Source organism: Schistocerca piceifrons, unplaced genomic scaffold (genome assembly GCF_021461385.2).
Source record: "Schistocerca piceifrons isolate TAMUIC-IGC-003096 unplaced genomic scaffold, iqSchPice1.1 HiC_scaffold_980, whole genome shotgun sequence".
NCBI lineage: Eukaryota > Metazoa > Arthropoda > Insecta > Orthoptera > Acrididae > Schistocerca > Schistocerca piceifrons.
The window spans coordinates 30,798-174,976 of record NW_025729256.1 but is presented as its reverse complement, the minus strand read 5'-3'; positions in this window follow the sequence as shown (position 1 = coordinate 174,976).

The window sequence follows — 144,179 nt, the reverse complement described above, 5'->3', positions numbered from 1 at the left end:
TTCAAGTACACAGACAATAGCATACACACAATGGGAGGGCACACGAACATGGACGGCACGGCACTGTCATACACTCTTCCTCAGAACCATATCAACAAACGTTACGTACATCCGGGAAAGCGAAAGCGAAAGCGAAAGCAAAAGCAAAAGCAAAAGCAAAGCCCAATGCAGCCGTCAAAGGTAACGTTCACCACGGCAGACACTTGCAGCCGCGCCGCCGTTAAACGCATTTCAGTGCGGCTCCAATACGCCTCCGACACGGGAACGTTCCGTTGCTCTACGAATGCGTTTCTCCCCTTTTTCCCTTCCTCTCTCTTTTGCCCCCCCTCCTTGCACTCTTGCCTCATTCCTCACGTTCTGCCCAGACATTCGACCGATCAAAGTCAACCTTTCGTCACCGTTCTCAGCGCGACGGTGTACAACAGTATGACGGGTGTGCCCAAGACTTCGGTTCAGTTGCGTGACGCCGGTCTATCGCGCCGATCGACAGTTACTCAGGGGGCGACGGATCGGACCACGTCACCGACACACAAAACACTTTCAAACAAACACATACATACCGGATGGACACAGACAAACACGTGTACAGACATTCGCCAAACAAACGACGACCGCCGCCGCCGCCGCCGCCGCCGCCGCCGCCGTCTAGCGTCGCGCTTACTGTACTGCACTGGACACGCGTGCATCTTGAATGACGACATCGGTGTGCGTGCGTCGTACGCAATCAGTCAGACACGGCTATCAAAAATCAGAGTCGAATGGTACATCATCGTGCGTGTCGCCGTACACGTACAGTACAATACAACAACAATGCGTCTTAATGGCACGTTCAATTTCAACGTCACTCACACACCTCCACGCTGCAGTTACGTCGCACCATTGTCAAACTCGGCGTACAGCAAAGGGAATAGTGGGCGGCAAAAAAAAACCAAACAAAAACATTTCACATTTCACCCTCGCCATGTATGATGTGCAAAAAACAAACCCGCAAACGGCCGTCGTTACGGTGACACAAAAGTCGCCGATCGCACTGTCCCCCCTCGCAGACAGGTAACACACACACACCACCACCAATGGGTCAAAACCACTCCAACGAGGCGTGCCACCATTCCACGCCACGGCGACCAACCTCGTGGCCGTCCCCCGCAACACGCTTTGACGCGCCCCCCCCCACCCACAATCAAAATGCACACATACATCACAGCCGTCCACACAAACAACAACAACAACAATTCCGCCCTTCCCGCAAAAGGCAAGTTGGTGGCCCTGAAAAGGGCCGTTTTGCCGCTCTCGCAACGGAGGAGCCTTCTCCATCCTTCCTTCCACTCCAGAGCCACCTCCTTACTTGGAGCTCGTGTACTTGGTCACCGCCTTCGTGCCCTCGCTCACGGCGTGCTTGGCCAGCTCGCCAGGCAGCAACAGCCGCACAGCGGTCTGGATCTCGCGGGACGTGATGGTCGAGCGCTTGTTGTAGTGCGCCAGGCGAGAAGCCTCGGCCGCAATGCGCTCGAAAATGTCGTTCACGAAGCTGTTCATGATGCTCATCGCCTTCGACGAGATGCCCGTGTCAGGGTGCACCTGCTTCAGCACCTTGTAGATGTAGATGGCATAGCTCTCCTTCCTCTTGCGCTTCTTCTTCTTGTCGCCCTTCGAAATGTTCTTCTGCGCCTTGCCAGCCTTCTTGGCGGCCTTCCCGCTAGTCTTGGGCGGCATCTCGAACGAACGTACGGCAGCAGCAACACCAGTAGCAAGCGCTCCGCTCTAGTCAGCGTCTCCCCACACAGTGGCACCCGCCGCCAGCCGCCGCCGCACCTTTACCAGCTCGCCCTGTTGCGGCCGCCGACCAATGGGGCGCGCGCGCAACCGGCCGCCGCACCCGAGCCCATAAAGCACCCCCACCCCGGCTGCGCCGGCACGCACTCCGCTGCTCGACTCGCTGCCGCTCGCACCGGTCGTTTTCGTTTCCGTTTCGTGTGCACCGTCGCTAGCCCATCGCCATGTCCGGACGCGGAAAGGGAGGCAAAGTCAAGGGCAAGTCAAAGTCCCGCTCAAGCAGGGCTGGGCTCCAGTTCCCGGTCGGCAGAATCCACCGCCTCCTGCGCAAGGGAAACTACGCAGAGCGCGTCGGCGCCGGGGCGCCCGTCTACCTCGCCGCCGTCATGGAGTACCTCGCGGCTGAGGTGCTCGAGCTGGCCGGAAACGCGGCCCGCGACAACAAGAAGACGCGCATCATCCCGCGCCACCTGCAGCTTGCCATCCGCAACGACGAGGAGCTCAACAAGCTCCTGTCGGGCGTCACCATCGCACAGGGTGGTGTCCTGCCCAACATCCAGGCCGTCCTGCTGCCAAAGAAGACCGAGAAGAAGGCCTAAAGGAGGCCAAGGCAATCGCAGCGCCGCGTGCTCCCCTGCACGCAACGCGCTTTGCCGGCTCGGCTCGGCCCGGCCCACAACAATCGGCCCTTTTCAGGGCCACCACACAAACCTACGTCCAAAGCAAAATTTCAGTCGTCCTCGCCGCACCTTGTTTTGTTTTAACTTTGCACTTTCACAGCACAGCCGCCGCCGGCGCACGTCCGCCATCTTGTCGTCCACACAGCCCGTGTGGCCCTACAAACACACACACACACACACACACACATTCATTTTGCACGGTCGCAGTCGCCTTCCAAACGACAACGGCAGCAATAATGACCATTGTTACAGGGAGGCGTGTCGACACACCGCCCTCCACTCCCGCGCGCAACGGCCGTCGACACGAACGAAACAGCTGATCCGGCCGCCTGTGCCCACACGCCTTGCCTCGGAAACCCCAACGCCGCCGCAAACACACAGAGCCAAACCACGCAAGCAAATAATCACCGCCTCTCGCACAACAACACACAGCCCGCCATCTCCGTCGCGATCGATACAACGACACACAATAACAAACACAAACGAAGCAGCTCCCACACACAGCCAGCCACATGACACGTTTCCTTTCCTTCTCCCCTCCCAGTCACATCACGTCGCTCAAACGGAAAGAAAGAAACAAACAAACAACACAGACTCTTTCGCACTTTTCAACTTCCGAACAGTGTGGTGGCCCTGAAAAGGGCCGTTTTCTAGTCTCTCCCACCCACAAGCACGGCCGCGGGAAGGCCAGCGCCCGCTGCGACGCAGCCTAACCGCCGAAACCGTACAGGGTGCGCCCCTGCCTCTTCAGGGCGTACACCACGTCCATGGCCGTCACAGTCTTGCGCTTGGCGTGCTCAGTGTACGTCACCGCGTCGCGGATCACGTTCTCCAGGAACACCTTCAGCACCCCGCGGGTCTCCTCGTAGATCAGACCAGAGATGCGCTTCACGCCGCCCCTGCGAGCCAGGCGGCGGATGGCGGGCTTCGTGATGCCCTGGATGTTGTCGCGCAACACCTTGCGGTGCCGCTTGGCGCCACCCTTGCCGAGCCCCTTTCCTCCCTTGCCGCGGCCTGTCATCCTTCCTTCCTCGGGCAAAGCAAAACGTGCACAAACAGCAGCTGCAGCGGCTGGCGAGTCGGCTACGGTCTGCGCCCAGCGCGCCCGCCGCCCCCCTATATAGACTCTGGCCCGCCCTCCCCCCACCACGCGCAACCGAGGGCATATAAGCGCAGCACGGAGGCGCGCGGGCCCGTTGTCAAGGCAGCACCGGACGCCGCGCCGCACCTAACCTCCACGCACGCCGCTCCGCTACCGCTATGGCCCGCACAAAGCAAACGGCCCGCAAGTCCACCGGCGGAAAGGCGCCGCGCAAACAGCTCGCCACCAAGGCGGCGAGGAAGAGCGCGCCCGCCACCGGAGGCGTCAAGAAGCCCCACCGCTACAGGCCGGGCACCGTCGCCCTGCGAGAAATCAGGCGCTACCAGAAGAGCACAGAGCTGCTCATCCGCAAGCTGCCATTCCAGCGCCTAGTGCGCGAGATCGCCCAGGACTTCAAGACCGACCTGCGCTTCCAGAGCTCCGCAGTCATGGCCCTGCAGGAGGCCAGCGAGGCCTACCTCGTCGGCCTCTTCGAAGACACCAACCTGTGCGCAATCCACGCCAAGCGCGTCACCATCATGCCCAAGGACATCCAGCTCGCGCGCCGCATCCGCGGCGAGCGCGCCTAAACCGCGCCGCGGCACCGCACCGCACAAACAAAAACGGCCCTTTTCAGGGCCACTAACATCTCTCCGTCGCGAGCAAACTTTGTCGGTCGCCTGCCTCTCGCCCCGCAACCCAAAAACAACAACCACCACTTCCCGTCCGTCCGCCACACCCGCTCACTCTGCCTGCCTGCTTAGCAGCGCGCAACAATCACACATCATCCCTCCCCGGCGCTCAAAGCGCACAATACCCAACGGCCGACGTCACACCGCACGGGTGGCTGGCCGGCCGGCCGCCGCTTTCGTTTCGAAAACACAAAAACAAACCCGCACTCCACTCCGACGGCCAACGGCCAGGCAGGCGCGCTCGCTCGCTCTACACGCCACCGAAATCCCCGCCGACTCCTTCCACATCTCAACGTGCCCCCCGTTGCAAAACATAACACACACACACACACACAAAGGAACAAAACAACAAAGACCAGACACGACTAGACAAGACAGACATCCGAGAAGAACGAACGCAGGCAAGCCAACCAACGTATTCAAACAAAACAACGTGACAGAAAACCAACCGTCGGCCGCCGCCACAAACACGGCGACAATCAACAACAACACCGCTTACCGCTACCGCCGCCCACACCCGCCACCGACCCCCGCAATCCAACCACCACGGCACGCAAACAGCATCCCCACGGGCATACAGAAACGCCAGACAGACAGACACCCACACCAAACGCAACACGACAATCAAAACCTTCCCCGACGTGCTTTGATGGCCCTGAGAAGGGCCGTTTTGGGCCGCGCGTCTCTTGCGCGCCACTAGACGACGACGGGGGGTGGGGACGACGGAGTCAAGCGCCAAACCCTTCCTTTCTCCCATCTCTTTCTCCTCTACTCTACTTCTTCTTCTTGGGCGAAGCCTTCGCCTTAGACGGCGTCGTCGCCTTCTTCGGGCGCGGCGCCTTCGGCTTCTTCGTCGGAACCTTGGCGGCCTTCTTCGCCTTCGACGGCGACTTGGCCTTGGCCGGCTTGGCCGCAGCCGCCTTCTTCGCACCCGCGGGAGCGGCCGACGCCGCAGACGCCTTCTTGGCGGCGCCCGCCTTCCGACCGGTCGCCGCCTTCACGCCACCAGCCTTCTTTGCGCCGGCCGCACGGGCGCCCTTCTTCTCCTTGCTGGCCGGAGCGGCGCGCTTCTTCTTGGCACCGCCAGCACGAGCCTTGCCGCCCTCGGCCGCCCCCCCGCCGCCGGCGCCGGCAAGCTTGAACGAGCCGGACGCGCCCTTCCCCTTCGTCTGCACCAGCTCGCCCGCCACGACGGCCGACTTGAGGTACTTCTTGATAAACGGCGCCAGCTTCTCCGCGTCCAGCTTGTAGTGCGCGGCAATGTACTTCTTGATCGCCTGCAGCGACGACCCGCCGCGCTCCTTCAGACTCTTGATGGCGGCCGTCACCATCTCAGAGGTGCGCGGGTGCGCAGGCTTGGCGCGCGGCTTCTTCGCAGACGACGCAGACTTGGCCTTCTTCGTAGTGCCGGTGGCGGCGGGTGCCGCAGCAGTCTCGTTCGTAGCCGCCTGATCTGCCATTTCGACGACGCGCGTAACACACAGCGAGAGCGAGAGCGAGCGGGACGGCAGGCAGGCACGCAAGCACAGCACAGCAGCAGAGCAGAGAATCACAAGGCCCAGCCAGTGTCGCGGGCGGGCGCGGACGGCCGAGAGAGCGGCCGCCACTCTGCGCGCCGCCGCGCCGCGCCTCCCGCGCTTGCTACCGCCCAACGTCCGACAGCCTGTGCGGAGCAGCCCCAAACCTGCGCCACAACCGCCCGCGCCTTTCAAACCACCGAGGATGGGGCTACACACAGCCACACCACAGTCGCCAACCAGTCGCCACGGCAGCGCCGCAAACCACGGCCAAACTGCAGCTACCGCGCGCTACAGCCTGGGTCGGCCCGCCGAGAATCGCCGCCCTCGCCCAAATGCCGCCCCCACAGCCCCAGCCGACGACCCGCCACAATGGCCAAACCTTCGGCAAAACTCCCACACCGTCGCCGCGGCAGCCCGGCCAGCGCGGCCGGCGCCACAGCCACACAAGCCGAGGCGTGCGGCGATGACGGCCGTGCAAACGCGCCTCCGCCGCCCCATCGCCTTCCGTCGCCCTCCCGCCGTTTCCCGATCGGCCCGCAGCCGTCGGGCCACATCGCGCGCCGTCCTCCTCCTCTCGCCCGCCAACATTCACAGCCGTTTATCAACAATTGCCCGCCGCAAACGGACGCCGCCTGCGCAACAGGCGCCGCCGCCCCTCGCCGCTTCCGACCCAACCCCTCGACCGAGGCAAACCGCAATCCGAATCTACAGACCAACCCAATCTGCCGTCAGCACACACGACAGCCGACCTTACACGTTACGCGTTACACATTACGTTTACACGTCTAGGTTAGGTTAGGGTTAGGTGGACGTGGGTTAGGTTAAGGGGACTTGGGTTAGGTTAAGCGTCAAACTTAGGTTAAGCATTCAAACACGTCAGGCGTCAGAGGTTAGGTTAGGTTACACGTTAGGTTAAGGGGTCAGTGCTAGGTTAAAAAAAAGCGTTCAAACGTGAGGCGTCAGCCGGACAGCTTACCTTACGTAGACGTTAGGGGCTCACAGGCTGAGCTCACCTCGCCACACCACAGGTTAGGTTCGGTTCGCTCGGCTCAGCGTAAAGCGCCGAGGTCAGGGTTACGTTCGTTCACCTTCGGGCGCCACACTTTCGGTTGAAAGGTCGCGACGGGACGACGTCGGCAGGCACGCCGCAAACGAACAAAAACGTACAGACGACGTCGAAAACCGCCGACAGACGGGGGAGCAGCACGACCACGACCAGATACCGAGCGCGAACGAGACACACGCGAACCACCCCCACCGGCCAAAGGGCACCACACAACAACCCAGAGCACCACGTGTCGACACCAGAGCAACCCGCCGCTCACGCGACATGGCTGGCACCGAAGGGCAACCGCCCGCAACTGCGCTTTCCGCGCCGGCCCGGATGCACGTCGTGCTACAACAACACCACTACCGTACACAGCCGCTGTTCACAACATCACTATCATGCGCGCCCGCGGCTCGCCGCCGTCGCAGTCGCAGCCCCAACGCCAGCACTTTTGCACCACCATTCACACGCACCGCAACACAGCTCGCCGACACAGCCGAACAAAACAAACACCACACAACAACAGCAACAACGCCGCCGCCTCTACTTGTGCCGGCGACCCACCCCGCCGATGGCGCACCTTTCGCCAGCCGGCAATCGACACACACGCACCCACCCACCCCCCGGGGCCCAGTGCAAAAAAAAACACACAAAAACAAAAAAACCAAACAAAAACAAAACGACACGGGAAGCGCACACCGCCACTTCGCGCGCACGCCACCAACCAGTCGTCGTCTCAAAATAACAAACACAAAAAAAAAATAAACTAACAACTAGGGCAACACGAAACAAAAAACGCCTCGCACGAACCGCCCACAAAAAGGACAAGCACACGCACAGCCTCTGCTGACGACCACGACGCAGCGGCACGCTGCTCCTGTCCCGCGCCCCGCGCCCCACTCGAGTCACAACTCACGCGACACCGTCAACGACGGGCTCGCTTCCCGCAACCTACCACCTTTCCGCCACGACGCACAGCCCCAGCCCCACCCGACGACGCGCCCGTGGCAACGACTGCACTTTCACCACCGCCTCCCCCTTCCCCCCCAAAACACACACACACACACACACACACACACACACACACAGCCAGCCAAAAACGCACTCGCGACCCACACATGCACACGCCAACCAGTCAACGTCGACAACCACACGCAAGGCTCGAAACGAAACCGGCGTCCTTCCACGTTGCCATCAAGCTACGCGACACAAGACACAAGGAACCAACACAACAGCCGGCCCCACTAATTCCCCACTCTCACGCCGCAAAAAGCACACCGAAACCGCCAAACGCACGCACATTCCCCTTCGCACTGACACCGACCGGCTCGCTACCACACACCTCTCGGCAGCCGTTTCACGCCAATTCGCCACACCGCCCACACAGTCGACAAGCGCCCGCCCTGTACGGCACACGCAACGACGCAGCGCAGCAAAGGGCGCCCGCAACACATACCTCTCCTCCCCCTCTCTCTCTCTCTCCGCCGCCCGACGCGCCAACCGCCACACCACACCGCCAGCCACTCGCAAATTGTGCACTGCCACCAGCCACACGTCCAATACGCCGCGCCGCCTCCGGCCACCCGCCAGGGGGCGCTCACGTCCGCGACAACAGCGCGGCCCGCCGGGCCGGGCCGGGCCGGGCCGAACCGAACCGAGCCGCCGCTGCTCTGCACTCGGCACGGCCACACCCTGCTGCAGACCGGGCTCGTCTCTCTGTACGCGTCTGCCTGCGCATCAACACAACACGACCTTTTTTTTTTCCTCTCTCTACCGCCATCCCTTCTTCTCGCGTTTTACTCGTTGTTGCAGCAGCGGCGCACACCTACACATCCACAGCCCCAGCCGAGCCGAGCCGGCCTCACCTCAGGGCCCGCCGCCAGCGTCTCCTCCTCGGGCACAGGTGCGGTGCTGTGGCCGCCCATCCAACCGCATTGCTGGCCGTCCAGCCGCCAGGCGTTCCCACTGCCGCGAGCCACGCCGCGCACCGACCCTGCTGCAGAAAACGAAGCATAGCCAGAGACCGACCGATACACAAAGCAAGCCGTCGCCTCGCCTCTTGTCCTTCCTGCCTTCCTTCCGCCCCCGCCCTTCTCACACCACCGCCTCTCCACTTTCGCCCCCCCCTCCTCCTTTTTTTTTTTTTTTTTTGTTTTCTTCTTTCTTTCTTTCTTTCTTTCTTTGGCCCTCTCTCCTTCCCGCCATGGCGGTTACGGCACCGCCTGCAGCGGCAGATTTTGTGCGCCCACACGCCTACTCCTACCACCATTAACCTCGCCCTGCCCTGCCCATCAACGTCGCAGTCGAACCGACGCTTGCCAACACACTGCCGACGTTCCTTTCTCTTTTCGGCCTACGCCCATTACGCGCCGCCGCCACAGCACCTTCCCTTCCCACAACACACCGACGTCATCACACGCACCCAAAACAGGGGCCACGACCGTGTTCCTCGCCCACTCCCGTCCCGCACGGTACGCACATTCCCAACTATTACCGCTCACCCTCCCTTTCCAATCTGTGTGTCTCTGTGTCTGTGTCCTGTCCGCGCGTGACGCCTCTCAACATCCGCCGTCCCCCGTCCCGTTTTCGCCCCCATGCCGTCGTCGCGCCGCCTCCTCCCCGTCCACCGCCGCCCCTGTCCGCCCCGCACCACACCATACACCGCTGCTTGTCCCGGCCGTTGCCACCAAAGGCACCGACCGCAAACGCGCCACGCCGCAGCCCCCGTGCGTCTCGCGCTCGCTTGCATCTCCGTGCCGACGCTGCCTCTCTTCCCGCTCGCACTCGACCTCGACAACACAGTCTTTGGCTCCGCCACTGCGTGTTCCGGTGGTACGCACGCTGCAACACGTATGTATTCATTACCAGAGCGATGGCGAGGCATGACAGCATCTCTGTCTGACCAGAGAGTTATTTATCGTTGCTAGTCGGCGCTTGGACCGCGCCAGACGACAGTAGTGGCACGCACCGGGTCGCCAGGAACAGTTGTTATATATATTGTAGCGCGAGTCGGGAGAGGTAGTAGTCGGTCGACAGTAGTAGCGGGTGGACGGTTGTACTGAGCGGGCGTCGGCGGCGTGCTCTGCTCGTCTCGCGACTCTGGTCACGGTTCGGGACGATGTATAGTATATTGTGTTATAATCAAAAGGTAGTGTGAAGCTGCATTTTGCGCAAATCTGATAACGTATGTTCATTGTACTTATTTTGTTCAACGACAAAAAGCCCCACTATTACTTTTTTCTAAAGTAACTTTTGTCTTTTAACGAAAAACATTCACTTTTTAAAGACTACTTCCTATGGCATTTCCCTCCAAGGAGTGCAATTAATTACCAGCCAGCACTCATTCATTGCACACAGCTGTGTAAGGGGTATCTACAATTGAGGAGCGGATACAAATGCAATTTTTTGTTTTGTTTTTTTTTTTTTTTGTGCGTTGTAACCTCCCCGCAAAATTTAAAATAATGGACAATGTTATTTACGGATGCTAATGGACATTGCGCTAATTGTAACCTCGCCCACAATGAGAGGTATTGAAAATGGCAACAAAAATGTTAAATTCGCAATCTGACTCAAATATAAATTCTTCACAACATTTAAAAGTCCGTTCAGTGACAAGAAACTTCAATTAAACCGAAATATCGGTCTTTGGCCCTGTGCAAAACAATCAGAATTAAAGTCTTACCTCAGAATAAATGGATGTCACATTTCTGCTCTTGTTTGTTGCGCAGCGCTTGGAGGAACTGCATTGCAAATAATAATATTCTCTTTTTTTTTGTGATTTTAGTGAAATTTTTCTTCAAAGAAGTGGAATGAAATGTGAAGTGCAACGAACTCTTCAGTTCAATAAAAAATTAAATGTTTGAAAAATGCTTTTGAAATAAAAATTATTATTGGGGAACTTGTTGGAGAATAATTACAATAAATAAAATTGTTCATTATCTAATGATTATATTAATTAACAGTATACCTTATTCACCATCTTGACCAGTGTTGCCGACCGCCTACATCACACAACCGCACTCGGCTGCTACTACTGACCGACCGCTCTGCATGACGACTATTAGCGTACTGCACGCGACGACTACTGACAGAGTACAGCCCTCAACTAGACAGACCTACAGACTCGCAACGACCGACCGACTGACTGACTGACTGACTGAGAACCGCTCGCAACACTCGCGCGGTCCAGCGCAAACTCTCTGGTCACAGATGCTACAATGTCTCGCCATCGCTGCTATGTTACATACGTGTTTCAGTGTCTTTTTCATTGGGGTGACGATCTTTGGCTCTTTTTATTCTGAATACAGGGCCAAAGGTCAACGCTGCTGCCCTTATACAATTTATCAGGTTTCATTATGTCTGTTGCAATGTTACATACGGTTCATTCTTTCATTAATATTATCGTTGGGTTTGTTTTGTAGGGACGTTAACATTCTGGCACATTTCTATTATCATCGGACTCTCTGCTATTTGTGCAGGGAGGTTATACCTGGGTCCATTTCCATTTCCATTTACATTCTAATATTGATAGACTTTTTGTTTTCTTTTTTGTTTCTTGTTGTTTTTCCTTCTTTTTTTTGTTGTTTTTTTTTTTGTTTGTTTTGTTTTTCCCGCTCTCACCACCACCGCCGCATCACGCCTCCCGTTTTCTTGGTTTCTTTTCTGTTCTTCAACTGCTTCAACATCACCGCGCCCCATTTCCACACCACAGCCATCAGCCTCCAAGACGGGCAGGCGCAGTGTGCCATTTCCGGCGCACAAGCACACCCGTACGGTACTCTCCTCGCCCCCACGCCACCAACAACACAGCGACCACGCGGCTGTCAGGCACGGCACGGCACGGCACGGCACCGGCGAAATGCGCCGCCCCCGCCCCTCCGCGCATCCGTCCGTCTCGCCACGTTCACTGACAGCCGCGTCTGCGGCTACACCACGACAACCACAACACAACACCGCTCCCCTCCCTGGCAACTCATTGTTTTTCTCCTCCTCTTTTGCACAAACCACAACGCCGAGCACAGGCGCAAGCCACCCACACCGCGCCCCTCCCCGTCCCGCCTTTCTTTGGCCGCCGCTCCTCGTTTGCCCCCTCCCATCTCCCGAAATGCCATGCCAGCAGCGTTACGCATGCCCCTCCCCTGTCCACACAACACTACCGCCAAACGAACAGCCTTCCGGGCCACATGCAGGGCACGCCCACCTCCAAACACTGCCAATTCACGGACGCACACACACACACACACTTTCTCGACACCTTTCTGTACGGAGGGTGCGTCATCTCGACCGTGACAGAGTGACGCCAACTATCGACGATCCATTTCCCCCCACTGGTGAAACATGTCCACTAACACCTACATACATCATTCAAGTACACAGACAATAGCATACACACAATGGGAGGGCACACGAACATGGACGGCACGGCACTGTCATACACTCTTCCTCAGAACCATATCAACAAACGTTACGTACATCCGGGAAAGCGAAAGCGAAAGCGAAAGCAAAAGCAAAAGCAAAAGCAAAGCCCAATGCAGCCGTCAAAGGTAACGTTCACCACGGCAGACACTTGCAGCCGCGCCGCCGTTAAACGCATTTCAGTGCGGCTCCAATACGCCTCCGACACGGGAACGTTCCGTTGCTCTACGAATGCGTTTCTCCCCTTTTTCCCTTCCTCTCTCTTTTGCCCCCCCTCCTTGCACTCTTGCCTCATTCCTCACGTTCTGCCCAGACATTCGACCGATCAAAGTCAACCTTTCGTCACCGTTCTCAGCGCGACGGTGTACAACAGTATGACGGGTGTGCCCAAGACTTCGGTTCAGTTGCGTGACGCCGGTCTATCGCGCCGATCGACAGTTACTCAGGGGGCGACGGATCGGACCACGTCACCGACACACAAAACACTTTCAAACAAACACATACATACCGGATGGACACAGACAAACACGTGTACAGACATTCGCCAAACAAACGACGACCGCCGCCGCCGCCGCCGCCGCCGCCGCCGCCGTCTAGCGTCGCGCTTACTGTACTGCACTGGACACGCGTGCATCTTGAATGACGACATCGGTGTGCGTGCGTCGTACGCAATCAGTCAGACACGGCTATCAAAAATCAGAGTCGAATGGTACATCATCGTGCGTGTCGCCGTACACGTACAGTACAATACAACAACAATGCGTCTTAATGGCACGTTCAATTTCAACGTCACTCACACACCTCCACGCTGCAGTTACGTCGCACCATTGTCAAACTCGGCGTACAGCAAAGGGAATAGTGGGCGGCAAAAAAAAACCAAACAAAAACATTTCACATTTCACCCTCGCCATGTATGATGTGCAAAAAACAAACCCGCAAACGGCCGTCGTTACGGTGACACAAAAGTCGCCGATCGCACTGTCCCCCCTCGCAGACAGGTAACACACACACACCACCACCAATGGGTCAAAACCACTCCAACGAGGCGTGCCACCATTCCACGCCACGGCGACCAACCTCGTGGCCGTCCCCCGCAACACGCTTTGACGCGCCCCCCCCCACCCACAATCAAAATGCACACATACATCACAGCCGTCCACACAAACAACAACAACAACAATTCCGCCCTTCCCGCAAAAGGCAAGTTGGTGGCCCTGAAAAGGGCCGTTTTGCCGCTCTCGCAACGGAGGAGCCTTCTCCATCCTTCCTTCCACTCCAGAGCCACCTCCTTACTTGGAGCTCGTGTACTTGGTCACCGCCTTCGTGCCCTCGCTCACGGCGTGCTTGGCCAGCTCGCCAGGCAGCAACAGCCGCACAGCGGTCTGGATCTCGCGGGACGTGATGGTCGAGCGCTTGTTGTAGTGCGCCAGGCGAGAAGCCTCGGCCGCAATGCGCTCGAAAATGTCGTTCACGAAGCTGTTCATGATGCTCATCGCCTTCGACGAGATGCCCGTGTCAGGGTGCACCTGCTTCAGCACCTTGTAGATGTAGATGGCATAGCTCTCCTTCCTCTTGCGCTTCTTCTTCTTGTCGCCCTTCGAAATGTTCTTCTGCGCCTTGCCAGCCTTCTTGGCGGCCTTCCCGCTAGTCTTGGGCGGCATCTCGAACGAACGTACGGCAGCAGCAACACCAGTAGCAAGCGCTCCGCTCTAGTCAGCGTCTCCCCACACAGTGGCACCCGCCGCCAGCCGCCGCCGCACCTTTACCAGCTCGCCCTGTTGCGGCCGCCGACCAATGGGGCGCGCGCGCAACCGGCCGCCGCACCCGAGCCCATAAAGCACCCCCACCCCGGCTGCGCCGGCACGCACTCCGCTGCTCGACTCGCTGCCGCTCGCACCGGTCGTTTTCGTTTCCGTTTCGTGTGCACCGTCGCTAGCCCATCGCCATGTCCGGACGCGGAAAGGGAGGCAAAGTCAAGGGCAAGTCAAAGTCCCGCTCAAGCAGGGCTGGGCTCCAGTTCCCGGTCGGCAGAATCCACCGCCTCCTGCGCAAGGGAAACTACGCAGAGCGCGTCGGCGCCGGGGCGCCCGTCTACCTCGCCGCCGTCATGGAGTACCTCGCGGCTGAGGTGCTCGAGCTGGCCGGAAACGCGGCCCGCGACAACAAGAAGACGCGCATCATCCCGCGCCACCTGCAGCTTGCCATCCGCAACGACGAGGAGCTCAACAAGCTCCTGTCGGGCGTCACCATCGCACAGGGTGGTGTCCTGCCCAACATCCAGGCCGTCCTGCTGCCAAAGAAGACCGAGAAGAAGGCCTAAAGGAGGCCAAGGCAATCGCAGCGCCGCGTGCTCCCCTGCACGCAACGCGCTTTGCCGGCTCGGCTCGGCCCGGCCCACAACAATCGGCCCTTTTCAGGGCCACCACACAAACCTACGTCCAAAGCAAAATTTCAGTCGTCCTCGCCGCACCTTGTTTTGTTTTAACTTTGCACTTTCACAGCACAGCCGCCGCCGGCGCACGTCCGCCATCTTGTCGTCCACACAGCCCGTGTGGCCCAACAAACACACACACACACACACACACACATTCATTTTGCACGGTCGCAGTCGCCTTCCAAACGACAACGGCAGCAATAATGACCATTGTTACAGGGAGGCGTGTCGACACACCGCCCTCCACTCCCGCGCGCAACGGCCGTCGACACGAACGAAACAGCTGATCCGGCCGCCTGTGCCCACACGCCTTGCCTCGGAAACCCCAACGCCGCCGCAAACACACAGAGCCAAACCACGCAAGCAAATAATCACCGCCTCTCGCACAACAACACACAGCCCGCCATCTCCGTCGCGATCGATACAACGACACACAATAACAAACACAAACGAAGCAGCTCCCACACACAGCCAGCCACATGACACGTTTCCTTTCCTTCTCCCCTCCCAGTCACATCACGTCGCTCAAACGGAAAGAAAGAAACAAACAAACAACACAGACTCTTTCGCACTTTTCAACTTCCGAACAGTGTGGTGGCCCTGAAAAGGGCCGTTTTCTAGTCTCTCCCACCCACAAGCACGGCCGCGGGAAGGCCAGCGCCCGCTGCGACGCAGCCTAACCGCCGAAACCGTACAGGGTGCGCCCCTGCCTCTTCAGGGCGTACACCACGTCCATGGCCGTCACAGTCTTGCGCTTGGCGTGCTCAGTGTACGTCACCGCGTCGCGGATCACGTTCTCCAGGAACACCTTCAGCACCCCGCGGGTCTCCTCGTAGATCAGACCAGAGATGCGCTTCACGCCGCCCCTGCGAGCCAGGCGGCGGATGGCGGGCTTCGTGATGCCCTGGATGTTGTCGCGCAACACCTTGCGGTGCCGCTTGGCGCCACCCTTGCCGAGCCCCTTTCCTCCCTTGCCGCGGCCTGTCATCCTTCCTTCCTCGGGCAAAGCAAAACGTGCACAAACAGCAGCTGCAGCGGCTGGCGAGTCGGCTACGGTCTGCGCCCAGCGCGCCCGCCGCCCCCCTATATAGACTCTGGCCCGCCCTCCCCCCACCACGCGCAACCGAGGGCATATAAGCGCAGCACGGAGGCGCGCGGGCCCGTTGTCAAGGCAGCACCGGACGCCGCGCCGCACCTAACCTCCACGCACGCCGCTCCGCTACCGCTATGGCCCGCACAAAGCAAACGGCCCGCAAGTCCACCGGCGGAAAGGCGCCGCGCAAACAGCTCGCCACCAAGGCGGCGAGGAAGAGCGCGCCCGCCACCGGAGGCGTCAAGAAGCCCCACCGCTACAGGCCGGGCACCGTCGCCCTGCGAGAAATCAGGCGCTACCAGAAGAGCACAGAGCTGCTCATCCGCAAGCTGCCATTCCAGCGCCTAGTGCGCGAGATCGCCCAGGACTTCAAGACCGACCTGCGCTTCCAGAGCTCCGCAGTCATGGCCCTGCAGGAGGCCAGCGAGGCCTACCTCGTCGGCCTCTTCGAAGACACCAACCTGTGCGCAATCCACGCCAAGCGCGTCACCATCATGCCCAAGGACATCCAGCTCGCGCGCCGCATCCGCGGCGAGCGCGCCTAAACCGCGCCGCGGCACCGCACCGCACAAACAAAAACGGCCCTTTTCAGGGCCACTAACATCTCTCCGTCGCGAGCAAACTTTGTCGGTCGCCTGCCTCTCGCCCCGCAACCCAAAAACAACAACCACCACTTCCCGTCCGTCCGCCACACCCGCTCACTCTGCCTGCCTGCTTAGCAGCGCGCAACAATCACACATCATCCCTCCCCGGCGCTCAAAGCGCACAATACCCAACGGCCGACGTCACACCGCACGGGTGGCTGGCCGGCCGGCCGCCGCTTTCGTTTCGAAAACACAAAAACAAACCCGCACTCCACTCCGACGGCCAACGGCCAGGCAGGCGCGCTCGCTCGCTCTACACGCCACCGAAATCCCCGCCGACTCCTTCCACATCTCAACGTGCCCCCCGTTGCAAAACATAACACACACACACACACACAAAGGAACAAAACAACAAAGACCAGACACGACTAGACAAGACAGACATCCGAGAAGAACGAACGCAGGCAAGCCAACCAACGTATTCAAACAAAACAACGTGACAGAAAACCAACCGTCGGCCGCCGCCACAAACACGGCGACAATCAACAACAACACCGCTTACCGCTACCGCCGCCCACACCCGCCACCGACCCCCGCAATCCAACCACCACGGCACGCAAACAGCATCCCCACGGGCATACAGAAACGCCAGACAGACAGACACCCACACCAAACGCAACACGACAATCAAAACCTTCCCCGACGTGCTTTGATGGCCCTGAGAAGGGCCGTTTTGGGCCGCGCGTCTCTTGCGCGCCACTAGACGACGACGGGGGGTGGGGACGACGGAGTCAAGCGCCAAACCCTTCCTTTCTCCCATCTCTTTCTCCTCTACTCTACTTCTTCTTCTTGGGCGAAGCCTTCGCCTTAGACGGCGTCGTCGCCTTCTTCGGGCGCGGCGCCTTCGGCTTCTTCGTCGGAACCTTGGCGGCCTTCTTCGCCTTCGACGGCGACTTGGCCTTGGCCGGCTTGGCCGCAGCCGCCTTCTTCGCACCCGCGGGAGCGGCCGACGCCGCAGACGCCTTCTTGGCGGCGCCCGCCTTCCGACCGGTCGCCGCCTTCACGCCACCAGCCTTCTTTGCGCCGGCCGCACGGGCGCCCTTCTTCTCCTTGCTGGCCGGAGCGGCGCGCTTCTTCTTGGCACCGCCAGCACGAGCCTTGCCGCCCTCGGCCGCCCCCCCGCCGCCGGCGCCGGCAAGCTTGAACGAGCCGGACGCGCCCTTCCCCTTCGTCTGCACCAGCTCGCCCGCCACGACGGCCGACTTGAGGTACTTCTTGATAAACGGCGCCAGCTTCTCCGCGTCCAGCTTGTAGTGCGCGGCAATGTACTTCTTGATCGCCTGCAGCGACGACCCGCCGCGCTCCTTCAGACTCTTGATGGCGGCCGTCACCATCTCAGAGGTGCGCGGGTGCGCAGGCTTGGCGCGCGGCTTCTTCGCAGACGACGCAGACTTGGCCTTCTTCGTAGTGCCGGTGGCGGCGGGTGCCGCAGCAGTCTCGTTCGTAGCCGCCTGATCTGCCATTTCGACGACGCGCGTAACACACAGCGAGAGCGAGAGCGAGCGGGACGGCAGGCAGGCACGCAAGCACAGCACAGCAGCAGAGCAGAGAATCACAAGGCCCAGCCAGTGTCGCGGGCGGGCGCGGACGGCCGAGAGAGCGGCCGCCACTCTGCGCGCCGCCGCGCCGCGCCTCCCGCGCTTGCTACCGCCCAACGTCCGACAGCCTGTGCGGAGCAGCCCCAAACCTGCGCCACAACCGCCCGCGCCTTTCAAACCACCGAGGATGGGGCTACACACAGCCACACCACAGTCGCCAACCAGTCGCCACGGCAGCGCCGCAAACCACGGCCAAACTGCAGCTACCGCGCGCTACAGCCTGGGTCGGCCCGCCGAGAATCGCCGCCCCCGCCCAAATGCCGCCCCCACAGCCCCAGCCGACGACCCGCCACAATGGCCAAACCTTCGGCAAAACTCCCACACCGTCGCCGCGGCAGCCCGGCCAGCGCGGCCGGCGCCACAGCCACACAAGCCGAGGCGTGCGGCGATGACGGCCGTGCAAACGCGCCTCCGCCGCCCCATCGCCTTCCGTCGCCCTCCCGCCGTTTCCCGATCGGCCCGCAGCCGTCGGGCCACATCGCGCGCCGTCCTCCTCCTCTCGCCCGCCAACATTCACAGCCGTTTATCAACAATTGCCCGCCGCAAACGGACGCCGCCTGCGCAACAGGCGCCGCCGCCCCTCGCCGCTTCCGACCCAACCCCTCGACCGAGGCAAACCGCAATCCGAATCTACAGACCAACCCAATCTGCCGTCAGCACACACGACAGCCGACCTTACACGTTACGCGTTACACATTACGTTTACACGTCTAGGTTAGGTTAGGGTTAGGTGGACGTGGGTTAGGTTAAGGGGACTTGGGTTAGGTTAAGCGTCAAACTTAGGTTAAGCATTCAAACACGTCAGGCGTCAGAGGTTAGGTTAGGTTACACGTTAGGTTAAGGGGTCAGTGCTAGGTTAAAAAAAAGCGTTCAAACGTGAGGCGTCAGCCGGACAGCTTACCTTACGTAGACGTTAGGGGCTCACAGGCTGAGCTCACCTCGCCACACCACAGGTTAGGTTCGGTTCGCTCGGCTCAGCGTAAAGCGCCGAGGTCAGGGTTACGTTCGTTCACCTTCGGGCGCCACACTTTCGGTTGAAAGGTCGCGACGGGACGACGTCGGCAGGCACGCCGCAAACGAACAAAAACGTACAGACGACGTCGAAAACCGCCGACAGACGGGGGAGCAGCACGACCACGACCAGATACCGAGCGCGAACGAGACACACGCGAACCACCCCCACCGGCCAAAGGGCACCACACAACAACCCAGAGCACCACGTGTCGACACCAGAGCAACCCGCCGCTCACGCGACATGGCTGGCACCGAAGGGCAACCGCCCGCAACTGCGCTTTCCGCGCCGGCCCGGATGCACGTCGTGCTACAACAACACCACTACCGTACACAGCCGCTGTTCACAACATCACTATCATGCGCGCCCGCGGCTCGCCGCCGTCGCAGTCGCAGCCCCAACGCCAGCACTTTTGCACCACCATTCACACGCACCGCAACACAGCTCGCCGACACAGCCGAACAAAACAAACACCACACAACAACAGCAACAACGCCGCCGCCTCTACTTGTGCCGGCGACCCACCCCGCCGATGGCGCACCTTTCGCCAGCCGGCAATCGACACACACGCACCCACCCACCCCCCGGGGCCCAGTGCAAAAAAAAAACACACAAAAACAAAAAAACCAAACAAAAACAAAACGACACGGGAAGCGCACACCGCCACTTCGCGCGCACGCCACCAACCAGTCGTCGTCTCAAAATAACAAACACAAAAAAAAATAAACTAACAACTAGGGCAACACGAAACAAAAAACGCCTCGCACGAACCGCCCACAAAAAGGACAAGCACACGCACAGCCTCTGCTGACGACCACGACGCAGCGGCACGCTGCTCCTGTCCCGCGCCCCGCGCCCCACTCGAGTCACAACTCACGCGACACCGTCAACGACGGGCTCGCTTCCCGCAACCTACCACCTTTCCGCCACGACGCACAGCCCCAGCCCCACCCGACGACGCGCCCGTGGCAACGACTGCACTTTCACCACCGCCTCCCCCTTCCCCCCCAAAACACACACACACACACACACACACACACACACACACAGCCAGCCAAAAACGCACTCGCGACCCACACATGCACACGCCAACCAGTCAACGTCGACAACCACACGCAAGGCTCGAAACGAAACCGGCGTCCTTCCACGTTGCCATCAAGCTACGCGACACAAGACACAAGGAACCAACACAACAGCCGGCCCCACTAATTCCCCACTCTCACGCCGCAAAAAGCACACCGAAACCGCCAAACGCACGCACATTCCCCTTCGCACTGACACCGACCGGCTCGCTACCACACACCTCTCGGCAGCCGTTTCACGCCAATTCGCCACACCGCCCACACAGTCGACAAGCGCCCGCCCTGTACGGCACACGCAACGACGCAGCGCAGCAAAGGGCGCCCGCAACACATACCTCTCCTCCCCCTCTCTCTCTCTCTCCGCCGCCCGACGCGCCAACCGCCACACCACACCGCCAGCCACTCGCAAATTGTGCACTGCCACCAGCCACACGTCCAACACGCCGCGCCGCCTCCGGCCACCCGCCAGGGGGCGCTCACGTCCGCGACAACAGCGCGGCCCGCCGGGCCGGGCCGGGCCGGGCCGAACCGAACCGAGCCGCCGCTGCTCTGCACTCGGCACGGCCACACCCTGCTGCAGACCGGGCTCGTCTCTCTGTACGCGTCTGCCTGCGCATCAACACAACACGACCTTTTTTTTTTCCTCTCTCTACCGCCATCCCTTCTTCTCGCGTTTTACTCGTTGTTGCAGCAGCGGCGCACACCTACACATCCACAGCCCCAGCCGAGCCGAGCCGGCCTCACCTCAGGGCCCGCCGCCAGCGTCTCCTCCTCGGGCACAGGTGCGGTGCTGTGGCCGCCCATCCAACCGCATTGCTGGCCGTCCAGCCGCCAGGCGTTCCCACTGCCGCGAGCCACGCCGCGCACCGACCCTGCTGCAGAAAACGAAGCATAGCCAGAGACCGACCGATACACAAAGCAAGCCGTCGCCTCGCCTCTTGTCCTTCCTGCCTTCCTTCCGCCCCCGCCCTTCTCACACCACCGCCTCTCCACTTTCGCCCCCCCCCTCCTCCTTTTTTTTTTTTTTTTTTGTTTTCTTCTTTCTTTCTTTCTTTCTTTCTTTGGCCCTCTCTCCTTCCCGCCATGGCGGTTACGGCACCGCCTGCAGCGGCAGATTTTGTGCGCCCACACGCCTACTCCTACCACCATTAACCTCGCCCTGCCCTGCCCATCAACGTCGCAGTCGAACCGACGCTTGCCAACACACTGCCGACGTTCCTTTCTCTTTTCGGCCTACGCCCATTACGCGCCGCCGCCACAGCACCTTCCCTTCCCACAACACACCGACGTCATCACACGCACCCAAAACAGGGGCCACGACCGTGTTCCTCGCCCACTCCCGTCCCGCACGGTACGCACATTCCCAACTATTACCGCGCACCCTCCCTTTCCAATCTGTGTGTCTCTGTGTCTGTGTCCTGTCCGCGCGTGACGCCTCTCAACATCCGCCGTCCCCCGTCCCGTTTTCGCCCCCATGCCGTCGTCGCGCCGCCTCCTCCCCGTCCACCGCCGCCCCTGTCCGCCCCGCACCACACCATACACCGCTGCTTGTCCCGGCCGTTGCCACCAAAGGCGCCGACCGCAAACGCGCCACGCCGCAGCCCCCGTGCGTCTCGCGCTCGCTTGCATCTCCGTGCCGACGCTGCCTCTCTTCCCGCTCGCACTCGACCTCGACAACACAGTCTTTGGCTCCGCCACTGCGTGTTCCGGTGGTACGCACGCTGCAACACGTATGTATTCATTACCAGAGCGATGGCGAGGCATGACAGCATCTCTGTCTGACCAGAGAGTTATTTATCGTTGCTAGTCGGCGCTTGGACCGCGCCAGACGACAGTAGTGGCACGCACCGGGTCGCCAGGAACAGTTGTTATATATATTGTAGCGCGAGTCGGGAGAGGTAGTAGTCGGTCGACAGTAGTAGCGGGTGGACGGTTGTACTGAGCGGGCGTCGGCGGCGTGCTCTGCTCGTCTCGCGACTCTGGTCACGGTTCGGGACGATGTATAGTATATTGTGTTATAATCAAAAGGTAGTGTGAAGCTGCATTTTGCGCAAATCTGATAACGTATGTTCATTGTACTTATTTTGTTCAACGACAAAAAGCCCCACTATTACTTTTTTCTAAAGTAACTTTTGTCTTTTAACGAAAAACATTCACTTTTTAAAGACTACTTCCTATGGCATTTCCCTCCAAGGAGTGCAATTAATTACCAGCCAGCACTCATTCATTGCACACAGCTGTGTAAGGGGTATCTACAATTGAGGAGCGGATACAAATGCAATTTTTTGTTTTGTTTTTTTTTTTTTGTGCGTTGTAACCTCCCCGCAAAATTTAAAATAATGGACAATGTTATTTACGGATGCTAATGGACATTGCGCTAATTGTAACCTCGCCCACAATGAGAGGTATTGAAAATGGCAACAAAAATGTTAAATTCGCAATCTGACTCAAATATAAATTCTTCACAACATTTAAAAGTCCGTTCAGTGACAAGAAACTTCAATTAAACCGAAATATCGGTCTTTGGCCCTGTGCAAAACAATCAGAATTAAAGTCTTACCTCAGAATAAATGGATGTCACATTTCTGCTCTTGTTTGTTGCGCAGCGCTTGGAGGAACTGCATTGCAAATAATAATATTCTCTTTTTTTTTGTGATTTTAGTGAAATTTTTCTTCAAAGAAGTGGAATGAAATGTGAAGTGCAACGAACTCTTCAGTTCAATAAAAAATTAAATGTTTGAAAAATGCTTTTGAAATAAAAATTATTATTGGGGAACTTGTTGGAGAATAATTACAATAAATAAAATTGTTCATTATCTAATGATTATATTAATTAACAGTATACCTTATTCACCATCTTGACCAGTGTTGCCGACCGCCTACATCACACAACCGCACTCGGCTGCTACTACTGACCGACCGCTCTGCATGACGACTATTAGCGTACTGCACGCGACGACTACTGACAGAGTACAGCCCTCAACTAGACAGACCTACAGACTCGCAACGACCGACCGACTGACTGACTGACTGACTGAGAACCGCTCGCAACACTCGCGCGGTCCAGCGCAAACTCTCTGGTCACAGATGCTACAATGTCTCGCCATCGCTGCTATGTTACATACGTGTTTCAGTGTCTTTTTCATTGGGGTGACGATCTTTGGCTCTTTTTATTCTGAATACAGGGCCAAAGGTCAACGCTGCTGCCCTTATACAATTTATCAGGTTTCATTATGTCTGTTGCAATGTTACATACGGTTCATTCTTTCATTAATATTATCGTTGGGTTTGTTTTGTAGGGACGTTAACATTCTGGCACATTTCTATTATCATCGGACTCTCTGCTATTTGTGCAGGGAGGTTATACCTGGGTCCATTTCCATTTCCATTTACATTCTAATATTGATAGACTTTTTGTTTTCTTTTTTGTTTCTTGTTGTTTTTCCTTCTTTTTTTTGTTGTTTTTTTTTTTGTTTGTTTTGTTTTTCCCGCTCTCACCACCACCGCCGCATCACGCCTCCCGTTTTCTTGGTTTCTTTTCTGTTCTTCAACTGCTTCAACATCACCGCGCCCCATTTCCACACCACAGCCATCAGCCTCCAAGACGGGCAGGCGCAGTGTGCCATTTCCGGCGCACAAGCACACCCGTACGGTACTCTCCTCGCCCCCACGCCACCAACAACACAGCGACCACGCGGCTGTCAGGCACGGCACGGCACGGCACGGCACCGGCGAAATGCGCCGCCCCCGCCCCTCCGCGCATCCGTCCGTCTCGCCACGTTCACTGACAGCCGCGTCTGCGGCTACACCACGACAACCACAACACAACACCGCTCCCCTCCCTGGCAACTCATTGTTTTTCTCCTCCTCTTTTGCACAAACCACAACGCCGAGCACAGGCGCAAGCCACCCACACCGCGCCCCTCCCCGTCCCGCCTTTCTTTGGCCGCCGCTCCTCGTTTGCCCCCTCCCATCTCCCGAAATGCCATGCCAGCAGCGTTACGCATGCCCCTCCCCTGTCCACACAACACTACCGCCAAACGAACAGCCTTCCGGGCCACATGCAGGGCACGCCCACCTCCAAACACTGCCAATTCACGGACGCACACACACACACACACTTTCTCGACACCTTTCTGTACGGAGGGTGCGTCATCTCGACCGTGACAGAGTGACGCCAACTATCGACGATCCATTTCCCCCCACTGGTGAAACATGTCCACTAACACCTACATACATCATTCAAGTACACAGACAATAGCATACACACAATGGGAGGGCACACGAACATGGACGGCACGGCACTGTCATACACTCTTCCTCACAACCATATCAACAAACGTTACGTACATCCGGGAAAGCGAAAGCGAAAGCGAAAGCAAAAGCAAAAGCAAAAGCAAAGCCCAATGCAGCCGTCAAAGGTAACGTTCACCACGGCAGACACTTGCAGCCGCGCCGCCGTTAAACGCATTTCAGTGCGGCTCCAATACGCCTCCGACACGGGAACGTTCCGTTGCTCTACGAATGCGTTTCTCCCCTTTTTCCCTTCCTCTCTCTTTTGCCCCCCCTCCTTGCACTCTTGCCTCATTCCTCACGTTCTGCCCAGACATTCGACCGATCAAAGTCAACCTTTCGTCACCGTTCTCAGCGCGACGGTGTACAACAGTATGACGGGTGTGCCCAAGACTTCGGTTCAGTTGCGTGACGCCGGTCTATCGCGCCGATCGACAGTTACTCAGGGGGCGACGGATCGGACCACGTCACCGACACACAAAACACTTTCAAACAAACACATACATACCGGATGGACACAGACAAACACGTGTACAGACATTCGCCAAACAAACGACGACCGCCGCCGCCGCCGCCGCCGCCGCCGCCGCCGTCTAGCGTCGCGCTTACTGTACTGCACTGGACACGCGTGCATCTTGAATGACGACATCGGTGTGCGTGCGTCGTACGCAATCAGTCAGACACGGCTATCAAAAATCAGAGTCGAATGGTACATCATCGTGCGTGTCGCCGTACACGTACAGTACAATACAACAACAATGCGTCTTAATGGCACGTTCAATTTCAACGTCACTCACACACCTCCACGCTGCAGTTACGTCGCACCATTGTCAAACTCGGCGTACAGCAAAGGGAATAGTGGGCGGCAAAAAAAAACCAAACAAAAACATTTCACATTTCACCCTCGCCATGTATGATGTGCAAAAAACAAACCCGCAAACGGCCGTCGTTACGGTGACACAAAAGTCGCCGATCGCACTGTCCCCCCTCGCAGACAGGTAACACACACACACCACCACCAATGGGTCAAAACCACTCCAACGAGGCGTGCCACCATTCCACGCCACGGCGACCAACCTCGTGGCCGTCCCCCGCAACACGCTTTGACGCGCCCCCCCCCACCCACAATCAAAATGCACACATACATCACAGCCGTCCACACAAACAACAACAACAACAATTCCGCCCTTCCCGCAAAAGGCAAGTTGGTGGCCCTGAAAAGGGCCGTTTTGCCGCTCTCGCAACGGAGGAGCCTTCTCCATCCTTCCTTCCACTCCAGAGCCACCTCCTTACTTGGAGCTCGTGTACTTGGTCACCGCCTTCGTGCCCTCGCTCACGGCGTGCTTGGCCAGCTCGCCAGGCAGCAACAGCCGCACAGCGGTCTGGATCTCGCGGGACGTGATGGTCGAGCGCTTGTTGTAGTGCGCCAGGCGAGAAGCCTCGGCCGCAATGCGCTCGAAAATGTCGTTCACGAAGCTGTTCATGATGCTCATCGCCTTCGACGAGATGCCCGTGTCAGGGTGCACCTGCTTCAGCACCTTGTAGATGTAGATGGCATAGCTCTCCTTCCTCTTGCGCTTCTTCTTCTTGTCGCCCTTCGAAATGTTCTTCTGCGCCTTGCCAGCCTTCTTGGCGGCCTTCCCGCTAGTCTTGGGCGGCATCTCGAACGAACGTACGGCAGCAGCAACACCAGTAGCAAGCGCTCCGCTCTAGTCAGCGTCTCCCCACACAGTGGCACCCGCCGCCAGCCGCCGCCGCACCTTTACCAGCTCGCCCTGTTGCGGCCGCCGACCAATGGGGCGCGCGCGCAACCGGCCGCCGCACCCGAGCCCATAAAGCACCCCCACCCCGGCTGCGCCGGCACGCACTCCGCTGCTCGACTCGCTGCCGCTCGCACCGGTCGTTTTCGTTTCCGTTTCGTGTGCACCGTCGCTAGCCCATCGCCATGTCCGGACGCGGAAAGGGAGGCAAAGTCAAGGGCAAGTCAAAGTCCCGCTCAAGCAGGGCTGGGCTCCAGTTCCCGGTCGGCAGAATCCACCGCCTCCTGCGCAAGGGAAACTACGCAGAGCGCGTCGGCGCCGGGGCGCCCGTCTACCTCGCCGCCGTCATGGAGTACCTCGCGGCTGAGGTGCTCGAGCTGGCCGGAAACGCGGCCCGCGACAACAAGAAGACGCGCATCATCCCGCGCCACCTGCAGCTTGCCATCCGCAACGACGAGGAGCTCAACAAGCTCCTGTCGGGCGTCACCATCGCACAGGGTGGTGTCCTGCCCAACATCCAGGCCGTCCTGCTGCCAAAGAAGACCGAGAAGAAGGCCTAAAGGAGGCCAAGGCAATCGCAGCGCCGCGTGCTCCCCTGCACGCAACGCGCTTTGCCGGCTCGGCTCGGCCCGGCCCACAACAATCGGCCCTTTTCAGGGCCACCACACAAACCTACGTCCAAAGCAAAATTTCAGTCGTCCTCGCCGCACCTTGTTTTGTTTTAACTTTGCACTTTCACAGCACAGCCGCCGCCGGCGCACGTCCGCCATCTTGTCGTCCACACAGCCCGTGTGGCCCAACAAACACACACACACACACACACACATTCATTTTGCACGGTCGCAGTCGCCTTCCAAACGACAACGGCAGCAATAATGACCATTGTTACAGGGAGGCGTGTCGACACACCGCCCTCCACTCCCGCGCGCAACGGCCGTCGACACGAACGAAACAGCTGATCCGGCCGCCTGTGCCCACACGCCTTGCCTCGGAAACCCCAACGCCGCCGCAAACACACAGAGCCAAACCACGCAAGCAAATAATCACCGCCTCTCGCACAACAACACACAGCCCGCCATCTCCGTCGCGATCGATACAACGACACACAATAACAAACACAAACGAAGCAGCTCCCACACACAGCCAGCCACATGACACGTTTCCTTTCCTTCTCCCCTCCCAGTCACATCACGTCGCTCAAACGGAAAGAAAGAAACAAACAAACAACACAGACTCTTTCGCACTTTTCAACTTCCGAACAGTGTGGTGGCCCTGAAAAGGGCCGTTTTCTAGTCTCTCCCACCCACAAGCACGGCCGCGGGAAGGCCAGCGCCCGCTGCGACGCAGCCTAACCGCCGAAACCGTACAGGGTGCGCCCCTGCCTCTTCAGGGCGTACACCACGTCCATGGCCGTCACAGTCTTGCGCTTGGCGTGCTCAGTGTACGTCACCGCGTCGCGGATCACGTTCTCCAGGAACACCTTCAGCACCCCGCGGGTCTCCTCGTAGATCAGACCAGAGATGCGCTTCACGCCGCCCCTGCGAGCCAGGCGGCGGATGGCGGGCTTCGTGATGCCCTGGATGTTGTCGCGCAACACCTTGCGGTGCCGCTTGGCGCCACCCTTGCCGAGCCCCTTTCCTCCCTTGCCGCGGCCTGTCATCCTTCCTTCCTCGGGCAAAGCAAAACGTGCACAAACAGCAGCTGCAGCGGCTGGCGAGTCGGCTACGGTCTGCGCCCAGCGCTCGCTCGCTCGCTTCTACCTTACGGGTCTGCCCTGACCCGTGCAGGGGCAGGCTAAGCAGTCTTCTGCTATTCCTGCGTGAACCTTACGTATGGATCTGCGGCCTCTCTTCGTGGATTGGCCTCTAGTTTTTTTTTTCCTGGATGCGGATGTCCTGTCTCTGTTGTGGGAGTTTTCACTCCCGCAGCAGGTCAGGCCAACGGGTTGTTGGCCTGTGGTGTATAGGGTGGCCCAGATCCCTGATGAGCCGGTTTTCGGACCGTTCGGTCCGCTCGTAGAACGTCCGCGCCGATTGCTTGAAGCGGTCGCGGAGGAGGGGGATTCCAGTCTGCTCGTGTAGCCGAGCGGTCGAATATAATCTCGGCAGGCGTAGAGCGAGCTTGAGCGCCCTGCTCTGCACCCTCTGCAGCTTGTTGATGTGTGTTTCGGCCGCGTTGCCCCACACCACAGCTGCGTATTCCAGCACTGGACGTACCAGCGCCAGGTACAGCGTGATGCCGTGGTGAGGTGGCAGCGCAGACGAGGGGTTGAGCAGAGGGTACAGGACGCGTAGGCGCCCTATCGCTCTGCCCCTGACGTCCTCGATGTGCGGCTTCCACGTCAGCTTATGGTCCAGTGTGACCCCCAGGTAGCGGCCAGTCTTGCTCCATGGGACGGGGCTGCCCATGATGGTGACTGGCGGAAGATCAGGCGGCAGTTGTCTTCTCGTGAAGACCACCGCCTGGCTCTTCGCCGCGTTTTGCTTGAGGCGCCACTTGGTTGACCAGGCGCCAAGGGCCTCGCAACCTCTTTGAAGAAGACGGCGCATCTCGACCGCGTTCATGCTCCGCACGAACAGCGCAGTGTCGTCGGCATATAGTGCCAACTTCACCGGCGTCACGCGCGGAGCGTCGGCGGTGTATAGGGAGTACAATAGGGGCCCAAGGACGGACCCCTGCGGCACTCCAGCACGGATGTGTCGATGGGTGGATGTCCCATCGTCCAGTCTGACGTGGAAGGACCGCTCGGCTAGGTATGAGCGGAGGAGGACCCCATGCGACGTCGGGACCCCGTGTACAAAAAGTTTGTACACGAGGCCGTCGTGCCACACAGAGTCGAATGCCCTGGATACGTCCAGGAACACCGCCCCAAGGTATTCCCGAGTCTCCAGGGCGCGCATCGCTTCTTCTACCAGCCGCATCAGCTGGTGGACGGTGGAATGGCCCCTCCTAAAGCCGAACTGCTCATCGGGTATGATGCCTTCCGCTGTCACGTGGCGGAGCAGTCGTCTGGCGTACAGGCGCTCAAACACCTTCGAGAGCGCCGGCAGCAGGCTGATGGGCCTGTAGTTGGCGGCGTCCCGTGGGTCCTTGTTCGCCTTGGGGATTGCCACCACCTCTGCGTGTTTCCACACAGTGGGGTAGACCCCAGAGCGAAGGACCTCATTGAAGATGCCCGCCAGGAACGGGTATGCGCCCGCCGGCAGGCTCCTCAGCAGATGGTTGGTGACGCCGTCAGCACCGCCAGCCTTCTTGGTGTTGAGCGCTGTAATCTGCGCGGCCACCTCCTCGTCGGAGATGGGGTCGATCTCGTCTGCGTCGTCCATGGCTTCCAGGAACACAGGGAGCTGCTCTTCCACCCGGTGGAGGTGTTCTTCGTCTACATTGTCATCCACCGGGGTGAATGACAGCTCGAAGTGGTCCGCCAGGACGCCTGCTTTGCCGTCCGGGCTGCAGACGACGTCTTGTCCGACGAGCAGAGGCGGCACGCGCTGCCTTCTGCGTAGAAAGGACTTCACAGTCCGCCACGCGCTGCCGTCCTCAGGGTTGAGGGAGGCGACAAGGTCCGCCCATACGTTGTTCCTGTGCGCCTCAGCCGCCGCTTTGATTTCTCTCCGCATGCGGTTGAGGCGCCGTTTCGTCGCGGGTTGGCGGGTGAGCTGCCACTCCCGGAAGAGGCGGTTCTTCTCCCGTATTGCGTCCCGGATGGGAGGCGGTAGGTTACGGGAGAAGTCCCTGGTACCCTGTGGAGGGGGAGGGGAGGCCGCGTCGGCTGCTTGCAGCATCTGGCGGGTGAGGAACTGGAGGGCGGCATCCGCACCCACTGCCGCGGGGTCAGGTGAGTTCTCCAATGATGCCAGGACATTGTCCTGGAATCGGTCGCAGTCCAGGCGCCGGTACGTCCGCCGACGTGGCGGGAGCGTGGCTCCAGCGATGTCGATTTGGTAGACCACCGGCAGGTGGTCGGACGACATCGCGCACCGCGTGGTGGCGGTCGTGTGATGCCCGATTCCTTTGATGACGGCCACGTCGAGCACGTCTGACCGCCCCCTGGCCGGGAAGATGGTGTGTTCCCGTGGGCCCAGGACCAGGGCGCCATTCCTCTGGGCAGCGCGAAGAAGTCGGCGGCCACTGACGTTCGTGAGGCGGGAGTTCCATTCTGGGTGCTTCGCGTTGAAGTCACCCGCAATGAATGTCCTTCCCCCAAACGTCAGCAGCTCGTCGATGTCCGCCTCCTGGAGGTGTCCACGCGGCGGCCTGTATGCGGCCACGAAGGTTATTTGCCCCGCAGCCGTGGTGACGTTCACCCCGGTGGCTTCCAGGGTGGCCATGGCTGGGAGCTGCACCTGGTGGTGCCGGAGTGAGGCGCGTACGTAGATGGCGGTACCCCCGCCTGCCGTCGGCCTGTCGTTCCGGTAGCAAACATAGTTTGCCACCTTCACGCGAACTCCCGGCTTGAGGTGAGTTTCGCAGATCAGACACAGGTCGATTGCCTCGTCCTGCATGAACTGACGAAACTCACCTTGTTGTGGGAACAGGCTGTTGGCGTTGAAGCCACAGATGGTCAGGCCATGGATAAGGGCATTATCCATGGTGTGGCTTCGCGGCGACGGTCTGCGCCCAGCGCGCCCGCCGCCCCCCTATATAGACTCTGGCCCGCCCTCCCCCCACCACGCGCAACCGAGGGCATATAAGCGCAGCACGGAGGCGCGCGGGCCCGTTGTCAAGGCAGCACCGGACGCCGCGCCGCACCTAACCTCCACGCACGCCGCTCCGCTACCGCTATGGCCCGCACAAAGCAAACGGCCCGCAAGTCCACCGGCGGAAAGGCGCCGCGCAAACAGCTCGCCACCAAGGCGGCGAGGAAGAGCGCGCCCGCCACCGGAGGCGTCAAGAAGCCCCACCGCTACAGGCCGGGCACCGTCGCCCTGCGAGAAATCAGGCGCTACCAGAAGAGCACAGAGCTGCTCATCCGCAAGCTGCCATTCCAGCGCCTAGTGCGCGAGATCGCCCAGGACTTCAAGACCGACCTGCGCTTCCAGAGCTCCGCAGTCATGGCCCTGCAGGAGGCCAGCGAGGCCTACCTCGTCGGCCTCTTCGAAGACACCAACCTGTGCGCAATCCACGCCAAGCGCGTCACCATCATGCCCAAGGACATCCAGCTCGCGCGCCGCATCCGCGGCGAGCGCGCCTAAACCGCGCCGCGGCACCGCACCGCACAAACAAAAACGGCCCTTTTCAGGGCCACTAACATCTCTCCGTCGCGAGCAAACTTTGTCGGTCGCCTGCCTCTCGCCCCGCAACCCAAAAACAACAACCACCACTTCCCGTCCGTCCGCCACACCCGCTCACTCTGCCTGCCTGCTTAGCAGCGCGCAACAATCACACATCATCCCTCCCCGGCGCTCAAAGCGCACAATACCCAACGGCCGACGTCACACCGCACGGGTGGCTGGCCGGCCGGCCGCCGCTTTCGTTTCGAAAACACAAAAACAAACCCGCACTCCACTCCGACGGCCAACGGCCAGGCAGGCGCGCTCGCTCGCTCTACACGCCACCGAAATCCCCGCCGACTCCTTCCACATCTCAACGTGCCCCCCGTTGCAAAACATAACACACACACACACACACAAAGGAACAAAACAACAAAGACCAGACACGACTAGACAAGACAGACATCCGAGAAGAACGAACGCAGGCAAGCCAACCAACGTATTCAAACAAAACAACGTGACAGAAAACCAACCGTCGGCCGCCGCCACAAACACGGCGACAATCAACAACAACACCGCTTACCGCTACCGCCGCCCACACCCGCCACCGACCCCCGCAATCCAACCACCACGGCACGCAAACAGCATCCCCACGGGCATACAGAAACGCCAGACAGACAGACACCCACACCAAACGCAACACGACAATCAAAACCTTCCCCGACGTGCTTTGATGGCCCTGAGAAGGGCCGTTTTGGGCCGCGCGTCTCTTGCGCGCCACTAGACGACGACGGGGGGTGGGGACGACGGAGTCAAGCGCCAAACCCTTCCTTTCTCCCATCTCTTTCTCCTCTACTCTACTTCTTCTTCTTGGGCGAAGCCTTCGCCTTAGACGGCGTCGTCGCCTTCTTCGGGCGCGGCGCCTTCGGCTTCTTCGTCGGAACCTTGGCGGCCTTCTTCGCCTTCGACGGCGACTTGGCCTTGGCCGGCTTGGCCGCAGCCGCCTTCTTCGCACCCGCGGGAGCGGCCGACGCCGCAGACGCCTTCTTGGCGGCGCCCGCCTTCCGACCGGTCGCCGCCTTCACGCCACCAGCCTTCTTTGCGCCGGCCGCACGGGCGCCCTTCTTCTCCTTGCTGGCCGGAGCGGCGCGCTTCTTCTTGGCACCGCCAGCACGAGCCTTGCCGCCCTCGGCCGCCCCCCCGCCGCCGGCGCCGGCAAGCTTGAACGAGCCGGACGCGCCCTTCCCCTTCGTCTGCACCAGCTCGCCCGCCACGACGGCCGACTTGAGGTACTTCTTGATAAACGGCGCCAGCTTCTCCGCGTCCAGCTTGTAGTGCGCGGCAATGTACTTCTTGATCGCCTGCAGCGACGACCCGCCGCGCTCCTTCAGACTCTTGATGGCGGCCGTCACCATCTCAGAGGTGCGCGGGTGCGCAGGCTTGGCGCGCGGCTTCTTCGCAGACGACGCAGACTTGGCCTTCTTCGTAGTGCCGGTGGCGGCGGGTGCCGCAGCAGTCTCGTTCGTAGCCGCCTGATCTGCCATTTCGACGACGCGCGTAACACACAGCGAGAGCGAGAGCGAGCGGGACGGCAGGCAGGCACGCAAGCACAGCACAGCAGCAGAGCAGAGAATCACAAGGCCCAGCCAGTGTCGCGGGTGGGCGCGGACGGCCGAGAGAGCGGCCGCCACTCTGCGCGCCGCCGCGCCGCGCCTCCCGCGCTTGCTACCGCCCAACGTCCGACAGCCTGTGCGGAGCAGCCCCAAACCTGCGCCACAACCGCCCGCGCCTTTCAAACCACCGAGGATGGGGCTACACACAGCCACACCACAGTCGCCAACCAGTCGCCACGGCAGCGCCGCAAACCACGGCCAAACTGCAGCTACCGCGCGCTACAGCCTGGGTCGGCCCGCCGAGAATCGCCGCCCCCGCCCAAATGCCGCCCCCACAGCCCCAGCCGACGACCCGCCACAATGGCCAAACCTTCGGCAAAACTCCCACACCGTCGCCGCGGCAGCCCGGCCAGCGCGGCCGGCGCCACAGCCACACAAGCCGAGGCGTGCGGCGATGACGGCCGTGCAAACGCGCCTCCGCCGCCCCATCGCCTTCCGTCGCCCTCCCGCCGTTTCCCGATCGGCCCGCAGCCGTCGGGCCACATCGCGCGCCGTCCTCCTCCTCTCGCCCGCCAACATTCACAGCCGTTTATCAACAATTGCCCGCCGCAAACGGACGCCGCCTGCGCAACAGGCGCCGCCGCCCCTCGCCGCTTCCGACCCAACCCCTCGACCGAGGCAAACCGCAATCCGAATCTACAGACCAACCCAATCTGCCGTCAGCACACACGACAGCCGACCTTACACGTTACGCGTTACACATTACGTTTACACGTCTAGGTTAGGTTAGGGTTAGGTGGACGTGGGTTAGGTTAAGGGGACTTGGGTTAGGTTAAGCGTCAAACTTAGGTTAAGCATTCAAACACGTCAGGCGTCAGAGGTTAGGTTAGGTTACACGTTAGGTTAAGGGGTCAGTGCTAGGTTAAAAAAAAGCGTTCAAACGTGAGGCGTCAGCCGGACAGCTTACCTTACGTAGACGTTAGGGGCTCACAGGCTGAGCTCACCTCGCCACACCACAGGTTAGGTTCGGTTCGCTCGGCTCAGCGTAAAGCGCCGAGGTCAGGGTTACGTTCGTTCACCTTCGGGCGCCACACTTTCGGTTGAAAGGTCGCGACGGGACGACGTCGGCAGGCACGCCGCAAACGAACAAAAACGTACAGACGACGTCGAAAACCGCCGACAGACGGGGGAGCAGCACGACCACGACCAGATACCGAGCGCGAACGAGACACACGCGAACCACCCCCACCGGCCAAAGGGCACCACACAACAACCCAGAGCACCACGTGTCGACACCAGAGCAACCCGCCGCTCACGCGACATGGCTGGCACCGAAGGGCAACCGCCCGCAACTGCGCTTTCCGCGCCGGCCCGGATGCACGTCGTGCTACAACAACACCACTACCGTACACAGCCGCTGTTCACAACATCACTATCATGCGCGCCCGCGGCTCGCCGCCGTCGCAGTCGCAGCCCCAACGCCAGCACTTTTGCACCACCATTCACACGCACCGCAACACAGCTCGCCGACACAGCCGAACAAAACAAACACCACACAACAACAGCAACAACGCCGCCGCCTCTACTTGTGCCGGCGACCCACCCCGCCGATGGCGCACCTTTCGCCAGCCGGCAATCGACACACACGCACCCACCCACCCCCCGGGGCCCAGTGCAAAAAAAAACACACAAAAACAAAAAAACCAAACAAAAACAAAACGACACGGGAAGCGCACACCGCCACTTCGCGCGCACGCCACCAACCAGTCGTCGTCTCAAAATAACAAACACAAAAAAAAAATAAACTAACAACTAGGGCAACACGAAACAAAAAACGCCTCGCACGAACCGCCCACAAAAAGGACAAGCACACGCACAGCCTCTGCTGACGACCACGACGCAGCGGCACGCTGCTCCTGTCCCGCGCCCCGCGCCCCACTCGAGTCACAACTCACGCGACACCGTCAACGACGGGCTCGCTTCCCGCAACCTACCACCTTTCCGCCACGACGCACAGCCCCAGCCCCACCCGACGACGCGCCCGTGGCAACGACTGCACTTTCACCACCGCCTCCCCCTTCCCCCCCAAAACACACACACACACACACACACACACACACACACACACACAGCCAGCCAAAAACGCACTCGCGACCCACACATGCACACGCCAACCAGTCAACGTCGACAACCACACGCAAGGCTCGAAACGAAACCGGCGTCCTTCCACGTTGCCATCAAGCTACGCGACACAAGACACAAGGAACCAACACAACAGCCGGCCCCACTAATTCCCCACTCTCACGCCGCAAAAAGCACACCGAAACCGCCAAACGCACGCACATTCCCCTTCGCACTGACACCGACCGGCTCGCTACCACACACCTCTCGGCAGCCGTTTCACGCCAATTCGCCACACCGCCCACACAGTCGACAAGCGCCCGCCCTGTACGGCACACGCAACGACGCAGCGCAGCAAAGGGCGCCCGCAACACATACCTCTCCTCCCCCTCTCTCTCTCTCTCCGCCGCCCGACGCGCCAACCGCCACACCACACCGCCAGCCACTCGCAAATTGTGCACTGCCACCAGCCACACGTCCAACACGCCGCGCCGCCTCCGGCCACCCGCCAGGGGGCGCTCACGTCCGCGACAACAGCGCGGCCCGCCGGGCCGGGCCGGGCCGGGCCGAACCGAACCGAGCCGCCGCTGCTCTGCACTCGGCACGGCCACACCCTGCTGCAGACCGGGCTCGTCTCTCTGTACGCGTCTGCCTGCGCATCAACACAACACGACCTTTTTTTTTTCCTCTCTCTACCGCCATCCCTTCTTCTCGCGTTTTACTCGTTGTTGCAGCAGCGGCGCACACCTACACATCCACAGCCCCAGCCGAGCCGAGCCGGCCTCACCTCAGGGCCCGCCGCCAGCGTCTCCTCCTCGGGCACAGGTGCGGTGCTGTGGCCGCCCATCCAACCGCATTGCTGGCCGTCCAGCCGCCAGGCGTTCCCACTGCCGCGAGCCACGCCGCGCACCGACCCTGCTGCAGAAAACGAAGCATAGCCAGAGACCGACCGATACACAAAGCAAGCCGTCGCCTCGCCTCTTGTCCTTCCTGCCTTCCTTCCGCCCCCGCCCTTCTCACACCACCGCCTCTCCACTTTCGCCCCCCCCTCCTCCTTTTTTTTTTTTTTTTTGTTTTCTTCTTTCTTTCTTTCTTTCTTTCTTTGGCCCTCTCTCCTTCCCGCCATGGCGGTTACGGCACCGCCTGCAGCGGCAGATTTTGTGCGCCCACACGCCTACTCCTACCACCATTAACCTCGCCCTGCCCTGCCCATCAACGTCGCAGTCGAACCGACGCTTGCCAACACACTGCCGACGTTCCTTTCTCTTTTCGGCCTACGCCCATTACGCGCCGCCGCCACAGCACCTTCCCTTCCCACAACACACCGACGTCATCACACGCACCCAAAACAGGGGCCACGACCGTGTTCCTCGCCCACTCCCGTCCCGCACGGTACGCACATTCCCAACTATTACCGCGCACCCTCCCTTTCCAATCTGTGTGTCTCTGTGTCTGTGTCCTGTCCGCGCGTGACGCCTCTCAACATCCGCCGTCCCCCGTCCCGTTTTCGCCCCCATGCCGTCGTCGCGCCGCCTCCTCCCCGTCCACCGCCGCCCCTGTCCGCCCCGCACCACACCATACACCGCTGCTTGTCCCGGCCGTTGCCACCAAAGGCGCCGACCGCAAACGCGCCACGCCGCAGCCCCCGTGCGTCTCGCGCTCGCTTGCATCTCCGTGCCGACGCTGCCTCTCTTCCCGCTCGCACTCGACCTCGACAACACAGTCTTTGGCTCCGCCACTGCGTGTTCCGGTGGTACGCACGCTGCAACACGTATGTATTCATTACCAGAGCGATGGCGAGGCATGACAGCATCTCTGTCTGACCAGAGAGTTATTTATCGTTGCTAGTCGGCGCTTGGACCGCGCCAGACGACAGTAGTGGCACGCACCGGGTCGCCAGGAACAGTTGTTATATATATTGTAGCGCGAGTCGGGAGAGGTAGTAGTCGGTCGACAGTAGTAGCGGGTGGACGGTTGTACTGAGCGGGCGTCGGCGGCGTGCTCTGCTCGTCTCGCGACTCTGGTCACGGTTCGGGACGATGTATAGTATATTGTGTTATAATCAAAAGGTAGTGTGAAGCTGCATTTTGCGCAAATCTGATAACGTATGTTCATTGTACTTATTTTGTTCAACGACAAAAAGCCCCACTATTACTTTTTTCTAAAGTAACTTTTGTCTTTTAACGAAAAACATTCACTTTTTAAAGACTACTTCCTATGGCATTTCCCTCCAAGGAGTGCAATTAATTACCAGCCAGCACTCATTCATTGCACACAGCTGTGTAAGGGGTATCTACAATTGAGGAGCGGATACAAATGCAATTTTTTGTTTTGTTTTTTTTTTTTTTGTGCGTTGTAACCTCCCCGCAAAATTTAAAATAATGGACAATGTTATTTACGGATGCTAATGGACATTGCGCTAATTGTAACCTCGCCCACAATGAGAGGTATTGAAAATGGCAACAAAAATGTTAAATTCGCAATCTGACTCAAATATAAATTCTTCACAACATTTAAAAGTCCGTTCAGTGACAAGAAACTTCAATTAAACCGAAATATCGGTCTTTGGCCCTGTGCAAAACAATCAGAATTAAAGTCTTACCTCAGAATAAATGGATGTCACATTTCTGCTCTTGTTTGTTGCGCAGCGCTTGGAGGAACTGCATTGCAAATAATAATATTCTCTTTTTTTTTGTGATTTTAGTGAAATTTTTCTTCAAAGAAGTGGAATGAAATGTGAAGTGCAACGAACTCTTCAGTTCAATAAAAAATTAAATGTTTGAAAAATGCTTTTGAAATAAAAATTATTATTGGGGAACTTGTTGGAGAATAATTACAATAAATAAAATTGTTCATTATCTAATGATTATATTAATTAACAGTATACCTTATTCACCATCTTGACCAGTGTTGCCGACCGCCTACATCACACAACCGCACTCGGCTGCTACTACTGACCGACCGCTCTGCATGACGACTATTAGCGTACTGCACGCGACGACTACTGACAGAGTACAGCCCTCAACTAGACAGACCTACAGACTCGCAACGACCGACCGACTGACTGACTGACTGACTGAGAACCGCTCGCAACACTCGCGCGGTCCAGCGCAAACTCTCTGGTCACAGATGCTACAATGTCTCGCCATCGCTGCTATGTTACATACGTGTTTCAGTGTCTTTTTCATTGGGGTGACGATCTTTGGCTCTTTTTATTCTGAATACAGGGCCAAAGGTCAACGCTGCTGCCCTTATACAATTTATCAGGTTTCATTATGTCTGTTGCAATGTTACATACGGTTCATTCTTTCATTAATATTATCGTTGGGTTTGTTTTGTAGGGACGTTAACATTCTGGCACATTTCTATTATCATCGGACTCTCTGCTATTTGTGCAGGGAGGTTATACCTGGGTCCATTTCCATTTCCATTTACATTCTAATATTGATAGACTTTTTGTTTTCTTTTTTGTTTCTTGTTGTTTTTCCTTCTTTTTTTTGTTGTTTTTTTTTTTTTGTTTGTTTTGTTTTTCCCGCTCTCACCACCACCGCCGCATCACGCCTCCCGTTTTCTTGGTTTCTTTTCTGTTCTTCAACTGCTTCAACATCACCGCGCCCCATTTCCACACCACAGCCATCAGCCTCCAAGACGGGCAGGCGCAGTGTGCCATTTCCGGCGCACAAGCACACCCGTACGGTACTCTCCTCGCCCCCACGCCACCAACAACACAGCGACCACGCGGCTGTCAGGCACGGCACGGCACGGCACGGCACCGGCGAAATGCGCCGCCCCCGCCCCTCCGCGCATCCGTCCGTCTCGCCACGTTCACTGACAGCCGCGTCTGCGGCTACACCACGACAACCACAACACAACACCGCTCCCCTCCCTGGCAACTCATTGTTTTTCTCCTCCTCTTTTGCACAAACCACAACGCCGAGCACAGGCGCAAGCCACCCACACCGCGCCCCTCCCCGTCCCGCCTTTCTTTGGCCGCCGCTCCTCGTTTGCCCCCTCCCATCTCCCGAAATGCCATGCCAGCAGCGTTACGCATGCCCCTCCCCTGTCCACACAACACTACCGCCAAACGAACAGCCTTCCGGGCCACATGCAGGGCACGCCCACCTCCAAACACTGCCAATTCACGGACGCACACACACACACACACTTTCTCGACACCTTTCTGTACGGAGGGTGCGTCATCTCGACCGTGACAGAGTGACGCCAACTATCGACGATCCATTTCCCCCCACTGGTGAAACATGTCCACTAACACCTACATACATCATTCAAGTACACAGACAATAGCATACACACAATGGGAGGGCACACGAACATGGACGGCACGGCACTGTCATACACTCTTCCTCAGAACCATATCAACAAACGTTACGTACATCCGGGAAAGCGAAAGCGAAAGCGAAAGCAAAAGCAAAAGCAAAAGCAAAGCCCAATGCAGCCGTCAAAGGTAACGTTCACCACGGCAGACACTTGCAGCCGCGCCGCCGTTAAACGCATTTCAGTGCGGCTCCAATACGCCTCCGACACGGGAACGTTCCGTTGCTCTACGAATGCGTTTCTCCCCTTTTTCCCTTCCTCTCTCTTTTGCCCCCCCTCCTTGCACTCTTGCCTCATTCCTCACGTTCTGCCCAGACATTCGACCGATCAAAGTCAACCTTTCGTCACCGTTCTCAGCGCGACGGTGTACAACAGTATGACGGGTGTGCCCAAGACTTCGGTTCAGTTGCGTGACGCCGGTCTATCGCGCCGATCGACAGTTACTCAGGGGGCGACGGATCGGACCACGTCACCGACACACAAAACACTTTCAAACAAACACATACATACCGGATGGACACAGACAAACACGTGTACAGACATTCGCCAAACAAACGACGACCGCCGCCGCCGCCGCCGCCGCCGCCGCCGCCGTCTAGCGTCGCGCTTACTGTACTGCACTGGACACGCGTGCATCTTGAATGACGACATCGGTGTGCGTGCGTCGTACGCAATCAGTCAGACACGGCTATCAAAAATCAGAGTCGAATGGTACATCATCGTGCGTGTCGCCGTACACGTACAGTACAATACAACAACAATGCGTCTTAATGGCACGTTCAATTTCAACGTCACTCACACACCTCCACGCTGCAGTTACGTCGCACCATTGTCAAACTCGGCGTACAGCAAAGGGAATAGTGGGCGGCAAAAAAAAACCAAACAAAAACATTTCACATTTCACCCTCGCCATGTATGATGTGCAAAAAACAAACCCGCAAACGGCCGTCGTTACGGTGACACAAAAGTCGCCGATCGCACTGTCCCCCCTCGCAGACAGGTAACACACACACACCACCACCAATGGGTCAAAACCACTCCAACGAGGCGTGCCACCATTCCACGCCACGGCGACCAACCTCGTGGCCGTCCCCCGCAACACGCTTTGACGCGCCCCCCCCCACCCACAATCAAAATGCACACATACATCACAGCCGTCCACACAAACAACAACAACAACAATTCCGCCCTTCCCGCAAAAGGCAAGTTGGTGGCCCTGAAAAGGGCCGTTTTGCCGCTCTCGCAACGGAGGAGCCTTCTCCATCCTTCCTTCCACTCCAGAGCCACCTCCTTACTTGGAGCTCGTGTACTTGGTCACCGCCTTCGTGCCCTCGCTCACGGCGTGCTTGGCCAGCTCGCCAGGCAGCAACAGCCGCACAGCGGTCTGGATCTCGCGGGACGTGATGGTCGAGCGCTTGTTGTAGTGCGCCAGGCGAGAAGCCTCGGCCGCAATGCGCTCGAAAATGTCGTTCACGAAGCTGTTCATGATGCTCATCGCCTTCGACGAGATGCCCGTGTCAGGGTGCACCTGCTTCAGCACCTTGTAGATGTAGATGGCATAGCTCTCCTTCCTCTTGCGCTTCTTCTTCTTGTCGCCCTTCGAAATGTTCTTCTGCGCCTTGCCAGCCTTCTTGGCGGCCTTCCCGCTAGTCTTGGGCGGCATCTCGAACGAACGTACGGCAGCAGCAACACCAGTAGCAAGCGCTCCGCTCTAGTCAGCGTCTCCCCACACAGTGGCACCCGCCGCCAGCCGCCGCCGCACCTTTACCAGCTCGCCCTGTTGCGGCCGCCGACCAATGGGGCGCGCGCGCAACCGGCCGCCGCACCCGAGCCCATAAAGCACCCCCACCCCGGCTGCGCCGGCACGCACTCCGCTGCTCGACTCGCTGCCGCTCGCACCGGTCGTTTTCGTTTCCGTTTCGTGTGCACCGTCGCTAGCCCATCGCCATGTCCGGACGCGGAAAGGGAGGCAAAGTCAAGGGCAAGTCAAAGTCCCGCTCAAGCAGGGCTGGGCTCCAGTTCCCGGTCGGCAGAATCCACCGCCTCCTGCGCAAGGGAAACTACGCAGAGCGCGTCGGCGCCGGGGCGCCCGTCTACCTCGCCGCCGTCATGGAGTACCTCGCGGCTGAGGTGCTCGAGCTGGCCGGAAACGCGGCCCGCGACAACAAGAAGACGCGCATCATCCCGCGCCACCTGCAGCTTGCCATCCGCAACGACGAGGAGCTCAACAAGCTCCTGTCGGGCGTCACCATCGCACAGGGTGGTGTCCTGCCCAACATCCAGGCCGTCCTGCTGCCAAAGAAGACCGAGAAGAAGGCCTAAAGGAGGCCAAGGCAATCGCAGCGCCGCGTGCTCCCCTGCACGCAACGCGCTTTGCCGGCTCGGCTCGGCCCGGCCCACAACAATCGGCCCTTTTCAGGGCCACCACACAAACCTACGTCCAAAGCAAAATTTCAGTCGTCCTCGCCGCACCTTGTTTTGTTTTAACTTTGCACTTTCACAGCACAGCCGCCGCCGGCGCACGTCCGCCATCTTGTCGTCCACACAGCCCGTGTGGCCCAACAAACACACACACACACACACACACATTCATTTTGCACGGTCGCAGTCGCCTTCCAAACGACAACGGCAGCAATAATGACCATTGTTACAGGGAGGCGTGTCGACACACCGCCCTCCACTCCCGCGCGCAACGGCCGTCGACACGAACGAAACAGCTGATCCGGCCGCCTGTGCCCACACGCCTTGCCTCGGAAACCCCAACGCCGCCGCAAACACACAGAGCCAAACCACGCAAGCAAATAATCACCGCCTCTCGCACAACAACACACAGCCCGCCATCTCCGTCGCGATCGATACAACGACACACAATAACAAACACAAACGAAGCAGCTCCCACACACAGCCAGCCACATGACACGTTCCCTTTCCTTCTCCCCTCCCAGTCACATCACGTCGCTCAAACGGAAAGAAAGAAACAAACAAACAACACAGACTCTTTCGCACTTTTCAACTTCCGAACAGTGTGGTGGCCCTGAAAAGGGCCGTTTTCTAGTCTCTCCCACCCACAAGCACGGCCGCGGGAAGGCCAGCGCCCGCTGCGACGCAGCCTAACCGCCGAAACCGTACAGGGTGCGCCCCTGCCTCTTCAGGGCGTACACCACGTCCATGGCCGTCACAGTCTTGCGCTTGGCGTGCTCAGTGTACGTCACCGCGTCGCGGATCACGTTCTCCAGGAACACCTTCAGCACCCCGCGGGTCTCCTCGTAGATCAGACCAGAGATGCGCTTCACGCCGCCCCTGCGAGCCAGGCGGCGGATGGCGGGCTTCGTGATGCCCTGGATGTTGTCGCGCAACACCTTGCGGTGCCGCTTGGCGCCACCCTTGCCGAGCCCCTTTCCTCCCTTGCCGCGGCCTGTCATCCTTCCTTCCTTGGGCAAAGCAAAACGTGCACAAACAGCAGCTGCAGCGGCTGGCGAGTCGGCTACGGTCTGCGCCCAGCGCGCCCGCCGCCCCCCTATATAGACTCTGGCCCGCCCTCCCCCCACCACGCGCAACCGAGGGCATATAAGCGCAGCACGGAGGCGCGCGGGCCCGTTGTCAAGGCAGCACCGGACGCCGCGCCGCACCTAACCTCCACGCACGCCGCTCCGCTACCGCTATGGCCCGCACAAAGCAAACGGCCCGCAAGTCCACCGGCGGAAAGGCGCCGCGCAAACAGCTCGCCACCAAGGCGGCGAGGAAGAGCGCGCCCGCCACCGGAGGCGTCAAGAAGCCCCACCGCTACAGGCCGGGCACCGTCGCCCTGCGAGAAATCAGGCGCTACCAGAAGAGCACAGAGCTGCTCATCCGCAAGCTGCCATTCCAGCGCCTAGTGCGCGAGATCGCCCAGGACTTCAAGACCGACCTGCGCTTCCAGAGCTCCGCAGTCATGGCCCTGCAGGAGGCCAGCGAGGCCTACCTCGTCGGCCTCTTCGAAGACACCAACCTGTGCGCAATCCACGCCAAGCGCGTCACCATCATGCCCAAGGACATCCAGCTCGCGCGCCGCATCCGCGGCGAGCGCGCCTAAACCGCGCCGCGGCACCGCACCGCACCGCACAAACAAAAACGGCCCTTTTCAGGGCCACTAACATCTCTCCGTCGCGAGCAAACTTTGTCGGTCGCCTGCCTCTCGCCCCGCAACCCAAAAACAACAACCACCACTTCCCGTCCGTCCGCCACACCCGCTCACTCTGCCTGCCTGCTTAGCAGCGCGCAACAATCACACATCATCCCTCCCCGGCGCTCAAAGCGCACAATACCCAACGGCCGACGTCACACCGCACGGGTGGCTGGCCGGCCGGCCGCCGCTTTCGTTTCGAAAACACAAAAACAAACCCGCACTCCACTCCGACGGCCAACGGCCAGGCAGGCGCGCTCGCTCGCTCTACACGCCACCGAAATCCCCGCCGACTCCTTCCACATCTCAACGTGCCCCCCGTTGCAAAACATAACACACACACACACACACAAAGGAACAAAACAACAAAGACCAGACACGACTAGACAAGACAGACATCCGAGAAGAACGAACGCAGGCAAGCCAACCAACGTATTCAAACAAAACAACGTGACAGAAAACCAACCGTCGGCCGCCGCCACAAACACGGCGACAATCAACAACAACACCGCTTACCGCTACCGCCGCCCACACCCGCCACCGACCCCCGCAATCCAACCACCACGGCACGCAAACAGCATCCCCACGGGCATACAGAAACGCCAGACAGACAGACACCCACACCAAACGCAACACGACAATCAAAACCTTCCCCGACGTGCTTTGATGGCCCTGAGAAGGGCCGTTTTGGGCCGCGCGTCTCTTGCGCGCCACTAGACGACGACGGGGGGTGGGGACGACGGAGTCAAGCGCCAAACCCTTCCTTTCTCCCATCTCTTTCTCCTCTACTCTACTTCTTCTTCTTGGGCGAAGCCTTCGCCTTAGACGGCGTCGTCGCCTTCTTCGGGCGCGGCGCCTTCGGCTTCTTCGTCGGAACCTTGGCGGCCTTCTTCGCCTTCGACGGCGACTTGGCCTTGGCCGGCTTGGCCGCAGCCGCCTTCTTCGCACCCGCGGGAGCGGCCGACGCCGCAGACGCCTTCTTGGCGGCGCCCGCCTTCCGACCGGTCGCCGCCTTCACGCCACCAGCCTTCTTTGCGCCGGCCGCACGGGCGCCCTTCTTCTCCTTGCTGGCCGGAGCGGCGCGCTTCTTCTTGGCACCGCCAGCACGAGCCTTGCCGCCCTCGGCCGCCCCCCCGCCGCCGGCGCCGGCAAGCTTGAACGAGCCGGACGCGCCCTTCCCCTTCGTCTGCACCAGCTCGCCCGCCACGACGGCCGACTTGAGGTACTTCTTGATAAACGGCGCCAGCTTCTCCGCGTCCAGCTTGTAGTGCGCGGCAATGTACTTCTTGATCGCCTGCAGCGACGACCCGCCGCGCTCCTTCAGACTCTTGATGGCGGCCGTCACCATCTCAGAGGTGCGCGGGTGCGCAGGCTTGGCGCGCGGCTTCTTCGCAGACGACGCAGACTTGGCCTTCTTCGTAGTGCCGGTGGCGGCGGGTGCCGCAGCAGTCTCGTTCGTAGCCGCCTGATCTGCCATTTCGACGACGCGCGTAACACACAGCGAGAGCGAGAGCGAGCGGGACGGCAGGCAGGCACGCAAGCACAGCACAGCAGCAGAGCAGAGAATCACAAGGCCCAGCCAGTGTCGCGGGCGGGCGCGGACGGCCGAGAGAGCGGCCGCCACTCTGCGCGCCGCCGCGCCGCGCCTCCCGCGCTTGCTACCGCCCAACGTCCGACAGCCTGTGCGGAGCAGCCCCAAACCTGCGCCACAACCGCCCGCGCCTTTCAAACCACCGAGGATGGGGCTACACACAGCCACACCACAGTCGCCAACCAGTCGCCACGGCAGCGCCGCAAACCACGGCCAAACTGCAGCTACCGCGCGCTACAGCCTGGGTCGGCCCGCCGAGAATCGCCGCCCCCGCCCAAATGCCGCCCCCACAGCCCCAGCCGACGACCCGCCACAATGGCCAAACCTTCGGCAAAACTCCCACACCGTCGCCGCGGCAGCCCGGCCAGCGCGGCCGGCGCCACAGCCACACAAGCCGAGGCGTGCGGCGATGACGGCCGTGCAAACGCGCCTCCGCCGCCCCATCGCCTTCCGTCGCCCTCCCGCCGTTTCCCGATCGGCCCGCAGCCGTCGGGCCACATCGCGCGCCGTCCTCCTCCTCTCGCCCGCCAACATTCACAGCCGTTTATCAACAATTGCCCGCCGCAAACGGACGCCGCCTGCGCAACAGGCGCCGCCGCCCCTCGCCGCTTCCGACCCAACCCCTCGACCGAGGCAAACCGCAATCCGAATCTACAGACCAACCCAATCTGCCGTCAGCACACACGACAGCCGACCTTACACGTTACGCGTTACACATTACGTTTACACGTCTAGGTTAGGTTAGGGTTAGGTGGACGTGGGTTAGGTTAAGGGGACTTGGGTTAGGTTAAGCGTCAAACTTAGGTTAAGCATTCAAACACGTCAGGCGTCAGAGGTTAGGTTAGGTTACACGTTAGGTTAAGGGGTCAGTGCTAGGTTAAAAAAAAGCGTTCAAACGTGAGGCGTCAGCCGGACAGCTTACCTTACGTAGACGTTAGGGGCTCACAGGCTGAGCTCACCTCGCCACACCACAGGTTAGGTTCGGTTCGCTCGGCTCAGCGTAAAGCGCCGAGGTCAGGGTTACGTTCGTTCACCTTCGGGCGCCACACTTTCGGTTGAAAGGTCGCGACGGGACGACGTCGGCAGGCACGCCGCAAACGAACAAAAACGTACAGACGACGTCGAAAACCGCCGACAGACGGGGGAGCAGCACGACCACGACCAGATACCGAGCGCGAACGAGACACACGCGAACCACCCCCACCGGCCAAAGGGCACCACACAACAACCCAGAGCACCACGTGTCGACACCAGAGCAACCCGCCGCTCACGCGACATGGCTGGCACCGAAGGGCAACCGCCCGCAACTGCGCTTTCCGCGCCGGCCCGGATGCACGTCGTGCTACAACAACACCACTACCGTACACAGCCGCTGTTCACAACATCACTATCATGCGCGCCCGCGGCTCGCCGCCGTCGCAGTCGCAGCCCCAACGCCAGCACTTTTGCACCACCATTCACACGCACCGCAACACAGCTCGCCGACACAGCCGAACAAAACAAACACCACACAACAACAGCAACAACGCCGCCGCCTCTACTTGTGCCGGCGACCCACCCCGCCGATGGCGCACCTTTCGCCAGCCGGCAATCGACACACACGCACCCACCCACCCCCCGGGGCCCAGTGCAAAAAAAAACACACAAAAACAAAAAAACCAAACAAAAACAAAACGACACGGGAAGCGCACACCGCCACTTCGCGCGCACGCCACCAACCAGTCGTCGTCTCAAAATAACAAACACAAAAAAAAAATAAACTAACAACTAGGGCAACACGAAACAAAAAACGCCTCGCACGAACCGCCCACAAAAAGGACAAGCACACGCACAGCCTCTGCTGACGACCACGACGCAGCGGCACGCTGCTCCTGTCCCGCGCCCCGCGCCCCACTCGAGTCACAACTCACGCGACACCGTCAACGACGGGCTCGCTTCCCGCAACCTACCACCTTTCCGCCACGACGCACAGCCCCAGCCCCACCCGACGACGCGCCCGTGGCAACGACTGCACTTTCACCACCGCCTCCCCCTTCCCCCCCAAAACACACACACACACACACACACACACACACACAGCCAGCCAAAAACGCACTCGCGACCCACACATGCACACGCCAACCAGTCAACGTCGACAACCACACGCAAGGCTCGAAACGAAACCGGCGTCCTTCCACGTTGCCATCAAGCTACGCGACACAAGACACAAGGAACCAACACAACAGCCGGCCCCACTAATTCCCCACTCTCACGCCGCAAAAAGCACACCGAAACCGCCAAACGCACGCACATTCCCCTTCGCACTGACACCGACCGGCTCGCTACCACACACCTCTCGGCAGCCGTTTCACGCCAATTCGCCACACCGCCCACACAGTCGACAAGCGCCCGCCCTGTACGGCACACGCAACGACGCAGCGCAGCAAAGGGCGCCCGCAACACATACCTCTCCTCCCCCTCTCTCTCTCTCTCCGCCGCCCGACGCGCCAACCGCCACACCACACCGCCAGCCACTCGCAAATTGTGCACTGCCACCAGCCACACGTCCAACACGCCGCGCCGCCTCCGGCCACCCGCCAGGGGGCGCTCACGTCCGCGACAACAGCGCGGCCCGCCGGGCCGGGCCGGGCCGGGCCGAACCGAACCGAGCCGCCGCTGCTCTGCACTCGGCACGGCCACACCCTGCTGCAGACCGGGCTCGTCTCTCTGTACGCGTCTGCCTGCGCATCAACACAACACGACCTTTTTTTTTTCCTCTCTCTACCGCCATCCCTTCTTCTCGCGTTTTACTCGTTGTTGCAGCAGCGGCGCACACCTACACATCCACAGCCCCAGCCGAGCCGAGCCGGCCTCACCTCAGGGCCCGCCGCCAGCGTCTCCTCCTCGGGCACAGGTGCGGTGCTGTGGCCGCCCATCCAACCGCATTGCTGGCCGTCCAGCCGCCAGGCGTTCCCACTGCCGCGAGCCACGCCGCGCACCGACCCTGCTGCAGAAAACGAAGCATAGCCAGAGACCGACCGATACACAAAGCAAGCCGTCGCCTCGCCTCTTGTCCTTCCTGCCTTCCTTCCGCCCCCGCCCTTCTCACACCACCGCCTCTCCACTTTCGCCCCCCCCCTCCTCCTTTTTTTTTTTTTTTTTTGTTTTCTTCTTTCTTTCTTTCTTTCTTTCTTTGGCCCTCTCTCCTTCCCGCCATGGCGGTTACGGCACCGCCTGCAGCGGCAGATTTTGTGCGCCCACACGCCTACTCCTACCACCATTAACCTCGCCCTGCCCTGCCCATCAACGTCGCAGTCGAACCGACGCTTGCCAACACACTGCCGACGTTCCTTTCTCTTTTCGGCCTACGCCCATTACGCGCCGCCGCCACAGCACCTTCCCTTCCCACAACACACCGACGTCATCACACGCACCCAAAACAGGGGCCACGACCGTGTTCCTCGCCCACTCCCGTCCCGCACGGTACGCACATTCCCAACTATTACCGCGCACCCTCCCTTTCCAATCTGTGTGTCTCTGTGTCTGTGTCCTGTCCGCGCGTGACGCCTCTCAACATCCGCCGTCCCCCGTCCCGTTTTCGCCCCCATGCCGTCGTCGCGCCGCCTCCTCCCCGTCCACCGCCGCCCCTGTCCGCCCCGCACCACACCATACACCGCTGCTTGTCCCGGCCGTTGCCACCAAAGGCGCCGACCGCAAACGCGCCACGCCGCAGCCCCCGTGCGTCTCGCGCTCGCTTGCATCTCCGTGCCGACGCTGCCTCTCTTCCCGCTCGCACTCGACCTCGACAACACAGTCTTTGGCTCCGCCACTGCGTGTTCCGGTGGTACGCACGCTGCAACACGTATGTATTCATTACCAGAGCGATGGCGAGGCATGACAGCATCTCTGTCTGACCAGAGAGTTATTTATCGTTGCTAGTCGGCGCTTGGACCGCGCCAGACGACAGTAGTGGCACGCACCGGGTCGCCAGGAACAGTTGTTATATATATTGTAGCGCGAGTCGGGAGAGGTAGTAGTCGGTCGACAGTAGTAGCGGGTGGACGGTTGTACTGAGCGGGCGTCGGCGGCGTGCTCTGCTCGTCTCGCGACTCTGGTCACGGTTCGGGACGATGTATAGTATATTGTGTTATAATCAAAAGGTAGTGTGAAGCTGCATTTTGCGCAAATCTGATAACGTATGTTCATTGTACTTATTTTGTTCAACGACAAAAAGCCCCACTATTACTTTTTTCTAAAGTAACTTTTGTCTTTTAACGAAAAACATTCACTTTTTAAAGACTACTTCCTATGGCATTTCCCTCCAAGGAGTGCAATTAATTACCAGCCAGCACTCATTCATTGCACACAGCTGTGTAAGGGGTATCTACAATTGAGGAGCGGATACAAATGCAATTTTTTGTTTTGTTTTTTTTTTTTTGTGCGTTGTAACCTCCCCGCAAAATTTAAAATAATGGACAATGTTATTTACGGATGCTAATGGACATTGCGCTAATTGTAACCTCGCCCACAATGAGAGGTATTGAAAATGGCAACAAAAATGTTAAATTCGCAATCTGACTCAAATATAAATTCTTCACAACATTTAAAAGTCCGTTCAGTGACAAGAAACTTCAATTAAACCGAAATATCGGTCTTTGGCCCTGTGCAAAACAATCAGAATTAAAGTCTTACCTCAGAATAAATGGATGTCACATTTCTGCTCTTGTTTGTTGCGCAGCGCTTGGAGGAACTGCATTGCAAATAATAATATTCTCTTTTTTTTTGTGATTTTAGTGAAATTTTTCTTCAAAGAAGTGGAATGAAATGTGAAGTGCAACGAACTCTTCAGTTCAATAAAAAATTAAATGTTTGAAAAATGCTTTTGAAATAAAAATTATTATTGGGGAACTTGTTGGAGAATAATTACAATAAATAAAATTGTTCATTATCTAATGATTATATTAATTAACAGTATACCTTATTCACCATCTTGACCAGTGTTGCCGACCGCCTACATCACACAACCGCACTCGGCTGCTACTACTGACCGACCGCTCTGCATGACGACTATTAGCGTACTGCACGCGACGACTACTGACAGAGTACAGCCCTCAACTAGACAGACCTACAGACTCGCAACGACCGACCGACTGACTGACTGACTGACTGAGAACCGCTCGCAACACTCGCGCGGTCCAGCGCAAACTCTCTGGTCACAGATGCTACAATGTCTCGCCATCGCTGCTATGTTACATACGTGTTTCAGTGTCTTTTTCATTGGGGTGACGATCTTTGGCTCTTTTTATTCTGAATACAGGGCCAAAGGTCAACGCTGCTGCCCTTATACAATTTATCAGGTTTCATTATGTCTGTTGCAATGTTACATACGGTTCATTCTTTCATTAATATTATCGTTGGGTTTGTTTTGTAGGGACGTTAACATTCTGGCACATTTCTATTATCATCGGACTCTCTGCTATTTGTGCAGGGAGGTTATACCTGGGTCCATTTCCATTTCCATTTACATTCTAATATTGATAGACTTTTTGTTTTCTTTTTTGTTTCTTGTTGTTTTTCCTTCTTTTTTTTGTTGTTTTTTTTTTGTTTGTTTTGTTTTTCCCGCTCTCACCACCACCGCCGCATCACGCCTCCCGTTTTCTTGGTTTCTTTTCTGTTCTTCAACTGCTTCAACATCACCGCGCCCCATTTCCACACCACAGCCATCAGCCTCCAAGACGGGCAGGCGCAGTGTGCCATTTCCGGCGCACAAGCACACCCGTACGGTACTCTCCTCGCCCCCACGCCACCAACAACACAGCGACCACGCGGCTGTCAGGCACGGCACGGCACGGCACGGCACCGGCGAAATGCGCCGCCCCCGCCCCTCCGCGCATCCGTCCGTCTCGCCACGTTCACTGACAGCCGCGTCTGCGGCTACACCACGACAACCACAACACAACACCGCTCCCCTCCCTGGCAACTCATTGTTTTTCTCCTCCTCTTTTGCACAAACCACAACGCCGAGCACAGGCGCAAGCCACCCACACCGCGCCCCTCCCCGTCCCGCCTTTCTTTGGCCGCCGCTCCTCGTTTGCCCCCTCCCATCTCCCGAAATGCCATGCCAGCAGCGTTACGCATGCCCCTCCCCTGTCCACACAACACTACCGCCAAACGAACAGCCTTCCGGGCCACATGCAGGGCACGCCCACCTCCAAACACTGCCAATTCACGGACGCACACACACACACACACTTTCTCGACACCTTTCTGTACGGAGGGTGCGTCATCTCGACCGTGACAGAGTGACGCCAACTATCGACGATCCATTTCCCCCCACTGGTGAAACATGTCCACTAACACCTACATACATCATTCAAGTACACAGACAATAGCATACACACAATGGGAGGGCACACGAACATGGACAGCACGGCACTGTCATACACTCTTCCTCAGAACCATATCAACAAACGTTACGTACATCCGGGAAAGCGAAAGCGAAAGCGAAAGCAAAAGCAAAAGCAAAAGCAAAGCCCAATGCAGCCGTCAAAGGTAACGTTCACCACGGCAGACACTTGCAGCCGCGCCGCCGTTAAACGCATTTCAGTGCGGCTCCAATACGCCTCCGACACGGGAACGTTCCGTTGCTCTACGAATGCGTTTCTCCCCTTTTTCCCTTCCTCTCTCTTTTGCCCCCCCTCCTTGCACTCTTGCCTCATTCCTCACGTTCTGCCCAGACATTCGACCGATCAAAGTCAACCTTTCGTCACCGTTCTCAGCGCGACGGTGTACAACAGTATGACGGGTGTGCCCAAGACTTCGGTTCAGTTGCGTGACGCCGGTCTATCGCGCCGATCGACAGTTACTCAGGGGGCGACGGATCGGACCACGTCACCGACACACAAAACACTTTCAAACAAACACATACATACCGGATGGACACAGACAAACACGTGTACAGACATTCGCCAAACAAACGACGACCGCCGCCGCCGCCGCCGCCGCCGCCGCCGCCGTCTAGCGTCGCGCTTACTGTACTGCACTGGACACGCGTGCATCTTGAATGACGACATCGGTGTGCGTGCGTCGTACGCAATCAGTCAGACACGGCTATCAAAAATCAGAGTCGAATGGTACATCATCGTGCGTGTCGCCGTACACGTACAGTACAATACAACAACAATGCGTCTTAATGGCACGTTCAATTTCAACGTCACTCACACACCTCCACGCTGCAGTTACGTCGCACCATTGTCAAACTCGGCGTACAGCAAAGGGAATAGTGGGCGGCAAAAAAAAACCAAACAAAAACATTTCACATTTCACCCTCGCCATGTATGATGTGCAAAAAACAAACCCGCAAACGGCCGTCGTTACGGTGACACAAAAGTCGCCGATCGCACTGTCCCCCCTCGCAGACAGGTAACACACACACACCACCACCAATGGGTCAAAACCACTCCAACGAGGCGTGCCACCATTCCACGCCACGGCGACCAACCTCGTGGCCGTCCCCCGCAACACGCTTTGACGCGCCCCCCCCCACCCACAATCAAAATGCACACATACATCACAGCCGTCCACACAAACAACAACAACAACAATTCCGCCCTTCCCGCAAAAGGCAAGTTGGTGGCCCTGAAAAGGGCCGTTTTGCCGCTCTCGCAACGGAGGAGCCTTCTCCATCCTTCCTTCCACTCCAGAGCCACCTCCTTACTTGGAGCTCGTGTACTTGGTCACCGCCTTCGTGCCCTCGCTCACGGCGTGCTTGGCCAGCTCGCCAGGCAGCAACAGCCGCACAGCGGTCTGGATCTCGCGGGACGTGATGGTCGAGCGCTTGTTGTAGTGCGCCAGGCGAGAAGCCTCGGCCGCAATGCGCTCGAAAATGTCGTTCACGAAGCTGTTCATGATGCTCATCGCCTTCGACGAGATGCCCGTGTCAGGGTGCACCTGCTTCAGCACCTTGTAGATGTAGATGGCATAGCTCTCCTTCCTCTTGCGCTTCTTCTTCTTGTCGCCCTTCGAAATGTTCTTCTGCGCCTTGCCAGCCTTCTTGGCGGCCTTCCCGCTAGTCTTGGGCGGCATCTCGAACGAACGTACGGCAGCAGCAACACCAGTAGCAAGCGCTCCGCTCTAGTCAGCGTCTCCCCACACAGTGGCACCCGCCGCCAGCCGCCGCCGCACCTTTACCAGCTCGCCCTGTTGCGGCCGCCGACCAATGGGGCGCGCGCGCAACCGGCCGCCGCACCCGAGCCCATAAAGCACCCCCACCCCGGCTGCGCCGGCACGGTTCGCCCGATTCCGAGTTAGCATGCCGTGCGAGCAGGACCACGCTACTCAGGCGCAGGGTGTGGCGGACCGCTGCCCGGCGGGACTGGCCCGGGCGACCGAGCCAGCCCCGTCGGCGGCCCCGTCCGGCCCCCCACGTACGACGACGCAGCTACCGACGATGGACTACGCAACGGCACAACCAAGGAGCATTAGCCCGCTCACGCCAGAGCAGGTGTACCTCGTTGTACACCGTCTATCACGGGGCAATGTTTACCCTGAATACGCTGCTGACGAACGAGCACTCCGCTTGTTCCAACAGCACCTGAGGTCACTCGGTTGCGTGGTATACGAAGAGGCGAGAGTACCGTCGGGAGCCCTGCCAGGCGTGTCGAATGAAGACGGCACTGTTCTGCCAGTGGCGGCCCCGATGAGTGTTGCACCACCAGGCCCAGTTACAGAAGAAACTGGTGTCCTGCTGACTGCCACTCCGGTCTCTTCCAGCGAAGAGACCACATATACACCGATTGCTGTACCGCCAGGCGTGACGACAGAAGACGTCACCGTCCTGCCACGTGACAGCATGATCCCAGAGGCTAACCTGGGCGACCTGATGGAGGAGACAGAAATGGACACATCGCAGCCCTCTAGAAAGAGGCCTGCAGCGTCGGAGGAGGACGAGTCCTCCGCAGTCTCTGATTCTGATTTCAGGCGGAGTCAGAGGAAGAAGATGCCGGAGGCTCCTGCCCCCTCCGAGGCAGAAAAGGGGACTGACGACGGTTTCGTTGTCCCGAAGCGGCGGCACACTGCTCGGGCCAAGCGGCTCGAGACTGTGCAGCCGCTGCCGACGGCGAACGCATTCGTCGACATTCCCGACGAACAGGAGGCCATGGATGCTGCTGAGGCACCCAAGAGGCGGGCACCCGCTCCGCCACCGATCACTGTATCGTGGACGGACACGTACCAGTCCTTCCTCGAGAAGTTCCAGGCGGTGACGTCCTCCGCCAAGATCAAATGTGCTGGTCGGGACTTATACAGAGTCTGGGTCAGCACGATGGAGGAATACCGAGCTGCCATGCGGCTCATAGAGGTGGAGAAGCTTCACTGCTTCACCCACAATGCTGAGCCAGTGAAGCAGCTGAAGGTGGTTTTCCGCCGCCTTCCGCTAAAAATGGAGACCGACCATCTCAAGAGGGAACTAGCTGCGCTGGGCTACATGGCCAGCTCGGTCACTCTCATGAAGTCTCCCAGGACGAAGAGACCCATGCCGCTATTCCTAGTTGTCCTTCCGGACAACTTCGAAAACCGCAAGATTTTCCAGTTGCAGATGGTGGCCAGGATCGGTGTGGAAGTGGAGCCGCTCAAGGCCAAGGGGAGGCGCGCCCAGTGCTTCTCCTGTCAAGGCCTTGACCACGTGGCGCGCTACTGCACGATGCCGGCCCGCTGCGTCAAGTGCGCCGACTCCCACCAGAGTCGGGACTGCACGAAGAAGAGGGAGGAGGCGCCCAAGTGCTGTAACTGCAGCGAGCCACATGTGGCGAGCTACAGAGGCTGCGCCGCCTTCAAGCGCCGCCCACGCCAGCAAGGACGAGCGGCACCCGCACGAAAGGTGCAACCAGGCACCAGTTTCGCCTCTGCCACCAAGGGGGAGTCTTTGGACGCCCCCAGGGGGCGGCAGGCGGAAGTCCCGGCCACCACGTCGCCTAACCAGGCAGCCGGCACCCGGGAGGTCCAACACCAGGGCGGACGCCAAACCCGTCCCCCCACCACAGCCACGCCGCAAGCCGCAATTGCGGCACCTGCAGCTGCAACACCAGGACTGGAAGCAGCAGACCTGGGAGCAATGCTGAGCTCCCTCTCTGCCTTGCTACAGCAACTGCCGGTGCTCGTCACCGCCGTAACGGGGGCCCTCCAGGCCACTACCGTCGCCGCGAAGCCACACCATGGATAATGCCCTTATCCATGGCCTGACCATCTGTGGCTTCAACGCCAACAGCCTGTTCCCACAACAAGGTGAGTTTCGTCAGTTCATGCAGGACGAGGCAATCGACCTGTGTCTGATCTGCGAAACTCACCTCAAGCCGGGAGTTCGCGTGAAGGTGGCAAACTATGTTTGCTACCGGAACGACAGGCCGACGGCAGGCGGGGGTACCGCCATCTACGTACGCGCCTCACTCCGGCACCACCAGGTGCAGCTCCCAGCCATGGCCACCCTGGAAGCCACCGGGGTGAACGTCACCACGGCTGCGGGGCAAATAACCTTCGTGGCCGCATACAGGCCGCCGCGTGGACACCTCCAGGAGGCGGACATCGACGAGCTGCTGACGTTTGGGGGAAGGACATTCATTGCGGGTGACTTCAACGCGAAGCACCCGGAATGGAACTCCCGCCTCACGAACGTCAGTGGCCGCCGACTTCTTCGCGCTGCCCAGAGGAATGGCGCCCTGGTCCTGGGCCCACGGGAACACACCATCTTCCCGGCCAGGGGGCGGTCAGACGTGCTCGACGTGGCCGTCATCAAAGGAATCGGGCATCACACGACCGCCACCACGCGGTGCGCGATGTCGTCCGACCACCTGCCGGTGGTCTACCAAATCGACATCGCTGGAGCCACGCTCCCGCCACGTCGGCGGACGTACCGGCGCCTGGACTGCGACCGATTCCAGGACAATGTCCTGGCATCATTGGAGAACTCACCTGACCCCGCGGCAGTGGGTGCGGATGCCGCCCTCCAGTTCCTCACCCGCCAGATGCTGCAAGCAGCCGACGCGGCCTCCCCTCCCCCTCCACAGGGTACCAGGGACTTCTCCCGTAACTTACCGCCTCCCATCCGGGACGCAATACGGGAGAAGAACCGCCTCTTCCGGGAGTGGCAGCTCACCCGCCAACCCGCGACGAAACGGCGCCTCAACCGCATGCGGAGAGAAATCAAAGCGGCGGCTGAGGCGCACAGGAACAACGTCTGGGCGGACCTTGTCGCCTCCCTCAACCCTGAGGACGGCAGCGCGTGGCGGACTGTGAAGTCCTTTCTACGCAGAAGGCAGCGCGTGCCGCCTCTGCTCGTCGGACAAGACGTCGTCTGCAGCCCGGACGGCAAAGCAGGCGTCCTGGCGGACCACTTCGAGCTGTCATTCACCCCGGTGGATGACAATGTAGACGAAGAACACCTCCACCGGGTGGAAGAGCAGCTCCCTGTGTTCCTGGAAGCCAGGGACGACGCAGACGAGATCGACCCCATCTCCGACGAGGAGGTGGCCGCGCAGATTACAGCGCTCAACACCAAGAAGGCTGGCGGTGCTGACGGCGTCACCAACCATCTGCTGAGGAGCCTGCCGGCGGGCGCATACCCGTTCCTGGCGGGCATCTTCAATGAGGTCCTTCGCTCTGGGGTCTACCCCACTGTGTGGAAACACGCAGAGGTGGTGGCAATCCCCAAGGCGAACAAGGACCCACGGGACGCCGCCAACTACAGGCCCATCAGCCTGCTGCCGGCGCTCTCGAAGGTGTTTGAGCGCCTGTACGCCAGACGACTGCTCCGCCACGTGACAGCGGAAGGCATCATACCCGATGAGCAGTTCGGCTTTAGGAGGGGCCATTCCACCGTCCACCAGCTGATGCGGCTGGTAGAAGAAGCGATGCGCGCCCTGGAGACTCGGGAATACCTTGGGGCGGTGTTCCTGGACGTATCCAGGGCATTCGACTCTGTGTGGCACGACGGCCTCGTGTACAAACTTTTTGTACACGGGGTCCCGACGTCGCACGGGGTCCTCCTCCGCTCATACCTAGCCGAGCGGTCCTTCCACGTCAGACTGGACGATGGGACATCCACCCATCGACACATCCGTGCTGGAGTGCCGCAGGGGTCCGTCCTTGGGCCCCTATTGTACTCCCTATACACCGCCGACGCTCCGCGCGTGACGCCGGTGAAGTTGGCACTATATGCCGACGACACTGCGCTGTTCGTGCGGAGCATGAACGCGGTCGAGATGCGCCGTCTTCTCCAAAGAGGTTGCGAGGCCCTTGGCGCCTGGTCAACCAAGTGGCGCCTCAAGCAAAACGCGGCGAAGAGCCAGGCGGTGGTCTTCACGAGAAGACAACTGCCGCCTGATCTTCCGCCAGTCACCATCATGGGCAGCCCCGTCCCATGGAGCAAGACTGGCCGCTACCTGGGGGTCACACTGGACCATAAGCTGACGTGGAAGCCGCACATCGAGGACGTCAGGGGCAGAGCGATAGGGCGCCTACGCGTCCTGTACCCTCTGCTCAACCCCTCGTCTGCGCTGCCACCTCACCACGGCATCACGCTGTACCTGGCGCTGGTACGTCCAGTGCTGGAATACGCAGCTGTGGTGTGGGGCAACGCGGCCGAAACACACATCAACAAGCTGCAGAGGGTGCAGAGCAGGGCGCTCAAGCTCGCTCTGCGCCTGCCGAGATTATATTCGACCGCTCGGCTACACGAGCAGACTGGAATCCCCCTCCTCCGCGACCGCTTCAAGCAATCGGCGCGGACGTTCTACGAGCGGACCGAACGGTCCGAAAACCGGCTCATCAGGGATCTGGGCCACCCTATACACCACAGGCCAACAACCCGTTGGCCTGACCTGCTGCGGGAGTGAAAACTCCCACAACAGAGACAGGACATCCGCATCCAGGGAAAAAAAACTAGAGGCCAATCCACGAAGAGAGGCCGCAGTTCCATACGCAAGGTTCACGCAGGAATAGCAGAAGACTGCTTAGCCTGCCCCTGCACGGGTCAGGGCAGACCCGTAAGGTAGAAGCGAGCGAGCGAGCGAGTGCGCCGGCACGCACTCCGCTGCTCGACTCGCTGCCGCTCGCACCGGTCGTTTTCGTTTCCGTTTCGTGTGCACCGTCGCTAGCCCATCGCCATGTCCGGACGCGGAAAGGGAGGCAAAGTCAAGGGCAAGTCAAAGTCCCGCTCAAGCAGGGCTGGGCTCCAGTTCCCGGTCGGCAGAATCCACCGCCTCCTGCGCAAGGGAAACTACGCAGAGCGCGTCGGCGCCGGGGCGCCCGTCTACCTCGCCGCCGTCATGGAGTACCTCGCGGCTGAGGTGCTCGAGCTGGCCGGAAACGCGGCCCGCGACAACAAGAAGACGCGCATCATCCCGCGCCACCTGCAGCTTGCCATCCGCAACGACGAGGAGCTCAACAAGCTCCTGTCGGGCGTCACCATCGCACAGGGTGGTGTCCTGCCCAACATCCAGGCCGTCCTGCTGCCAAAGAAGACCGAGAAGAAGGCCTAAAGGAGGCCAAGGCAATCGCAGCGCCGCGTGCTCCCCTGCACGCAACGCGCTTTGCCGGCTCGGCTCGGCCCGGCCCACAACAATCGGCCCTTTTCAGGGCCACCACACAAACCTACGTCCAAAGCAAAATTTCAGTCGTCCTCGCCGCACCTTGTTTTGTTTTAACTTTGCACTTTCACAGCACAGCCGCCGCCGGCGCACGTCCGCCATCTTGTCGTCCACACAGCCCGTGTGGCCCAACAAACACACACACACACACACACACATTCATTTTGCACGGTCGCAGTCGCCTTCCAAACGACAACGGCAGCAATAATGACCATTGTTACAGGGAGGCGTGTCGACACACCGCCCTCCACTCCCGCGCGCAACGGCCGTCGACACGAACGAAACAGCTGATCCGGCCGCCTGTGCCCACACGCCTTGCCTCGGAAACCCCAACGCCGCCGCAAACACACAGAGCCAAACCACGCAAGCAAATAATCACCGCCTCTCGCACAACAACACACAGCCCGCCATCTCCGTCGCGATCGATACAACGACACACAATAACAAACACAAACGAAGCAGCTCCCACACACAGCCAGCCACATGACACGTTTCCTTTCCTTCTCCCCTCCCAGTCACATCACGTCGCTCAAACGGAAAGAAAGAAACAAACAAACAACACAGACTCTTTCGCACTTTTCAACTTCCGAACAGTGTGGTGGCCCTGAAAAGGGCCGTTTTCTAGTCTCTCCCACCCACAAGCACGGCCGCGGGAAGGCCAGCGCCCGCTGCGACGCAGCCTAACCGCCGAAACCGTACAGGGTGCGCCCCTGCCTCTTCAGGGCGTACACCACGTCCATGGCCGTCACAGTCTTGCGCTTGGCGTGCTCAGTGTACGTCACCGCGTCGCGGATCACGTTCTCCAGGAACACCTTCAGCACCCCGCGGGTCTCCTCGTAGATCAGACCAGAGATGCGCTTCACGCCGCCCCTGCGAGCCAGGCGGCGGATGGCGGGCTTCGTGATGCCCTGGATGTTGTCGCGCAACACCTTGCGGTGCCGCTTGGCGCCACCCTTGCCGAGCCCCTTTCCTCCCTTGCCGCGGCCTGTCATCCTTCCTTCCTCGGGCAAAGCAAAACGTGCACAAACAGCAGCTGCAGCGGCTGGCGAGTCGGCTACGGTCTGCGCCCAGCGCGCCCGCCGCCCCCCTATATAGACTCTGGCCCGCCCTCCCCCCACCACGCGCAACCGAGGGCATATAAGCGCAGCACGGAGGCGCGCGGGCCCGTTGTCAAGGCAGCACCGGACGCCGCGCCGCACCTAACCTCCACGCACGCCGCTCCGCTACCGCTATGGCCCGCACAAAGCAAACGGCCCGCAAGTCCACCGGCGGAAAGGCGCCGCGCAAACAGCTCGCCACCAAGGCGGCGAGGAAGAGCGCGCCCGCCACCGGAGGCGTCAAGAAGCCCCACCGCTACAGGCCGGGCACCGTCGCCCTGCGAGAAATCAGGCGCTACCAGAAGAGCACAGAGCTGCTCATCCGCAAGCTGCCATTCCAGCGCCTAGTGCGCGAGATCGCCCAGGACTTCAAGACCGACCTGCGCTTCCAGAGCTCCGCAGTCATGGCCCTGCAGGAGGCCAGCGAGGCCTACCTCGTCGGCCTCTTCGAAGACACCAACCTGTGCGCAATCCACGCCAAGCGCGTCACCATCATGCCCAAGGACATCCAGCTCGCGCGCCGCATCCGCGGCGAGCGCGCCTAAACCGCGCCGCGGCACCGCACCGCACAAACAAAAACGGCCCTTTTCAGGGCCACTAACATCTCTCCGTCGCGAGCAAACTTTGTCGGTCGCCTGCCTCTCGCCCCGCAACCCAAAAACAACAACCACCACTTCCCGTCCGTCCGCCACACCCGCTCACTCTGCCTGCCTGCTTAGCAGCGCGCAACAATCACACATCATCCCTCCCCGGCGCTCAAAGCGCACAATACCCAACGGCCGACGTCACACCGCACGGGTGGCTGGCCGGCCGGCCGCCGCTTTCGTTTCGAAAACACAAAAACAAACCCGCACTCCACTCCGACGGCCAACGGCCAGGCAGGCGCGCTCGCTCGCTCTACACGCCACCGAAATCCCCGCCGACTCCTTCCACATCTCAACGTGCCCCCCGTTGCAAAACATAACACACACACACACACACAAAGGAACAAAACAACAAAGACCAGACACGACTAGACAAGACAGACATCCGAGAAGAACGAACGCAGGCAAGCCAACCAACGTATTCAAACAAAACAACGTGACAGAAAACCAACCGTCGGCCGCCGCCACAAACACGGCGACAATCAACAACAACACCGCTTACCGCTACCGCCGCCCACACCCGCCACCGACCCCCGCAATCCAACCACCACGGCACGCAAACAGCATCCCCACGGGCATACAGAAACGCCAGACAGACAGACACCCACACCAAACGCAACACGACAATCAAAACCTTCCCCGACGTGCTTTGATGGCCCTGAGAAGGGCCGTTTTGGGCCGCGCGTCTCTTGCGCGCCACTAGACGACGACGGGGGGTGGGGACGACGGAGTCAAGCGCCAAACCCTTCCTTTCTCCCATCTCTTTCTCCTCTACTCTACTTCTTCTTCTTGGGCGAAGCCTTCGCCTTAGACGGCGTCGTCGCCTTCTTCGGGCGCGGCGCCTTCGGCTTCTTCGTCGGAACCTTGGCGGCCTTCTTCGCCTTCGACGGCGACTTGGCCTTGGCCGGCTTGGCCGCAGCCGCCTTCTTCGCACCCGCGGGAGCGGCCGACGCCGCAGACGCCTTCTTGGCGGCGCCCGCCTTCCGACCGGTCGCCGCCTTCACGCCACCAGCCTTCTTTGCGCCGGCCGCACGGGCGCCCTTCTTCTCCTTGCTGGCCGGAGCGGCGCGCTTCTTCTTGGCACCGCCAGCACGAGCCTTGCCGCCCTCGGCCGCCCCCCCGCCGCCGGCGCCGGCAAGCTTGAACGAGCCGGACGCGCCCTTCCCCTTCGTCTGCACCAGCTCGCCCGCCACGACGGCCGACTTGAGGTACTTCTTGATAAACGGCGCCAGCTTCTCCGCGTCCAGCTTGTAGTGCGCGGCAATGTACTTCTTGATCGCCTGCAGCGACGACCCGCCGCGCTCCTTCAGACTCTTGATGGCGGCCGTCACCATCTCAGAGGTGCGCGGGTGCGCAGGCTTGGCGCGCGGCTTCTTCGCAGACGACGCAGACTTGGCCTTCTTCGTAGTGCCGGTGGCGGCGGGTGCCGCAGCAGTCTCGTTCGTAGCCGCCTGATCTGCCATTTCGACGACGCGCGTAACACACAGCGAGAGCGAGAGCGAGCGGGACGGCAGGCAGGCACGCAAGCACAGCACAGCAGCAGAGCAGAGAATCACAAGGCCCAGCCAGTGTCGCGGGCGGGCGCGGACGGCCGAGAGAGCGGCCGCCACTCTGCGCGCCGCCGCGCCGCGCCTCCCGCGCTTGCTACCGCCCAACGTCCGACAGCCTGTGCGGAGCAGCCCCAAACCTGCGCCACAACCGCCCGCGCCTTTCAAACCACCGAGGATGGGGCTACACACAGCCACACCACAGTCGCCAACCAGTCGCCACGGCAGCGCCGCAAACCACGGCCAAACTGCAGCTACCGCGCGCTACAGCCTGGGTCGGCCCGCCGAGAATCGCCGCCCCCGCCCAAATGCCGCCCCCACAGCCCCAGCCGACGACCCGCCACAATGGCCAAACCTTCGGCAAAACTCCCACACCGTCGCCGCGGCAGCCCGGCCAGCGCGGCCGGCGCCACAGCCACACAAGCCGAGGCGTGCGGCGATGACGGCCGTGCAAACGCGCCTCCGCCGCCCCATCGCCTTCCGTCGCCCTCCCGCCGTTTCCCGATCGGCCCGCAGCCGTCGGGCCACATCGCGCGCCGTCCTCCTCCTCTCGCCCGCCAACATTCACAGCCGTTTATCAACAATTGCCCGCCGCAAACGGACGCCGCCTGCGCAACAGGCGCCGCCGCCCCTCGCCGCTTCCGACCCAACCCCTCGACCGAGGCAAACCGCAATCCGAATCTACAGACCAACCCAATCTGCCGTCAGCACACACGACAGCCGACCTTACACGTTACGCGTTACACATTACGTTTACACGTCTAGGTTAGGTTAGGGTTAGGTGGACGTGGGTTAGGTTAAGGGGACTTGGGTTAGGTTAAGCGTCAAACTTAGGTTAAGCATTCAAACACGTCAGGCGTCAGAGGTTAGGTTAGGTTACACGTTAGGTTAAGGGGTCAGTGCTAGGTTAAAAAAAAGCGTTCAAACGTGAGGCGTCAGCCGGACAGCTTACCTTACGTAGACGTTAGGGGCTCACAGGCTGAGCTCACCTCGCCACACCACAGGTTAGGTTCGGTTCGCTCGGCTCAGCGTAAAGCGCCGAGGTCAGGGTTACGTTCGTTCACCTTCGGGCGCCACACTTTCGGTTGAAAGGTCGCGACGGGACGACGTCGGCAGGCACGCCGCAAACGAACAAAAACGTACAGACGACGTCGAAAACCGCCGACAGACGGGGGAGCAGCACGACCACGACCAGATACCGAGCGCGAACGAGACACACGCGAACCACCCCCACCGGCCAAAGGGCACCACACAACAACCCAGAGCACCACGTGTCGACACCAGAGCAACCCGCCGCTCACGCGACATGGCTGGCACCGAAGGGCAACCGCCCGCAACTGCGCTTTCCGCGCCGGCCCGGATGCACGTCGTGCTACAACAACACCACTACCGTACACAGCCGCTGTTCACAACATCACTATCATGCGCGCCCGCGGCTCGCCGCCGTCGCAGTCGCAGCCCCAACGCCAGCACTTTTGCACCACCATTCACACGCACCGCAACACAGCTCGCCGACACAGCCGAACAAAACAAACACCACACAACAACAGCAACAACGCCGCCGCCTCTACTTGTGCCGGCGACCCACCCCGCCGATGGCGCACCTTTCGCCAGCCGGCAATCGACACACACGCACCCACCCACCCCCCGGGGCCCAGTGCAAAAAAAAACACACAAAAACAAAAAAACCAAACAAAAACAAAACGACACGGGAAGCGCACACCGCCACTTCGCGCGCACGCCACCAACCAGTCGTCGTCTCAAAATAACAAACACAAAAAAAAAATAAACTAACAACTAGGGCAACACGAAACAAAAAACGCCTCGCACGAACCGCCCACAAAAAGGACAAGCACACGCACAGCCTCTGCTGACGACCACGACGCAGCGGCACGCTGCTCCTGTCCCGCGCCCCGCGCCCCACTCGAGTCACAACTCACGCGACACCGTCAACGACGGGCTCGCTTCCCGCAACCTACCACCTTTCCGCCACGACGCACAGCCCCAGCCCCACCCGACGACGCGCCCGTGGCAACGACTGCACTTTCACCACCGCCTCCCCCTTCCCCCCCAAAACACACACACACACACACACACACACACACACACACAGCCAGCCAAAAACGCACTCGCGACCCACACATGCACACGCCAACCAGTCAACGTCGACAACCACACGCAAGGCTCGAAACGAAACCGGCGTCCTTCCACGTTGCCATCAAGCTACGCGACACAAGACACAAGGAACCAACACAACAGCCGGCCCCACTAATTCCCCACTCTCACGCCGCAAAAAGCACACCGAAACCGCCAAACGCACGCACATTCCCCTTCGCACTGACACCGACCGGCTCGCTACCACACACCTCTCGGCAGCCGTTTCACGCCAATTCGCCACACCGCCCACACAGTCGACAAGCGCCCGCCCTGTACGGCACACGCAACGACGCAGCGCAGCAAAGGGCGCCCGCAACACATACCTCTCCTCCCCCTCTCTCTCTCTCTCCGCCGCCCGACGCGCCAACCGCCACACCACACCGCCAGCCACTCGCAAATTGTGCACTGCCACCAGCCACACGTCCAACACGCCGCGCCGCCTCCGGCCACCCGCCAGGGGGCGCTCACGTCCGCGACAACAGCGCGGCCCGCCGGGCCGGGCCGGGCCGGGCCGAACCGAACCGAGCCGCCGCTGCTCTGCACTCGGCACGGCCACACCCTGCTGCAGACCGGGCTCGTCTCTCTGTACGCGTCTGCCTGCGCATCAACACAACACGACCTTTTTTTTTTCCTCTCTCTACCGCCATCCCTTCTTCTCGCGTTTTACTCGTTGTTGCAGCAGCGGCGCACACCTACACATCCACAGCCCCAGCCGAGCCGAGCCGGCCTCACCTCAGGGCCCGCCGCCAGCGTCTCCTCCTCGGGCACAGGTGCGGTGCTGTGGCCGCCCATCCAACCGCATTGCTGGCCGTCCAGCCGCCAGGCGTTCCCACTGCCGCGAGCCACGCCGCGCACCGACCCTGCTGCAGAAAACGAAGCATAGCCAGAGACCGACCGATACACAAAGCAAGCCGTCGCCTCGCCTCTTGTCCTTCCTGCCTTCCTTCCGCCCCCGCCCTTCTCACACCACCGCCTCTCCACTTTCGCCCCCCCCTCCTCCTTTTTTTTTTTTTTTTTTGTTTTCTTCTTTCTTTCTTTCTTTCTTTCTTTGGCCCTCTCTCCTTCCCGCCATGGCGGTTACGGCACCGCCTGCAGCGGCAGATTTTGTGCGCCCACACGCCTACTCCTACCACCATTAACCTCGCCCTGCCCTGCCCATCAACGTCGCAGTCGAACCGACGCTTGCCAACACACTGCCGACGTTCCTTTCTCTTTTCGGCCTACGCCCATTACGCGCCGCCGCCACAGCACCTTCCCTTCCCACAACACACCGACGTCATCACACGCACCCAAAACAGGGGCCACGACCGTGTTCCTCGCCCACTCCCGTCCCGCACGGTACGCACATTCCCAACTATTACCGCGCACCCTCCCTTTCCAATCTGTGTGTCTCTGTGTCTGTGTCCTGTCCGCGCGTGACGCCTCTCAACATCCGCCGTCCCCCGTCCCGTTTTCGCCCCCATGCCGTCGTCGCGCCGCCTCCTCCCCGTCCACCGCCGCCCCTGTCCGCCCCGCACCACACCATACACCGCTGCTTGTCCCGGCCGTTGCCACCAAAGGCGCCGACCGCAAACGCGCCACGCCGCAGCCCCCGTGCGTCTCGCGCTCGCTTGCATCTCCGTGCCGACGCTGCCTCTCTTCCCGCTCGCACTCGACCTCGACAACACAGTCTTTGGCTCCGCCACTGCGTGTTCCGGTGGTACGCACGCTGCAACACGTATGTATTCATTACCAGAGCGATGGCGAGGCATGACAGCATCTCTGTCTGACCAGAGAGTTATTTATCGTTGCTAGTCGGCGCTTGGACCGCGCCAGACGACAGTAGTGGCACGCACCGGGTCGCCAGGAACAGTTGTTATATATATTGTAGCGCGAGTCGGGAGAGGTAGTAGTCGGTCGACAGTAGTAGCGGGTGGACGGTTGTACTGAGCGGGCGTCGGCGGCGTGCTCTGCTCGTCTCGCGACTCTGGTCACGGTTCGGGACGATGTATAGTATATTGTGTTATAATCAAAAGGTAGTGTGAAGCTGCATTTTGCGCAAATCTGATAACGTATGTTCATTGTACTTATTTTGTTCAACGACAAAAAGCCCCACTATTACTTTTTTCTAAAGTAACTTTTGTCTTTTAACGAAAAACATTCACTTTTTAAAGACTACTTCCTATGGCATTTCCCTCCAAGGAGTGCAATTAATTACCAGCCAGCACTCATTCATTGCACACAGCTGTGTAAGGGGTATCTACAATTGAGGAGCGGATACAAATGCAATTTTTTGTTTTGTTTTTTTTTTTTTTGTGCGTTGTAACCTCCCCGCAAAATTTAAAATAATGGACAATGTTATTTACGGATGCTAATGGACATTGCGCTAATTGTAACCTCGCCCACAATGAGAGGTATTGAAAATGGCAACAAAAATGTTAAATTCGCAATCTGACTCAAATATAAATTCTTCACAACATTTAAAAGTCCGTTCAGTGACAAGAAACTTCAATTAAACCGAAATATCGGTCTTTGGCCCTGTGCAAAACAATCAGAATTAAAGTCTTACCTCAGAATAAATGGATGTCACATTTCTGCTCTTGTTTGTTGCGCAGCGCTTGGAGGAACTGCATTGCAAATAATAATATTCTCTTTTTTTTTGTGATTTTAGTGAAATTTTTCTTCAAAGAAGTGGAATGAAATGTGAAGTGCAACGAACTCTTCAGTTCAATAAAAAATTAAATGTTTGAAAAATGCTTTTGAAATAAAAATTATTATTGGGGAACTTGTTGGAGAATAATTACAATAAATAAAATTGTTCATTATCTAATGATTATATTAATTAACAGTATACCTTATTCACCATCTTGACCAGTGTTGCCGACCGCCTACATCACACAACCGCACTCGGCTGCTACTACTGACCGACCGCTCTGCATGACGACTATTAGCGTACTGCACGCGACGACTACTGACAGAGTACAGCCCTCAACTAGACAGACCTACAGACTCGCAACGACCGACCGACTGACTGACTGACTGACTGAGAACCGCTCGCAACACTCGCGCGGTCCAGCGCAAACTCTCTGGTCACAGATGCTACAATGTCTCGCCATCGCTGCTATGTTACATACGTGTTTCAGTGTCTTTTTCATTGGGGTGACGATCTTTGGCTCTTTTTATTCTGAATACAGGGCCAAAGGTCAACGCTGCTGCCCTTATACAATTTATCAGGTTTCATTATGTCTGTTGCAATGTTACATACGGTTCATTCTTTCATTAATATTATCGTTGGGTTTGTTTTGTAGGGACGTTAACATTCTGGCACATTTCTATTATCATCGGACTCTCTGCTATTTGTGCAGGGAGGTTATACCTGGGTCCATTTCCATTTCCATTTACATTCTAATATTGATAGACTTTTTGTTTTCTTTTTTGTTTCTTGTTGTTTTTCCTTCTTTTTTTTGTTGTTTTTTTTTTGTTTGTTTTGTTTTTCCCGCTCTCACCACCACCGCCGCATCACGCCTCCCGTTTTCTTGGTTTCTTTTCTGTTCTTCAACTGCTTCAACATCACCGCGCCCCATTTCCACACCACAGCCATCAGCCTCCAAGACGGGCAGGCGCAGTGTGCCATTTCCGGCGCACAAGCACACCCGTACGGTACTCTCCTCGCCCCCACGCCACCAACAACACAGCGACCACGCGGCTGTCAGGCACGGCACGGCACGGCACGGCACCGGCGAAATGCGCCGCCCCCGCCCCTCCGCGCATCCGTCCGTCTCGCCACGTTCACTGACAGCCGCGTCTGCGGCTACACCACGACAACCACAACACAACACCGCTCCCCTCCCTGGCAACTCATTGTTTTTCTCCTCCTCTTTTGCACAAACCACAACGCCGAGCACAGGCGCAAGCCACCCACACCGCGCCCCTCCCCGTCCCGCCTTTCTTTGGCCGCCGCTCCTCGTTTGCCCCCTCCCATCTCCCGAAATGCCATGCCAGCAGCGTTACGCATGCCCCTCCCCTGTCCACACAACACTACCGCCAAACGAACAGCCTTCCGGGCCACATGCAGGGCACGCCCACCTCCAAACACTGCCAATTCACGGACGCACACACACACACACACACTTTCTCGACACCTTTCTGTACGGAGGGTGCGTCATCTCGACCGTGACAGAGTGACGCCAACTATCGACGATCCATTTCCCCCCACTGGTGAAACATGTCCACTAACACCTACATACATCATTCAAGTACACAGACAATAGCATACACACAATGGGAGGGCACACGAACATGGACGGCACGGCACTGTCATACACTCTTCCTCAGAACCATATCAACAAACGTTACGTACATCCGGGAAAGCGAAAGCGAAAGCGAAAGCAAAAGCAAAAGCAAAAGCAAAGCCCAATGCAGCCGTCAAAGGTAACGTTCACCACGGCAGACACTTGCAGCCGCGCCGCCGTTAAACGCATTTCAGTGCGGCTCCAATACGCCTCCGACACGGGAACGTTCCGTTGCTCTACGAATGCGTTTCTCCCCTTTTTCCCTTCCTCTCTCTTTTGCCCCCCCTCCTTGCACTCTTGCCTCATTCCTCACGTTCTGCCCAGACATTCGACCGATCAAAGTCAACCTTTCGTCACCGTTCTCAGCGCGACGGTGTACAACAGTATGACGGGTGTGCCCAAGACTTCGGTTCAGTTGCGTGACGCCGGTCTATCGCGCCGATCGACAGTTACTCAGGGGGCGACGGATCGGACCACGTCACCGACACACAAAACACTTTCAAACAAACACATACATACCGGATGGACACAGACAAACACGTGTACAGACATTCGCCAAACAAACGACGACCGCCGCCGCCGCCGCCGCCGCCGCCGCCGCCGTCTAGCGTCGCGCTTACTGTACTGCACTGGACACGCGTGCATCTTGAATGACGACATCGGTGTGCGTGCGTCGTACGCAATCAGTCAGACACGGCTATCAAAAATCAGAGTCGAATGGTACATCATCGTGCGTGTCGCCGTACACGTACAGTACAATACAACAACAATGCGTCTTAATGGCACGTTCAATTTCAACGTCACTCACACACCTCCACGCTGCAGTTACGTCGCACCATTGTCAAACTCGGCGTACAGCAAAGGGAATAGTGGGCGGCAAAAAAAAACCAAACAAAAACATTTCACATTTCACCCTCGCCATGTATGATGTGCAAAAAACAAACCCGCAAACGGCCGTCGTTACGGTGACACAAAAGTCGCCGATCGCACTGTCCCCCCTCGCAGACAGGTAACACACACACACCACCACCAATGGGTCAAAACCACTCCAACGAGGCGTGCCACCATTCCACGCCACGGCGACCAACCTCGTGGCCGTCCCCCGCAACACGCTTTGACGCGCCCCCCCCCCACCCACAATCAAAATGCACACATACATCACAGCCGTCCACACAAACAACAACAACAACAATTCCGCCCTTCCCGCAAAAGGCAAGTTGGTGGCCCTGAAAAGGGCCGTTTTGCCGCTCTCGCAACGGAGGAGCCTTCTCCATCCTTCCTTCCACTCCAGAGCCACCTCCTTACTTGGAGCTCGTGTACTTGGTCACCGCCTTCGTGCCCTCGCTCACGGCGTGCTTGGCCAGCTCGCCAGGCAGCAACAGCCGCACAGCGGTCTGGATCTCGCGGGACGTGATGGTCGAGCGCTTGTTGTAGTGCGCCAGGCGAGAAGCCTCGGCCGCAATGCGCTCGAAAATGTCGTTCACGAAGCTGTTCATGATGCTCATCGCCTTCGACGAGATGCCCGTGTCAGGGTGCACCTGCTTCAGCACCTTGTAGATGTAGATGGCATAGCTCTCCTTCCTCTTGCGCTTCTTCTTCTTGTCGCCCTTCGAAATGTTCTTCTGCGCCTTGCCAGCCTTCTTGGCGGCCTTCCCGCTAGTCTTGGGCGGCATCTCGAACGAACGTACGGCAGCAGCAACACCAGTAGCAAGCGCTCCGCTCTAGTCAGCGTCTCCCCACACAGTGGCACCCGCCGCCAGCCGCCGCCGCACCTTTACCAGCTCGCCCTGTTGCGGCCGCCGACCAATGGGGCGCGCGCGCAACCGGCCGCCGCACCCGAGCCCATAAAGCACCCCCACCCCCTCCTCCCACCAGAGTAGGGTAATCTCCGTACCAGGGCCGGTGGCGCAGCCCCGATACCCGCGTACGTGTAGATCAGGCCAAATCAGCCCACAGCTACCCTACGGTGTCAACAAGTGGGACTGAGCTGGGACAATCACTGGTGCGACCACACACACGACCACATCATGGACACGGAAGATCGAGGTGGGACCACCCACTCCCGATCGCCCCCCCGCAACACTGACACCGGAGCAGAAACAGCTACACCAATGACCGACTCCCGCACGGTGACTTATATCGTGGAGAATCTTCCCCACGATATCACACAAAAGGCCATGGCAGCAAAGATAAACTCATTCGTAGAATACGCGGTCAGGGCAGAGATCAGGTCTCTGAATGTTATCAGAAATGGGAGGGCCTACATTAACTCCACAACCAGAGGGCGGGAGGACTACCTCCAAAGGACCTTCCGGAACCACATAGTTTCCTCAGTAACAGTGCGCCCAGACAAAGTACGCGAACCGAGACAGCCCATGGAAAGGTCTCGAAAGCCACCCCTCAGCGCGGTCATCAAGAAAGTGCCACTAGATGTAGAGGCTAGTGATGTAATCCAACAGCTGCGCGAACAGGGCCTTGATGTAGAGAGGGCTTGGCGTATTACCTCAAGAGAGAGGCAAGCTCCCACAAGAAACTTTAGAATAATATCACGTAATCAAGATACAATTGATGCCATACTCACAAATGGCGTTATCATTGATTACGCAAAAAAAGAGGCGGAACCCTCCAGACTTCCTCCACCGCAGCCAGCGCAATGCGGGCAGTGTCTGGGCTTTGATCACTCCACAGTGAACTGCAAGGCCCAGGCAAAGTGTCCGCAGTGCGGAGGCAACCATAAACTTACCCGGTGTGACGCTAAAAACCCGGAAAAGTGTGCAAACTGCGAAGGCGACCACTCGGCCTTATCTTATAAGTGCCCCAAACGTCCCAAAATCGCCGAAAAAGAAGAGCTACGTGCACCGATAAAAATCATGGACGAACCTACACCCGTCCCACCTACAGAAGAACTCCAGCAGGAAATGGTCCTGAAGAATGACTTCCTCCGAACCCTCACTGGAGCACTCGTCAGTCTGTTCCAGGACCGACGAGAAGAAATTGTAAAAACAGTGAACCAGGTGTCGCAGCAAATCTTACATAAGAGTATTAAGGCGACACAGTCAGGAGTCTGCCTCCATGTAACGGTGGCAGACAGGGTCAGTCCGGCAACACAACTGGACGTAACACACAACCCACAATCACCAACACAACCACAGACACCTACCACACAAACATCCCAACCCCCACAAACACCCACACATCACCAGACACCCACCACACAAACGCCCCAACCACAACACGCACCCGCACGTACACAAAACACACCACACCCACACACTTCCAGAAACAAAACCTACTAAATCCCCAGTCGCGGTACGAACATGGCCGACCACCAACAGCAGTTAAATCTCCTCTTCGCCAACGCGAGAGGAGTCAAAGACAGGAGAACACTACTCACGCACACACTATTGCGCAACAACATACACGTGGCCGGCATCGCTGAAACGTGGCTGTCTGATGGGAAGCAGTGCAATATACCGAAGTTTAACTGTTTCCGCAAGGACAGAGACGGTAGAGGCGGCGTCGCGCTATACGTGCGCAATACGATAGCGGCTACGGAAGTCCCTCCCCCCGCACAGCTTGGAGACACAGAGATCGTCATGGTCAAACTAAAGGGCCACAACGCAAGGACCGTAACAATAGCATGTTTGTATAACCCTCCTAATAACCCTCTCCCGATCCACGCGATACGACACCTTATGACGAAAGACAGATTCATCTTACTAACTGACCTGAATGCGCGACACGAGAGACTTGGTGACCACAGCACAAACCACAACGGACAAATCCTCTTTGACCTTCTAACGACCGAACCTATAGACCGCCTCCCCATCTACCAACCCACTTTTATAGGCCACCAAGGAACGTCAGCGCCCGATCATGTCCTATACAGCCCTACCATCAGTGACTCAATAGCCAATGCGGAAGTCGGCAACTCAATAACAAGTGACCACCTCCCAATCCTCTTTTCCACAAATGCAATAGCCCCACCGAATCCTCCACCAATCAGACGAACTATACGACAGTACTCAAACGCCGACTGGGATAAATACAAAGACGTACTCGAACAAGAATTATCTATCCCCATGACCGTGACAGACCCCCACGACCTCGAACTTGCCACGACTAAAATAGAATCAGCTTTTAGACACGCAATAGAGGAAGCCATACCACAAATCACCATAGACAACTGGAAACCTACTATCCCCCGAGAAGCTCTCGACCTAATACAACGAAAAAAACGACTACAAAGAGAGATGAGACGAACCAACAACCTGAACTTACGACAAACCTGGAACCGACTAAACAATCGCGCCAAACAAATAATCTCGACACATCGACAAAGACAGTGGGAAGAAACATGCGAGAGACTAAACTACAGAAACGGAGGACAATTTTGGAAACGATTTAAAACACTGACGGGACAAAGAGCGACAACTACCACCACACTAATTACAAACAACGAGCCAACGACAGACCCACAACAACAAGCCGACATCTACAAAGACGTGTTAGAAGACGTATACTCCTTCCCACATGACAACAACTTCGACGAGGTTTTCAGACGAACGGTAGAACTCCGACTCCCACGACTACTTAACACACACACAGTAGAGACGGAAAACGAAAACTCCCTAACTAAACCGATAACTGACAAAGAAATAATGGACGCGATACTAACGGGACGGAACTCAGCGCCAGGCCTAAATGACATACGACGAATTCACCTACAAAAGGCCCCTCTCCTTACACTCATCCCTATCCTATCCCTCATATTCAATTATTGCATCAGTACAGAGACCATCCCAACTGCCTGGAAAACTAGCAAGACGATCATGATCCCTAAACCAGACAAACTAAGAACAGACCCACGATCGTACAGACCCATCTCTCTTTTAGACGTACTAGGAAAAACCTATGAAAGAATCATCACAGACAGACTCAAGACATACGTAGAACAGAAAGAACTCCTCCCCCTGATCCAAGCTGGCTTCCGCAGTAAACACTCAACGAATGATCCACTGTTCAAACTCGTGAACGGAGTCACGCAGGGCTTCAACAATGGACACTGCACCCTCGCAGTTTTCCTAGATATTGAAAGGGCGTTCGACAAGCTATGGCATGACGGACTCCTCTACAAGCTGTGCGAGATAGGGATCCCTGTCAAAATGGTCCGGCTCATAAAAGCATACCTCACCGACCGAGTATGCAGAATACACGTACACAACACCTGTTCCCAACCTTTCACCCCACAAGCAGGAGTGCCGCAGGGCGGCATCCTGTCTCCGCTGCTGTACGCGCTGTACACAGCAGATATACCGACCACACAGTCCCAAGACGAAACAATAGCCCTATACGCAGACGACACAGCTTACTGGTGTACATCACTCAGGACAACAACTATACAGAGAAAGACGGACGCATACCTAAAACGACTCGAAGACTGGATGGAAAAGTGGAGAATCAGACCAAACCCAGCAAAAACGCAAACAGTACTCTTTCGACACAGAAACCTGACCAAAAAGAGACAGCAAAACGACAACGACATACAATTAACACTCTGGAACACGCCACTCAGACTTGCCAACACGGCCAGGTACCTTGGCGTGTTCCTAGACAAACACATGAACTGGATGACTCACCTGAATTACCTTCTCGACAAGACTAGAAAACGCCAAAGACTGATACGACAAGTACAAGGACGCCTCCGTGGCTGCAGTATGGAAACTGCCATACATACTTACAAAACTTTTATCAGACCTGTACTCGAATACGCCAGCGCCCCGCTGGGAGGAATTCCGCACACGGTAGCAGACAGACTTTACAGTACAGAACGACGACTGCTCCGCAACCTTGCGAGACTCCCAGCAAGGACGCCCAGCAACGACGTATACGAAATAGTTAACGTGGAACCACTACAGACACGACTGACAAAACTGCGCGCGAACTACGGACAACGAATACTAACGCAAAGACCTGACATGGAAAACCTAATTACAACAAGACCTCGTACTCAACGACTCCCTAAATACAAGTATATCTGCCCAGCGCGTACGGTAGCACAAAACACATCACACCACTTCCCAGACTTAGCCCCAACTATGGAACCGCTGACAACCCATACCACTACCCCTCCCCACCTAGACGTCAGACAATAAAACACAGACAATCATATACCCTCTCTCCCTCTTTCTCCCCCCCTCTCTCCCTCTCTCTCTCTCCCTCTATCTCTCTCTCTCTCACTCTCTCTCCCTCTCTCTCACACACACACACACACACACACACACACACACACACACACGCACACACATACACACACACAAACAACAAAACGACAACACTCGCACACTTAAACAAGACGGCACACTCTTCAACTACTCAATCCTGTTCTGCCACTGAAAAATATGAAAATAGAAAACAGCTATAATTGTACAACAAAGCAAGTAACAACACAATCATTACTATATGCCACTCACAGACTAACTTCAAAAACCTCTTCTCATATGCTATCCTCCCCTCTCACCAAATGCCATATTCTATTCTTACAAAAATTGTTAATTCTAGTACTATATACACTGAAAAATTAAAATATATCCATGTAAACCATATCTTGTTGTTAAACCCTAATACTATATCCTTTGTTAAACCAAAATACAACCTTGTTACACTTACTACAACCTTGTTAATTATATATAATTGTTAAACTTACTATAACCTTGTTAACCATATAAAATTGTTAATCATATATTATAATGCCAAATGTTAATTGATTGTTATTGACCACATCAAAGTGCAAAAAATTTGTAAAGCACCTTTCTGCAAGCACTTTAATTTATATCAAAAAAAGAAAATAAAATTGTAAACCACCTAAGGCTAAAAAGTGCAATGCAAGCACTAGAATAGCCCGCCCTCCCCCCTAAGGGGAGGAAATGAAATGTGCTAAAAAAAAAAAAAAAAAAAAAAAAAAAAAAAAAAAAAAAAGCTGCGCCGGCACGCACTCCGCTGCTCGACTCGCTGCCGCTCGCACCGGTCGTTTTCGTTTCCGTTTCGTGTGCACCGTCGCTAGCCCATCGCCATGTCCGGACGCGGAAAGGGAGGCAAAGTCAAGGGCAAGTCAAAGTCCCGCTCAAGCAGGGCTGGGCTCCAGTTCCCGGTCGGCAGAATCCACCGCCTCCTGCGCAAGGGAAACTACGCAGAGCGCGTCGGCGCCGGGGCGCCCGTCTACCTCGCCGCCGTCATGGAGTACCTCGCGGCTGAGGTGCTCGAGCTGGCCGGAAACGCGGCCCGCGACAACAAGAAGACGCGCATCATCCCGCGCCACCTGCAGCTTGCCATCCGCAACGACGAGGAGCTCAACAAGCTCCTGTCGGGCGTCACCATCGCACAGGGTGGTGTCCTGCCCAACATCCAGGCCGTCCTGCTGCCAAAGAAGACCGAGAAGAAGGCCTAAAGGAGGCCAAGGCAATCGCAGCGCCGCGTGCTCCCCTGCACGCAACGCGCTTTGCCGGCTCGGCTCGGCCCGGCCCACAACAATCGGCCCTTTTCAGGGCCACCACACAAACCTACGTCCAAAGCAAAATTTCAGTCGTCCTCGCCGCACCTTGTTTTGTTTTAACTTTGCACTTTCACAGCACAGCCGCCGCCGGCGCACGTCCGCCATCTTGTCGTCCACACAGCCCGTGTGGCCCAACAAACACACACACACACACATTCATTTTGCACGGTCGCAGTCGCCTTCCAAACGACAACGGCAGCAATAATGACCATTGTTACAGGGAGGCGTGTCGACACACCGCCCTCCACTCCCGCGCGCAACGGCCGTCGACACGAACGAAACAGCTGATCCGGCCGCCTGTGCCCACACGCCTTGCCTCGGAAACCCCAACGCCGCCGCAAACACACAGAGCCAAACCACGCAAGCAAATAATCACCGCCTCTCGCACAACAACACACAGCCCGCCATCTCCGTCGCGATCGATACAACGACACACAATAACAAACACAAACGAAGCAGCTCCCACACACAGCCAGCCACATGACACGTTTCCTTTCCTTCTCCCCTCCCAGTCACATCACGTCGCTCAAACGGAAAGAAAGAAACAAACAAACAACACAGACTCTTTCGCACTTTTCAACTTCCGAACAGTGTGGTGGCCCTGAAAAGGGCCGTTTTCTAGTCTCTCCCACCCACAAGCACGGCCGCGGGAAGGCCAGCGCCCGCTGCGACGCAGCCTAACCGCCGAAACCGTACAGGGTGCGCCCCTGCCTCTTCAGGGCGTACACCACGTCCATGGCCGTCACAGTCTTGCGCTTGGCGTGCTCAGTGTACGTCACCGCGTCGCGGATCACGTTCTCCAGGAACACCTTCAGCACCCCGCGGGTCTCCTCGTAGATCAGACCAGAGATGCGCTTCACGCCGCCCCTGCGAGCCAGGCGGCGGATGGCGGGCTTCGTGATGCCCTGGATGTTGTCGCGCAACACCTTGCGGTGCCGCTTGGCGCCACCCTTGCCGAGCCCCTTTCCTCCCTTGCCGCGGCCTGTCATCCTTCCTTCCTCGGGCAAAGCAAAACGTGCACAAACAGCAGCTGCAGCGGCTGGCGAGTCGGCTACGGTCTGCGCCCAGCGCGCCCGCCGCCCCCCTATATAGACTCTGGCCCGCCCTCCCCCCACCACGCGCAACCGAGGGCATATAAGCGCAGCACGGAGGCGCGCGGGCCCGTTGTCAAGGCAGCACCGGACGCCGCGCCGCACCTAACCTCCACGCACGCCGCTCCGCTACCGCTATGGCCCGCACAAAGCAAACGGCCCGCAAGTCCACCGGCGGAAAGGCGCCGCGCAAACAGCTCGCCACCAAGGCGGCGAGGAAGAGCGCGCCCGCCACCGGAGGCGTCAAGAAGCCCCACCGCTACAGGCCGGGCACCGTCGCCCTGCGAGAAATCAGGCGCTACCAGAAGAGCACAGAGCTGCTCATCCGCAAGCTGCCATTCCAGCGCCTAGTGCGCGAGATCGCCCAGGACTTCAAGACCGACCTGCGCTTCCAGAGCTCCGCAGTCATGGCCCTGCAGGAGGCCAGCGAGGCCTACCTCGTCGGCCTCTTCGAAGACACCAACCTGTGCGCAATCCACGCCAAGCGCGTCACCATCATGCCCAAGGACATCCAGCTCGCGCGCCGCATCCGCGGCGAGCGCGCCTAAACCGCGCCGCGGCACCGCACCGCACAAACAAAAACGGCCCTTTTCAGGGCCACTAACATCTCTCCGTCGCGAGCAAACTTTGTCGGTCGCCTGCCTCTCGCCCCGCAACCCAAAAACAACAACCACCACTTCCCGTCCGTCCGCCACACCCGCTCACTCTGCCTGCCTGCTTAGCAGCGCGCAACAATCACACATCATCCCTCCCCGGCGCTCAAAGCGCACAATACCCAACGGCCGACGTCACACCGCACGGGTGGCTGGCCGGCCGGCCGCCGCTTTCGTTTCGAAAACACAAAAACAAACCCGCACTCCACTCCGACGGCCAACGGCCAGGCAGGCGCGCTCGCTCGCTCTACACGCCACCGAAATCCCCGCCGACTCCTTCCACATCTCAACGTGCCCCCCGTTGCAAAACATAACACACACACACACACACAAAGGAACAAAACAACAAAGACCAGACACGACTAGACAAGACAGACATCCGAGAAGAACGAACGCAGGCAAGCCAACCAACGTATTCAAACAAAACAACGTGACAGAAAACCAACCGTCGGCCGCCGCCACAAACACGGCGACAATCAACAACAACACCGCTTACCGCTACCGCCGCCCACACCCGCCACCGACCCCCGCAATCCAACCACCACGGCACGCAAACAGCATCCCCACGGGCATACAGAAACGCCAGACAGACAGACACCCACACCAAACGCAACACGACAATCAAAACCTTCCCCGACGTGCTTTGATGGCCCTGAGAAGGGCCGTTTTGGGCCGCGCGTCTCTTGCGCGCCACTAGACGACGACGGGGGGTGGGGACGACGGAGTCAAGCGCCAAACCCTTCCTTTCTCCCATCTCTTTCTCCTCTACTCTACTTCTTCTTCTTGGGCGAAGCCTTCGCCTTAGACGGCGTCGTCGCCTTCTTCGGGCGCGGCGCCTTCGGCTTCTTCGTCGGAACCTTGGCGGCCTTCTTCGCCTTCGACGGCGACTTGGCCTTGGCCGGCTTGGCCGCAGCCGCCTTCTTCGCACCCGCGGGAGCGGCCGACGCCGCAGACGCCTTCTTGGCGGCGCCCGCCTTCCGACCGGTCGCCGCCTTCACGCCACCAGCCTTCTTTGCGCCGGCCGCACGGGCGCCCTTCTTCTCCTTGCTGGCCGGAGCGGCGCGCTTCTTCTTGGCACCGCCAGCACGAGCCTTGCCGCCCTCGGCCGCCCCCCCGCCGCCGGCGCCGGCAAGCTTGAACGAGCCGGACGCGCCCTTCCCCTTCGTCTGCACCAGCTCGCCCGCCACGACGGCCGACTTGAGGTACTTCTTGATAAACGGCGCCAGCTTCTCCGCGTCCAGCTTGTAGTGCGCGGCAATGTACTTCTTGATCGCCTGCAGCGACGACCCGCCGCGCTCCTTCAGACTCTTGATGGCGGCCGTCACCATCTCAGAGGTGCGCGGGTGCGCAGGCTTGGCGCGCGGCTTCTTCGCAGACGACGCAGACTTGGCCTTCTTCGTAGTGCCGGTGGCGGCGGGTGCCGCAGCAGTCTCGTTCGTAGCCGCCTGATCTGCCATTTCGACGACGCGCGTAACACACAGCGAGAGCGAGAGCGAGCGGGACGGCAGGCAGGCACGCAAGCACAGCACAGCAGCAGAGCAGAGAATCACAAGGCCCAGCCAGTGTCGCGGGCGGGCGCGGACGGCCGAGAGAGCGGCCGCCACTCTGCGCGCCGCCGCGCCGCGCCTCCCGCGCTTGCTACCGCCCAACGTCCGACAGCCTGTGCGGAGCAGCCCCAAACCTGCGCCACAACCGCCCGCGCCTTTCAAACCACCGAGGATGGGGCTACACACAGCCACACCACAGTCGCCAACCAGTCGCCACGGCAGCGCCGCAAACCACGGCCAAACTGCAGCTACCGCGCGCTACAGCCTGGGTCGGCCCGCCGAGAATCGCCGCCCCCGCCCAAATGCCGCCCCCACAGCCCCAGCCGACGACCCGCCACAATGGCCAAACCTTCGGCAAAACTCCCACACCGTCGCCGCGGCAGCCCGGCCAGCGCGGCCGGCGCCACAGCCACACAAGCCGAGGCGTGCGGCGATGACGGCCGTGCAAACGCGCCTCCGCCGCCCCATCGCCTTCCGTCGCCCTCCCGCCGTTTCCCGATCGGCCCGCAGCCGTCGGGCCACATCGCGCGCCGTCCTCCTCCTCTCGCCCGCCAACATTCACAGCCGTTTATCAACAATTGCCCGCCGCAAACGGACGCCGCCTGCGCAACAGGCGCCGCCGCCCCTCGCCGCTTCCGACCCAACCCCTCGACCGAGGCAAACCGCAATCCGAATCTACAGACCAACCCAATCTGCCGTCAGCACACACGACAGCCGACCTTACACGTTACGCGTTACACATTACGTTTACACGTCTAGGTTAGGTTAGGGTTAGGTGGACGTGGGTTAGGTTAAGGGGACTTGGGTTAGGTTAAGCGTCAAACTTAGGTTAAGCATTCAAACACGTCAGGCGTCAGAGGTTAGGTTAGGTTACACGTTAGGTTAAGGGGTCAGTGCTAGGTTAAAAAAAAGCGTTCAAACGTGAGGCGTCAGCCGGACAGCTTACCTTACGTAGACGTTAGGGGCTCACAGGCTGAGCTCACCTCGCCACACCACAGGTTAGGTTCGGTTCGCTCGGCTCAGCGTAAAGCGCCGAGGTCAGGGTTACGTTCGTTCACCTTCGGGCGCCACACTTTCGGTTGAAAGGTCGCGACGGGACGACGTCGGCAGGCACGCCGCAAACGAACAAAAACGTACAGACGACGTCGAAAACCGCCGACAGACGGGGGAGCAGCACGACCACGACCAGATACCGAGCGCGAACGAGACACACGCGAACCACCCCCACCGGCCAAAGGGCACCACACAACAACCCAGAGCACCACGTGTCGACACCAGAGCAACCCGCCGCTCACGCGACATGGCTGGCACCGAAGGGCAACCGCCCGCAACTGCGCTTTCCGCGCCGGCCCGGATGCACGTCGTGCTACAACAACACCACTACCGTACACAGCCGCTGTTCACAACATCACTATCATGCGCGCCCGCGGCTCGCCGCCGTCGCAGTCGCAGCCCCAACGCCAGCACTTTTGCACCACCATTCACACGCACCGCAACACAGCTCGCCGACACAGCCGAACAAAACAAACACCACACAACAACAGCAACAACGCCGCCGCCTCTACTTGTGCCGGCGACCCACCCCGCCGATGGCGCACCTTTCGCCAGCCGGCAATCGACACACACGCACCCACCCACCCCCCGGGGCCCAGTGCAAAAAAAAACACACAAAAACAAAAAAACCAAACAAAAACAAAACGACACGGGAAGCGCACACCGCCACTTCGCGCGCACGCCACCAACCAGTCGTCGTCTCAAAATAACAAACACAAAAAAAAAATAAACTAACAACTAGGGCAACACGAAACAAAAAACGCCTCGCACGAACCGCCCACAAAAAGGACAAGCACACGCACAGCCTCTGCTGACGACCACGACGCAGCGGCACGCTGCTCCTGTCCCGCGCCCCGCGCCCCACTCGAGTCACAACTCACGCGACACCGTCAACGACGGGCTCGCTTCCCGCAACCTACCACCTTTCCGCCACGACGCACAGCCCCAGCCCCACCCGACGACGCGCCCGTGGCAACGACTGCACTTTCACCACCGCCTCCCCCTTCCCCCCAAAACACACACACACACACACACACACACACACACACAGCCAGCCAAAAACGCACTCGCGACCCACACATGCACACGCCAACCAGTCAACGTCGACAACCACACGCAAGGCTCGAAACGAAACCGGCGTCCTTCCACGTTGCCATCAAGCTACGCGACACAAGACACAAGGAACCAACACAACAGCCGGCCCCACTAATTCCCCACTCTCACGCCGCAAAAAGCACACCGAAACCGCCAAACGCACGCACATTCCCCTTCGCACTGACACCGACCGGCTCGCTACCACACACCTCTCGGCAGCCGTTTCACGCCAATTCGCCACACCGCCCACACAGTCGACAAGCGCCCGCCCTGTACGGCACACGCAACGACGCAGCGCAGCAAAGGGCGCCCGCAACACATACCTCTCCTCCCCCTCTCTCTCTCTCTCCGCCGCCCGACGCGCCAACCGCCACACCACACCGCCAGCCACTCGCAAATTGTGCACTGCCACCAGCCACACGTCCAACACGCCGCGCCGCCTCCGGCCACCCGCCAGGGGGCGCTCACGTCCGCGACAACAGCGCGGCCCGCCGGGCCGGGCCGGGCCGGGCCGAACCGAACCGAGCCGCCGCTGCTCTGCACTCGGCACGGCCACACCCTGCTGCAGACCGGGCTCGTCTCTCTGTACGCGTCTGCCTGCGCATCAACACAACACGACCTTTTTTTTTTCCTCTCTCTACCGCCATCCCTTCTTCTCGCGTTTTACTCGTTGTTGCAGCAGCGGCGCACACCTACACATCCACAGCCCCAGCCGAGCCGAGCCGGCCTCACCTCAGGGCCCGCCGCCAGCGTCTCCTCCTCGGGCACAGGTGCGGTGCTGTGGCCGCCCATCCAACCGCATTGCTGGCCGTCCAGCCGCCAGGCGTTCCCACTGCCGCGAGCCACGCCGCGCACCGACCCTGCTGCAGAAAACGAAGCATAGCCAGAGACCGACCGATACACAAAGCAAGCCGTCGCCTCGCCTCTTGTCCTTCCTGCCTTCCTTCCGCCCCCGCCCTTCTCACACCACCGCCTCTCCACTTTCGCCCCCCCCTCCTCCTTTTTTTTTTTTTTTTTTGTTTTCTTCTTTCTTTCTTTCTTTCTTTCTTTGGCCCTCTCTCCTTCCCGCCATGGCGGTTACGGCACCGCCTGCAGCGGCAGATTTTGTGCGCCCACACGCCTACTCCTACCACCATTAACCTCGCCCTGCCCTGCCCATCAACGTCGCAGTCGAACCGACGCTTGCCAACACACTGCCGACGTTCCTTTCTCTTTTCGGCCTACGCCCATTACGCGCCGCCGCCACAGCACCTTCCCTTCCCACAACACACCGACGTCATCACACGCACCCAAAACAGGGGCCACGACCGTGTTCCTCGCCCACTCCCGTCCCGCACGGTACGCACATTCCCAACTATTACCGCGCACCCTCCCTTTCCAATCTGTGTGTCTCTGTGTCTGTGTCCTGTCCGCGCGTGACGCCTCTCAACATCCGCCGTCCCCCGTCCCGTTTTCGCCCCCATGCCGTCGTCGCGCCGCCTCCTCCCCGTCCACCGCCGCCCCTGTCCGCCCCGCACCACACCATACACCGCTGCTTGTCCCGGCCGTTGCCACCAAAGGCGCCGACCGCAAACGCGCCACGCCGCAGCCCCCGTGCGTCTCGCGCTCGCTTGCATCTCCGTGCCGACGCTGCCTCTCTTCCCGCTCGCACTCGACCTCGACAACACAGTCTTTGGCTCCGCCACTGCGTGTTCCGGTGGTACGCACGCTGCAACACGTATGTATTCATTACCAGAGCGATGGCGAGGCATGACAGCATCTCTGTCTGACCAGAGAGTTATTTATCGTTGCTAGTCGGCGCTTGGACCGCGCCAGACGACAGTAGTGGCACGCACCGGGTCGCCAGGAACAGTTGTTATATATATTGTAGCGCGAGTCGGGAGAGGTAGTAGTCGGTCGACAGTAGTAGCGGGTGGACGGTTGTACTGAGCGGGCGTCGGCGGCGTGCTCTGCTCGTCTCGCGACTCTGGTCACGGTTCGGGACGATGTATAGTATATTGTGTTATAATCAAAAGGTAGTGTGAAGCTGCATTTTGCGCAAATCTGATAACGTATGTTCATTGTACTTATTTTGTTCAACGACAAAAAGCCCCACTATTACTTTTTTCTAAAGTAACTTTTGTCTTTTAACGAAAAACATTCACTTTTTAAAGACTACTTCCTATGGCATTTCCCTCCAAGGAGTGCAATTAATTACCAGCCAGCACTCATTCATTGCACACAGCTGTGTAAGGGGTATCTACAATTGAGGAGCGGATACAAATGCAATTTTTTGTTTTGTTTTTTTTTTTTTTTGTGCGTTGTAACCTCCCCGCAAAATTTAAAATAATGGACAATGTTATTTACGGATGCTAATGGACATTGCGCTAATTGTAACCTCGCCCACAATGAGAGGTATTGAAAATGGCAACAAAAATGTTAAATTCGCAATCTGACTCAAATATAAATTCTTCACAACATTTAAAAGTCCGTTCAGTGACAAGAAACTTCAATTAAACCGAAATATCGGTCTTTGGCCCTGTGCAAAACAATCAGAATTAAAGTCTTACCTCAGAATAAATGGATGTCACATTTCTGCTCTTGTTTGTTGCGCAGCGCTTGGAGGAACTGCATTGCAAATAATAATATTCTCTTTTTTTTTGTGATTTTAGTGAAATTTTTCTTCAAAGAAGTGGAATGAAATGTGAAGTGCAACGAACTCTTCAGTTCAATAAAAAATTAAATGTTTGAAAAATGCTTTTGAAATAAAAATTATTATTGGGGAACTTGTTGGAGAATAATTACAATAAATAAAATTGTTCATTATCTAATGATTATATTAATTAACAGTATACCTTATTCACCATCTTGACCAGTGTTGCCGACCGCCTACATCACACAACCGCACTCGGCTGCTACTACTGACCGACCGCTCTGCATGACGACTATTAGCGTACTGCACGCGACGACTACTGACAGAGTACAGCCCTCAACTAGACAGACCTACAGACTCGCAACGACCGACCGACTGACTGACTGACTGACTGAGAACCGCTCGCAACACTCGCGCGGTCCAGCGCAAACTCTCTGGTCACAGATGCTACAATGTCTCGCCATCGCTGCTATGTTACATACGTGTTTCAGTGTCTTTTTCATTGGGGTGACGATCTTTGGCTCTTTTTATTCTGAATACAGGGCCAAAGGTCAACGCTGCTGCCCTTATACAATTTATCAGGTTTCATTATGTCTGTTGCAATGTTACATACGGTTCATTCTTTCATTAATATTATCGTTGGGTTTGTTTTGTAGGGACGTTAACATTCTGGCACATTTCTATTATCATCGGACTCTCTGCTATTTGTGCAGGGAGGTTATACCTGGGTCCATTTCCATTTCCATTTACATTCTAATATTGATAGACTTTTTGTTTTCTTTTTTGTTTCTTGTTGTTTTTCCTTCTTTTTTTTGTTGTTTTTTTTTTTGTTTGTTTTGTTTTTCCCGCTCTCACCACCACCGCCGCATCACGCCTCCCGTTTTCTTGGTTTCTTTTCTGTTCTTCAACTGCTTCAACATCACCGCGCCCCATTTCCACACCACAGCCATCAGCCTCCAAGACGGGCAGGCGCAGTGTGCCATTTCCGGCGCACAAGCACACCCGTACGGTACTCTCCTCGCCCCCACGCCACCAACAACACAGCGACCACGCGGCTGTCAGGCACGGCACGGCACGGCACGGCACCGGCGAAATGCGCCGCCCCCGCCCCTCCGCGCATCCGTCCGTCTCGCCACGTTCACTGACAGCCGCGTCTGCGGCTACACCACGACAACCACAACACAACACCGCTCCCCTCCCTGGCAACTCATTGTTTTTCTCCTCCTCTTTTGCACAAACCACAACGCCGAGCACAGGCGCAAGCCACCCACACCGCGCCCCTCCCCGTCCCGCCTTTCTTTGGCCGCCGCTCCTCGTTTGCCCCCTCCCATCTCCCGAAATGCCATGCCAGCAGCGTTACGCATGCCCCTCCCCTGTCCACACAACACTACCGCCAAACGAACAGCCTTCCGGGCCACATGCAGGGCACGCCCACCTCCAAACACTGCCAATTCACGGACGCACACACACACACACACTTTCTCGACACCTTTCTGTACGGAGGGTGCGTCATCTCGACCGTGACAGAGTGACGCCAACTATCGACGATCCATTTCCCCCCACTGGTGAAACATGTCCACTAACACCTACATACATCATTCAAGTACACAGACAATAGCATACACACAATGGGAGGGCACACGAACATGGACGGCACGGCACTGTCATACACTCTTCCTCAGAACCATATCAACAAACGTTACGTACATCCGGGAAAGCGAAAGCGAAAGCGAAAGCAAAAGCAAAAGCAAAAGCAAAGCCCAATGCAGCCGTCAAAGGTAACGTTCACCACGGCAGACACTTGCAGCCGCGCCGCCGTTAAACGCATTTCAGTGCGGCTCCAATACGCCTCCGACACGGGAACGTTCCGTTGCTCTACGAATGCGTTTCTCCCCTTTTTCCCTTCCTCTCTCTTTTGCCCCCCCTCCTTGCACTCTTGCCTCATTCCTCACGTTCTGCCCAGACATTCGACCGATCAAAGTCAACCTTTCGTCACCGTTCTCAGCGCGACGGTGTACAACAGTATGACGGGTGTGCCCAAGACTTCGGTTCAGTTGCGTGACGCCGGTCTATCGCGCCGATCGACAGTTACTCAGGGGGCGACGGATCGGACCACGTCACCGACACACAAAACACTTTCAAACAAACACATACATACCGGATGGACACAGACAAACACGTGTACAGACATTCGCCAAACAAACGACGACCGCCGCCGCCGCCGCCGCCGCCGCCGCCGCCGCCGCCGTCTAGCGTCGCGCTTACTGTACTGCACTGGACACGCGTGCATCTTGAATGACGACATCGGTGTGCGTGCGTCGTACGCAATCAGTCAGACACGGCTATCAAAAATCAGAGTCGAATGGTACATCATCGTGCGTGTCGCCGTACACGTACAGTACAATACAACAACAATGCGTCTTAATGGCACGTTCAATTTCAACGTCACTCACACACCTCCACGCTGCAGTTACGTCGCACCATTGTCAAACTCGGCGTACAGCAAAGGGAATAGTGGGCGGCAAAAAAAAACCAAACAAAAACATTTCACATTTCACCCTCGCCATGTATGATGTGCAAAAAACAAACCCGCAAACGGCCGTCGTTACGGTGACACAAAAGTCGCCGATCGCACTGTCCCCCCTCGCAGACAGGTAACACACACACACCACCACCAATGGGTCAAAACCACTCCAACGAGGCGTGCCACCATTCCACGCCACGGCGACCAACCTCGTGGCCGTCCCCCGCAACACGCTTTGACGCGCCCCCCCCCACCCACAATCAAAATGCACACATACATCACAGCCGTCCACACAAACAACAACAACAACAATTCCGCCCTTCCCGCAAAAGGCAAGTTGGTGGCCCTGAAAAGGGCCGTTTTGCCGCTCTCGCAACGGAGGAGCCTTCTCCATCCTTCCTTCCACTCCAGAGCCACCTCCTTACTTGGAGCTCGTGTACTTGGTCACCGCCTTCGTGCCCTCGCTCACGGCGTGCTTGGCCAGCTCGCCAGGCAGCAACAGCCGCACAGCGGTCTGGATCTCGCGGGACGTGATGGTCGAGCGCTTGTTGTAGTGCGCCAGGCGAGAAGCCTCGGCCGCAATGCGCTCGAAAATGTCGTTCACGAAGCTGTTCATGATGCTCATCGCCTTCGACGAGATGCCCGTGTCAGGGTGCACCTGCTTCAGCACCTTGTAGATGTAGATGGCATAGCTCTCCTTCCTCTTGCGCTTCTTCTTCTTGTCGCCCTTCGAAATGTTCTTCTGCGCCTTGCCAGCCTTCTTGGCGGCCTTCCCGCTAGTCTTGGGCGGCATCTCGAACGAACGTACGGCAGCAGCAACACCAGTAGCAAGCGCTCCGCTCTAGTCAGCGTCTCCCCACACAGTGGCACCCGCCGCCAGCCGCCGCCGCACCTTTACCAGCTCGCCCTGTTGCGGCCGCCGACCAATGGGGCGCGCGCGCAACCGGCCGCCGCACCCGAGCCCATAAAGCACCCCCACCCCGGCTGCGCCGGCACGCACTCCGCTGCTCGACTCGCTGCCGCTCGCACCGGTCGTTTTCGTTTCCGTTTCGTGTGCACCGTCGCTAGCCCATCGCCATGTCCGGACGCGGAAAGGGAGGCAAAGTCAAGGGCAAGTCAAAGTCCCGCTCAAGCAGGGCTGGGCTCCAGTTCCCGGTCGGCAGAATCCACCGCCTCCTGCGCAAGGGAAACTACGCAGAGCGCGTCGGCGCCGGGGCGCCCGTCTACCTCGCCGCCGTCATGGAGTACCTCGCGGCTGAGGTGCTCGAGCTGGCCGGAAACGCGGCCCGCGACAACAAGAAGACGCGCATCATCCCGCGCCACCTGCAGCTTGCCATCCGCAACGACGAGGAGCTCAACAAGCTCCTGTCGGGCGTCACCATCGCACAGGGTGGTGTCCTGCCCAACATCCAGGCCGTCCTGCTGCCAAAGAAGACCGAGAAGAAGGCCTAAAGGAGGCCAAGGCAATCGCAGCGCCGCGTGCTCCCCTGCACGCAACGCGCTTTGCCGGCTCGGCTCGGCCCGGCCCACAACAATCGGCCCTTTTCAGGGCCACCACACAAACCTACGTCCAAAGCAAAATTTCAGTCGTCCTCGCCGCACCTTGTTTTGTTTTAACTTTGCACTTTCACAGCACAGCCGCCGCCGGCGCACGTCCGCCATCTTGTCGTCCACACAGCCCGTGTGGCCCAACAAACACACACACACACACACACACATTCATTTTGCACGGTCGCAGTCGCCTTCCAAACGACAACGGCAGCAATAATGACCATTGTTACAGGGAGGCGTGTCGACACACCGCCCTCCACTCCCGCGCGCAACGGCCGTCGACACGAACGAAACAGCTGATCCGGCCGCCTGTGCCCACACGCCTTGCCTCGGAAACCCCAACGCCGCCGCAAACACACAGAGCCAAACCACGCAAGCAAATAATCACCGCCTCTCGCACAACAACACACAGCCCGCCATCTCCGTCGCGATCGATACAACGACACACAATAACAAACACAAACGAAGCAGCTCCCACACACAGCCAGCCACATGACACGTTTCCTTTCCTTCTCCCCTCCCAGTCACATCACGTCGCTCAAACGGAAAGAAAGAAACAAACAAACAACACAGACTCTTTCGCACTTTTCAACTTCCGAACAGTGTGGTGGCCCTGAAAAGGGCCGTTTTCTAGTCTCTCCCACCCACAAGCACGGCCGCGGGAAGGCCAGCGCCCGCTGCGACGCAGCCTAACCGCCGAAACCGTACAGGGTGCGCCCCTGCCTCTTCAGGGCGTACACCACGTCCATGGCCGTCACAGTCTTGCGCTTGGCGTGCTCAGTGTACGTCACCGCGTCGCGGATCACGTTCTCCAGGAACACCTTCAGCACCCCGCGGGTCTCCTCGTAGATCAGACCAGAGATGCGCTTCACGCCGCCCCTGCGAGCCAGGCGGCGGATGGCGGGCTTCGTGATGCCCTGGATGTTGTCGCGCAACACCTTGCGGTGCCGCTTGGCGCCACCCTTGCCGAGCCCCTTTCCTCCCTTGCCGCGGCCTGTCATCCTTCCTTCCTCGGGCAAAGCAAAACGTGCACAAACAGCAGCTGCAGCGGCTGGCGAGTCGGCTACGGTCTGCGCCCAGCGCGCCCGCCGCCCCCCTATATAGACTCTGGCCCGCCCTCCCCCCACCACGCGCAACCGAGGGCATATAAGCGCAGCACGGAGGCGCGCGGGCCCGTTGTCAAGGCAGCACCGGACGCCGCGCCGCACCTAACCTCCACGCACGCCGCTCCGCTACCGCTATGGCCCGCACAAAGCAAACGGCCCGCAAGTCCACCGGCGGAAAGGCGCCGCGCAAACAGCTCGCCACCAAGGCGGCGAGGAAGAGCGCGCCCGCCACCGGAGGCGTCAAGAAGCCCCACCGCTACAGGCCGGGCACCGTCGCCCTGCGAGAAATCAGGCGCTACCAGAAGAGCACAGAGCTGCTCATCCGCAAGCTGCCATTCCAGCGCCTAGTGCGCGAGATCGCCCAGGACTTCAAGACCGACCTGCGCTTCCAGAGCTCCGCAGTCATGGCCCTGCAGGAGGCCAGCGAGGCCTACCTCGTCGGCCTCTTCGAAGACACCAACCTGTGCGCAATCCACGCCAAGCGCGTCACCATCATGCCCAAGGACATCCAGCTCGCGCGCCGCATCCGCGGCGAGCGCGCCTAAACCGCGCCGCGGCACCGCACCGCACAAACAAAAACGGCCCTTTTCAGGGCCACTAACATCTCTCCGTCGCGAGCAAACTTTGTCGGTCGCCTGCCTCTCGCCCCGCAACCCAAAAACAACAACCACCACTTCCCGTCCGTCCGCCACACCCGCTCACTCTGCCTGCCTGCTTAGCAGCGCGCAACAATCACACATCATCCCTCCCCGGCGCTCAAAGCGCACAATACCCAACGGCCGACGTCACACCGCACGGGTGGCTGGCCGGCCGGCCGCCGCTTTCGTTTCGAAAACACAAAAACAAACCCGCACTCCACTCCGACGGCCAACGGCCAGGCAGGCGCGCTCGCTCGCTCTACACGCCACCGAAATCCCCGCCGACTCCTTCCACATCTCAACGTGCCCCCCGTTGCAAAACATAACACACACACACACACACAAAGGAACAAAACAACAAAGACCAGACACGACTAGACAAGACAGACATCCGAGAAGAACGAACGCAGGCAAGCCAACCAACGTATTCAAACAAAACAACGTGACAGAAAACCAACCGTCGGCCGCCGCCACAAACACGGCGACAATCAACAACAACACCGCTTACCGCTACCGCCGCCCACACCCGCCACCGACCCCCGCAATCCAACCACCACGGCACGCAAACAGCATCCCCACGGGCATACAGAAACGCCAGACAGACAGACACCCACACCAAACGCAACACGACAATCAAAACCTTCCCCGACGTGCTTTGATGGCCCTGAGAAGGGCCGTTTTGGGCCGCGCGTCTCTTGCGCGCCACTAGACGACGACGGGGGGTGGGGACGACGGAGTCAAGCGCCAAACCCTTCCTTTCTCCCATCTCTTTCTCCTCTACTCTACTTCTTCTTCTTGGGCGAAGCCTTCGCCTTAGACGGCGTCGTCGCCTTCTTCGGGCGCGGCGCCTTCGGCTTCTTCGTCGGAACCTTGGCGGCCTTCTTCGCCTTCGACGGCGACTTGGCCTTGGCCGGCTTGGCCGCAGCCGCCTTCTTCGCACCCGCGGGAGCGGCCGACGCCGCAGACGCCTTCTTGGCGGCGCCCGCCTTCCGACCGGTCGCCGCCTTCACGCCACCAGCCTTCTTTGCGCCGGCCGCACGGGCGCCCTTCTTCTCCTTGCTGGCCGGAGCGGCGCGCTTCTTCTTGGCACCGCCAGCACGAGCCTTGCCGCCCTCGGCCGCCCCCCCGCCGCCGGCGCCGGCAAGCTTGAACGAGCCGGACGCGCCCTTCCCCTTCGTCTGCACCAGCTCGCCCGCCACGACGGCCGACTTGAGGTACTTCTTGATAAACGGCGCCAGCTTCTCCGCGTCCAGCTTGTAGTGCGCGGCAATGTACTTCTTGATCGCCTGCAGCGACGACCCGCCGCGCTCCTTCAGACTCTTGATGGCGGCCGTCACCATCTCAGAGGTGCGCGGGTGCGCAGGCTTGGCGCGCGGCTTCTTCGCAGACGACGCAGACTTGGCCTTCTTCGTAGTGCCGGTGGCGGCGGGTGCCGCAGCAGTCTCGTTCGTAGCCGCCTGATCTGCCATTTCGACGACGCGCGTAACACACAGCGAGAGCGAGAGCGAGCGGGACGGCAGGCAGGCACGCAAGCACAGCACAGCAGCAGAGCAGAGAATCACAAGGCCCAGCCAGTGTCGCGGGCGGGCGCGGACGGCCGAGAGAGCGGCCGCCACTCTGCGCGCCGCCGCGCCGCGCCTCCCGCGCTTGCTACCGCCCAACGTCCGACAGCCTGTGCGGAGCAGCCCCAAACCTGCGCCACAACCGCCCGCGCCTTTCAAACCACCGAGGATGGGGCTACACACAGCCACACCACAGTCGCCAACCAGTCGCCACGGCAGCGCCGCAAACCACGGCCAAACTGCAGCTACCGCGCGCTACAGCCTGGGTCGGCCCGCCGAGAATCGCCGCCCCCGCCCAAATGCCGCCCCCACAGCCCCAGCCGACGACCCGCCACAATGGCCAAACCTTCGGCAAAACTCCCACACCGTCGCCGCGGCAGCCCGGCCAGCGCGGCCGGCGCCACAGCCACACAAGCCGAGGCGTGCGGCGATGACGGCCGTGCAAACGCGCCTCCGCCGCCCCATCGCCTTCCGTCGCCCTCCCGCCGTTTCCCGATCGGCCCGCAGCCGTCGGGCCACATCGCGCGCCGTCCTCCTCCTCTCGCCCGCCAACATTCACAGCCGTTTATCAACAATTGCCCGCCGCAAACGGACGCCGCCTGCGCAACAGGCGCCGCCGCCCCTCACCGCTTCCGACCCAACCCCTCGACCGAGGCAAACCGCAATCCGAATCTACAGACCAACCCAATCTGCCGTCAGCACACACGACAGCCGACCTTACACGTTACGCGTTACACATTACGTTTACACGTCTAGGTTAGGTTAGGGTTAGGTGGACGTGGGTTAGGTTAAGGGGACTTGGGTTAGGTTAAGCGTCAAACTTAGGTTAAGCATTCAAACACGTCAGGCGTCAGAGGTTAGGTTAGGTTACACGTTAGGTTAAGGGGTCAGTGCTAGGTTAAAAAAAAGCGTTCAAACGTGAGGCGTCAGCCGGACAGCTTACCTTACGTAGACGTTAGGGGCTCACAGGCTGAGCTCACCTCGCCACACCACAGGTTAGGTTCGGTTCGCTCGGCTCAGCGTAAAGCGCCGAGGTCAGGGTTACGTTCGTTCACCTTCGGGCGCCACACTTTCGGTTGAAAGGTCGCGACGGGACGACGTCGGCAGGCACGCCGCAAACGAACAAAAACGTACAGACGACGTCGAAAACCGCCGACAGACGGGGGAGCAGCACGACCACGACCAGATACCGAGCGCGAACGAGACACACGCGAACCACCCCCACCGGCCAAAGGGCACCACACAACAACCCAGAGCACCACGTGTCGACACCAGAGCAACCCGCCGCTCACGCGACATGGCTGGCACCGAAGGGCAACCGCCCGCAACTGCGCTTTCCGCGCCGGCCCGGATGCACGTCGTGCTACAACAACACCACTACCGTACACAGCCGCTGTTCACAACATCACTATCATGCGCGCCCGCGGCTCGCCGCCGTCGCAGTCGCAGCCCCAACGCCAGCACTTTTGCACCACCATTCACACGCACCGCAACACAGCTCGCCGACACAGCCGAACAAAACAAACACCACACAACAACAGCAACAACGCCGCCGCCTCTACTTGTGCCGGCGACCCACCCCGCCGATGGCGCACCTTTCGCCAGCCGGCAATCGACACACACGCACCCACCCACCCCCCGGGGCCCAGTGCAAAAAAAAACACACAAAAACAAAAAAACCAAACAAAAACAAAACGACACGGGAAGCGCACACCGCCACTTCGCGCGCACGCCACCAACCAGTCGTCGTCTCAAAATAACAAACACAAAAAAAAAATAAACTAACAACTAGGGCAACACGAAACAAAAAACGCCTCGCACGAACCGCCCACAAAAAGGACAAGCACACGCACAGCCTCTGCTGACGACCACGACGCAGCGGCACGCTGCTCCTGTCCCGCGCCCCGCGCCCCACTCGAGTCACAACTCACGCGACACCGTCAACGACGGGCTCGCTTCCCGCAACCTACCACCTTTCCGCCACGACGCACAGCCCCAGCCCCACCCGACGACGCGCCCGTGGCAACGACTGCACTTTCACCACCGCCTCCCCCTTCCCCCCAAAACACACACACACACACACACACACACACACACACACAGCCAGCCAAAAACGCACTCGCGACCCACACATGCACACGCCAACCAGTCAACGTCGACAACCACACGCAAGGCTCGAAACGAAACCGGCGTCCTTCCACGTTGCCATCAAGCTACGCGACACAAGACACAAGGAACCAACACAACAGCCGGCCCCACTAATTCCCCACTCTCACGCCGCAAAAAGCACACCGAAACCGCCAAACGCACGCACATTCCCCTTCGCACTGACACCGACCGGCTCGCTACCACACACCTCTCGGCAGCCGTTTCACGCCAATTCGCCACACCGCCCACACAGTCGACAAGCGCCCGCCCTGTACGGCACACGCAACGACGCAGCGCAGCAAAGGGCGCCCGCAACACATACCTCTCCTCCCCCTCTCTCTCTCTCTCCGCCGCCCGACGCGCCAACCGCCACACCACACCGCCAGCCACTCGCAAATTGTGCACTGCCACCAGCCACACGTCCAACACGCCGCGCCGCCTCCGGCCACCCGCCAGGGGGCGCTCACGTCCGCGACAACAGCGCGGCCCGCCGGGCCGGGCCGGGCCGAACCGAACCGAGCCGCCGCTGCTCTGCACTCGGCACGGCCACACCCTGCTGCAGACCGGGCTCGTCTCTCTGTACGCGTCTGCCTGCGCATCAACACAACACGACCTTTTTTTTTTCCTCTCTCTACCGCCATCCCTTCTTCTCGCGTTTTACTCGTTGTTGCAGCAGCGGCGCACACCTACACATCCACAGCCCCAGCCGAGCCGAGCCGGCCTCACCTCAGGGCCCGCCGCCAGCGTCTCCTCCTCGGGCACAGGTGCGGTGCTGTGGCCGCCCATCCAACCGCATTGCTGGCCGTCCAGCCGCCAGGCGTTCCCACTGCCGCGAGCCACGCCGCGCACCGACCCTGCTGCAGAAAACGAAGCATAGCCAGAGACCGACCGATACACAAAGCAAGCCGTCGCCTCGCCTCTTGTCCTTCCTGCCTTCCTTCCGCCCCCGCCCTTCTCACACCACCGCCTCTCCACTTTCGCCCCCCCCTCCTCCTTTTTTTTTTTTTTTTGTTTTCTTCTTTCTTTCTTTCTTTCTTTCTTTGGCCCTCTCTCCTTCCCGCCATGGCGGTTACGGCACCGCCTGCAGCGGCAGATTTTGTGCGCCCACACGCCTACTCCTACCACCATTAACCTCGCCCTGCCCTGCCCATCAACGTCGCAGTCGAACCGACGCTTGCCAACACACTGCCGACGTTCCTTTCTCTTTTCGGCCTACGCCCATTACGCGCCGCCGCCACAGCACCTTCCCTTCCCACAACACACCGACGTCATCACACGCACCCAAAACAGGGGCCACGACCGTGTTCCTCGCCCACTCCCGTCCCGCACGGTACGCACATTCCCAACTATTACCGCGCACCCTCCCTTTCCAATCTGTGTGTCTCTGTGTCTGTGTCCTGTCCGCGCGTGACGCCTCTCAACATCCGCCGTCCCCCGTCCCGTTTTCGCCCCCATGCCGTCGTCGCGCCGCCTCCTCCCCGTCCACCGCCGCCCCTGTCCGCCCCGCACCACACCATACACCGCTGCTTGTCCCGGCCGTTGCCACCAAAGGCGCCGACCGCAAACGCGCCACGCCGCAGCCCCCGTGCGTCTCGCGCTCGCTTGCATCTCCGTGCCGACGCTGCCTCTCTTCCCGCTCGCACTCGACCTCGACAACACAGTCTTTGGCTCCGCCACTGCGTGTTCCGGTGGTACGCACGCTGCAACACGTATGTATTCATTACCAGAGCGATGGCGAGGCATGACAGCATCTCTGTCTGACCAGAGAGTTATTTATCGTTGCTAGTCGGCGCTTGGACCGCGCCAGACGACAGTAGTGGCACGCACCGGGTCGCCAGGAACAGTTGTTATATATATTGTAGCGCGAGTCGGGAGAGGTAGTAGTCGGTCGACAGTAGTAGCGGGTGGACGGTTGTACTGAGCGGGCGTCGGCGGCGTGCTCTGCTCGTCTCGCGACTCTGGTCACGGTTCGGGACGATGTATAGTATATTGTGTTATAATCAAAAGGTAGTGTGAAGCTGCATTTTGCGCAAATCTGATAACGTATGTTCATTGTACTTATTTTGTTCAACGACAAAAAGCCCCACTATTACTTTTTTCTAAAGTAACTTTTGTCTTTTAACGAAAAACATTCACTTTTTAAAGACTACTTCCTATGGCATTTCCCTCCAAGGAGTGCAATTAATTACCAGCCAGCACTCATTCATTGCACACAGCTGTGTAAGGGGTATCTACAATTGAGGAGCGGATACAAATGCAATTTTTTGTTTTGTTTTTTTTTTTTTTTTGTGCGTTGTAACCTCCCCGCAAAATTTAAAATAATGGACAATGTTATTTACGGATGCTAATGGACATTGCGCTAATTGTAACCTCGCCCACAATGAGAGGTATTGAAAATGGCAACAAAAATGTTAAATTCGCAATCTGACTCAAATATAAATTCTTCACAACATTTAAAAGTCCGTTCAGTGACAAGAAACTTCAATTAAACCGAAATATCGGTCTTTGGCCCTGTGCAAAACAATCAGAATTAAAGTCTTACCTCAGAATAAATGGATGTCACATTTCTGCTCTTGTTTGTTGCGCAGCGCTTGGAGGAACTGCATTGCAAATAATAATATTCTCTTTTTTTTTGTGATTTTAGTGAAATTTTTCTTCAAAGAAGTGGAATGAAATGTGAAGTGCAACGAACTCTTCAGTTCAATAAAAAATTAAATGTTTGAAAAATGCTTTTGAAATAAAAATTATTATTGGGGAACTTGTTGGAGAATAATTACAATAAATAAAATTGTTCATTATCTAATGATTATATTAATTAACAGTATACCTTATTCACCATCTTGACCAGTGTTGCCGACCGCCTACATCACACAACCGCACTCGGCTGCTACTACTGACCGACCGCTCTGCATGACGACTATTAGCGTACTGCACGCGACGACTACTGACAGAGTACAGCCCTCAACTAGACAGACCTACAGACTCGCAACGACCGACCGACTGACTGACTGACTGACTGAGAACCGCTCGCAACACTCGCGCGGTCCAGCGCAAACTCTCTGGTCACAGATGCTACAATGTCTCGCCATCGCTGCTATGTTACATACGTGTTTCAGTGTCTTTTTCATTGGGGTGACGATCTTTGGCTCTTTTTATTCTGAATACAGGGCCAAAGGTCAACGCTGCTGCCCTTATACAATTTATCAGGTTTCATTATGTCTGTTGCAATGTTACATACGGTTCATTCTTTCATTAATATTATCGTTGGGTTTGTTTTGTAGGGACGTTAACATTCTGGCACATTTCTATTATCATCGGACTCTCTGCTATTTGTGCAGGGAGGTTATACCTGGGTCCATTTCCATTTCCATTTACATTCTAATATTGATAGACTTTTTGTTTTCTTTTTTGTTTCTTGTTGTTTTTCCTTCTTTTTTTTGTTGTTTTTTTTTTGTTTGTTTTGTTTTTCCCGCTCTCACCACCACCGCCGCATCACGCCTCCCGTTTTCTTGGTTTCTTTTCTGTTCTTCAACTGCTTCAACATCACCGCGCCCCATTTCCACACCACAGCCATCAGCCTCCAAGACGGGCAGGCGCAGTGTGCCATTTCCGGCGCACAAGCACACCCGTACGGTACTCTCCTCGCCCCCACGCCACCAACAACACAGCGACCACGCGGCTGTCAGGCACGGCACGGCACGGCACGGCACCGGCGAAATGCGCCGCCCCCGCCCCTCCGCGCATCCGTCCGTCTCGCCACGTTCACTGACAGCCGCGTCTGCGGCTACACCACGACAACCACAACACAACACCGCTCCCCTCCCTGGCAACTCATTGTTTTTCTCCTCCTCTTTTGCACAAACCACAACGCCGAGCACAGGCGCAAGCCACCCACACCGCGCCCCTCCCCGTCCCGCCTTTCTTTGGCCGCCGCTCCTCGTTTGCCCCCTCCCATCTCCCGAAATGCCATGCCAGCAGCGTTACGCATGCCCCTCCCCTGTCCACACAACACTACCGCCAAACGAACAGCCTTCCGGGCCACATGCAGGGCACGCCCACCTCCAAACACTGCCAATTCACGGACGCACACACACACACACACTTTCTCGACACCTTTCTGTACGGAGGGTGCGTCATCTCGACCGTGACAGAGTGACGCCAACTATCGACGATCCATTTCCCCCCACTGGTGAAACATGTCCACTAACACCTACATACATCATTCAAGTACACAGACAATAGCATACACACAATGGGAGGGCACACGAACATGGACGGCACGGCACTGTCATACACTCTTCCTCAGAACCATATCAACAAACGTTACGTACATCCGGGAAAGCGAAAGCGAAAGCGAAAGCAAAAGCAAAAGCAAAAGCAAAGCCCAATGCAGCCGTCAAAGGTAACGTTCACCACGGCAGACACTTGCAGCCGCGCCGCCGTTAAACGCATTTCAGTGCGGCTCCAATACGCCTCCGACACGGGAACGTTCCGTTGCTCTACGAATGCGTTTCTCCCCTTTTTCCCTTCCTCTCTCTTTTGCCCCCCCTCCTTGCACTCTTGCCTCATTCCTCACGTTCTGCCCAGACATTCGACCGATCAAAGTCAACCTTTCGTCACCGTTCTCAGCGCGACGGTGTACAACAGTATGACGGGTGTGCCCAAGACTTCGGTTCAGTTGCGTGACGCCGGTCTATCGCGCCGATCGACAGTTACTCAGGGGGCGACGGATCGGACCACGTCACCGACACACAAAACACTTTCAAACAAACACATACATACCGGATGGACACAGACAAACACGTGTACAGACATTCGCCAAACAAACGACGACCGCCGCCGCCGCCGCCGCCGCCGCCGCCGCCGTCTAGCGTCGCGCTTACTGTACTGCACTGGACACGCGTGCATCTTGAATGACGACATCGGTGTGCGTGCGTCGTACGCAATCAGTCAGACACGGCTATCAAAAATCAGAGTCGAATGGTACATCATCGTGCGTGTCGCCGTACACGTACAGTACAATACAACAACAATGCGTCTTAATGGCACGTTCAATTTCAACGTCACTCACACACCTCCACGCTGCAGTTACGTCGCACCATTGTCAAACTCGGCGTACAGCAAAGGGAATAGTGGGCGGCAAAAAAAAACCAAACAAAAACATTTCACATTTCACCCTCGCCATGTATGATGTGCAAAAAACAAACCCGCAAACGGCCGTCGTTACGGTGACACAAAAGTCGCCGATCGCACTGTCCCCCCTCGCAGACAGGTAACACACACACACCACCACCAATGGGTCAAAACCACTCCAACGAGGCGTGCCACCATTCCACGCCACGGCGACCAACCTCGTGGCCGTCCCCCGCAACACGCTTTGACGCGCCCCCCCCCCACCCACAATCAAAATGCACACATACATCACAGCCGTCCACACAAACAACAACAACAACAATTCCGCCCTTCCCGCAAAAGGCAAGTTGGTGGCCCTGAAAAGGGCCGTTTTGCCGCTCTCGCAACGGAGGAGCCTTCTCCATCCTTCCTTCCACTCCAGAGCCACCTCCTTACTTGGAGCTCGTGTACTTGGTCACCGCCTTCGTGCCCTCGCTCACGGCGTGCTTGGCCAGCTCGCCAGGCAGCAACAGCCGCACAGCGGTCTGGATCTCGCGGGACGTGATGGTCGAGCGCTTGTTGTAGTGCGCCAGGCGAGAAGCCTCGGCCGCAATGCGCTCGAAAATGTCGTTCACGAAGCTGTTCATGATGCTCATCGCCTTCGACGAGATGCCCGTGTCAGGGTGCACCTGCTTCAGCACCTTGTAGATGTAGATGGCATAGCTCTCCTTCCTCTTGCGCTTCTTCTTCTTGTCGCCCTTCGAAATGTTCTTCTGCGCCTTGCCAGCCTTCTTGGCGGCCTTCCCGCTAGTCTTGGGCGGCATCTCGAACGAACGTACGGCAGCAGCAACACCAGTAGCAAGCGCTCCGCTCTAGTCAGCGTCTCCCCACACAGTGGCACCCGCCGCCAGCCGCCGCCGCACCTTTACCAGCTCGCCCTGTTGCGGCCGCCGACCAATGGGGCGCGCGCGCAACCGGCCGCCGCACCCGAGCCCATAAAGCACCCCCACCCCGTACCATCACATCACCCTCTCTCAGCCCCCATCAACTCGCCAACATCATCACCCAAAAACCGCCATAGATCAGGCAGTACAAGTTAAATAGCAAATACGCACATAAACACACAAGACATACCGCAAAAGTAAAGACACAACACAACAATCACACATTCCCAATTCGAAGTAAATGTCCAAGGACAAAAACTTCACCACTAGTCACCCTGAAGGCCAGGGTACAAAAGGTGCGAGCGCGCGGCTGCGCCGGCACGCACTCCGCTGCTCGACTCGCTGCCGCTCGCAGCTGCTCCGTCGCACCGACCACACACGCAGAAGAAGAGGTAGTAGCACCGTCGCCTTGTCGACCCTCCGCCCAAGTTCTCCCTGTGTGCATACGCTACACGGGTCGAGACTGGGTGGAGACTTACGACGAGGTGGCAATGGAACTGCGCTACCACCCAACAGTGCAGATGCTGGACAACGAGGCCACTCTGTCCATTCAGCCACGTTCGCAGGAGGATCGAAAGATTCTCTGCGACCGGCTGAATGCGTACCTCATGGAGCCACCTACCTACAGCGGACCAAAGAAGAGGAAACCACTTCTTAAGGTCCTACTGAGGGGGCTACCGTGGATCATGACGGCGGAATCGGTGCGCAAAGTCCTGTTGCAGCATAACTATGAGGCCATAGTTAAGCTGCACAACAGGACGAACAGGAGAAGGCCGCCACTCTTCATCCTGGCTGTCGAGTCGCCCCAGGAAGATTCCAGCCAAGAAGGTGGCAAAGACGTCGGAATCTGCGGGTTAACCACCCTAGCAGGTTTCGACGTGAAGATCGAGCCACTTCCGCCCGACCTCGACACGAAACCTCAGTGTTTTAAGTGTCAGAGGGAGGGCCACGTGGCAAAGCACTGCCGCTTCGAAGCGAAGTGCGCCAAATGCGGTGTTGGTCACGACACCCGCGAGTGCACTTTGCTTCGAGACGACAAGCCAACATGCGTTCGCTGTGGCGGCGACCATGTTGCCAGCTGGCGAGGCTGCAGGGCATTCTCTGCCCACAAAGAAGACGGCCGCCGCGAGAAGCCGACAACGAAGAAGAGGAGAAGGAGGAGGAGGCGGAAGCGCGCCAGCGCTGAAACCCCCGAGACGCCGAACAAAGCAGCAGCGCCTCGCCACAACGCGCGGCCGGCCCCTCCACCCGCCAGTGGCAGAGGTGGTGGGGGGGGGGCCCTCGCGCGAGCAGGAGGGACGCCACTCAGCAGGCAGCAGCGGTGTGGACAACATCGCCGCGCTGATGGAGGAAGCGGAATCACGCTTCCGGATGGCTCTCCACGCGGAGATGGAGGCTGCCTGCCACCTGCTGAGGGAAGCCTTGGCTCTCCGCCTTCAATGTGATGGGCCGACGGCACACACCAGCGCGTCCGCGGCCACGCAGACCGAAGACACCACCACAAAGAAGAAGAGGATGGTAATCAACCGAGCCAGTCAGACCACCGACGGCGCCTCAACCATCCCCACAGAAGCCAACGTGCGTGTCGATGAGGGCACCCAGACGTCGTCCAAACGGTGCAAGCGCCATCGAAGCGCCCAAACCGAGACGACGGATGCGGCGTCCATCGGCACGCAAACCGAAGTGGCAGCCACGGAGCCCACCAGGTCTCCATGGAAGCTGCACAAAATCGAGACGACAACGAGCAGCAGACCTCTCACTCCGAGTTCTCCCTCCCCAGAGGTAGAGGACCTCAGAGTGAGAGAAGAAAGAAGAAGAAGAGAGCGAGAGGCGGAACACGAAGCCGCCCTTGCCCACCGGGAACGGCAGCGCCAACTACAATGGCGGCTCCGTCACGGAAAATAAAGAGAAGGTCCATGACAAGCAGTTCTGGCCGGGTTTTGCAGGTTTTCCTTGGCCGCTAAGGTGAATACCGGAACTGTCCCCAACAAACTCCTGCAAATAAATTCCCAATTGGGAGATATCACCCCTTTCCCAGCACCCCAGCAACCAAAACAATAAATTGTGCCAAAACAGCATAACAACAACCCTTGGCTGAAAAGAGCCCAAGCATGCTCTATAACAGCCCGCCCTTCTCCATCCGAGAAGGGAATGAAATGTGCTAAAAAAAAAAAAAAAAAAAAAAAAAAAAAAAAACCATCACATCACCCTCTCTCAGCCCCCATCAACTCGCCAACATCATCACCCAAAAACCGCCATAGATCAGGCAGTACAAGTTAAATAGCAAATACGCACATAAACACACAAGACATACCGCAAAAGTAAAGACACAACACAACAATCACACATTCCCAATTCGAAGTAAATGTCCAAGGACAAAAACTTCACCACTAGTCACCCTGAAGGCCAGGGTACAAAAGGTGCGAGCGCGCGGCTGCGCCGGCACGCACTCCGCTGCTCGACTCGCTGCCGCTCGCACCGGTCGTTTTCGTTTCCGTTTCGTGTGCACCGTCGCTAGCCCATCGCCATGTCCGGACGCGGAAAGGGAGGCAAAGTCAAGGGCAAGTCAAAGTCCCGCTCAAGCAGGGCTGGGCTCCAGTTCCCGGTCGGCAGAATCCACCGCCTCCTGCGCAAGGGAAACTACGCAGAGCGCGTCGGCGCCGGGGCGCCCGTCTACCTCGCCGCCGTCATGGAGTACCTCGCGGCTGAGGTGCTCGAGCTGGCCGGAAACGCGGCCCGCGACAACAAGAAGACGCGCATCATCCCGCGCCACCTGCAGCTTGCCATCCGCAACGACGAGGAGCTCAACAAGCTCCTGTCGGGCGTCACCATCGCACAGGGTGGTGTCCTGCCCAACATCCAGGCCGTCCTGCTGCCAAAGAAGACCGAGAAGAAGGCCTAAAGGAGGCCAAGGCAATCGCAGCGCCGCGTGCTCCCCTGCACGCAACGCGCTTTGCCGGCTCGGCTCGGCCCGGCCCACAACAATCGGCCCTTTTCAGGGCCACCACACAAACCTACGTCCAAAGCAAAATTTCAGTCGTCCTCGCCGCACCTTGTTTTGTTTTAACTTTGCACTTTCACAGCACAGCCGCCGCCGGCGCACGTCCGCCATCTTGTCGTCCACACAGCCCGTGTGGCCCAACAAACACACACACACACATTCATTTTGCACGGTCGCAGTCGCCTTCCAAACGACAACGGCAGCAATAATGACCATTGTTACAGGGAGGCGTGTCGACACACCGCCCTCCACTCCCGCGCGCAACGGCCGTCGACACGAACGAAACAGCTGATCCGGCCGCCTGTGCCCACACGCCTTGCCTCGGAAACCCCAACGCCGCCGCAAACACACAGAGCCAAACCACGCAAGCAAATAATCACCGCCTCTCGCACAACAACACACAGCCCGCCATCTCCGTCGCGATCGATACAACGACACACAATAACAAACACAAACGAAGCAGCTCCCACACACAGCCAGCCACATGACACGTTTCCTTTCCTTCTCCCCTCCCAGTCACATCACGTCGCTCAAACGGAAAGAAAGAAACAAACAAACAACACAGACTCTTTCGCACTTTTCAACTTCCGAACAGTGTGGTGGCCCTGAAAAGGGCCGTTTTCTAGTCTCTCCCACCCACAAGCACGGCCGCGGGAAGGCCAGCGCCCGCTGCGACGCAGCCTAACCGCCGAAACCGTACAGGGTGCGCCCCTGCCTCTTCAGGGCGTACACCACGTCCATGGCCGTCACAGTCTTGCGCTTGGCGTGCTCAGTGTACGTCACCGCGTCGCGGATCACGTTCTCCAGGAACACCTTCAGCACCCCGCGGGTCTCCTCGTAGATCAGACCAGAGATGCGCTTCACGCCGCCCCTGCGAGCCAGGCGGCGGATGGCGGGCTTCGTGATGCCCTGGATGTTGTCGCGCAACACCTTGCGGTGCCGCTTGGCGCCACCCTTGCCGAGCCCCTTTCCTCCCTTGCCGCGGCCTGTCATCCTTCCTTCCTCGGGCAAAGCAAAACGTGCACAAACAGCAGCTGCAGCGGCTGGCGAGTCGGCTACGGTCTGCGCCCAGCGCGCCCGCCGCCCCCCTATATAGACTCTGGCCCGCCCTCCCCCCACCACGCGCAACCGAGGGCATATAAGCGCAGCACGGAGGCGCGCGGGCCCTTTTCCTGACGTGACCAACGTGCAGGTTGTCCTGAAGGACATTACCGCGGCACTGAAGAATGGGTCCTACCCCTATGCCGACCAACCATATCCCTTCACTCCGCCAGACCAGCCCATACCTTCCCTTCCCCATCGGCCGCTCCCCCTGCGCACCTACCGTGACGCATTTATGGAAGTGCTCACAAAGAAGGAAATAGCCCTGCTCAATTCGCACCCCATCTTCACCCCCTCTCAATGGGATGCCTTAGTCGACGTTATCGATGTATTCCTGAAGGAAGAGTTCCGGTCTGGTCGGCGGAAGATGGACAGCGAAGCTATGGAAGCCATGGAAGACATTGCCCGTAAACATCGCCAGGTTCAGTAACAGACACCACGCGCGGCCTCTACAGCAGTAGCGGAGCCATCAGCTTAAACCACCGGCCAGTCACTTCGGCCCTTCGTTTTCCATTTCTCTCACTGTCTCTCTTACTATCCTTTCATCTTTATTTTATTTTTTTTTAAAAAAAAAAAAAAAAAAAAAAAAAAACCAGCACAACAGTCAAGGTCAAATACCACCCGTCATGTCACACCCACATTTTCACCCCGTCAATGAAGAAGGAGAAGCGCTTTAAACGCGCTAGAACTTCGCTCACAGCTGAGGGTTCACCCCTCAACCATGTGCGTCGTCGTCGTCGCGCGGGCCCGTTGTCAAGGCAGCACCGGACGCCGCGCCGCACCTAACCTCCACGCACGCCGCTCCGCTACCGCTATGGCCCGCACAAAGCAAACGGCCCGCAAGTCCACCGGCGGAAAGGCGCCGCGCAAACAGCTCGCCACCAAGGCGGCGAGGAAGAGCGCGCCCGCCACCGGAGGCGTCAAGAAGCCCCACCGCTACAGGCCGGGCACCGTCGCCCTGCGAGAAATCAGGCGCTACCAGAAGAGCACAGAGCTGCTCATCCGCAAGCTGCCATTCCAGCGCCTAGTGCGCGAGATCGCCCAGGACTTCAAGACCGACCTGCGCTTCCAGAGCTCCGCAGTCATGGCCCTGCAGGAGGCCAGCGAGGCCTACCTCGTCGGCCTCTTCGAAGACACCAACCTGTGCGCAATCCACGCCAAGCGCGTCACCATCATGCCCAAGGACATCCAGCTCGCGCGCCGCATCCGCGGCGAGCGCGCCTAAACCGCGCCGCGGCACCGCACCGCACAAACAAAAACGGCCCTTTTCAGGGCCACTAACATCTCTCCGTCGCGAGCAAACTTTGTCGGTCGCCTGCCTCTCGCCCCGCAACCCAAAAACAACAACCACCACTTCCCGTCCGTCCGCCACACCCGCTCACTCTGCCTGCCTGCTTAGCAGCGCGCAACAATCACACATCATCCCTCCCCGGCGCTCAAAGCGCACAATACCCAACGGCCGACGTCACACCGCACGGGTGGCTGGCCGGCCGGCCGCCGCTTTCGTTTCGAAAACACAAAAACAAACCCGCACTCCACTCCGACGGCCAACGGCCAGGCAGGCGCGCTCGCTCGCTCTACACGCCACCGAAATCCCCGCCGACTCCTTCCACATCTCAACGTGCCCCCCGTTGCAAAACATAACACACACACACACACACAAAGGAACAAAACAACAAAGACCAGACACGACTAGACAAGACAGACATCCGAGAAGAACGAACGCAGGCAAGCCAACCAACGTATTCAAACAAAACAACGTGACAGAAAACCAACCGTCGGCCGCCGCCACAAACACGGCGACAATCAACAACAACACCGCTTACCGCTACCGCCGCCCACACCCGCCACCGACCCCCGCAATCCAACCACCACGGCACGCAAACAGCATCCCCACGGGCATACAGAAACGCCAGACAGACAGACACCCACACCAAACGCAACACGACAATCAAAACCTTCCCCGACGTGCTTTGATGGCCCTGAGAAGGGCCGTTTTGGGCCGCGCGTCTCTTGCGCGCCACTAGACGACGACGGGGGGTGGGGACGACGGAGTCAAGCGCCAAACCCTTCCTTTCTCCCATCTCTTTCTCCTCTACTCTACTTCTTCTTCTTGGGCGAAGCCTTCGCCTTAGACGGCGTCGTCGCCTTCTTCGGGCGCGGCGCCTTCGGCTTCTTCGTCGGAACCTTGGCGGCCTTCTTCGCCTTCGACGGCGACTTGGCCTTGGCCGGCTTGGCCGCAGCCGCCTTCTTCGCACCCGCGGGAGCGGCCGACGCCGCAGACGCCTTCTTGGCGGCGCCCGCCTTCCGACCGGTCGCCGCCTTCACGCCACCAGCCTTCTTTGCGCCGGCCGCACGGGCGCCCTTCTTCTCCTTGCTGGCCGGAGCGGCGCGCTTCTTCTTGGCACCGCCAGCACGAGCCTTGCCGCCCTCGGCCGCCCCCCCGCCGCCGGCGCCGGCAAGCTTGAACGAGCCGGACGCGCCCTTCCCCTTCGTCTGCACCAGCTCGCCCGCCACGACGGCCGACTTGAGGTACTTCTTGATAAACGGCGCCAGCTTCTCCGCGTCCAGCTTGTAGTGCGCGGCAATGTACTTCTTGATCGCCTGCAGCGACGACCCGCCGCGCTCCTTCAGACTCTTGATGGCGGCCGTCACCATCTCAGAGGTGCGCGGGTGCGCAGGCTTGGCGCGCGGCTTCTTCGCAGACGACGCAGACTTGGCCTTCTTCGTAGTGCCGGTGGCGGCGGGTGCCGCAGCAGTCTCGTTCGTAGCCGCCTGATCTGCCATTTCGACGACGCGCGTAACACACAGCGAGAGCGAGAGCGAGCGGGACGGCAGGCAGGCACGCAAGCACAGCACAGCAGCAGAGCAGAGAATCACAAGGCCCAGCCAGTGTCGCGGGCGGGCGCGGACGGCCGAGAGAGCGGCCGCCACTCTGCGCGCCGCCGCGCCGCGCCTCCCGCGCTTGCTACCGCCCAACGTCCGACAGCCTGTGCGGAGCAGCCCCAAACCTGCGCCACAACCGCCCGCGCCTTTCAAACCACCGAGGATGGGGCTACACACAGCCACACCACAGTCGCCAACCAGTCGCCACGGCAGCGCCGCAAACCACGGCCAAACTGCAGCTACCGCGCGCTACAGCCTGGGTCGGCCCGCCGAGAATCGCCGCCCCCGCCCAAATGCCGCCCCCACAGCCCCAGCCGACGACCCGCCACAATGGCCAAACCTTCGGCAAAACTCCCACACCGTCGCCGCGGCAGCCCGGCCAGCGCGGCCGGCGCCACAGCCACACAAGCCGAGGCGTGCGGCGATGACGGCCGTGCAAACGCGCCTCCGCCGCCCCATCGCCTTCCGTCGCCCTCCCGCCGTTTCCCGATCGGCCCGCAGCCGTCGGGCCACATCGCGCGCCGTCCTCCTCCTCTCGCCCGCCAACATTCACAGCCGTTTATCAACAATTGCCCGCCGCAAACGGACGCCGCCTGCGCAACAGGCGCCGCCGCCCCTCGCCGCTTCCGACCCAACCCCTCGACCGAGGCAAACCGCAATCCGAATCTACAGACCAACCCAATCTGCCGTCAGCACACACGACAGCCGACCTTACACGTTACGCGTTACACATTACGTTTACACGTCTAGGTTAGGTTAGGGTTAGGTGGACGTGGGTTAGGTTAAGGGGACTTGGGTTAGGTTAAGCGTCAAACTTAGGTTAAGCATTCAAACACGTCAGGCGTCAGAGGTTAGGTTAGGTTACACGTTAGGTTAAGGGGTCAGTGCTAGGTTAAAAAAAAGCGTTCAAACGTGAGGCGTCAGCCGGACAGCTTACCTTACGTAGACGTTAGGGGCTCACAGGCTGAGCTCACCTCGCCACACCACAGGTTAGGTTCGGTTCGCTCGGCTCAGCGTAAAGCGCCGAGGTCAGGGTTACGTTCGTTCACCTTCGGGCGCCACACTTTCGGTTGAAAGGTCGCGACGGGACGACGTCGGCAGGCACGCCGCAAACGAACAAAAACGTACAGACGACGTCGAAAACCGCCGACAGACGGGGGAGCAGCACGACCACGACCAGATACCGAGCGCGAACGAGACACACGCGAACCACCCCCACCGGCCAAAGGGCACCACACAACAACCCAGAGCACCACGTGTCGACACCAGAGCAACCCGCCGCTCACGCGACATGGCTGGCACCGAAGGGCAACCGCCCGCAACTGCGCTTTCCGCGCCGGCCCGGATGCACGTCGTGCTACAACAACACCACTACCGTACACAGCCGCTGTTCACAACATCACTATCATGCGCGCCCGCGGCTCGCCGCCGTCGCAGTCGCAGCCCCAACGCCAGCACTTTTGCACCACCATTCACACGCACCGCAACACAGCTCGCCGACACAGCCGAACAAAACAAACACCACACAACAACAGCAACAACGCCGCCGCCTCTACTTGTGCCGGCGACCCACCCCGCCGATGGCGCACCTTTCGCCAGCCGGCAATCGACACACACGCACCCACCCACCCCCCGGGGCCCAGTGCAAAAAAAAACACACAAAAACAAAAAAACCAAACAAAAACAAAACGACACGGGAAGCGCACACCGCCACTTCGCGCGCACGCCACCAACCAGTCGTCGTCTCAAAATAACAAACACAAAAAAAAAATAAACTAACAACTAGGGCAACACGAAACAAAAAACGCCTCGCACGAACCGCCCACAAAAAGGACAAGCACACGCACAGCCTCTGCTGACGACCACGACGCAGCGGCACGCTGCTCCTGTCCCGCGCCCCGCGCCCCACTCGAGTCACAACTCACGCGACACCGTCAACGACGGGCTCGCTTCCCGCAACCTACCACCTTTCCGCCACGACGCACAGCCCCAGCCCCACCCGACGACGCGCCCGTGGCAACGACTGCACTTTCACCACCGCCTCCCCCTTCCCCCCCAAAACACACACACACACACACACACACACACACACAGCCAGCCAAAAACGCACTCGCGACCCACACATGCACACGCCAACCAGTCAACGTCGACAACCACACGCAAGGCTCGAAACGAAACCGGCGTCCTTCCACGTTGCCATCAAGCTACGCGACACAAGACACAAGGAACCAACACAACAGCCGGCCCCACTAATTCCCCACTCTCACGCCGCAAAAAGCACACCGAAACCGCCAAACGCACGCACATTCCCCTTCGCACTGACACCGACCGGCTCGCTACCACACACCTCTCGGCAGCCGTTTCACGCCAATTCGCCACACCGCCCACACAGTCGACAAGCGCCCGCCCTGTACGGCACACGCAACGACGCAGCGCAGCAAAGGGCGCCCGCAACACATACCTCTCCTCCCCCTCTCTCTCTCTCTCCGCCGCCCGACGCGCCAACCGCCACACCACACCGCCAGCCACTCGCAAATTGTGCACTGCCACCAGCCACACGTCCAACACGCCGCGCCGCCTCCGGCCACCCGCCAGGGGGCGCTCACGTCCGCGACAACAGCGCGGCCCGCCGGGCCGGGCCGGGCCGGGCCGAACCGAACCGAGCCGCCGCTGCTCTGCACTCGGCACGGCCACACCCTGCTGCAGACCGGGCTCGTCTCTCTGTACGCGTCTGCCTGCGCATCAACACAACACGACCTTTTTTTTTTCCTCTCTCTACCGCCATCCCTTCTTCTCGCGTTTTACTCGTTGTTGCAGCAGCGGCGCACACCTACACATCCACAGCCCCAGCCGAGCCGAGCCGGCCTCACCTCAGGGCCCGCCGCCAGCGTCTCCTCCTCGGGCACAGGTGCGGTGCTGTGGCCGCCCATCCAACCGCATTGCTGGCCGTCCAGCCGCCAGGCGTTCCCACTGCCGCGAGCCACGCCGCGCACCGACCCTGCTGCAGAAAACGAAGCATAGCCAGAGACCGACCGATACACAAAGCAAGCCGTCGCCTCGCCTCTTGTCCTTCCTGCCTTCCTTCCGCCCCCGCCCTTCTCACACCACCGCCTCTCCACTTTCGCCCCCCCCTCCTCCTTTTTTTTTTTTTTTTTTGTTTTCTTCTTTCTTTCTTTCTTTCTTTCTTTGGCCCTCTCTCCTTCCCGCCATGGCGGTTACGGCACCGCCTGCAGCGGCAGATTTTGTGCGCCCACACGCCTACTCCTACCACCATTAACCTCGCCCTGCCCTGCCCATCAACGTCGCAGTCGAACCGACGCTTGCCAACACACTGCCGACGTTCCTTTCTCTTTTCGGCCTACGCCCATTACGCGCCGCCGCCACAGCACCTTCCCTTCCCACAACACACCGACGTCATCACACGCACCCAAAACAGGGGCCACGACCGTGTTCCTCGCCCACTCCCGTCCCGCACGGTACGCACATTCCCAACTATTACCGCGCACCCTCCCTTTCCAATCTGTGTGTCTCTGTGTCTGTGTCCTGTCCGCGCGTGACGCCTCTCAACATCCGCCGTCCCCCGTCCCGTTTTCGCCCCCATGCCGTCGTCGCGCCGCCTCCTCCCCGTCCACCGCCGCCCCTGTCCGCCCCGCACCACACCATACACCGCTGCTTGTCCCGGCCGTTGCCACCAAAGGCGCCGACCGCAAACGCGCCACGCCGCAGCCCCCGTGCGTCTCGCGCTCGCTTGCATCTCCGTGCCGACGCTGCCTCTCTTCCCGCTCGCACTCGACCTCGACAACACAGTCTTTGGCTCCGCCACTGCGTGTTCCGGTGGTACGCACGCTGCAACACGTATGTATTCATTACCAGAGCGATGGCGAGGCATGACAGCATCTCTGTCTGACCAGAGAGTTATTTATCGTTGCTAGTCGGCGCTTGGACCGCGCCAGACGACAGTAGTGGCACGCACCGGGTCGCCAGGAACAGTTGTTATATATATTGTAGCGCGAGTCGGGAGAGGTAGTAGTCGGTCGACAGTAGTAGCGGGTGGACGGTTGTACTGAGCGGGCGTCGGCGGCGTGCTCTGCTCGTCTCGCGACTCTGGTCACGGTTCGGGACGATGTATAGTATATTGTGTTATAATCAAAAGGTAGTGTGAAGCTGCATTTTGCGCAAATCTGATAACGTATGTTCATTGTACTTATTTTGTTCAACGACAAAAAGCCCCACTATTACTTTTTTCTAAAGTAACTTTTGTCTTTTAACGAAAAACATTCACTTTTTAAAGACTACTTCCTATGGCATTTCCCTCCAAGGAGTGCAATTAATTACCAGCCAGCACTCATTCATTGCACACAGCTGTGTAAGGGGTATCTACAATTGAGGAGCGGATACAAATGCAATTTTTTGTTTTGTTTTTTTTTTTTTTTGTGCGTTGTAACCTCCCCGCAAAATTTAAAATAATGGACAATGTTATTTACGGATGCTAATGGACATTGCGCTAATTGTAACCTCGCCCACAATGAGAGGTATTGAAAATGGCAACAAAAATGTTAAATTCGCAATCTGACTCAAATATAAATTCTTCACAACATTTAAAAGTCCGTTCAGTGACAAGAAACTTCAATTAAACCGAAATATCGGTCTTTGGCCCTGTGCAAAACAATCAGAATTAAAGTCTTACCTCAGAATAAATGGATGTCACATTTCTGCTCTTGTTTGTTGCGCAGCGCTTGGAGGAACTGCATTGCAAATAATAATATTCTCTTTTTTTTTTGTGATTTTAGTGAAATTTTTCTTCAAAGAAGTGGAATGAAATGTGAAGTGCAACGAACTCTTCAGTTCAATAAAAAATTAAATGTTTGAAAAATGCTTTTGAAATAAAAATTATTATTGGGGAACTTGTTGGAGAATAATTACAATAAATAAAATTGTTCATTATCTAATGATTATATTAATTAACAGTATACCTTATTCACCATCTTGACCAGTGTTGCCGACCGCCTACATCACACAACCGCACTCGGCTGCTACTACTGACCGACCGCTCTGCATGACGACTATTAGCGTACTGCACGCGACGACTACTGACAGAGTACAGCCCTCAACTAGACAGACCTACAGACTCGCAACGACCGACCGACTGACTGACTGACTGACTGAGAACCGCTCGCAACACTCGCGCGGTCCAGCGCAAACTCTCTGGTCACAGATGCTACAATGTCTCGCCATCGCTGCTATGTTACATACGTGTTTCAGTGTCTTTTTCATTGGGGTGACGATCTTTGGCTCTTTTTATTCTGAATACAGGGCCAAAGGTCAACGCTGCTGCCCTTATACAATTTATCAGGTTTCATTATGTCTGTTGCAATGTTACATACGGTTCATTCTTTCATTAATATTATCGTTGGGTTTGTTTTGTAGGGACGTTAACATTCTGGCACATTTCTATTATCATCGGACTCTCTGCTATTTGTGCAGGGAGGTTATACCTGGGTCCATTTCCATTTCCATTTACATTCTAATATTGATAGACTTTTTGTTTTCTTTTTTGTTTCTTGTTGTTTTTCCTTCTTTTTTTTGTTGTTTTTTTTTTTGTTTGTTTTGTTTTTCCCGCTCTCACCACCACCGCCGCATCACGCCTCCCGTTTTCTTGGTTTCTTTTCTGTTCTTCAACTGCTTCAACATCACCGCGCCCCATTTCCACACCACAGCCATCAGCCTCCAAGACGGGCAGGCGCAGTGTGCCATTTCCGGCGCACAAGCACACCCGTACGGTACTCTCCTCGCCCCCACGCCACCAACAACACAGCGACCACGCGGCTGTCAGGCACGGCACGGCACGGCACGGCACCGGCGAAATGCGCCGCCCCCGCCCCTCCGCGCATCCGTCCGTCTCGCCACGTTCACTGACAGCCGCGTCTGCGGCTACACCACGACAACCACAACACAACACCGCTCCCCTCCCTGGCAACTCATTGTTTTTCTCCTCCTCTTTTGCACAAACCACAACGCCGAGCACAGGCGCAAGCCACCCACACCGCGCCCCTCCCCGTCCCGCCTTTCTTTGGCCGCCGCTCCTCGTTTGCCCCCTCCCATCTCCCGAAATGCCATGCCAGCAGCGTTACGCATGCCCCTCCCCTGTCCACACAACACTACCGCCAAACGAACAGCCTTCCGGGCCACATGCAGGGCACGCCCACCTCCAAACACTGCCAATTCACGGACGCACACACACACACACACTTTCTCGACACCTTTCTGTACGGAGGGTGCGTCATCTCGACCGTGACAGAGTGACGCCAACTATCGACGATCCATTTCCCCCCACTGGTGAAACATGTCCACTAACACCTACATACATCATTCAAGTACACAGACAATAGCATACACACAATGGGAGGGCACACGAACATGGACGGCACGGCACTGTCATACACTCTTCCTCAGAACCATATCAACAAACGTTACGTACATCCGGGAAAGCGAAAGCGAAAGCGAAAGCAAAAGCAAAAGCAAAAGCAAAGCCCAATGCAGCCGTCAAAGGTAACGTTCACCACGGCAGACACTTGCAGCCGCGCCGCCGTTAAACGCATTTCAGTGCGGCTCCAATACGCCTCCGACACGGGAACGTTCCGTTGCTCTACGAATGCGTTTCTCCCCTTTTTCCCTTCCTCTCTCTTTTGCCCCCCCTCCTTGCACTCTTGCCTCATTCCTCACGTTCTGCCCAGACATTCGACCGATCAAAGTCAACCTTTCGTCACCGTTCTCAGCGCGACGGTGTACAACAGTATGACGGGTGTGCCCAAGACTTCGGTTCAGTTGCGTGACGCCGGTCTATCGCGCCGATCGACAGTTACTCAGGGGGCGACGGATCGGACCACGTCACCGACACACAAAACACTTTCAAACAAACACATACATACCGGATGGACACAGACAAACACGTGTACAGACATTCGCCAAACAAACGACGACCGCCGCCGCCGCCGCCGCCGCCGCCGCCGCCGTCTAGCGTCGCGCTTACTGTACTGCACTGGACACGCGTGCATCTTGAATGACGACATCGGTGTGCGTGCGTCGTACGCAATCAGTCAGACACGGCTATCAAAAATCAGAGTCGAATGGTACATCATCGTGCGTGTCGCCGTACACGTACAGTACAATACAACAACAATGCGTCTTAATGGCACGTTCAATTTCAACGTCACTCACACACCTCCACGCTGCAGTTACGTCGCACCATTGTCAAACTCGGCGTACAGCAAAGGGAATAGTGGGCGGCAAAAAAAAACCAAACAAAAACATTTCACATTTCACCCTCGCCATGTATGATGTGCAAAAAACAAACCCGCAAACGGCCGTCGTTACGGTGACACAAAAGTCGCCGATCGCACTGTCCCCCCTCGCAGACAGGTAACACACACACACCACCACCAATGGGTCAAAACCACTCCAACGAGGCGTGCCACCATTCCACGCCACGGCGACCAACCTCGTGGCCGTCCCCCGCAACACGCTTTGACGCGCCCCCCCCCACCCACAATCAAAATGCACACATACATCACAGCCGTCCACACAAACAACAACAACAACAATTCCGCCCTTCCCGCAAAAGGCAAGTTGGTGGCCCTGAAAAGGGCCGTTTTGCCGCTCTCGCAACGGAGGAGCCTTCTCCATCCTTCCTTCCACTCCAGAGCCACCTCCTTACTTGGAGCTCGTGTACTTGGTCACCGCCTTCGTGCCCTCGCTCACGGCGTGCTTGGCCAGCTCGCCAGGCAGCAACAGCCGCACAGCGGTCTGGATCTCGCGGGACGTGATGGTCGAGCGCTTGTTGTAGTGCGCCAGGCGAGAAGCCTCGGCCGCAATGCGCTCGAAAATGTCGTTCACGAAGCTGTTCATGATGCTCATCGCCTTCGACGACCTCACAAGAGCGATCCTACAAGCTGCTGAGGGAGCCACACCGCCTCCTGCGGGGCCCCCCCGCTCCAGGCAACTCCCCCCGCACTTGCTTGCGCAAATACGGCACAAAAACAGGATCGCCAAAGAGTGGAAGCTCACCAGAAATAGGGATACACGGAGGCTACTCAATAGGCTACAGAGAGAGCTGAAAGCCGATCTCAATGAGTACCGCAACCAACAATGGTCGGCAAGGCTCTCAGCTCTCAAACTAGACGACAATAGTTTATGGCAAGCCACCAAACAGTACACAAAAAGACGCGCAAAAATGCCACCACTCCATGGCGAACGCGGACTGCAGTTCAGCCCCATTGACAAAGCTAACGCACTAGCCGACGTGTTCGAAAAACAGTTCAGACCAGCAGAAGTACAGGACAGAGAACACGTCGCAACAGTCCGCAGAGAACTGGCCGTGTTCCTGGAAGCAGACGACGAAGATGACTACACGCCACTCTTCAGTACTGAAGACGTGGCGCGCTGCATCAAGTCCCTGCCCACCAGGAAAACCCCGGGTCACGACCAGGTCACAAATGAATTGCTGAAACTCCTCCCGCCCCTGGCAATCACCCACCTGACCGATATTGTTAATGAACTGACGCGATCACAAAAATTCCCGGCGCAGTGGAAGCATGCAGAAGTCATTGCGATCGCGAAACCAGGAAAAGGCCCGGTGTTCCCGCAACATTACAGACCAATTAGTCTACTGCCTACCCTCAGTAAACTTTACGAGCGCCTCCTACTAACCCCCATACAGGACTATATCACAAGAGAGCAGATCCTGCCGAAATTCCAGTTCGGATTTAGGCAAAGACACTCCGCCCCACAGCAAATCATGAGGGTGGTTGAAGCAGCCACGGACAGCTTCAACCGAAAGGGCTACTGCGGGCTTGTCTTATTAGACGTAGCAAAAGCCTTTGACTCAGTCTGGCACACTGGGATACTACACAAGATGTACACCCTAGGCTTCCCCGGAAAGATAGTCAAAATCGTTAAAAACTATCTCTCCGGTAGGACTTTCTCAGTCAAGATCGATGGATCCCTGTCGACCAGGAGAAGAATCAGTGCAGGCGTGCCCCAGGGCTCAGTCCTGGGACCCGTCCTCTACAGTGTCTACACTGCTGACATCCCTACGACTCAGCATGTAAACACTGCACAGTACGCAGACGACACTGCATTCTTCTCCTGCTCGACAAACAGGAACCTGGTTACAAGGCGTCTGCAAACCGCCCTAAACAGGACGGAAAACTGGGCAAAGCAGTGGCGCATCTCAATTAACTCTGAGAAAACACAAGCCATGCTACTCACCAGACGCTACGGGAAACGCCGACCCCCAAGAAGACCATACCAACTGCTGAGATTGCAGGGGCAGAATTTGCCATGGAGAAATTCTGCGAAGTACCTCGGTGTCACACTTGACAGACGCCTGACATGGAAGTGCCACATAGAGGAGCTTCGCAGAAAGGCTCACGCCAGGATGCAGATTCTGTACCCTGTCTTGAACAGCACCAGTTCCCTCGACCCCGCAACAGGAGTAGCGATCTATCGAAGTCTAATTCGACCGATACTGGAATATGCGTGCCCTGTATGGGGCTACGCAGCCAGATCGACGATAGATCGCTTACAAAAGACTCAAAACAGAGCGTTAAGACGAGCCCTACACGTCCCCACGCGCTTCCCCACGGCAGATTTGCACGAAGCCGCAGACATAGAGCCAATCACCACAAGATTCCGCGCCCTGGCAGAAGTGTTCTACGCCACGGCGCGGAAGTCAGAAAACGAATTAATCAACACCCTTGGGCAATACGAACCCCATAGGCAGAGATATAACAGACCCAAGTCGCTACTCCTGCAGTAGCAGAAAAAGAACAACTAAAGAAAACTCTCAACGAACAGCAACCAACAAAAGCAAAGAAACAAAAACAACACAAAAGAAAAGAGGAGGAAATGTCCTAATGTGACAACAACCTCCACCAGCACACCCTCTAAAGGTAGAGGAATAAAAGAGAGAAGCAGCTGCGCCGGCACGCACTCCGCTGCTCGACTCGCTGCCGCTCGCACCGGTCGTTTTCGTTTCCGTTTCGTGTGTACCGTCGCTAGCCCATCGCCATGTCCGGACGCGGAAAGGGAGGCAAAGTCAAGGGCAAGTCAAAGTCCCGCTCAAGCAGGGCTGGGCTCCAGTTCCCGGTCGGCAGAATCCACCGCCTCCTGCGCAAGGGAAACTACGCAGAGCGCGTCGGCGCCGGGGCGCCCGTCTACCTCGCCGCCGTCATGGAGTACCTCGCGGCTGAGGTGCTCGAGCTGGCCGGAAACGCGGCCCGCGACAACAAGAAGACGCGCATCATCCCGCGCCACCTGCAGCTTGCCATCCGCAACGACGAGGAGCTCAACAAGCTCCTGTCGGGCGTCACCATCGCACAGGGTGGTGTCCTGCCCAACATCCAGGCCGTCCTGCTGCCAAAGAAGACCGAGAAGAAGGCCTAAAGGAGGCCAAGGCAATCGCAGCGCCGCGTGCTCCCCTGCACGCAACGCGCTTTGCCGGCTCGGCTCGGCCCGGCCCACAACAATCGGCCCTTTTCAGGGCCACCACACAAACCTACGTCCAAAGCAAAATTTCAGTCGTCCTCGCCGCACCTTGTTTTGTTTTAACTTTGCACTTTCACAGCACAGCCGCCGCCGGCGCACGTCCGCCATCTTGTCGTCCACACAGCCCGTGTGGCCCAACAAACACACACACACACACACACACATTCATTTTGCACGGTCGCAGTCGCCTTCCAAACGACAACGGCAGCAATAATGACCATTGTTACAGGGAGGCGTGTCGACACACCGCCCTCCACTCCCGCGCGCAACGGCCGTCGACACGAACGAAACAGCTGATCCGGCCGCCTGTGCCCACACGCCTTGCCTCGGAAACCCCAACGCCGCCGCAAACACACAGAGCCAAACCACGCAAGCAAATAATCACCGCCTCTCGCACAACAACACACAGCCCGCCATCTCCGTCGCGATCGATACAACGACACACAATAACAAACACAAACGAAGCAGCTCCCACACACAGCCAGCCACATGACACGTTTCCTTTCCTTCTCCCCTCCCAGTCACATCACGTCGCTCAAACGGAAAGAAAGAAACAAACAAACAACACAGACTCTTTCGCACTTTTCAACTTCCGAACAGTGTGGTGGCCCTGAAAAGGGCCGTTTTCTAGTCTCTCCCACCCACAAGCACGGCCGCGGGAAGGCCAGCGCCCGCTGCGACGCAGCCTAACCGCCGAAACCGTACAGGGTGCGCCCCTGCCTCTTCAGGGCGTACACCACGTCCATGGCCGTCACAGTCTTGCGCTTGGCGTGCTCAGTGTACGTCACCGCGTCGCGGATCACGTTCTCCAGGAACACCTTCAGCACCCCGCGGGTCTCCTCGTAGATCAGACCAGAGATGCGCTTCACGCCGCCCCTGCGAGCCAGGCGGCGGATGGCGGGCTTCGTGATGCCCTGGATGTTGTCGCGCAACACCTTGCGGTGCCGCTTGGCGCCACCCTTGCCGAGCCCCTTTCCTCCCTTGCCGCGGCCTGTCATCCTTCCTTCCTCGGGCAAAGCAAAACGTGCACAAACAGCAGCTGCAGCGGCTGGCGAGTCGGCTACGGTCTGCGCCCAGCGCGCCCGCCGCCCCCCTATATAGACTCTGGCCCGCCCTCCCCCCACCACGCGCAACCGAGGGCATATAAGCGCAGCACGGAGGCGCGCGGGCCCGTTGTCAAGGCAGCACCGGACGCCGCGCCGCACCTAACCTCCACGCACGCCGCTCCGCTACCGCTATGGCCCGCACAAAGCAAACGGCCCGCAAGTCCACCGGCGGAAAGGCGCCGCGCAAACAGCTCGCCACCAAGGCGGCGAGGAAGAGCGCGCCCGCCACCGGAGGCGTCAAGAAGCCCCACCGCTACAGGCCGGGCACCGTCGCCCTGCGAGAAATCAGGCGCTACCAGAAGAGCACAGAGCTGCTCATCCGCAAGCTGCCATTCCAGCGCCTAGTGCGCGAGATCGCCCAGGACTTCAAGACCGACCTGCGCTTCCAGAGCTCCGCAGTCATGGCCCTGCAGGAGGCCAGCGAGGCCTACCTCGTCGGCCTCTTCGAAGACACCAACCTGTGCGCAATCCACGCCAAGCGCGTCACCATCATGCCCAAGGACATCCAGCTCGCGCGCCGCATCCGCGGCGAGCGCGCCTAAACCGCGCCGCGGCACCGCACCGCACAAACAAAAACGGCCCTTTTCAGGGCCACTAACATCTCTCCGTCGCGAGCAAACTTTGTCGGTCGCCTGCCTCTCGCCCCGCAACCCAAAAACAACAACCACCACTTCCCGTCCGTCCGCCACACCCGCTCACTCTGCCTGCCTGCTTAGCAGCGCGCAACAATCACACATCATCCCTCCCCGGCGCTCAAAGCGCACAATACCCAACGGCCGACGTCACACCGCACGGGTGGCTGGCCGGCCGGCCGCCGCTTTCGTTTCGAAAACACAAAAACAAACCCGCACTCCACTCCGACGGCCAACGGCCAGGCAGGCGCGCTCGCTCGCTCTACACGCCACCGAAATCCCCGCCGACTCCTTCCACATCTCAACGTGCCCCCCGTTGCAAAACATAACACACACACACACACACAAAGGAACAAAACAACAAAGACCAGACACGACTAGACAAGACAGACATCCGAGAAGAACGAACGCAGGCAAGCCAACCAACGTATTCAAACAAAACAACGTGACAGAAAACCAACCGTCGGCCGCCGCCACAAACACGGCGACAATCAACAACAACACCGCTTACCGCTACCGCCGCCCACACCCGCCACCGACCCCCGCAATCCAACCACCACGGCACGCAAACAGCATCCCCACGGGCATACAGAAACGCCAGACAGACAGACACCCACACCAAACGCAACACGACAATCAAAACCTTCCCCGACGTGCTTTGATGGCCCTGAGAAGGGCCGTTTTGGGCCGCGCGTCTCTTGCGCGCCACTAGACGACGACGGGGGGTGGGGACGACGGAGTCAAGCGCCAAACCCTTCCTTTCTCCCATCTCTTTCTCCTCTACTCTACTTCTTCTTCTTGGGCGAAGCCTTCGCCTTAGACGGCGTCGTCGCCTTCTTCGGGCGCGGCGCCTTCGGCTTCTTCGTCGGAACCTTGGCGGCCTTCTTCGCCTTCGACGGCGACTTGGCCTTGGCCGGCTTGGCCGCAGCCGCCTTCTTCGCACCCGCGGGAGCGGCCGACGCCGCAGACGCCTTCTTGGCGGCGCCCGCCTTCCGACCGGTCGCCGCCTTCACGCCACCAGCCTTCTTTGCGCCGGCCGCACGGGCGCCCTTCTTCTCCTTGCTGGCCGGAGCGGCGCGCTTCTTCTTGGCACCGCCAGCACGAGCCTTGCCGCCCTCGGCCGCCCCCCCGCCGCCGGCGCCGGCAAGCTTGAACGAGCCGGACGCGCCCTTCCCCTTCGTCTGCACCAGCTCGCCCGCCACGACGGCCGACTTGAGGTACTTCTTGATAAACGGCGCCAGCTTCTCCGCGTCCAGCTTGTAGTGCGCGGCAATGTACTTCTTGATCGCCTGCAGCGACGACCCGCCGCGCTCCTTCAGACTCTTGATGGCGGCCGTCACCATCTCAGAGGTGCGCGGGTGCGCAGGCTTGGCGCGCGGCTTCTTCGCAGACGACGCAGACTTGGCCTTCTTCGTAGTGCCGGTGGCGGCGGGTGCCGCAGCAGTCTCGTTCGTAGCCGCCTGATCTGCCATTTCGACGACGCGCGTAACACACAGCGAGAGCGAGAGCGAGCGGGACGGCAGGCAGGCACGCAAGCACAGCACAGCAGCAGAGCAGAGAATCACAAGGCCCAGCCAGTGTCGCGGGCGGGCGCGGACGGCCGAGAGAGCGGCCGCCACTCTGCGCGCCGCCGCGCCGCGCCTCCCGCGCTTGCTACCGCCCAACGTCCGACAGCCTGTGCGGAGCAGCCCCAAACCTGCGCCACAACCGCCCGCGCCTTTCAAACCACCGAGGATGGGGCTACACACAGCCACACCACAGTCGCCAACCAGTCGCCACGGCAGCGCCGCAAACCACGGCCAAACTGCAGCTACCGCGCGCTACAGCCTGGGTCGGCCCGCCGAGAATCGCCGCCCCCGCCCAAATGCCGCCCCCACAGCCCCAGCCGACGACCCGCCACAATGGCCAAACCTTCGGCAAAACTCCCACACCGTCGCCGCGGCAGCCCGGCCAGCGCGGCCGGCGCCACAGCCACACAAGCCGAGGCGTGCGGCGATGACGGCCGTGCAAACGCGCCTCCGCCGCCCCATCGCCTTCCGTCGCCCTCCCGCCGTTTCCCGATCGGCCCGCAGCCGTCGGGCCACATCGCGCGCCGTCCTCCTCCTCTCGCCCGCCAACATTCACAGCCGTTTATCAACAATTGCCCGCCGCAAACGGACGCCGCCTGCGCAACAGGCGCCGCCGCCCCTCGCCGCTTCCGACCCAACCCCTCGACCGAGGCAAACCGCAATCCGAATCTACAGACCAACCCAATCTGCCGTCAGCACACACGACAGCCGACCTTACACGTTACGCGTTACACATTACGTTTACACGTCTAGGTTAGGTTAGGGTTAGGTGGACGTGGGTTAGGTTAAGGGGACTTGGGTTAGGTTAAGCGTCAAACTTAGGTTAAGCATTCAAACACGTCAGGCGTCAGAGGTTAGGTTAGGTTACACGTTAGGTTAAGGGGTCAGTGCTAGGTTAAAAAAAAGCGTTCAAACGTGAGGCGTCAGCCGGACAGCTTACCTTACGTAGACGTTAGGGGCTCACAGGCTGAGCTCACCTCGCCACACCACAGGTTAGGTTCGGTTCGCTCGGCTCAGCGTAAAGCGCCGAGGTCAGGGTTACGTTCGTTCACCTTCGGGCGCCACACTTTCGGTTGAAAGGTCGCGACGGGACGACGTCGGCAGGCACGCCGCAAACGAACAAAAACGTACAGACGACGTCGAAAACCGCCGACAGACGGGGGAGCAGCACGACCACGACCAGATACCGAGCGCGAACGAGACACACGCGAACCACCCCCACCGGCCAAAGGGCACCACACAACAACCCAGAGCACCACGTGTCGACACCAGAGCAACCCGCCGCTCACGCGACATGGCTGGCACCGAAGGGCAACCGCCCGCAACTGCGCTTTCCGCGCCGGCCCGGATGCACGTCGTGCTACAACAACACCACTACCGTACACAGCCGCTGTTCACAACATCACTATCATGCGCGCCCGCGGCTCGCCGCCGTCGCAGTCGCAGCCCCAACGCCAGCACTTTTGCACCACCATTCACACGCACCGCAACACAGCTCGCCGACACAGCCGAACAAAACAAACACCACACAACAACAGCAACAACGCCGCCGCCTCTACTTGTGCCGGCGACCCACCCCGCCGATGGCGCACCTTTCGCCAGCCGGCAATCGACACACACGCACCCACCCACCCCCCGGGGCCCAGTGCAAAAAAAAACACACAAAAACAAAAAAACCAAACAAAAACAAAACGACACGGGAAGCGCACACCGCCACTTCGCGCGCACGCCACCAACCAGTCGTCGTCTCAAAATAACAAACACAAAAAAAAAATAAACTAACAACTAGGGCAACACGAAACAAAACACGCCTCGCACGAACCGCCCACAAAAAGGACAAGCACACGCACAGCCTCTGCTGACGACCACGACGCAGCGGCACGCTGCTCCTGTCCCGCGCCCCGCGCCCCACTCGAGTCACAACTCACGCGACACCGTCAACGACGGGCTCGCTTCCCGCAACCTACCACCTTTCCGCCACGACGCACAGCCCCAGCCCCACCCGACGACGCGCCCGTGGCAACGACTGCACTTTCACCACCGCCTCCCCCTTCCCCCCCAAAACACACACACACACACACACACACACACACACAGCCAGCCAAAAACGCACTCGCGACCCACACATGCACACGCCAACCAGTCAACGTCGACAACCACACGCAAGGCTCGAAACGAAACCGGCGTCCTTCCACGTTGCCATCAAGCTACGCGACACAAGACACAAGGAACCAACACAACAGCCGGCCCCACTAATTCCCCACTCTCACGCCGCAAAAAGCACACCGAAACCGCCAAACGCACGCACATTCCCCTTCGCACTGACACCGACCGGCTCGCTACCACACACCTCTCGGCAGCCGTTTCACGCCAATTCGCCACACCGCCCACACAGTCGACAAGCGCCCGCCCTGTACGGCACACGCAACGACGCAGCGCAGCAAAGGGCGCCCGCAACACATACCTCTCCTCCCCCTCTCTCTCTCTCTCCGCCGCCCGACGCGCCAACCGCCACACCACACCGCCAGCCACTCGCAAATTGTGCACTGCCACCAGCCACACGTCCAACACGCCGCGCCGCCTCCGGCCACCCGCCAGGGGGCGCTCACGTCCGCGACAACAGCGCGGCCCGCCGGGCCGGGCCGGGCCGGGCCGAACCGAACCGAGCCGCCGCTGCTCTGCACTCGGCACGGCCACACCCTGCTGCAGACCGGGCTCGTCTCTCTGTACGCGTCTGCCTGCGCATCAACACAACACGACCTTTTTTTTTTCCTCTCTCTACCGCCATCCCTTCTTCTCGCGTTTTACTCGTTGTTGCAGCAGCGGCGCACACCTACACATCCACAGCCCCAGCCGAGCCGAGCCGGCCTCACCTCAGGGCCCGCCGCCAGCGTCTCCTCCTCGGGCACAGGTGCGGTGCTGTGGCCGCCCATCCAACCGCATTGCTGGCCGTCCAGCCGCCAGGCGTTCCCACTGCCGCGAGCCACGCCGCGCACCGACCCTGCTGCAGAAAACGAAGCATAGCCAGAGACCGACCGATACACAAAGCAAGCCGTCGCCTCGCCTCTTGTCCTTCCTGCCTTCCTTCCGCCCCCGCCCTTCTCACACCACCGCCTCTCCACTTTCGCCCCCCCCTCCTCCTTTTTTTTTTTTTTTTTGTTTTCTTCTTTCTTTCTTTCTTTCTTTCTTTGGCCCTCTCTCCTTCCCGCCATGGCGGTTACGGCACCGCCTGCAGCGGCAGATTTTGTGCGCCCACACGCCTACTCCTACCACCATTAACCTCGCCCTGCCCTGCCCATCAACGTCGCAGTCGAACCGACGCTTGCCAACACACTGCCGACGTTCCTTTCTCTTTTCGGCCTACGCCCATTACGCGCCGCCGCCACAGCACCTTCCCTTCCCACAACACACCGACGTCATCACACGCACCCAAAACAGGGGCCACGACCGTGTTCCTCGCCCACTCCCGTCCCGCACGGTACGCACATTCCCAACTATTACCGCGCACCCTCCCTTTCCAATCTGTGTGTCTCTGTGTCTGTGTCCTGTCCGCGCGTGACGCCTCTCAACATCCGCCGTCCCCCGTCCCGTTTTCGCCCCCATGCCGTCGTCGCGCCGCCTCCTCCCCGTCCACCGCCGCCCCTGTCCGCCCCGCACCACACCATACACCGCTGCTTGTCCCGGCCGTTGCCACCAAAGGCGCCGACCGCAAACGCGCCACGCCGCAGCCCCCGTGCGTCTCGCGCTCGCTTGCATCTCCGTGCCGACGCTGCCTCTCTTCCCGCTCGCACTCGACCTCGACAACACAGTCTTTGGCTCCGCCACTGCGTGTTCCGGTGGTACGCACGCTGCAACACGTATGTATTCATTACCAGAGCGATGGCGAGGCATGACAGCATCTCTGTCTGACCAGAGAGTTATTTATCGTTGCTAGTCGGCGCTTGGACCGCGCCAGACGACAGTAGTGGCACGCACCGGGTCGCCAGGAACAGTTGTTATATATATTGTAGCGCGAGTCGGGAGAGGTAGTAGTCGGTCGACAGTAGTAGCGGGTGGACGGTTGTACTGAGCGGGCGTCGGCGGCGTGCTCTGCTCGTCTCGCGACTCTGGTCACGGTTCGGGACGATGTATAGTATATTGTGTTATAATCAAAAGGTAGTGTGAAGCTGCATTTTGCGCAAATCTGATAACGTATGTTCATTGTACTTATTTTGTTCAACGACAAAAAGCCCCACTATTACTTTTTTCTAAAGTAACTTTTGTCTTTTAACGAAAAACATTCACTTTTTAAAGACTACTTCCTATGGCATTTCCCTCCAAGGAGTGCAATTAATTACCAGCCAGCACTCATTCATTGCACACAGCTGTGTAAGGGGTATCTACAATTGAGGAGCGGATACAAATGCAATTTTTTGTTTTGTTTTTTTTTTTTTTTGTGCGTTGTAACCTCCCCGCAAAATTTAAAATAATGGACAATGTTATTTACGGATGCTAATGGACATTGCGCTAATTGTAACCTCGCCCACAATGAGAGGTATTGAAAATGGCAACAAAAATGTTAAATTCGCAATCTGACTCAAATATAAATTCTTCACAACATTTAAAAGTCCGTTCAGTGACAAGAAACTTCAATTAAACCGAAATATCGGTCTTTGGCCCTGTGCAAAACAATCAGAATTAAAGTCTTACCTCAGAATAAATGGATGTCACATTTCTGCTCTTGTTTGTTGCGCAGCGCTTGGAGGAACTGCATTGCAAATAATAATATTCTCTTTTTTTTTGTGATTTTAGTGAAATTTTTCTTCAAAGAAGTGGAATGAAATGTGAAGTGCAACGAACTCTTCAGTTCAATAAAAAATTAAATGTTTGAAAAATGCTTTTGAAATAAAAATTATTATTGGGGAACTTGTTGGAGAATAATTACAATAAATAAAATTGTTCATTATCTAATGATTATATTAATTAACAGTATACCTTATTCACCATCTTGACCAGTGTTGCCGACCGCCTACATCACACAACCGCACTCGGCTGCTACTACTGACCGACCGCTCTGCATGACGACTATTAGCGTACTGCACGCGACGACTACTGACAGAGTACAGCCCTCAACTAGACAGACCTACAGACTCGCAACGACCGACCGACTGACTGACTGACTGACTGAGAACCGCTCGCAACACTCGCGCGGTCCAGCGCAAACTCTCTGGTCACAGATGCTACAATGTCTCGCCATCGCTGCTATGTTACATACGTGTTTCAGTGTCTTTTTCATTGGGGTGACGATCTTTGGCTCTTTTTATTCTGAATACAGGGCCAAAGGTCAACGCTGCTGCCCTTATACAATTTATCAGGTTTCATTATGTCTGTTGCAATGTTACATACGGTTCATTCTTTCATTAATATTATCGTTGGGTTTGTTTTGTAGGGACGTTAACATTCTGGCACATTTCTATTATCATCGGACTCTCTGCTATTTGTGCAGGGAGGTTATACCTGGGTCCATTTCCATTTCCATTTACATTCTAATATTGATAGACTTTTTGTTTTCTTTTTTGTTTCTTGTTGTTTTTCCTTCTTTTTTTTGTTGTTTTTTTTTTTGTTTGTTTTGTTTTTCCCGCTCTCACCACCACCGCCGCATCACGCCTCCCGTTTTCTTGGTTTCTTTTCTGTTCTTCAACTGCTTCAACATCACCGCGCCCCATTTCCACACCACAGCCATCAGCCTCCAAGACGGGCAGGCGCAGTGTGCCATTTCCGGCGCACAAGCACACCCGTACGGTACTCTCCTCGCCCCCACGCCACCAACAACACAGCGACCACGCGGCTGTCAGGCACGGCACGGCACGGCACGGCACCGGCGAAATGCGCCGCCCCCGCCCCTCCGCGCATCCGTCCGTCTCGCCACGTTCACTGACAGCCGCGTCTGCGGCTACACCACGACAACCACAACACAACACCGCTCCCCTCCCTGGCAACTCATTGTTTTTCTCCTCCTCTTTTGCACAAACCACAACGCCGAGCACAGGCGCAAGCCACCCACACCGCGCCCCTCCCCGTCCCGCCTTTCTTTGGCCGCCGCTCCTCGTTTGCCCCCTCCCATCTCCCGAAATGCCATGCCAGCAGCGTTACGCATGCCCCTCCCCTGTCCACACAACACTACCGCCAAACGAACAGCCTTCCGGGCCACATGCAGGGCACGCCCACCTCCAAACACTGCCAATTCACGGACGCACACACACACACACACACTTTCTCGACACCTTTCTGTACGGAGGGTGCGTCATCTCGACCGTGACAGAGTGACGCCAACTATCGACGATCCATTTCCCCCCACTGGTGAAACATGTCCACTAACACCTACATACATCATTCAAGTACACAGACAATAGCATACACACAATGGGAGGGCACACGAACATGGACGGCACGGCACTGTCATACACTCTTCCTCAGAACCATATCAACAAACGTTACGTACATCCGGGAAAGCGAAAGCGAAAGCGAAAGCAAAAGCAAAAGCAAAAGCAAAGCCCAATGCAGCCGTCAAAGGTAACGTTCACCACGGCAGACACTTGCAGCCGCGCCGCCGTTAAACGCATTTCAGTGCGGCTCCAATACGCCTCCGACACGGGAACGTTCCGTTGCTCTACGAATGCGTTTCTCCCCTTTTTCCCTTCCTCTCTCTTTTGCCCCCCCTCCTTGCACTCTTGCCTCATTCCTCACGTTCTGCCCAGACATTCGACCGATCAAAGTCAACCTTTCGTCACCGTTCTCAGCGCGACGGTGTACAACAGTATGACGGGTGTGCCCAAGACTTCGGTTCAGTTGCGTGACGCCGGTCTATCGCGCCGATCGACAGTTACTCAGGGGGCGACGGATCGGACCACGTCACCGACACACAAAACACTTTCAAACAAACACATACATACCGGATGGACACAGACAAACACGTGTACAGACATTCGCCAAACAAACGACGACCGCCGCCGCCGCCGCCGCCGCCGCCGCCGCCGTCTAGCGTCGCGCTTACTGTACTGCACTGGACACGCGTGCATCTTGAATGACGACATCGGTGTGCGTGCGTCGTACGCAATCAGTCAGACACGGCTATCAAAAATCAGAGTCGAATGGTACATCATCGTGCGTGTCGCCGTACACGTACAGTACAATACAACAACAATGCGTCTTAATGGCACGTTCAATTTCAACGTCACTCACACACCTCCACGCTGCAGTTACGTCGCACCATTGTCAAACTCGGCGTACAGCAAAGGGAATAGTGGGCGGCAAAAAAAAACCAAACAAAAACATTTCACATTTCACCCTCGCCATGTATGATGTGCAAAAAACAAACCCGCAAACGGCCGTCGTTACGGTGACACAAAAGTCGCCGATCGCACTGTCCCCCCTCGCAGACAGGTAACACACACACACCACCACCAATGGGTCAAAACCACTCCAACGAGGCGTGCCACCATTCCACGCCACGGCGACCAACCTCGTGGCCGTCCCCCGCAACACGCTTTGACGCGCCCCCCCCCCACCCACAATCAAAATGCACACATACATCACAGCCGTCCACACAAACAACAACAACAACAATTCCGCCCTTCCCGCAAAAGGCAAGTTGGTGGCCCTGAAAAGGGCCGTTTTGCCGCTCTCGCAACGGAGGAGCCTTCTCCATCCTTCCTTCCACTCCAGAGCCACCTCCTTACTTGGAGCTCGTGTACTTGGTCACCGCCTTCGTGCCCTCGCTCACGGCGTGCTTGGCCAGCTCGCCAGGCAGCAACAGCCGCACAGCGGTCTGGATCTCGCGGGACGTGATGGTCGAGCGCTTGTTGTAGTGCGCCAGGCGAGAAGCCTCGGCCGCAATGCGCTCGAAAATGTCGTTCACGAAGCTGTTCATGATGCTCATCGCCTTCGACGAGATGCCCGTGTCAGGGTGCACCTGCTTCAGCACCTTGTAGATGTAGATGGCATAGCTCTCCTTCCTCTTGCGCTTCTTCTTCTTGTCGCCCTTCGAAATGTTCTTCTGCGCCTTGCCAGCCTTCTTGGCGGCCTTCCCGCTAGTCTTGGGCGGCATCTCGAACGAACGTACGGCAGCAGCAACACCAGTAGCAAGCGCTCCGCTCTAGTCAGCGTCTCCCCACACAGTGGCACCCGCCGCCAGCCGCCGCCGCACCTTTACCAGCTCGCCCTGTTGCGGCCGCCGACCAATGGGGCGCGCGCGCAACCGGCCGCCGCACCCGAGCCCATAAAGCACCCCCACCCCGGCTGCGCCGGCACGCGACGCACGTGACGCGACGCACGCGGACTCGAGTTCGAGATGGCGAGTGAGCAAGACGTTTATGACGCGCGCGCGGTCGCGGCAGCTGCCGCCGCCGCGCCGGAGCTGTCTGATCGCCGTTCGGCGGCGCCTGCGCCGTCGGCGGCCCCATCGGACGCTCCACTTATGACGACCCGGCAACCCCAGGAGGACCAAGAGTATATGACGACTACGCGCGCCCAGGACGATGAGATGGACTACTCTACCGACCCTCCCCGTGAGGACTGCGCTGCCGGCGCCCCGCAGAGGGTGCTTCAGCGCAAGCGATCGGCTGTCACGTCCGCCAGTGACGATCCACACACTTCTGGTACGAGTGACGCTGGATTCAAGAAACCGCCGCCTAAGAAGAGGGCGGCTCCACGACGGCGCCCGGCCGTTGTCCCTGTGCCTACTGCCAATCAGTACGACGCCCTACAGGATGGCGCCGACTCTGAAGATCCTGACGAGCCTCCACCGGCGGCCGCCGACGATGCTACACATCGCTCCGGCCCTAAGCTGCCGCCGATTGTTATCGACTACCCTGACGATTATCTGACGCTTCGGGACTGGCTCCAGGCCAACCTCAAGAACGCTTTTACCGCCAAACACTGCGGCGAAGACCGTCTGAAGCTGACAGTCGCCACTACTGAAGATTACGTGGCTGTCATGGACATGGTTGGTGCACGTGGGATCCCAAACTACACCTTCCCCACTGTCCGACCCAAAGTTCTCAAGGTTGCCATGCGAGGCATACCGCTGAAGATGAAGGCGGACGCCTTTAAGGACGGCCTCATCACTATGGGTTTCGCGCCCACTGCAGCCACCCGGATGAAGATGCCTGGTACCCAGCGCCCCATCCCTTTGATGGAGATCGTGTTGCCTGATACGCCTGATAACAGGCAAATCTACCAAGTCACCAGGTTTTATGACCTCTCGGTGACCGTCGAGAAGTTACGCGCACGGAAGGGCCTCGTCCAATGCTACAATTGTCAGGAGCCGGGCCACACTTCCCGCCTCTGTCGCATGAGGCCCCGATGTGTCAAGTGTGGCGAGGGTCACCTCAGCCAGCAGTGTACCCGGTCCCGGGACGAACCAGCCACCTGTGCCCTGTGCAAGCGGGCTCATCCTGCGAGCTACCGCGGTTGCGCTGTCCACAAGGCAGCCAGCCGCCGCCAGCGTGGACTACCTCCCTTGCGGCAGACGTCCCGCTCTGATGGTCAACAGCAGCGGCGCCGAGCTGCGCCACCACCTGCTCCACCTGCTACTCCTCCGCGACAACCCGCCCAGCGGCGTCTGCTTGCTGCTCGGGCGGACCTTGGTTACGCCGACGTCCTCCAGGGCCGGACGACGCCTCCTTCTGCCCCTGCTGTCCAGCCTCTGCGACGCTCTGAAGACGGGCCTGCTCCACCTGCTGCAGCTGCTGATTTCATCGCGGTCTTGCAAGAAGTCCAGGCCACCCTCGTGGCTGTCTCTGCCGCTCTGGCCCAGCTGCCGACCGCCATCACTGCTGCAGTCCATGCAGCCCTCCGAAGTTTCCCCACTGCCACGGCGATCGCATCCGCTGGCCATGGCTCACAACCTTAGGCGCCACCAGACCTTCACGGCTGTAACGTGGAACGCGAATGGCCTCTTCCCTGCGCTTCTGGAATTCCGGCAGTTCCTCCAGGATTACAGCGTGGATGTGTGTCTCCTCACCGAGACACACCTCAAACCTGGACTTCGAGCGAACGCCCCGAATTACGTCTGCTATCGCGACGACAGGCTGACGGCTGGCGGTGGGACAGCCATCTATGTCAAGCGGACACTCCGGCACTATCGTGTCCCTCTGCCGAGGTTGGACTCCTGTGAAGCCACGGCCGTTGCAGTGGAGACGTCCCTTGGAACGGTCATCTTTCTCTCCGTGTACCGGCCGCCACGAGGCCACCTCACCGTCCATGATGCTGACACTCTCCTTCGTGCTGGGGTCAAGCTCTTCCTCGCTGGAGACCTGAATGCCAAGCACCAGCTCTGGAATTCTCGGACGCTGAACGTCAGTGGGAGGCGGCTCTATCATGCTGCTGAGAGGGCACGAGCTTCTGTGTATGGACCTGCTGAGCCGACGCACTACCCTTCGAACGGCTCTGCTCCCGACGTTTTGGACATTTGTCTCGTCAAGGGTGTCGACTGGTTTGTCACCCCCGACGTTCTCCACGCCTTGAGCTCCGACCACTTGCCGGTGCTCTTTCGACTACATGTCACTCCGCTTCCACCAGCGGTGAAGCTCGACACCCGGAAGACCGACTGGCCGCGCTTCCGGCAGCTTGTTCTGCAACGCCTCCCGGATGAGCCACCTCCACTGCACACGGATGTCAATGCTGCTCTTAACACGCTGACTGCGGCTCTCACCACGGCTGTTGCTGACTCCACTACGCCTCCACGGGTTTCTTCAGTGGCAGCTCCAGCACTCCCTGCAGACTTACGGGACCTTATCCGAGAACGAAACCGTCTCAACAGAGTTTGGCATGAAACACGCCAGCCCGTGCTGAAGCGGCGCATCAATCATCTTCGCCGCGTCATCAAGGCTGCCCTTGCTGCTCACCGTATCCGCCGGTGGGAGGAGAAGCTTGCCTCAGTTGATCCTGGGGCCGACACGTGGGAGTTGGTCCGTTCCCTCACACGGCACCGCCCACACATGCCGCCGCTCACAACTACCGTTGGACCTGCTTACACGCCCGCCGCTAAAGCCGAGGCCCTGGCGACGACTTTTGAGGCCAACTTCCGGCCCCTTGCGGCGCCGGACGACAACGAGAACGTCCGCACAGTTGAGACCAGACTTGCTGCCTTCCTCCACGGCGATCACGGTGACGCCACCATTGTCCCGACATCGGAAAGGGAGGTCACTGACCATCTTCGCCGACTTCCCCAGACGAAGGCCCCGGGGCACGACAACGTTGACGGGAGAGTCCTCCGCATGCTGCCCAGGATTGCCATCCTGTTTGTGGTCGCTCTCTTCAACGCCATCTTTCACCAACTGCAGTACCCAGAAGCTTGGAAGAAGGCTGTCGTTGTGGCGGTCCCGAAGCCGGGCAAAAACAGGACAGTACCGGAGCATTATCGCCCCATCAGTCTCCTCCCGACGCTGAGTAAAGTTTTCGAGAGGATCCTCCTCTCTAGGTTCGGCCGGCTGCTTCACCAGGACAACATCATTCCTCGGGAACAGTTTGGCTTCCGCCAGCACCACTCCACCACTCAACAGTTGCTCCGCGTCGTCGAGGAGGCGACAATGGCGTTCAACAATCGGGAGTTTTGCGGCCTTGTCTTGCTTGATGTGTCCAAGGCCTTTGACACCGTCTGGCACCACGGCCTGCTCTTCAAGTTGTTCCATCTCGGCATCCCTTCGTGCTTCGTCCGCCTACTTGGCAACTACCTTGAGGGCCGTACATTTGTCGTCCGAGTTGGCAGCACGACTTCCTCTGTTCGCCCGGTCCTTGCTGGAGTGCCACAAGGGAGCGTTCTGGGCCCGATATTGTATGCTGTCTACACCTCTGACCTGCCGATTTCCCCGAGGGTTGGTCGTGCCATCTATGCTGATGACACGGCCCTCTTCTCGCGCCATCGCAACATCGACGCCGTCCTCCGACGTCTGCAAGCTGCTCTGCAGGACCTCGAGCGCTGGGCCGCCGACTGGCGGATCGGCTTCAACGCCACCAAATCTCAGGCGATACTCCTCACTCGCCGTCTCCCACCTGTCGTGCCGCCACTGGTGCTTTGTAATCAGGCCATCACCTGGACCACGACTGCTACCTACCTCGGGGTCATTCTCGATCGCACCCTGACATGGAAGGCTCACGTCACCGCTGTACACCGGAAGACTTCTCAGAGGGCTGGGGCATTGTACCCCATGCTCAACGAAACTTCCTCGCTCCCTGTCGCCAACGGACTGCATATCTATCGCACGTGCATTCGTCCGGTCATGGACTATGCCTGTGAAGTCTGGGGCAATGCTGCCCCCTCCCACATTCAGAGGCTCCAGCAACTACAAAACAAGCTCTTGCGCCGAGTTTACCATGTGCCGCGTGATTTCCCTCATCGCCCCCTCCATCAGGCGGCTGAGGAACCCCTCGTCCGGGAGAGATTTCAAGACGCAGCGCGCCGGTTTTATACTGCCACCCGCACTTCAGACAATCCCCTCGTCTGGAGGTTAGGACGACATAATGACCATCACGACCACTACAGGCGGCCCGTTGCCCTGATCGAATAATCAGGTCAGCCCAGAAGACTCACCACCACTTCTTCCTCTCAGCGATTTCCAGTTATCATACGCGCTGACCACCGCCAACCACACCCTACAGCCTTGGTAGGAAATGCCTCTCGGTAAACCCTACGTTCACGTTAGCCTGGGATGTTCCACACCCAGTCCAGACGAAAGGAGGCCGCGCGCGCCGGCACGCACTCCGCTGCTCGACTCGCTGCCGCTCGCACCGGTCGTTTTCGTTTCCGTTTCGTGTGCACCGTCGCTAGCCCATCGCCATGTCCGGACGCGGAAAGGGAGGCAAAGTCAAGGGCAAGTCAAAGTCCCGCTCAAGCAGGGCTGGGCTCCAGTTCCCGGTCGGCAGAATCCACCGCCTCCTGCGCAAGGGAAACTACGCAGAGCGCGTCGGCGCCGGGGCGCCCGTCTACCTCGCCGCCGTCATGGAGTACCTCGCGGCTGAGGTGCTCGAGCTGGCCGGAAACGCGGCCCGCGACAACAAGAAGACGCGCATCATCCCGCGCCACCTGCAGCTTGCCATCCGCAACGACGAGGAGCTCAACAAGCTCCTGTCGGGCGTCACCATCGCACAGGGTGGTGTCCTGCCCAACATCCAGGCCGTCCTGCTGCCAAAGAAGACCGAGAAGAAGGCCTAAAGGAGGCCAAGGCAATCGCAGCGCCGCGTGCTCCCCTGCACGCAACGCGCTTTGCCGGCTCGGCTCGGCCCGGCCCACAACAATCGGCCCTTTTCAGGGCCACCACACAAACCTACGTCCAAAGCAAAATTTCAGTCGTCCTCGCCGCACCTTGTTTTGTTTTAACTTTGCACTTTCACAGCACAGCCGCCGCCGGCGCACGTCCGCCATCTTGTCGTCCACACAGCCCGTGTGGCCCAACAAACACACACACACACACACACACATTCATTTTGCACGGTCGCAGTCGCCTTCCAAACGACAACGGCAGCAATAATGACCATTGTTACAGGGAGGCGTGTCGACACACCGCCCTCCACTCCCGCGCGCAACGGCCGTCGACACGAACGAAACAGCTGATCCGGCCGCCTGTGCCCACACGCCTTGCCTCGGAAACCCCAACGCCGCCGCAAACACACAGAGCCAAACCACGCAAGCAAATAATCACCGCCTCTCGCACAACAACACACAGCCCGCCATCTCCGTCGCGATCGATACAACGACACACAATAACAAACACAAACGAAGCAGCTCCCACACACAGCCAGCCACATGACACGTTTCCTTTCCTTCTCCCCTCCCAGTCACATCACGTCGCTCAAACGGAAAGAAAGAAACAAACAAACAACACAGACTCTTTCGCACTTTTCAACTTCCGAACAGTGTGGTGGCCCTGAAAAGGGCCGTTTTCTAGTCTCTCCCACCCACAAGCACGGCCGCGAGAAGGCCAGCGCCCGCTGCGACGCAGCCTAACCGCCGAAACCGTACAGGGTGCGCCCCTGCCTCTTCAGGGCGTACACCACGTCCATGGCCGTCACAGTCTTGCGCTTGGCGTGCTCAGTGTACGTCACCGCGTCGCGGATCACGTTCTCCAGGAACACCTTCAGCACCCCGCGGGTCTCCTCGTAGATCAGACCAGAGATGCGCTTCACGCCGCCCCTGCGAGCCAGGCGGCGGATGGCGGGCTTCGTGATGCCCTGGATGTTGTCGCGCAACACCTTGCGGTGCCGCTTGGCGCCACCCTTGCCGAGCCCCTTTCCTCCCTTGCCGCGGCCTGTCATCCTTCCTTCCTCGGGCAAAGCAAAACGTGCACAAACAGCAGCTGCAGCGGCTGGCGAGTCGGCTACGGTCTGCGCCCAGCGCGCCCGCCGCCCCCCTATATAGACTCTGGCCCGCCCTCCCCCCACCACGCGCAACCGAGGGCATATAAGCGCAGCACGGAGGCGCGCGGGCCCGTTGTCAAGGCAGCACCGGACGCCGCGCCGCACCTAACCTCCACGCACGCCGCTCCGCTACCGCTATGGCCCGCACAAAGCAAACGGCCCGCAAGTCCACCGGCGGAAAGGCGCCGCGCAAACAGCTCGCCACCAAGGCGGCGAGGAAGAGCGCGCCCGCCACCGGAGGCGTCAAGAAGCCCCACCGCTACAGGCCGGGCACCGTCGCCCTGCGAGAAATCAGGCGCTACCAGAAGAGCACAGAGCTGCTCATCCGCAAGCTGCCATTCCAGCGCCTAGTGCGCGAGATCGCCCAGGACTTCAAGACTGACCTGCGCTTCCAGAGCTCCGCAGTCATGGCCCTGCAGGAGGCCAGCGAGGCCTACCTCGTCGGCCTCTTCGAAGACACCAACCTGTGCGCAATCCACGCCAAGCGCGTCACCATCATGCCCAAGGACATCCAGCTCGCGCGCCGCATCCGCGGCGAGCGCGCCTAAACCGCGCCGCGGCACCGCACCGCACAAACAAAAACGGCCCTTTTCAGGGCCACTAACATCTCTCCGTCGCGAGCAAACTTTGTCGGTCGCCTGCCTCTCGCCCCGCAACCCAAAAACAACAACCACCACTTCCCGTCCGTCCGCCACACCCGCTCACTCTGCCTGCCTGCTTAGCAGCGCGCAACAATCACACATCATCCCTCCCCGGCGCTCAAAGCGCACAATACCCAACGGCCGACGTCACACCGCACGGGTGGCTGGCCGGCCGGCCGCCGCTTTCGTTTCGAAAACACAAAAACAAACCCGCACTCCACTCCGACGGCCAACGGCCAGGCAGGCGCGCTCGCTCGCTCTACACGCCACCGAAATCCCCGCCGACTCCTTCCACATCTCAACGTGCCCCCCGTTGCAAAACATAACACACACACACACACACACAAAGGAACAAAACAACAAAGACCAGACACGACTAGACAAGACAGACATCCGAGAAGAACGAACGCAGGCAAGCCAACCAACGTATTCAAACAAAACAACGTGACAGAAAACCAACCGTCGGCCGCCGCCACAAACACGGCGACAATCAACAACAACACCGCTTACCGCTACCGCCGCCCACACCCGCCACCGACCCCCGCAATCCAACCACCACGGCACGCAAACAGCATCCCCACGGGCATACAGAAACGCCAGACAGACAGACACCCACACCAAACGCAACACGACAATCAAAACCTTCCCCGACGTGCTTTGATGGCCCTGAGAAGGGCCGTTTTGGGCCGCGCGTCTCTTGCGCGCCACTAGACGACGACGGGGGGTGGGGACGACGGAGTCAAGCGCCAAACCCTTCCTTTCTCCCATCTCTTTCTCCTCTACTCTACTTCTTCTTCTTGGGCGAAGCCTTCGCCTTAGACGGCGTCGTCGCCTTCTTCGGGCGCGGCGCCTTCGGCTTCTTCGTCGGAACCTTGGCGGCCTTCTTCGCCTTCGACGGCGACTTGGCCTTGGCCGGCTTGGCCGCAGCCGCCTTCTTCGCACCCGCGGGAGCGGCCGACGCCGCAGACGCCTTCTTGGCGGCGCCCGCCTTCCGACCGGTCGCCGCCTTCACGCCACCAGCCTTCTTTGCGCCGGCCGCACGGGCGCCCTTCTTCTCCTTGCTGGCCGGAGCGGCGCGCTTCTTCTTGGCACCGCCAGCACGAGCCTTGCCGCCCTCGGCCGCCCCCCCGCCGCCGGCGCCGGCAAGCTTGAACGAGCCGGACGCGCCCTTCCCCTTCGTCTGCACCAGCTCGCCCGCCACGACGGCCGACTTGAGGTACTTCTTGATAAACGGCGCCAGCTTCTCCGCGTCCAGCTTGTAGTGCGCGGCAATGTACTTCTTGATCGCCTGCAGCGACGACCCGCCGCGCTCCTTCAGACTCTTGATGGCGGCCGTCACCATCTCAGAGGTGCGCGGGTGCGCAGGCTTGGCGCGCGGCTTCTTCGCAGACGACGCAGACTTGGCCTTCTTCGTAGTGCCGGTGGCGGCGGGTGCCGCAGCAGTCTCGTTCGTAGCCGCCTGATCTGCCATTTCGACGACGCGCGTAACACACAGCGAGAGCGAGAGCGAGCGGGACGGCAGGCAGGCACGCAAGCACAGCACAGCAGCAGAGCAGAGAATCACAAGGCCCAGCCAGTGTCGCGGGCGGGCGCGGACGGCCGAGAGAGCGGCCGCCACTCTGCGCGCCGCCGCGCCGCGCCTCCCGCGCTTGCTACCGCCCAACGTCCGACAGCCTGTGCGGAGCAGCCCCAAACCTGCGCCACAACCGCCCGCGCCTTTCAAACCACCGAGGATGGGGCTACACACAGCCACACCACAGTCGCCAACCAGTCGCCACGGCAGCGCCGCAAACCACGGCCAAACTGCAGCTACCGCGCGCTACAGCCTGGGTCGGCCCGCCGAGAATCGCCGCCCCCGCCCAAATGCCGCCCCCACAGCCCCAGCCGACGACCCGCCACAATGGCCAAACCTTCGGCAAAACTCCCACACCGTCGCCGCGGCAGCCCGGCCAGCGCGGCCGGCGCCACAGCCACACAAGCCGAGGCGTGCGGCGATGACGGCCGTGCAAACGCGCCTCCGCCGCCCCATCGCCTTCCGTCGCCCTCCCGCCGTTTCCCGATCGGCCCGCAGCCGTCGGGCCACATCGCGCGCCGTCCTCCTCCTCTCGCCCGCCAACATTCACAGCCGTTTATCAACAATTGCCCGCCGCAAACGGACGCCGCCTGCGCAACAGGCGCCGCCGCCCCTCGCCGCTTCCGACCCAACCCCTCGACCGAGGCAAACCGCAATCCGAATCTACAGACCAACCCAATCTGCCGTCAGCACACACGACAGCCGACCTTACACGTTACGCGTTACACATTACGTTTACACGTCTAGGTTAGGTTAGGGTTAGGTGGACGTGGGTTAGGTTAAGGGGACTTGGGTTAGGTTAAGCGTCAAACTTAGGTTAAGCATTCAAACACGTCAGGCGTCAGAGGTTAGGTTAGGTTACACGTTAGGTTAAGGGGTCAGTGCTAGGTTAAAAAAAAGCGTTCAAACGTGAGGCGTCAGCCGGACAGCTTACCTTACGTAGACGTTAGGGGCTCACAGGCTGAGCTCACCTCGCCACACCACAGGTTAGGTTCGGTTCGCTCGGCTCAGCGTAAAGCGCCGAGGTCAGGGTTACGTTCGTTCACCTTCGGGCGCCACACTTTCGGTTGAAAGGTCGCGACGGGACGACGTCGGCAGGCACGCCGCAAACGAACAAAAACGTACAGACGACGTCGAAAACCGCCGACAGACGGGGGAGCAGCACGACCACGACCAGATACCGAGCGCGAACGAGACACACGCGAACCACCCCCACCGGCCAAAGGGCACCACACAACAACCCAGAGCACCACGTGTCGACACCAGAGCAACCCGCCGCTCACGCGACATGGCTGGCACCGAAGGGCAACCGCCCGCAACTGCGCTTTCCGCGCCGGCCCGGATGCACGTCGTGCTACAACAACACCACTACCGTACACAGCCGCTGTTCACAACATCACTATCATGCGCGCCCGCGGCTCGCCGCCGTCGCAGTCGCAGCCCCAACGCCAGCACTTTTGCACCACCATTCACACGCACCGCAACACAGCTCGCCGACACAGCCGAACAAAACAAACACCACACAACAACAGCAACAACGCCGCCGCCTCTACTTGTGCCGGCGACCCACCCCGCCGATGGCGCACCTTTCACCAGCCGGCAATCGACACACACGCACCCACCCACCCCCCGGGGCCCAGTGCAAAAAAAAACACACAAAAACAAAAAAACCAAACAAAAACAAAACGACACGGGAAGCGCACACCGCCACTTCGCGCGCACGCCACCAACCAGTCGTCGTCTCAAAATAACAAACACAAAAAAAAAATAAACTAACAACTAGGGCAACACGAAACAAAAAACGCCTCGCACGAACCGCCCACAAAAAGGACAAGCACACGCACTGCCTCTGCTGACGACCACGACGCAGCGGCACGCTGCTCCTGTCCCGCGCCCCGCGCCCCACTCGAGTCACAACTCACGCGACACCGTCAACGACGGGCTCGCTTCCCGCAACCTACCACCTTTCCGCCACGACGCACAGCCCCAGCCCCACCCGACGACGCGCCCGTGGCAACGACTGCACTTTCACCACCGCCTCCCCCTTCCCCCCCAAAACACACACACACACACACACACACACACACACAGCCAGCCAAAAACGCACTCGCGACCCACACATGCACGCGCCAACCAGTCAACGTCGACAACCACACGCAAGGCTCGAAACGAAACCGGCGTCCTTCCACGTTGCCATCAAGCTACGCGACACAAGACACAAGGAACCAACACAACAGCCGGCCCCACTAATTCCCCACTCTCACGCCGCAAAAAGCACACCGAAACCGCCAAACGCACGCACATTCCCCTTCGCACTGACACCGACCGGCTCGCTACCACACACCTCTCGGCAGCCGTTTCACGCCAATTCGCCACACCGCCCACACAGTCGACAAGCGCCCGCCCTGTACGGCACACGCAACGACGCAGCGCAGCAAAGGGCGCCCGCAACACATACCTCTCCTCCCCCTCTCTCTCTCTCTCCGCCGCCGCCCGACGCGCCAACCGCCACACCACACCGCCAGCCACTCGCAAATTGTGCACTGCCACCAGCCACACGTCCAACACGCCGCGCCGCCTCCGGCCACCCGCCAGGGGGCGCTCACGTCCGCGACAACAGCGCGGCCCGCCGGGCCGGGCCGGGCCGGGCCGAACCGAACCGAGCCGCCGCTGCTCTGCACTCGGCACGGCCACACCCTGCTGCAGACCGGGCTCGTCTCTCTGTACGCGTCTGCCTGCGCATCAACACAACACGACCTTTTTTTTTTCCTCTCTCTACCGCCATCCCTTCTTCTCGCGTTTTACTCGTTGTTGCAGCAGCGGCGCACACCTACACATCCACAGCCCCAGCCGAGCCGAGCCGGCCTCACCTCAGGGCCCGCCGCCAGCGTCTCCTCCTCGGGCACAGGTGCGGTGCTGTGGCCGCCCATCCAACCGCATTGCTGGCCGTCCAGCCGCCAGGCGTTCCCACTGCCGCGAGCCACGCCGCGCACCGACCCTGCTGCAGAAAACGAAGCATAGCCAGAGACCGACCGATACACAAAGCAAGCCGTCGCCTCGCCTCTTGTCCTTCCTGCCTTCCTTCCGCCCCCGCCCTTCTCACACCACCGCCTCTCCACTTTCGCCCCCCCCTCCTCCTTTTTTTTTTTTTTTTTGTTTTCTTCTTTCTTTCTTTCTTTCTTTCTTTGGCCCTCTCTCCTTCCCGCCATGGCGGTTACGGCACCGCCTGCAGCGGCAGATTTTGTGCGCCCACACGCCTACTCCTACCACCATTAACCTCGCCCTGCCCTGCCCATCAACGTCGCAGTCGAACCGACGCTTGCCAACACACTGCCGACGTTCCTTTCTCTTTTCGGCCTACGCCCATTACGCGCCGCCGCCACAGCACCTTCCCTTCCCACAACACACCGACGTCATCACACGCACCCAAAACAGGGGCCACGACCGTGTTCCTCGCCCACTCCCGTCCCGCACGGTACGCACATTCCCAACTATTACCGCGCACCCTCCCTTTCCAATCTGTGTGTCTCTGTGTCTGTGTCCTGTCCGCGCGTGACGCCTCTCAACATCCGCCGTCCCCCGTCCCGTTTTCGCCCCCATGCCGTCGTCGCGCCGCCTCCTCCCCGTCCACCGCCGCCCCTGTCCGCCCCGCACCACACCATACACCGCTGCTTGTCCCGGCCGTTGCCACCAAAGGCGCCGACCGCAAACGCGCCACGCCGCAGCCCCCGTGCGTCTCGCGCTCGCTTGCATCTCCGTGCCGACGCTGCCTCTCTTCCCGCTCGCACTCGACCTCGACAACACAGTCTTTGGCTCCGCCACTGCGTGTTCCGGTGGTACGCACGCTGCAACACGTATGTATTCATTACCAGAGCGATGGCGAGGCATGACAGCATCTCTGTCTGACCAGAGAGTTATTTATCGTTGCTAGTCGGCGCTTGGACCGCGCCAGACGACAGTAGTGGCACGCACCGGGTCGCCAGGAACAGTTGTTATATATATTGTAGCGCGAGTCGGGAGAGGTAGTAGTCGGTCGACAGTAGTAGCGGGTGGACGGTTGTACTGAGCGGGCGTCGGCGGCGTGCTCTGCTCGTCTCGCGACTCTGGTCACGGTTCGGGACGATGTATAGTATATTGTGTTATAATCAAAAGGTAGTGTGAAGCTGCATTTTGCGCAAATCTGATAACGTATGTTCATTGTACTTATTTTGTTCAACGACAAAAAGCCCCACTATTACTTATTTCTAAAGTAACTTTTGTCTTTTAACGAAAAACATTCACTTTTTAAAGACTACTTCCTATGGCATTTCCCTCCAAGGAGTGCAATTAATTACCAGCCAGCACTCATTCATTGCACACAGCTGTGTAAGGGGTATCTACAATTGAGGAGCGGATACAAATGCAATTTTTTGTTTTGTTTTTTTTTTTTTTGTGCGTTGTAACCTCCCCGCAAAATTTAAAATAATGGACAATGTTATTTACGGATGCTAATGGACATTGCGCTAATTGTAACCTCGCCCACAATGAGAGGTATTGAAAATGGCAACAAAAATGTTAAATTCGCAATCTGACTCAAATATAAATTCTTCACAACATTTAAAAGTCCGTTCAGTGACAAGAAACTTCAATTAAACCGAAATATCGGTCTTTGGCCCTGTGCAAAACAATCAGAATTAAAGTCTTACCTCAGAATAAATGGATGTCACATTTCTGCTCTTGTTTGTTGCGCAGCGCTTGGAGGAACTGCATTGCAAATAATAATATTCTCTTTTTTTTGTGATTTTAGTGAAATTTTTCTTCAAAGAAGTGGAATGAAATGTGAAGTGCAACGAACTCTTCAGTTCAATAAAAAATTAAATGTTTGAAAAATGCTTTTGAAATAAAAATTATTATTGGGGAACTTGTTGGAGAATAATTACAATAAATAAAATTGTTCATTATCTAATGATTATATTAATTAACAGTATACCTTATTCACCATCTTGACCAGTGTTGCCGACCGCCTACATCACACAACCGCACTCGGCTGCTACTACTGACCGACCGCTCTGCATGACGACTATTAGCGTACTGCACGCGACGACTACTGACAGAGTACAGCCCTCAACTAGACAGACCTACAGACTCGCAACGACCGACCGACTGACTGACTGACTGACTGAGAACCGCTCGCAACACTCGCGCGGTCCAGCGCAAACTCTCTGGTCACAGATGCTACAATGTCTCGCCATCGCTGCTATGTTACATACGTGTTTCAGTGTCTTTTTCATTGGGGTGACGATCTTTGGCTCTTTTTATTCTGAATACAGGGCCAAAGGTCAACGCTGCTGCCCTTATACAATTTATCAGGTTTCATTATGTCTGTTGCAATGTTACATACGGTTCATTCTTTCATTAATATTATCGTTGGGTTTGTTTTGTAGGGACGTTAACATTCTGGCACATTTCTATTATCATCGGACTCTCTGCTATTTGTGCAGGGAGGTTATACCTGGGTCCATTTCCATTTCCATTTACATTCTAATATTGATAGACTTTTTGTTTTCTTTTTTGTTTCTTGTTGTTTTTCCTTCTTTTTTTTGTTGTTTTTTTTTTGTTTGTTTTGTTTTTCCCGCTCTCACCACCACCGCCGCATCACGCCTCCCGTTTTCTTGGTTTCTTTTCTGTTCTTCAACTGCTTCAACATCACCGCGCCCCATTTCCACACCACAGCCATCAGCCTCCAAGACGGGCAGGCGCAGTGTGCCATTTCCGGCGCACAAGCACACCCGTACGGTACTCTCCTCGCCCCCACGCCACCAACAACACAGCGACCACGCGGCTGTCAGGCACGGCACGGCACGGCACGGCACCGGCGAAATGCGCCGCCCCCGCCCCTCCGCGCATCCGTCCGTCTCGCCACGTTCACTGACAGCCGCGTCTGCGGCTACACCACGACAACCACAACACAACACCGCTCCCCTCCCTGGCAAGTCATTGTTTTTCTCCTCCTCTTTTGCACAAACCACAACGCCGAGCACAGGCGCAAGCCACCCACACCGCGCCCCTCCCCGTCCCGCCTTTCTTTGGCCGCCGCTCCTCGTTTGCCCCCTCCCATCTCCCGAAATGCCATGCCAGCAGCGTTACGCATGCCCCTCCCCTGTCCACACAACACTACCGCCAAACGAACAGCCTTCCGGGCCACATGCAGGGCACGCCCACCTCCAAACACTGCCAATTCACGGACGCACACACACACACACACTTTCTCGACACCTTTCTGTACGGAGGGTGCGTCATCTCGACCGTGACAGAGTGACGCCAACTATCGACGATCCATTTCCCCCCACTGGTGAAACATGTCCACTAACACCTACATACATCATTCAAGTACACAGACAATAGCATACACACAATGGGAGGGCACACGAACATGGACGGCACGGCACTGTCATACACTCTTCCTCAGAACCATATCAACAAACGTTACGTACATCCGGGAAAGCGAAAGCGAAAGCGAAAGCAAAAGCAAAAGCAAAAGCAAAGCCCAATGCAGCCGTCAAAGGTAACGTTCACCACGGCAGACACTTGCAGCCGCGCCGCCGTTAAACGCATTTCAGTGCGGCTCCAATACGCCTCCGACACGGGAACGTTCCGTTGCTCTACGAATGCGTTTCTCCCCTTTTTCCCTTCCTCTCTCTTTTGCCCCCCCTCCTTGCACTCTTGCCTCATTCCTCACGTTCTGCCCAGACATTCGACCGATCAAAGTCAACCTTTCGTCACCGTTCTCAGCGCGACGGTGTACAACAGTATGACGGGTGTGCCCAAGACTTCGGTTCAGTTGCGTGACGCCGGTCTATCGCGCCGATCGACAGTTACTCAGGGGGCGACGGATCGGACCACGTCACCGACACACAAAACACTTTCAAACAAACACATACATACCGGATGGACACAGACAAACACGTGTACAGACATTCGCCAAACAAACGACGACCGCCGCCGCCGCCGCCGCCGCCGCCGCCGCCGTCTAGCGTCGCGCTTACTGTA